General features: G+C 33.9%; 12 protein-coding genes across 14 annotated transcripts; 10 read left to right on the top strand and 2 right to left on the bottom strand.

Annotated features, from left to right (window-relative positions):
• The first annotated feature begins 18003 nt into the window (after positions 1–18003).
• Positions 18004–22251, top strand: LOC108222524 (thiosulfate sulfurtransferase 18). Its single transcript, XM_017396439.2, has 5 exons — positions 18004–21400; positions 21495–21574; positions 21658–21728; positions 21815–21868; positions 21987–22251. The coding sequence occupies exons 1-5, from the start codon at positions 21252–21254 to the stop codon at positions 22089–22091; spliced, it is 459 nt and encodes a 152-aa protein (XP_017251928.1). The 5' UTR covers positions 18004–21251; the 3' UTR covers positions 22092–22251.
• A 1412-nt stretch (positions 22252–23663) lies between these two features.
• LOC108220666 (MLO-like protein 4) lies at positions 23664–28951 on the top strand. 3 transcript variants are annotated; one of them, XM_017394501.2, is made up of 15 exons: positions 23669–24005; positions 24139–24196; positions 24300–24532; positions 24948–25064; positions 25166–25226; positions 25356–25453; positions 25956–26030; positions 26536–26621; positions 26812–26861; positions 27198–27238; positions 27330–27500; positions 27583–27618; positions 28073–28140; positions 28272–28332; positions 28441–28951. In XM_017394501.2, exons 1-15 carry the CDS (start codon positions 23889–23891, stop codon positions 28753–28755), a joined length of 1587 nt encoding a protein of 528 aa, XP_017249990.1. In that variant the 5' UTR covers positions 23669–23888; the 3' UTR covers positions 28756–28951. The 3 variants fall into 3 exon arrangements, with proteins under 3 accessions (XP_017249991.1, XP_017249992.1, XP_017249990.1); XM_017394502.2 differs by lacking the exon at positions 28073–28140 and having other exon boundaries at positions 23664–24005; positions 28441–28578; XM_017394503.2 differs by lacking the exons at positions 28073–28140; positions 28441–28951 and having other exon boundaries at positions 23664–24005; positions 28211–28307.
• Positions 28952–30065: 1114 nt separating this feature from the next.
• LOC108223787 (26S proteasome non-ATPase regulatory subunit 4 homolog) lies at positions 30066–35210 on the bottom strand. Its single transcript, XM_017398208.2, has 11 exons — positions 34991–35210; positions 34768–34881; positions 34470–34575; positions 34187–34301; positions 33890–34099; positions 33499–33811; positions 32623–32746; positions 32115–32218; positions 31886–31954; positions 30386–30460; positions 30066–30304 (listed from the first exon to the last, which is right to left on the bottom strand). Exons 1-10 carry the CDS (start codon positions 35000–35002, stop codon positions 30413–30415), a joined length of 1215 nt encoding a protein of 404 aa, XP_017253697.1. The 5' UTR covers positions 35003–35210; the 3' UTR covers positions 30066–30304; positions 30386–30412.
• A 4418-nt stretch (positions 35211–39628) lies between these two features.
• On the top strand, positions 39629–45200 carry LOC108220253 (plant intracellular Ras-group-related LRR protein 7). Its single transcript, XM_017393968.2, has 10 exons — positions 39629–39879; positions 40278–40347; positions 40743–40789; positions 40914–41022; positions 41186–41271; positions 41811–41901; positions 42695–42780; positions 44132–44218; positions 44316–44451; positions 44909–45200. Exons 1-9 carry the CDS (start codon positions 39781–39783, stop codon positions 44424–44426), a joined length of 786 nt encoding a protein of 261 aa, XP_017249457.1. The 5' UTR covers positions 39629–39780; the 3' UTR covers positions 44427–44451; positions 44909–45200.
• A 2697-nt stretch (positions 45201–47897) lies between these two features.
• LOC108222134 (zinc finger protein ZAT4) lies at positions 47898–49718 on the top strand. The gene has a single exon (XM_017396040.2). The coding sequence runs from the start codon at positions 48045–48047 to the stop codon at positions 49566–49568; it is 1524 nt and encodes a 507-aa protein (XP_017251529.1). The 5' UTR covers positions 47898–48044; the 3' UTR covers positions 49569–49718.
• Positions 49719–55830: 6112 nt separating this feature from the next.
• Positions 55831–58911, top strand: LOC108223559 (SNAP25 homologous protein SNAP32). The gene is made up of 6 exons (XM_017397883.2): positions 55831–56035; positions 56856–57420; positions 57729–57822; positions 57951–58081; positions 58424–58521; positions 58660–58911. The coding sequence occupies exons 2-6, from the start codon at positions 56935–56937 to the stop codon at positions 58757–58759; spliced, it is 909 nt and encodes a 302-aa protein (XP_017253372.1). The 5' UTR covers positions 55831–56035; positions 56856–56934; the 3' UTR covers positions 58760–58911.
• Positions 58912–61992: 3081 nt separating this feature from the next.
• On the bottom strand, positions 61993–62470 carry LOC108223560 (uncharacterized). Its single transcript, XM_017397885.2, has one exon. The coding sequence runs from the start codon at positions 62403–62405 to the stop codon at positions 62133–62135; it is 273 nt and encodes a 90-aa protein (XP_017253374.1). The 5' UTR covers positions 62406–62470; the 3' UTR covers positions 61993–62132.
• Positions 62471–63995: 1525 nt separating this feature from the next.
• On the top strand, positions 63996–66143 carry LOC108221219 (uncharacterized). Its single transcript, XM_064093783.1, has 4 exons — positions 63996–64023; positions 65078–65343; positions 65385–65631; positions 65887–66143. Exons 1-4 carry the CDS (start codon positions 63996–63998, stop codon positions 66141–66143), a joined length of 798 nt encoding a protein of 265 aa, XP_063949853.1.
• Positions 66144–76211: 10068 nt separating this feature from the next.
• Positions 76212–77488, top strand: LOC108223558 (uncharacterized). The gene is made up of 2 exons (XM_017397882.2): positions 76212–76371; positions 76774–77488. Exons 1-2 carry the CDS (start codon positions 76273–76275, stop codon positions 77431–77433), a joined length of 759 nt encoding a protein of 252 aa, XP_017253371.2. The 5' UTR covers positions 76212–76272; the 3' UTR covers positions 77434–77488.
• A 7021-nt stretch (positions 77489–84509) lies between these two features.
• Positions 84510–88352, top strand: LOC108221218 (uncharacterized). Its single transcript, XM_017395114.1, has 4 exons — positions 84510–84537; positions 85611–85897; positions 86036–86234; positions 88045–88352. Exons 1-4 carry the CDS (start codon positions 84510–84512, stop codon positions 88350–88352), a joined length of 822 nt encoding a protein of 273 aa, XP_017250603.1.
• Positions 88353–91706: 3354 nt separating this feature from the next.
• Positions 91707–101308, top strand: LOC108222598 (uncharacterized). The gene is made up of 4 exons (XM_017396494.2): positions 91707–91851; positions 99281–99387; positions 100056–100221; positions 100510–101308. The coding sequence occupies exons 2-4, from the start codon at positions 99284–99286 to the stop codon at positions 101173–101175; spliced, it is 936 nt and encodes a 311-aa protein (XP_017251983.1). The 5' UTR covers positions 91707–91851; positions 99281–99283; the 3' UTR covers positions 101176–101308.
• Positions 101309–117564: 16256 nt separating this feature from the next.
• LOC108222581 (uncharacterized) lies at positions 117565–124970 on the top strand. The gene is made up of 4 exons (XM_064092884.1): positions 117565–117644; positions 122333–122439; positions 123304–123469; positions 124154–124970. Exons 2-4 carry the CDS (start codon positions 122336–122338, stop codon positions 124823–124825), a joined length of 942 nt encoding a protein of 313 aa, XP_063948954.1. The 5' UTR covers positions 117565–117644; positions 122333–122335; the 3' UTR covers positions 124826–124970.
• Positions 124971–138538: the final 13568 nt, after the last annotated feature.

Genomic DNA, 138538 nt, shown 5'->3' with positions numbered 1-138538 from the left:
AAATTTGACTTGCCTCATCATGGATATATAAAATATGTCATTCTGAAGATAAACCTATACAAAAAGTACATATGTCAAAGAAAAACCCTACGAAAAGTTGATCAATACAAAAAATGAGCATGGTCCATATTTTAAATGGTTTGCTTTGGTTTCGATTTTGGAAATTAGAAAATCAATTTTTTTTTGTTTGGGTTTGGATTTCACTCTAATTTTCTTATCTGGTTTCGATATTGGGAATTAGAAAATCGACAATATATATATATATATATATATATATATATATATATATATATATATTTTAAATAATATTTTAATTTAAATATTTAAATGCCGTCAATTATTTTGGTTGTTTGTCCATTTGAAAATTATTCTCCACTTTTATCTATACATTTTGATAAAACAAATATTATTTATGTTCAAATTAAAAATATATGAGTGGTAGTGCAACGTCCGGGTGAAATGTGAATTGCATCTAACTCCATATTATTTTATAGAAAATTGAAATTTATAATTTAATAATACATTTTCATTTCTACAAACAAAACATGAAAACATTGATTTTTTGACATAGCTAAATCTTTGATTTTATTCAACCCCTTTTACAGTATCTCATAATTAATATTTTATAAATATCATGATTTACTGTTTCATTGTCTCAATATTTCAACTTTAAGTATTTCATAAAATATTAATAGTACGTTGTCTAATAATCTATCGAAAAAGTTAGTCGGTCATTACGTTATGCATTGACATGTAATAATTATTTAATTTGAAATTTGATATGTAACTTAACTATTCTGCAGATCCAAAAATATGATATCGTATTTTATTTTTTTTGTTCAAATTTTGTTACTAATAAAATTATTTGCATCCACCATTGTCGATCGAACAAAAATTGTTCAAGGATGAACCATTTTTTTAGAATGATGATTTTATAATTCTTCAAAATATATTATTTCACTTTAACAAGCCACTTAAATAAAAAAATTATAAGAATTATTACATACATTCATGTCGATTTTCTCACTTGTTCTATTTATAATTTATTAATATTTCTTCTATGTTTCTTCTTAATTTTAAAATCTTGATAGTTTGAAAATTTTATCAAGATGGATATAAAAAATCATGATAAAATGATATTTTTTATTCTTTCTTATCAATATTGACTTAATCTTAGTTATAAGATAACTTTTATTATGATTATATAGCACATATTATATCACATTGATATTTATTAGCATTACAATAGGGTTTTCCTTGACAACACCAAACCCACTTTCCTCCTGATAATCGCGGCAAGCAATATCCAGCTTTTAAGTTGTCAAAACCAGCAACTTCATTAACATGACCTCTTAAAATTTCATTTTCACCATATTGAGGTGTGCCTAATTCTTCGGTACCTGTATCATGGAAGAAAATATAATAATAAAATTATCTTCAACACTAGATAATGAAATAATATTGTAATTATAAAAAATATGCTCCAAATATATTTGAAAATTAAATGATGTCTTGTTTTGAAATATTTGAAAAATTATACATTAATAATATATGTTTAATCCTGTAAACTAGAATACGTATACACATGTATATGTAATGATATTCTATTATAGATTTCACAAAAAACTAGAGGTATGCTCGTAAATCACTATATAATCAATATATAGAACATAGATGTGAAGTTGAATGAATATATGAAGCATTTATACTTGCACGATAATTGAAACATAAAAAATTTCGATGTACTTACAATTATGAAAAGATATGTTACAAAGAAGAACAACGAATATAAGGCCTAGATAATTTTTTGTTAAATTGGCCATGTGGAGAGGTTTTGTATTATTAAGAAAAATAACTCACAATGATTTGCTTGAATGATAATGGGCGAGTTATATGATTTATAGAGGATTGAAGGAGGATTTAAATAGAAGATATTTATTTTGAGAATTCAATATCAATTCTAAAATATCCAGATTTGATTGCATAAATCATGGTTGATATTGAAATAAATTTTGTACAAGATATTGCACACAATGTATTTAATAGCTCATTCATAAATCATGGTTGATATTGAAATAAATTTTGTACAAGATATTGCACACATGTATTTAATAGCTCACTCATTCATAAATCATGGTTGATATTGAAATAAATTTTGTACAAGATATTGCACACAATGTATTTAATAGCTCATTCATAAATCATGGTTGATATTGAAATAAATTTTGTACAAGATATTGCACACAATGTATTTAATAGCTCACTCATTCATAAATCATGGTTGATATTGAAATAAATTTTGTACAAGATATTGCACACATGTATTTAATAGCTCATTCATAATATCCACAAAATCTTTTAAAGACACAAAATCTAATTTGATTTTTCATATTTACACTATATTATAATAAGTCGACACGAGTATAATTTGTAGTACAAAATGTTAAATATATTTTTTAAATAGATATAAAAATATCAACTTTTTACAAATTATTTACAAAAATACTATAGAGTTGAATTTTTTTTAATAAAAAATACCATTTTTTGTAAATTATTTACAAAAATACGACTTGCAACTTCTACAATCTCATTTGCAAAATTTCCCTATTTGAAAAAATTCAAAATAAAAAAACTCTCCCTTTACAACTATAAGTCTACAGCACATGGTCCCTCAACTCTTACGTCATTAAAAAGCTTTTAATAATTTTTAATACTGAAAATACTTGTGATATATTATAAACAAAAACTTCATCATTTTTTTGAAAGAGAAATATGAATAATATTTTTGATTACCAATTTTATTAATGTGTATACTTTCTTTTTTATTAATATAAAATCTTGAGAATTTAAGAAAAATCTACCAACAAGGATATAAGAAATAATAGTAATTTAAAATTTCATTATTATTTCATATGAATATTGACCTAAAACTATATCACATTATTTGTATAAAAACTTTTATCACAATTATATACTACATACTATATCACATTGATATTTATCAGGGCTACAAAAGTTTTTTCCTTGACAACACCAAATCCAGTTTCCCCCCGAAAATCGTGGCAAACAATATCCAGCTTTTAAGTTGTTAGAAGCTGCATTGGCCTGGCCTTTGATGCTCGAAATTTTGTTTTCACCGTATTGAACCATGCCCAGTCCTTCATTCACCGCACCTATATCATAGATATAGAAAAATATATTATAACAAAATTATTTATGTACATTAAAAAATAAAATAAAATAAATATATAAAATACACTGCAAATACATTAAATTGAACGACATTAATTTTTTAAATAATTCTTGAACATCTGAAAAATAATACATCAATAGTAAATGTAATGACATTGAGTTATACTTTATGTGAGAAATTTAAAAATATAGAGGTAAATCAATATACAAGAGACATACATACATACATACATACATACACACATACATGTCTATGTGTGTAACTCTGTGTGTGTGTAAGATGGAGCATTATATTTGCACATTAATTTAAAATAAAAATGTTGAATATACTTACAATCACGAAAAGGTAATTTAGAAACAAGAATAATGAATATAAGACTGAGGCAAATATTTATTGAATTGGCCATATGGAGCGTTTTTTATTATAAAAATAAAAATTCTGAAAGAATAGCTTGAATGATAATGGATGAGTTACATTGTTTATATAGGACAAACGAAAGACTCAAATAGGAAAAATATATATTTTGAAATTCGATATGTAACTCTTGATAACATAAATCTTTGTTGATGTTGGAAAGTGTGTTTTACAAGATGTTGTAAACAATGTTTTTAGAAATATATGGAATAAATATAAATGCATTGTATAGTTGGGTTTGTAAAATATATTACAAGATAAAACTTTTAATTTACTGTTTATGAATTTTCATTTCAGGTAACAAAACGTGATAATTTGATTTTTAAAATATATCAAAAAAACTGTATTTTTGATATTAACATTGAACATGAAAAAAAGGAGAATATTTTTAATGAATTTTAGAGGAAAGAAATCATCCATTACTAACATAATATATACATTTACTCATTATTGCACGCATATATTTTTTTGCTAAATTTGTTATAGGCCATTTACTATAATCACACAAGTTTAATTATTCTCACTATTAATTAGTACAAAATACATCAATAGTTGATAGCCAACGCACAACTCATGTAGTTTAATTTTAAGGAATGAATAAGATTTTTGATCACCTATTCATTCCGCAAACCTATGAATGGATGTGCATAATATAATGCCAAATTATAAATATTCTAAGTTAATGGATTCCCACAAGTGAAATAAAGATCAATGATTGAATTTATAGAATCGAAGAAGGAAGAATAAATCCTATCAACTAGGTGTGAGCGTAATTATCTCATCAAACCGATCCAATTCGGCCAATCTTAACCGTAAAACCGAATTTTTCAGTATTTTAATGGTCTAGTTTGGTTTCGGTAAATAATTAGAACATCAAAAAGTTTCTGTTTGGATTCGGTTTTCAGTTTCAAACCGAGCAAAAACATTCCAAGGAGCACGTGACGGCTACGGAGAAGATCGAGACCGAGTTTCATAGTTTTTACTTTTGTAATTCTTCGAAGTAGGCGTAACTTTGGATGCTCATTCGGATTTGTTTCGCAACTCTTGTTTTACTCTTTTGATATTGTCTAGACTATTCAGTACCATGTTTACTCTTATTCTCATGATGATGAGAAGTTCGATTATGAACTAATCATTATCGTGGGATTCTAGCGGATTTATATATGGATTTCAGTAGTTGATTTGCCTTAATTAATTGTGTGATGAATGTTTGATTTCTTCGTATTGGTTGTGCTTATTCTTCTTGGATGCGTAGCTAACATCTAAGTTGTGTGTTAATCTTTATTGAAGTGACAATGGATATATTGATTTAGAACTTGCCATGCGAATATAGGATTATGTATTCGATATACATGATTAGTGGTGTGATTTTAACCATCTTGCCTCGCCCTATGTAATCTTGATAGATAACTTGTTCTTCAACCGTTATGTTTTCAAATCTTATAGACATATAGGGTAAAGCATAATTGGTGTCTGTTTACCTTCTATCTTAATTGTGGATGTGAAACAGTATGGTGCACGTATATTGAAAGATAACGTGTATCAGTTCCGTGTTATCTGATTAGTTATCAAACATCACATATCGATAAAGGCATAACTTTGAATGAAGTATATAATGAAATTAGAATCTCATGTTTTCATTCTCATAAGCAATCCAGTTTAATCACTTAGGGTTTGTTTGGGAGTGCTGTTAAAAATTCAGAAAAAGTGCTGGTAAAAAAAGAATCAGATAACTGTTTGGTAATTTTTTTGGTATTTAGCTTACAAAAGCTAGTGCCGGTCAACAAATGTTACAATGACTAATCATCACATTAAGCTTTATAACATAATTTCGACAAAGCACATGGGTTTGCAAATTAATTTTGCAAATTTGACTTGCCTCATCATGGATATATAAAATATGTCATTCTGAAGATAAACCTATACAAAAAGTACATATGTCAAAGAAAAACCCTACGAAAAGTTGATCAATACAAAAAATGAGCATGGTCCATATTTTAAATGGTTTACTTTGGTTTCGATTTTGGAAATTAGAAAATCAATTTTTTTTTGTTTGGGTTTGGATTTCACTCTAATTTTCTTATCTGGTTTCGATATTGGGAATTAGAAAATCGACAATATATATATATATATATATATATATATATATATATATATATATATTTTAAATAATATTTTAATTTTTTAATTTAAATATTTAAATGCCGTCAATTATTTTGGTTGTTTGTCCATTTGAAAATTATTCTCCACTTTTATCTATACATTTTGATAAAACAAATATTATTTATGTTCAAATTAAAAATATATGAGTGGTAGTGCAACGTCCGGGTGAAATGTGAATTGCATCTAACTCCATATTATTTTATAGAAAATTGAAATTTATAATTTAATAATACATTTTCATTTCTACAAACAAAACATGAAAACATTGATTTTTTGACATAGCTAAATCTTTGATTTTATTCAACCCCTTTTACAGTATCTCATAATTAATATTTTATAAATATCATGATTTACTGTTTCATTGTCTCAATATTTCAACTTTAAGTATTTCATAAAATATTAATAGTACGTTGTCTAATAATCTATCGAAAAAGTTAGTCGGTCATTACGTTATGCATTGACATGTAATAATTATTTAATTTGAAATTTGATATGTAACTTAACTATTCTGCAGATCCAAAAATATGATATCGTATTTTATTTTTTTTGTTCAAATTTTGTTACTAATAAAATTATTTGCATCCACCATTGTCGATCGAACAAAAATTGTTCAAGGATGAACCATTTTTTAGAATGATGATTTTATAATTCTTCAAAATATATTATTTCACTTTAACAAGCCACTTAAATAAAAAAATTATAAGAATTATTACATACATTCATGTCGATTTTCTCACTTGTTCTATTTATAATTTATTAATATTTCTTCTATGTTTCTTCTTAATTTTAAAATCTTGATAGTTTGAAAATTTTATCAAGATGGATATAAAAAATCATGATAAAATGATATTTTTTATTCTTTCTTATCAATATTGACTTAATCTTAGTTATAAGATAACTTTTATTATGATTATATAGCACATATTATATCACATTGATATTTATTAGCATTACAATAGGGTTTTCCTTGACAACACCAAACCCACTTTCCTCCTGATAATCGCGGCAAGCAATATCCAGCTTTTAAGTTGTCAAAACCAGCAACTTCATTAACATGACCTCTTAAAATTTCATTTTCACCATATTGAGGTGTGCCTAATTCTTCGGTACCTGTATCATGGAAGAAAATATAATAATAAAATTATCTTCAACACTAGATAATGAAATAATATTGTAATTATAAAAAATATGCTCCAAATATATTTGAAAATTAAATGATGTCTTGTTTTGAAATATTTGAAAAATTATACATTAATAATATATGTTTAATCCTGTAAACTAGAATACGTATACACATGTATATGTAATGATATTCTATTATAGATTTCACAAAAAACTAGAGGTATGCTCGTAAATCACTATATAATCAATATATAGAACATAGATGTGAAGTTGAATGAATATATGAAGCATTTATACTTGCACGATAATTGAAACATAAAAAATTTCGATGTACTTACAATTATGAAAAGATATGTTACAAAGAAGAACAACGAATATAAGGCCTAGATAATTTTTTGTTAAATTGGCCATGTGGAGAGGTTTTGTATTATTAAGAAAAATAACTCACAATGATTTGCTTGAATGATAATGGGCGAGTTATATGATTTATAGAGGATTGAAGGAGGATTTAAATAGAAGATATTTATTTTGAGAATTCAATATCAATTCTAAAATATCCAGATTTGATTGCATAAATCATGGTTGATATTGAAATAAATTTTGTACAAGATATTGCACACAATGTATTTAATAGCTCATTCATAAATCATGGTTGATATTGAAATAAATTTTGTACAAGATATTGCACACATGTATTTAATAGCTCACTCATTCATAAATCATGGTTGATATTGAAATAAATTTTGTACAAGATATTGCACACAATGTATTTAATAGCTCATTCATAAATCATGGTTGATATTGAAATAAATTTTGTACAAGATATTGCACACAATGTATTTAATAGCTCATTCATAAATCATGGTTGATATTGAAATAAATTTTGTACAAGATATTGCACACAATGTATTTAATAGCTCACTCATTCATAAATCATGGTTGATATTGAAATAAATTTTGTACAAGATATTGCACACATGTATTTAATAGCTCATTCATAATATCCACAAAATCTTTTAAAGACACAAAATCTAATTTGATTTTTCATATTTACACTATATTATAATAAGTCGACACGAGTATAATTTGTAGTACAAAATGTTAAATATATTTTTTAAATAGATATAAAATTATTAACTTTTTACAAATTATTTACAAAAATACTATAGAGTTGAATTTTTTTTAATAAAAAATACCATTTTTTGTAAATTATTTACAAAAATACGACTTGCAACTTCTACAATCTCATTTGCAAAATTTCCCTATTTGAAAAAATTCAAAATAAAAAAACTCTCCCTTTACAACTATATGTCTACAGCACATGGTCCCTCAACTCTTACGTCATTAAAAAGCTTTTAATAATTTTTAATACTGAAAATACTTGTGATATATTATAAACAAAAACTTCATCATTTTTTTGAAAGAGAAATATGAATAATATTTTTGATTACCAATTTTATTAATGTGTATACTTTCTTTTTTATTAATATAAAATCTTGAGAATTTAAGAAAAAACTACCAACAAGGATATAAGAAATAATAGTAATTTAAAATTTCATTATTATTTCATATGAATATTGACCTAAAACTATATCACATTATTTATATAAAAACTTTTATCACAATTATATACTACATACTATATCACATTGATATTTATCAGGGCTACAAAAGTTTTTTCCTTGACAACACCAAATCCAGTTTCCCCCCGAAAATCGTGGCAAACAATATCCAGCTTTTAAGTTGTTAGAAGCTGCATTGGCGATGCTGGAAATTTTGTTTTCACCGTATTGAACCGCACCTATATCATAGATATAGAAGAAAATATAATAACAAAATTATTTATGTACACTAAAAAATAAAATAAAATAAATATTTAAAATACACTGCAAATATGTCATTTTCAAGATAAACGTATGTTAACGGAGAAAACTGGTAGGTTAACAAAGATGAGGTTCGCGGCGTGGATCAAGATTTCTGTTGGCGAGAATGTAGGAGATGGTTGGTTGTTTGTTATGGAGGTGGCTGCAATTGTAAGCAAAGGGTTCGAGATTGCTAACTGGAATAGCTCTCAAGAATGATCGATGCTTATAATCTGCCTACGTACCCCTATTTATAGGGGATCAAGCCGGCACGTAGTTCTTTCTCCTAAGAGACCCATGTGGGCTGGGCCTCCCCTTCTAGAATCTTCCTCCCGAAAGGGGCCCAATACGATGAGGCCTAGCCCTAGAGCTTACCCCAAATGCATGGACACTACCCTACTCCCCGACAGGGACAACCCGCCAGACTACAGAGATAGGACCTTCCAGGGTGTGTCTTCTCTTCTATCCTCTACCTCCCAAGGAGGATAACCCCTCAAACTACAAGGTAGAGCCTTCAACGACTTAACAGTAGGATCTACTTATGTTCAAGGGCGTCCCCCTAAACAAGAAGCATCTCCTTCTGCCCTTCTAAATTACAGTGGACCAAACTATCCTCAGCAAGTGGGCGCGCCCAGAAGATAGGGCGCGCCCTATCTTTTGACAGGGTCACTTCGAAATCGTGTTGATCTTGACTCTCCTGGCCCAAATAGACCTTCTTCTGTGGGCCCGGCCCATTTAGTTAATCTTCATAATTTTTCATATAACAACTACCCCCCAGATCTTGGTGGCATTGAAAATGTCGACGAGATCTTGATGTCCTTCATCCCCTGAGATGTTCTATCTTGGTTGTTCGTCGTTGATGCAGAAGATGTTGAAGTTCTTTAACTAGGCGCGCCATATGTTGAAGGGGATTCCTCTGAAACCGACGTTGAAGAAGTTGTTTGAAGATGATGATGATTCTGTTTGACGGAGGTGAAGGCAGTGTTTGCTTGACGGATGAGGCCGCGGAAGTCGAGGATGAGTCGATGAAGATGAGGCCGCGGAAGCCGAGACTGAAGGGGAGATGAAGATGAGCGTGCATTCTACCATGTCTTAGATGAGGATAAGGCGCGTCCTGATGGTGAAGCAAATTCTTCCAATTGTTGTTGACTAGGATCTCAGTTCCGGATTGTGGGTGCAACAACTACTACCCCCGGTTCCGACTTGTCTTGAAGATGTAGGTTAGAGAAGACAGTGTTGCGAAGATGTGTTGTGACGTATATTGATTCTGAATCTTGAAGACTGGAGTGTTGGATCGTCTCTCATGACGCAACCTATTAACGGAAGGCGCGCCTCTCGAGAATTTCAAGAGAACCTGCATAAAACTTAAAACAGATATTGCACATGAAATATATATATAGATGTCGATGATATTTCGTGAGTAATACTTATCGTAGATCACCTACGAAGGTTTCCTAATTAGCTTTATTCGAGGGCGCGCCTCATCGAAAAAATCTACCTCCATTTTGTTTTGCTCAAATTCCTTTCAATTTCTCGGCTCTTATCCTTGTTCCTCGGTCTGCCACCTTTGTTTATGCAAGACGCGCCTTATTCGAGCAACTATTTGTTTATATGATTTAATCAAGCATCATCTCATGTACTGACGTACACATATCCAAACGTCACAGCCCACCACTTTGCACGCCTACCAATATCATAGTCAACATGTAATCCGCAGTTTATTATTATTTAATAATAACTTCTTTCATGCATATAGCGGTAATGAATTTATTTTTCTTTAATGGAGGGCGCGTCTAATGAGAAAAATCTGGCTCGCCCAACTCCTTTTCGTATTTTCCTGGCTTAGTATTTATGTCTTCATCGTCCAGTTCAACGACATATTTCTCGTTAATTGTCGCTGAGTATAGTGCACGCATGGCGTGCCCTAGATTGTTTTGTCCGGTAGCCAAGGTTAATAGTAAAGTCTCAAGCTTTTGATGGCTGCTTGTATTTTGCAAACTGTTCTTGCCACCTCAAATCCTTTATTTGTCCATGTAGAATTATCTCACAAGTGATGGTCTCAGCAGAAACTTTATATCATCCGAAACCTTGTTCTTTTACTATGACAGATGTTGTTTCTTTTCTTGCCACACGACCACCGCCACTTTTGTTCATTTATTTCTTTTTAATATTCGATGTCACCATCACGCATTGTCATGCTGCATGCCCATTTTCAATTTGTACAAAATAAGTTCTTCTGGACTCTACTTCGTTTACTCAATCTAATTAATCATCACTTCTAATTTATCTTCTTTTTGTAAAGACGTTGATCGCCATCTCTACAGATCACTAAGCCTTTACATTTTCTGAGGGCGCGCTTAGTTGAGAAACATGTGGCTCCTCCACCCCTCTTTTGTTCTGCTTTGTCTTAACTCTGCAAAATCACTTCAGCTTTGCTTCTTCATGCGACCCATGCTTCTAACAGCCTGTTGTCTTCTTCATGTAAGGGTGCCTTCCGTTATGCATAAATTCACGAACGGCGTGCCCTTGATCAGTTTATTTGCTGAGTGACTATTTACAAAATGCGACTCGTTGATTTCAAAACCAAGACGTCTTGTAATTTTAATTATGTAGGCGCGCCCTCTCATTTTTCGTTATTATTTCTTTGTTCTTTGTTTTGTGAAAGCCCTTGACACGTATCAGTCATGCAAAAATAACGTAGTCTGTGAACTCCTCCTTACATCATCTGTCCTCCACGTGTATTCTCTACTCAGCCTCTCAAGTATAAAAATGACGTGGATGTAGGATCCTTCTGCATTGTTGCATGAAAACCTACGTACACTTTGCTTTGCCATTTTCTTGTATGTGCTTCATGCCGCGCTTTTCAGTATTAACATGATTAATAAAGACTGCTCGACTGTAGTCTTGGCTGTCTCGAATGTTGAGTGGAGAATCCCGGTTTTTTTTGTCAAGCTTGTTCCTGGCGCGTCTTCATTTCTTGTCACGTACGCGATGAAACAACATGCAAATACTTCATTTTATTTTCATAAAATAATAGTAGTTCTCTTCAGACCTTCAGTTATATAATAGTTTTTGATAGAGACGGCGCGCCTTAACTCGAATATTGGCTCCTCCGAGGACATCTTTTCTTTTCTTCTGTAATTCCTGTTAATCCATTATGTTGTGTTTGGTTGAGGTGAATGAAAATGGAGGGAATGGAATGAGATTTGAACTATAATTTAGTTAAATGTATATTAATTTCATTATTTCCATCATTCCATTCCTATCACCTTTAACTAGATTTTAAGCCCTCCATTTTGTGAAGGAATGCTCCATTCCTTATCATACCTATTTTTTACCCAAATCTTATCATACAAAATTTGCCCTCACTCATTTTTTTCAAAGTCCTCCCTCCTACACTCTATTATTTTCTTTTATTTATACTCATTCCATTCCATTCACCCCAACCAAACACAACATTACTCTTGTTTATATATTTATACATTGAAAGCAGAACCCACTACTGAATTCTTGAATCTTGCTTTCAATGATGCGGGTCCCATCATGTGCTTGTTCATCTTTAAATGCACCATGTAGCAATCTTTCATTCTCTTTTTCTTTTCCCATAGCACACTTCGTTGTTTACCATAATACCACACTTTAATGCACATGCATTATTGAATCTAGTAACTCTTGTCTTATCCTCTAGTGGTCCCCGCATATCTCATGTAATATAATTATATCATTTCACCATTAATGTTGGCATGTTACTTCAACCAAAATTCCACCACCCAGTTTCTCCTTCTATTTACCAACTGTGATCTTGCGCGACCTGCTTTATAAGTTGGCTCGCCCTTTGCATTATTTTTCTTTTTTCAGCGGAAGCCTTCCATTGCTTCTTTCATTTGCTTTCAAAGAAATTATCCTTTTCTTATTTTCTTCCTTTTTTTTTATACGACCGCAAGCCTATGCCTTCATCTTTTATGATCAACCTTCTCCCTAAGTCAACCTTTACGACACAACGCGCGTTTATAAAAGCCAAAATAGGTCGAGGCGCGCCCGAGTTGCGAAGCTCCGTGACCTTAGTTTATTTTATGTTTAACGAGACCTTTCCTCAGTCTTTTCCTATTTATTTTGCAGATGTGGACTCCTTGATCTATTTTTCTATCATTTCCGTATATCTTAGAATGAAGGTGCATATCCCTGACGACTTGACTATAAGAATACTGAATGTTCTTGATATTTTAATGACGTGGTCGACTTTAAACTTTTAACTTTGACTGAGGACGTGCCAGGATCTTGTCTTGAATTTTGTCCAAGGTTTTCGATCATCGACCTACATTCTCGAGCTTGCCTCGCGTCTTTGATCTGTATCGGCTCATCCTGGGTCTCCGACCTGTACACTAGAGCTTGTCCTAGGATCTTTTGTCTTCGACTAGTGTCCTCAGGCTTGTCCTGCGTCTTTCACCTGTATCCCGAAACTTGTCTGGGATCTCTGACCTGTACTCGGAACTTATCTTGTGATTCCGACCTACCTCTCGGAGCCTGTCATGGATCTTCGGTCTTCGACCTGCATCCTCAGACTTGTTCCGAGTCTTCTATCTTCAACCTGTATCCTCGAGCTTATCTTGCGTCTTCGACCTGTGTCTTCGGCCTGTGTCTTCGACCTGTCCTCGGAGCTTGTCCTATGTCTTCTTTCATAATCCTCCACAATATATACCTCCGAGAAGAGCTTTCCCTGCAAGTGCTCCAAGCAATGTGTCCCTCCAAAGAGTCCACATCTGATTTGATAGGGTCCTTCCCAGTTAGCACCAAATACTCCATGACTTGGTACTTCCATCCATGGCATCATCCTGCACTAGGTCCCCCCATTTAAAGGCTTGGCCTTGACCTTATTATTGTAAAATCGAGTTGTTCTCTGTTAATATGCCGCTTCCTGAGCTGTGACTCGCTTCTGACTTCTTCCACCATATCGGGGTGAAGCCTCCGATTAACTTCGTTTGCCTCATGCTCGAAGTTGTCTCCTTAAAGAACTTGCTTCAACCTCGACTGGAATCATCGTCTCATGATCTTTAGAGCAAGTGAACTACCCCCCGAGTGATTGTTACATACTTCTTCATGAACTTCCCTCACCTACCAAGAAGACAACGGAGCTGGTCTTCGGAAGAGTCCTTTGTTGTGTTCTATTGACGCAACCAAAGGTGTCCAATGATTAGATCTTCAATCATAGTCCCGAGGTGGTGTGTAGTTTCTTCTATAGGTAATATTGTCTTTGCTTGGATTTTGTCGTCTGCTTCTATGTTCGGTGCTGGAAGATTGTTCTCGTCTCCTCTTCTTGTTATTACTAATCCTCCTTCTTGTAGACATCCTCCTGAGAGTGTTGATGTCGACGGCACCGATCCCTGGAATGTTCTGGATATTAGGTTGGACAAGCGTTATAGATGGGATTCTCCCTGTAGCTATGAGGTCGATTGGTGGCGGAGCAAGGAGATTCGATGACGTGGCAAGATTTGATGGTGCAAGGAGATTCGACGACGGAACAAGATTTGATGATAGAGCATGAGTTGATGATGAAGCGAGAGGATTGGCCGATGTCTGTTGTTGGCTTGTGTGGTTGATCTGTGCCTCTATGAGATTGAAGTGAAGCGCGTCTGTGCCATGTTAGAAGGAGGTGCACCTCCTAACATACTTCCTCCCTGAAAAAGATACAACCAACACAACATATTTATACAAGTATCAAGAAGAATATTTACCTTACAGTGTGCCCAGTCAGGGGGAGGCACGCTTCGATCTATTGTGTCAGCTGCAGGACTTGCTTCCTTCCGACGCCTTTAGAAAGTCTTCAAATCCGAAAGTCACGCTTCCCTCATGTGTTGGCTTCTGGAACCTTCGCTCCGATCTTGCCTTCATCTTTCATCCTCACAACCTTGCCTTGTTCAATATCGATAACAAACAGCCATGCTTATCGTCGTCTTTACCCTCTGAACATACTTCTCCATCAAACCCATCTTCTCCTTCATAACGGTCTTCTCCTTCTCCTTTGAACGGACTTCTCAGATAATTCATCGTTACTCACCATGATTGGCGGCGACTAGGCGATCGGCCATACGACTGACGTTGTCTCCATCTGTTATCACAATTGATTGTTCCTAGGGGGTGTCCCTGACCGGTGCATCGTCGACGGGAGTGTTATTGCCTCCCCCGATCTGGGATCGGGCGGTTGGTTCCCGCCGGGCGTTGTCTCGCCGTGGTTCGACATCTTTCTCCTTGATGGAAAATCTTGAACTACCCCTCCTTCTAGCGCCAATTTGTTAACGGAGAAAACTGGTAGGTTAACAAAGATGAGGTTCGCGGCGTGGATCAAGATTCCTGTTGGCGAGAATGTAGGAGATGGTTGGTTGTTTGTTATGGAGGTGGCTGCAATTGTAAGCAAAGGGTTCGAGATTGCTAACTGGAATAGCTCTCAAGAATGATCGATGCTTACAATCTGCCTACGTACCCCTATTTATAGGGGATCAAGCCGGCACGTAGTTCTTTCTCCTAAGAGACCCATGTGGGCTGGGCCTCCCCTTCTAGAATCTTCCTCCCGAAAGGGGCCCAATACGATGATGCCTAGCCCTAGAGCTTACCCCAAATGCATGGACACTACCCTACTCCCCGACAGGGACAACCCGCCAGACTACAGAGATAGGACCTTCCAGGGTGTGTCTTCTCTTCTATCCTCTACCTCCCAAGGAGGATAACCCCTCAGACTACAAGGTAGAGCCTTCAACGACTTAACAGTAGGATCTACTTATGTTCAAGGGCGTCCCCCTAAACAAGAAGCATCTCCTTCTGCCCTTCTAAATTACAGTGGACCAAACTATCCTCAGCAAGTGGGCGCGCCCAGAAGATAGGGCGCGCCCTATCTTTTGACAGGGTCACTTCGAAATCGTGTTGATCTTGACTCTCCTGGCCCAAATAGACCTTCTTCTGTGGGCCCGGCCCATTTAGTTAATCTTCATAATTTTTCATATAACAACGTATACACAAAGTACATAAGTCAAAGAAAAACCCTACGAAAAGTTGATCAATACAAAAAAAGAGCATGGTCCATTTTTTTAATGGTTTAGTTTGGTTTCGATTTTGGAAATTAGAAAATCAATTTTTTTTGTTTGGGTTTGGATTTCACTTTAATTTTTTTATTTGGTTTCGATTTTGGGAATTAGAAAATCGACAATATATATACTAATATGATTTAACCAGATTTCATTATGTGTTTTGATGCATATTTTTATGCAGATTCTTTTGATGAAAATTATATATAAAAATTAAAGTCTTTCACTTGTATTGTTCTATTAATTGTTTTCCTGAAAATAAATATTTAAAAATTTTTAAACTTAATAAGGTCTTAATACTCATTTATGATTATATTTTTCACATGTAGGAAATCACTCGATGGAATTCGATCAAATTTTTTCTTATTTAACTATAGGAGAGTCATTTCAGTTTTATTAATATATTGTACATGATAAATGTTATTTAAATGTAATTGGATTCTTTTATATGTTTATATTCGTATTAATAAAATATAAGTGGATTACAATAACCGTTTTGATGCATATTTTTATGTAGATTCTTGTGATCAAATATTATATGTTAAAATTAAAGTCTTTCACTAATATTGTTCTATTAATAATTTTTATTCAAATATATATTCAAAAATTTTAAAATTAATAGAGTCTTAATACTTATCGATGTAAATTATTGAATTTCTAAATAATAAAAATAATATATTCTTATATATTTAGATAAAAACACTTCGTATAAACACTCAACAATTTCACTTAATTAAGAATTAAAATTTTGTTTCTTCAAAAAAGAATTAAAATTTATTATTATTGTGAAAAAAGAACGAGCACCTAAATAATATAGTGAAAACTTATCAAAGCTTTACAGAAACTTTAGGGAACTCATAAAATATGGAAAACTTATTAAAATATTTAAAATATTATACTTCTTCTTATTAAAGAATCTTTATAATATTTTCTCAAAAATTAATCTTAAGATTTATTTGGAAGTATCCAGTAGAGTAAAAAATTAAGATTCTTTAATACATTCATTTAAAGACTTTTTATATCAGAGATTTCACATGTTTTAATATGAAATTATTTGAGAATTTTATTATTTAAAAATTGAGATTCTTCAAAATGTTCACTTTAATATAAGTTTACTTGACAAATAATAAAAAATTTAAATGACTATTTTTTATAACTGTATCAATTATTTTGAAAATTAATCGAAAAGTTTATTTTAGAACTAAAAAAAATATAAAGTTAGACAACATTATTAAAAAAATTTAAGATTCATATTAACATAAAAATATTATTGTATCACATTTTTAAATACAAAATTATTTAAGTGAGATTATAACAAGATTTTAAATAAATTATATCAACAATATCACGGAAATCAATATTAGAGATTCTTCAAGATATTGGAAAAATATTTTGTTAAGAAATTGACTTGTGAAATTTATTGGAGATTCTTTTAAATATTTCATAAAAATTCATTTAGAAATATTTATAGATTTGATAAATTATCTTCACGAATCCATCATAAAATCCGTGGCTTTGATATAAGAAAAGGTTATTTGATTGGTGGATAGAATAGTGGGAAATACCAAAAATAAAAGATATGTAAATATCTTGAAGAAGATTCTTTCCGAAATTGACCCTGTTCGACATTAAATTTGCATATATTTTGATTGAACTTATAAACGGTAATAAAAATATTCTATATGATTAATCAACCGCATCTAATGAGTTTTCTCGGTTTTCTTGATAGTGAGGTTTTTTCTGGAATAATTTATCATATTTTGACTAATCTAAACATCAAACTAGTAGGTACCCAATATAAAAAATGTATATAAAACTAGTCTCTCCCTAGCTAGTCAAAAAAAATTCAAAAAAAAAAAGTCCACGGCCACGTCATCAGTGATTTTTTTTTGATTTTTTTTTCGGCTAGCTAGGTGGAGACCTTAATGATATACATTTTTTGTGAAGGTGCCCCTGGCGGGGCCCTTCAAATGAATGAGATTTTGATAAATTAAAAAAGTTCTCACAGTTCTCATTTTAAGAAAGTTCTCATTTGAGCAAGTACATATATATATATATATATATATATATATATATATATATATGTGTGTATGTATGTATGTATATGTATATGTATATATATATTTAGGGCCTTTGACAGCAATATCACCTAAGGAAGCTGAGAGGAAAGCAATACTATTCATTAATAAATCTTTTACTTCTTGGAGAACCATTCAAGGGAGACTTCAAATTAGACGGATTGTTTTACTTTAGTGGATGATTTCCACAAGCACAGAGCTGGTAATGGTAATATCTCTGAGAATAAAGATTGAAATAAACTAATTCAGAATAATAACATCAAGCTTTGTCATAGTTCAAGAGAGAACACAATCTCCGCACACGAGTTGGCAGTGCAAGGTGCCAACAGACCTGTAATGTTGCATGCATGGTGCTAAAAATTAATTATTACCTTTTGGGATTCATTATGTCAAATGGTGCAATTTTTATTTAAGTCAAGCATTTTAATTTTTATCTATTTGTCTAAGGCGGAAGGATTTAAATGAAATACTGGTGTATTATCTTGAGCAGCACACATTATATCATTTTCGCTCCTTTTCAAAAAAATCATGATTTTAGTTGGCAAATGAGAGAGCCATTGCTTGTTTCCAAGAGTTTTGAGAAGAGCAACAGATAGAAGCCATCATTTCTGTGGGGTTTTATTGACTCAGATGAGCTCTCCATTTCCCCTCATATACTGCTCTTATTTTCTCTTGTCTTCTAGTCCTCCCCTACTTTTTCTCATATATATGGAGTTAGGTTGGGTTTTCGTAGTATTGGTTTGCAAAAATCAATATGCATGTTGTGTACTACAATCCTCCGTTACCGAATGGCAACACCACTGGTGTTGGTGTGGTTGGGATTTTCCTAGTATTGGTTTGTAAAAATCAATGTGCATGTTGTGTACTACAATCCTCTGTTACCGAATGGCAACACCACTGGTGTTGGTGTGGTTGGGATTTTCCTAGTATTGGTTTGCAAAAATCAATGTGCATGTTGTGTACTACAATCCTCCGTTACCGAATGGCAACACCACTGGTGTTGGTGTCGTTATTAGAGACGAAGAGGGTATCATCCTGGCTATGAGCTCTGGGCACTTTTTTTAGGGTTACAACTCGCTCATAGGATCAGAGAGAATCTGGTTGAGCTTGAGATTGAATCTAAAAAAGCTCTGCGAGAATGGATGATTGGCGATGGTATGTTGATCCTCGTCATAATGGGGTGATTCAACAGTTGAATCAGAGGGTGAGGGATAGGATCTTGGTTCTTAGAAAGAGAGTAGTGGTGGAAAGACAAAATCTCTTGGTTCGATACCTTGCGGAGGATGAGGCAGGAAGGCAGCAACCAAGTTCAGGCCAGTATGGATCTTCAGGCCCTTTGGAACTGTGACATCTTGACATGGGCTTAGGCTTCATCAGGGGCAACTTCCAGGTCATTGACGAAGACGAGGACCAACAGTTTTAGGAGGAGGAATGAGTGATGGAGGGTCCGGATGAGTGATGGGGTGATCGCGGTGCGGGTGTTGCGGTTTTTTCTTAAAACCTCAAACCAAACCGCGCATGCGGTTTGGTTGAAAACTCAAACCGCAACCGCACCGCGCTAGCATAAAAACCGCGTAAACCACACCACAAAAATGCGGTGCGGTTTGTGCGGTTTGTGCGGTTTGCACGTTTAAAATAAATATTTTAATTGAATTAATTATGAAAGAATTTAAATACATTATATTAATAAAGTCATAACAAATCTATATGATATTTATCATTTAAGAACTACAACGACTACTAAAAAATATAAACAAAAGTGCAAATAAAATGACAATAAGTTGTAAGCAGTGTTGTAAAAGGTGGGAATCGGACTTAATCGGTGAAGTCACGGAACAATGATTAATTGGATAGATCGAGTACTAATCGGATGATTAATGGGATAAATGAGGATTAATTGGATAGATAGGGAATTAATCGGATGATTAATGGAATAAACAGATATTTAATTAGTTTTGCGAGCTACAAAACATGGATTACTCGGTGATTAATCGTGATTAATCACTGATTTTTAGGACAAAAGCTTGTAAGAGACATATAATAATAATATAATTGTTTTATAAACTTTGGTATAATAGCAAACTAGATTTATAAAGAATAATTAACTATTATTTAAAGAGCTCTAACAAATACATACATAACATAAATATAAATAATACTAGTAATTTATATATACTATTATAATGCGGTGCGGTGCGGTTTGAACCGCACTAGTAAAATGTCAAACCGCAACCCGCACCGCACCGTGCGGTTTGTGAAAAATTCAAACCGCAACCGCACCACAAAAATTAAAAGCCGCGTTTTGCGGTGTGGTGTGGTGCGGTGCGTGCGGTTTGGGCGGTTTTTTGATGACCCCTGAATTGGGAAACCATGCATCTTATTGTTTTTTTTTTTTGAAAATTGCATCTTATTGTTTTTTTATAGTTTCTCTAATTTAAAATATAATTTATTTTAAATTTTTAAATAAAAAGTTTAAAAGTTATAAGTTTAAATAAAATAAAAGTTTATTTTATTTAAAATTAAAACAATTTACAAAATTATAATTTCTAAGAATATTAAAATGTGTGACGAGTTCTTCAATCCCCAATAGAATTTTGGAGACAGGGATGAATTTAAACTCGAGTAATAATCTATTATTATTAATCTATTTTATTATTACCAATAGTCTGTTTGTCTGGGTTTTAAACTCGGGTTTTAAGTTATATCTGACTTTAAAATGACAAATGTCTATTTATGTAATAAGTCAGAAATCGGTTTAAAGTCGGAAATAAACCAGAAACTGATTTAAAGCTAGAAGTCAGTTTGAGGTACTTTTTTCAGTAACTTAATTTTTTTGAACTTTTTTTAATAAAAATTTCTCATAATTCATAAGTTTACTCATAAATCATTTTTGTTTTTATTATTGTATTTTTGATAACCCATAAGTCAATAAGGCAAAATTATCCAAACATATCACATTAGTCACGTTAAATTATAAATTACGTTTAAGTCATAATCTCACCGAAACGGGCTCCTAAAGTCTAACAGTTTCGTGATGGCTATTAGAGTTGATCGATCCTTATTTCTACTCATGATCCAAACATCCTGTTTTACATATTTACAGTTTTTAAGAATAATTTAAAATTCATATTGAGTATTCCAAATTTTTAATATATTTTTTAAAATCTAAAAGAATATACCAAAATTATTCGGATAAATATTTTAAAATCTGAATTGAATATCCATCGATCAAATATACCGGAGGTTTATGAACAAAAATAAATCCACAAGAATCAGCATCAAATATGTCCCTGTATAAATACATGTGCGAGTGTTTTTGTCACCGTAACAAGATTAATCAGCAATGGCCAATTTCTTCTATTTTCTGCTTAGATTAATTGTAATTTTGCTTTTATCCTCCACTTCATACTCAGATGTCGAAGTGGTGACCATCGATGTCCATGCAACTAAAGACCTCATGAATTCCGGCAATCATCGATACCTTGATGTCAGGTATGCTAATTAATCATATCTACATTTTTCCTCTCTTTTTTTCTGAGTAATTCTCGAAAAATATTTCACTTGTAAAATCCTCTGTTCTTTTCAGAACCGAGGAAGAATTCAAGAATGGGCATGTCGACGTGAAGAATATCGTTAACATTCCTTACATGTTCGAAACTCCTCAAGGTAATTTAAATTCGATTCGACTCGAAACCGATTTTAATATTTTATTTAAAGTAAATATATAATTGATGTTGATGTTACTGCAGGCAGGGTGAAGAATCCGAAGTTTATGGAACAAGTTTTATCGACTTTTAAAAAGGATGATAATCTTATAGTGGTATAGTAAAAATGATACTATGTAACATCAGGAAATCCTTTTTCTTTTTCTGGATTTTTGTTAATATTTAGAAATTTAACATGCAGGGGTGTCAAAAGGGGATCCGATCTGTTTATGCAACCATCGATCTTCTTAAATCTGTAAGTTTAATTAATCGATTAATAATTGTGATGACTTTTCGGTGTATGTCCTGCATATCGGAAATGTTTGGTTTGATTCGATTTTCGTACGGTCCGTTTATGGATGTGTGAATTGCAGGAGTTCAAGCAAGTGTACAACATGGGAAGCGGATATCTGGCCTGGATTGACAACAACTTAGCTGTGAAGATACCGGAACCTGAAGCTCGTTCAGAAGAGCTCTGATATCTTGGTTTTTTATTAATAAATAAAAGTTGGGATGATGAGATAAATGAAATAAATTGTGGTAACGGCTTTATGGGTAGTGGTTGTTGACTGTATCATCAATTCTGCTTCACTTCACTCCAAAGATGATGCACAATCCAGTTGTAATATTTTAACTTTTCTTGCTTCTGGGGTTAAAAAATTAAAAAAAAATAAACAATCGATCAATAAATATATATAATTAATCATAATTCTAAAAATCACTGCTTGGGCCAATAAATCCACGAGCAGTTTCTCACCGATTTCATTTTCAAAATCCGATAAATCATTATAAATTCTTTCTAAATAATATCAATAAACTAAACTAATATATTGAATATCATGAGTGGAGTTGTACGGGGTCCTCGTTTCAATGGAATGTTGGAGTCTATGTAGGGCTGTAATTCGAGTCGAACCGGGCGAGTTTCGAGCCGTGCCTAATTCGAGCCAAGTTTATTCGAATCGAACCGAACCGGCTCGGTTAACTAATCGAGCCTAAATCTTTGCCCGAACTTGACTCGGTTAATTTCACGAGCCGAGTCGAGCCAGCTCGTTTAGCTAGTCGAGCCAGCTCGTTTAGGTAAACGAGCCGGTTTTAACGAGTCGAGCGAGCCAGCTCGTATAATTTTACACTTAATCGAGCCTAAACCTCTACCCGAACTCGGCTCGTTTAATTTCACGAGTCGAGTCGAGCCGGCTCGTTTAATTAAACGAGCCGAAATCTTTGTCCGAACTCGGCTCGTTTAACGAGTCGAGTCGAGCCGAGCCCACTTAAACGAGTTCGAGCTGGGCGAGCTCGCGAGCCGCCCGACTCAAATTACAGCTCTAAGTCTATGTATGTTCTGCAAGTAAATATAGTTTAAAATATTACAAAACATATTGGGGCTGTTTGGGTGAGTTTAAAATAAGTGTTTCTTGCTTAAAATAAAAAATGAGTGAAGTAGAAGTTAAAAATTAGTTAAGACTTATAAGTGATTAAAGTGTTTGGGAAAAAAGTAAAAGTCATGAAACAAAAGTTAGTAATCCTATCTTTTTATAAGTGATTAAAGTTATAAAATGAGATTTGTAATTTTTTATTAACACGTTTTACAAGATATTTTATTCGTAAAACATAAATGGACTCTGAGGACTAAAAAAATGGGGATTCATAGAACTTAACTCTAAATATTATTATAATATTATAATAATATCTGATTTTTTCCTGATCAATCGTTCTGATTAATCTCAAATCACCCTGTTAATCCCTAATCAGTCTCTTCACCGATTAAATTCTCAATTTTTATAATCATGAAAATTGTTAAAAACTAATATTGTTAGTCTTCAGTATCTCACTTTTGAAAAAATAAATTAATTATTTTATAAATAAATAATTGATCATACGATGTATTTTTTATTTGCTTTTGACCACTATTTTCGAAAGATAATTATTACAATTTAAATCATACCCTTTTTTATCAGGGAAAAAAAACAAATTGCACAATATATATGACATTAAAATCTTTTATAGATGTGTAAATGTTTCATTTTCAATTTGGGGTAATGGGACCAGAGTGGTCTAGGAGCTTGGAACATAAGCTCATGCATGTACAAAGGTTTTGATAGTGTCAGACTCAAATCTTGATTATTGTCTTCACTCATCAATGGCTTGTTCCTCACAAAGAGTTATGTGAATGACACTATGAAAAGACCATACCCCACATGCCAAAAATTTATTAGAGATGCTAATTAGGTCTCTGCATGTCACTTTTATAATCAGAGGATTTAGTTTTGAGATTGACAATGGAGGAAGGAGGAAAGTCATTGGCTGAGACACCAACATGGGCTGTTGCCACTGTCATCACTGCAATGGTTGTTCTTGGCTGGCTGTTTCTTGCCTCCCTCGAGCTTTTCGACAAGGTAATTATGTCTAATCATCACTCTGGTTTCATGGTTTCTTTACATTTGTTGTGGTATCAGTGTGTAGTGTAGGCAGAAAAGACAGAGCCTTTGGTATGCATAGAAGATTGATTTATGGTGTGCTTTATCTCAGTGGCTGGATAGAACAAAGAGAAAAGCTCTTCTGGCCGCTCTCGAAAAGATCAGAGATGGTAATCAGGCAATTTCTCCCCTTGAACAGAAACCATTGAGGCTAGGCTTCTCTTTTGCCTTTTGTCTGTATACTTATTATAGTGTGCTTATTTTTGCAAGCAGAACTGATGCTTTTCGGGCTTCTATCATTGATGATGGGTCACTGGATTGTTTATGTTGCCAAGATCTGTATTAAATCATCCTCTGTGAGCAGACGATTTTACCCATGTGCACTGGAAAGTGAATTGAGTGATGAACCATCTCAAATTGAAATCTCTGTTTTTAATCATACATTCATGAATCATTCAGCTCCGCGACAGCTGATGAAAACTGCAGTACATCATTATTGCCCTCAGGTGATAAACTGTGATACTTTTGGTATTGAACTGCATATAGACGCTTTAGCTTGTAAACTATTGTCATAATATTGACAGAGATTAAATTGACATGTCAAGCACAAAGCTGATAAAATAGGCATCTGGACTTGATTCTATACTTGATAAGAATCTTAATGCTTATGCATCTTGATACTAATCATAAAAGCTATGATCGTCAAATAAGAGGCAGTACAAATTTGTTTAAGGTCAGGTACAACTGGTATATTGATAATCATATGTACGCTCACATATAATAAGACGCGTCCATTTAAGATCAAAGGTCCAAATGCAGTTTAAAATGATCAGATTCTTGCATTTCTAAGGAAAATAAAGCCTCTATATAATAAATATTTGAAATGCCTGAAATATATCACATCTTAGATATGTTTTCCAGGGTCATGAATCATTCGTTTCACATGAAAGTATGGAGCAGCTTCATCGGTTCTTGTTTGTTCTAGGCACCAGTCATGTATTTTACAGCTTTGTTGCGATTGCCCTTGCCATGATTAAGGTAATACAGTTGCACTCCATAGTCCCTAAATCAAACCAATCTATTTCGAGTAATTATCAAAATTTTCCTTCTATTTCTCTTTATGCTTCTTTTGGATGCAGATCTATAGCTGGAAAGTGTGGGAAGATCAAGCCAAGGTGATGGCTCTTCAAAGATCAGAAGGTGAACTGGTTATATGTTGATTATTCATGAATGATGGTTTGGCCAAAGAAAAAATATTCTACTACTATCCTTTACTCTTTTTTAATCATAAGCCCAAGTTTTGTGATATTTCTTAATTTCATTCACCAGAAGCTATTTCAAGCAATGAAAGAATGAGAAGAATGACCACATTTATATCCAACCACACATCCAATTCTTGGAGCAAGCACAAGGTTTTGGTTTGGCTGGTAATGGCCTACATATATAAATTCTTTTTAAGGATAAACTTGATTTGTGTCTGGCTAAGATGCTCACGATATCAACAGTGAGAGTTTATTACTGTTTTCGGTTGTGTCTAGACTCTACCATCTATATTAGTGAAGTCAGCACGGCCATAAGTCATCTAGAGGACTATTTGACATGCATCGCTTCTATTCTACAACAAGAAATTGTGTCTTCGTTTATAGTTTGAGCTTTCTTTTGAATTATTACACTACTGGAGCACTGGTAATGACAAAAAATTTGTATCATGATGCTGATAAGATCCAAAAAAATAACATGATTCTGATAGTGTGTTGTTGCATCATGTTCATACATAACGTGCTTATATTTTACTCTTCTGAAACTTTGTTTTGAAACCTTATCTTTCCGATATCCTGCTTAAGACTCCAGATCACGTCTTGATTAGTTTTATTGTATGGCATGATTCAAGTGCTTTGGAGGTCAAGCTCATGTTTTCCCAGTTTGCAGCTTTGTTTCAGTCGCCAGTTTTGGAGTTCTATAAACCGAGCTGACTACATGGCTTTGCGATTAGGATTCATAACAGTAAGTTTGCCATTTTGACTAAAAAAAATAGTCTAAATCAATTTACTTGTCCCTTTGTGACATCTATGTATTACAGACAAACATGCTTAACACTCATTATTTTTTTCATGCAGATGTAGTGTGAATAAATATCTGATGAAATAATTCTAGCATACCTAGATAACGATGATTAGAAATAATGACCATAGTGTATGCAATAGAATGGGTACTCCTTTCTGTTGTAGAGGTTTTAGAGTGATGGAACTTCCTTTCAGAAAAGTTAATGCTGAGTAGTAATATGGAAAATAGATGACAGCAAAAAATTACTTCAATGCCTTCTGATAAAGTGTAGGGATGGGGGTGACAGTAGAATTACAAACACATTTGCCTATTCAAGATAATTCTATTTCATTAAAACTGCCAGTTAATGTACTAAGCCAAAAAACCAGTGGTTGAAGCACTAAGATTTGTCACTACTCACAAATATTCATAATTCATACCATAACCTTTGTTTTACATTGTGCAGACTCATCAGTTGCCATTAACATATGATTTTCTCAATTATATGCTCAGAAGCATGGAGGATGAGTTTCGGGATATTGTTGGCATAAGGTACTTGTACATCTACTATTTGAAGGTGATTTATCTTAAAATTAAGATTCATAAAACATGGTTTCTGATTAGATTGAGTATAAGTGCGTGTCAAGTGTTTCTGATTAGGCAGTGCTGTTCTTTTGTGTTATAACTTGATAATAATTGCTTTTATTGACAATGCATATGAAAATTTACATTCTTCTTGCAGTATCCCGCTCTGGATTTTTGGCATAGCATGCATTCTTCTTGGTTTTCATGGTAATTTCATGCACCCGAGCACTCTCTCTATCAACTTAATGACTGTGGACTTTACTCGCCTAGAGCAAACTAAAGGCGCCTCCCGATGACACAATAGAACAAGGCATGTTAATGGAAAATCTAAAAGACATATAAATTAACACTCTGCTTCAGACACTTGTTAAGATAAGTTACCATTTTACAACTGCTCAAATTATGCTGATATATTTGTTACTATATATTGTATGAGGCGCCAATTAGTAAGCTCATGCATGAATACCTTAGCAATGTCATAAGAGGGCCTTACAAATGTGTTTAGTGTCTCCTTTCGGGCTTATCTGCACCACACTTGTGCAGGAACAAACATCTACTTTTGGCTTTCATTCCTTCCGGCAATTGTAAGCACTTCCCCTATATTATTGCATTTGTTTTGTTGAGACTGTTATTAAAAACTGTGTTTTGTTTCTCATTTCTGTATATGTGCAAAAGTTGATTCTCCTAGTCGGTTCTAAACTGCACCACATAGTGGTCAAGTTAGCTCTTGAAATAACAGAAGTGGGTCCAGTAGGAGAATTTCGTCGTTTTAATCTTAGAGATGAATTGTTCTGGTTTGGAAGGCCCAGGTTTTTATTGAGGATAATACAGTTCATATCTTTTCAGGTGAACCTAAATACGTCGAAACTAGAAATTCTGTGGTGTACATAAATTACTCACTAATTCAAATGTTTTACTTGATCTGCAGAATGCATTTGAGATGGCATCTTTTATTTGGTCAATGGTAAGAACCTATTTGTTTATTTTTTTGCTGTAAGATGGTTGGAATCGACCTACTATGCTTGTGCTTCCATTGGAGCTTCGTTACAATTTCAGAGATTACACTTGCATTGCATATCACTACTTATTTTCATACATGGCCCCTGGAAAGAGCTGTCAAACAGTCTTCATTTGTCCCCACTTGGCAGCTTAATTATGAACAACAATATACTTCTGTTTCATTCAAATATTTAACTTTATGATATACTAATATGCACATTAGTATCATCAAAATCATTGATTTGTGCATATGTAATGAAACCCCCTGCTCTTCTGCATGAGTTTTAAGTTTCAATATGAACTAATCAAGAGTTCCTGCATTATGCCTGAATTTCTTCTTTTTCTTCTTAATTATGCTTCTTTTTCTGAAAGAACAATTGATTTGTTTGTTTATCACCTTTTGCATTCTTCTTTCTCAGTGGGAAATTAGAGAAGGCAGTTGCTTCACAAAAAACCACACATTCCTTGTTATCCGATTGACATTCGGGTACTTAGTCTTGCACATTTTACTTGTTTGATGATGGTCGAATCTCATTTTGTCTCGTTCTTTGTCACAGTCTTTCATGTGCATTTAATTCAGATTATATTCAAGCAGATGAAGCTATTAATTTACTGCAGGGTAGTCTCTCAAATTTGGTGTAGCTTCATCACTTTCCCCCTCTATGTCATCACCACCCAGGCATGTTACAAACCCCCCCCCCCCCCCCCCCCCCTCATTCTCTCCCTCCCTCTCTCTATCTCTCTCGTGTCCCCTCCCCCCTGAAAGACGCTTGATATAATGTTACAGATGGGTTCAAGATTCAAGAAAACCATAATTTCCAACGATGTGAGAAATTCACTACATAAATGGCAAAGAAGGGTGAAGGCCAGGCAAGGAGATCACCCTTTTACACTCATAAATGAAGTATCAACTGCATCCTCTGATACAACTGGAGACACCGAGAGCTTATACACAGTGAACTCAGGCAAAGCAAAAGGATCCTCGATCACACGACATGCTTCTTTGGAACATCATACTTCATCAGGGAATCAGACTTCATTTTATTCAAGCTGTCGCTCTGAAGATGACATTGATAGTGATGAACTTGAAGATTTACATTAACATATAGTGAACATGGTCTGTATCTTGTGTAACCTATGCAAGTGTTCTCTGAGTGAGGATGGTTCACTTCTGTAAGTGCATATATCTTTCCAGACGTACGGTCTTTTGCTACAAGATATTAAGAGGGGTGTATTGGATTGAGATTTTAAAGCATTTTTTTGCATTCATGAAATCCGAAGGTATTCGATTGGGATTATTTGAAATCCATTAAAATCTTGAGGTATTCAATTGGGATTTCAAATTATGCTACAAAATCTTGTGGTATTCAATTGGGATTTTAAATTATGTTTTAAAATCCGATGGTATTCAATTGGGATTGTTTAAAATCCATTAAAATTTGATGGTATTCAAATGCTGATGGATTTTTTTGCATTTCATAAAATGATGGATTTTGTGGCATTCTTCAGTGTATTTTAAGTTTTTTGAAATCCCATCAAAATCAATGGGATTTTGAAGCATTGTGCTTAAATCCTATCGACTCTGCGACATTTTATCAAGAATCCGCAAAAAATCAAAATTAGACACAATCCATTAAAATCCATAGACTAAAAACAATCCATTAAAATCCCAATCGAATACACCCCTCTAAAACTAAGAATATTGAAGGAAGCCTTCTGCAATGACCACTGTTTGTTTTTGATTTCTTGCAAGTTGAGCCAAGTTCCAAGAATATAAACCGATAAAACTTTAATGTATGAATCCAAGCTGGCATCTAACCGAACTTCTGATAATCTTACAGGTTCAGTTCAAACACGACTTAGAACCCATTTGAATGATGATAAGTTGGAAATAATTAACTTCTTGCCTTAAATCAGTTTTTGACTTATTTCTAATTTAAAGCCGACTTCTGAGTCGAAAATAGCTTAAACCAGACAAACAGACTCTTCCACATTGAATTTAACCACTTCATAAGCTCAAGTTTCTTTAATTTCAATTGTTGTGAAGAACTAGCAAGAATGAATCATCAAAAAAAAAAAAACCATTTGGCCATAATGAGCTGAACCTAATGGAAACCACCCAGATAAAGCTGATCCTAATGCAAACCACCCAGATCATCTGTCTCAAGTCATATAAAGTACACACTATTAATGACTCCCTCTGCCCCTGAGTTAGTGAGTTATATACATCACTGTGAGTTATATACATCACTCACTCTGAATTACTCCATCCGTTCATACTCCCTCTGCCCCCCGAGTATACATCCCTCCCTCTGCCAATGAGTTATATACATCAGGGAATGGGAACACGATATCATCTGGACTCAAGTCACTATGAATTGTCACTAGGTACTATACTTTGTGCTCGTGAAATGCAATAAAATTCTTCAATCTAGGACGAGATACACTTTTCTGGCTCTTGTTACCAGACCGTTTATAGCAACAAAGATCACATATCAGCACCACAAATTAAAATAGATTCATGATCCCAAATTACATCAACAGAGTAACACTAGAAAATACAAGAATCGGCTTTTAGTCTCTATTATTGTTCATTAACGGCAGTAACAAGCATTCCTTTTCTAGAGGCGGCACTGTAGCTTAACTGAGACCTGCAAAACAGAATGATGTCAGATTAATAATTTGGTTGTCAAACAAAGATACAAGGGTAATATGTGTTCTATATTTTGTACCTGTGGTCAGGCATATGCTACAGGATTTTACTTCTCTTCTCCTGGTTTGTTGTCCTCATCTTTTTTATGCTCAGGCTAAAGAAATAAAACGAATCACTTAATGACCATTACCATAAAGAAATGGAAGAGAAAAATACAAATAGCCCTATAATATATCAGACACGGCGGCAATATACATTAAAAGTATATACTAAGCATAGGAGAAAGCTTCACAAAAAACAAAACATGAACAAACATGACACTCAGATTTTCTCCTCAACAGACGGGAGTTTAGGACATTAAAAAAATCATATTTAAAAGTATGTTAAACGAATGGTAGTTTTCAAACCATCACTTCAAGAAAATGAGCTGTATGACGATATACAAAAGCTACATATTGGACAGCCTAAATCAGTTAAGAGCTATGTCCACTGGCAGAGCTAAAATACATATTGCTAGGGCTACATTTTGAAATTTTAATTTTAAAATACAACTAGTAGTCCGATGCATAGTTTTAAATGACACAAAATATCCAGATTTAGCTATATTTTAGGCGCCTAATCTTTCAATGCACAATTATATTTGTCACTGTTATGTGCTTCACTCCATTTTCCCTCTTGCATGCCTACATGGCAATTATAGCAACGTCTACTTCATTATATGTTTAGCACCAAATATAGCATGTTGCTAGTTTGCATCCATGTTTAGCATTGCATGGAGAGGTGTTTTCTAATTTTGGTGTTGTATTATAGATATAGCATTACATTAAACATGCTATATGGCACCATATAGACACTATCAGAGCATGTCCAGTTGTGAGCTAATAGACATATAGCTATTGCTAAATTAAGGAATCAAAAAGTGATTTTCGATGTCAAAATAGAACTCGTAGTCCAATGCATAACTCTAAAATGACACCAAGTAGATACAAATTTGGCTATATTGCAACCGCCTAACCTTTGACTGCACGACTAATTATATTTCTCACTATTCTGTTATACTACATTTTTCCACTTTCCACTTGTATGCTTACATGGCAATTACAATCAACATCTATACTTGGTTCTATATTGAGCGCCAAGTATAAGATTTTTGCTGTTGTACATCGATGTTTACCATTGCATTAGAGTGGATTTTTTCTTTAGATGCTGTATTATAAGGATAACATCACTTTTAACACCGCCATTGGACTTGCTTTAGATGTACACTTCATAATTCCTATCAGATAAGTTGGACATATAAAAATTAAAAAATAAAAGGAACAACAAATAGATATGATCATTTATCCTAATAAATTATCATAAAATCATGCACTGTGCAGAATTGCGAGCAGTAGAAAATGTAATGTGAACACTCTCATAGAAACATTCAGTATCTCTGTCTGCATGCATTTCAAATGAAACTAAAAGAAATCTGTAAACGAATGCAAATGATCCGCCGATCAAACAGATGCTCTTAACAAAGACAAACAAGACTACAAGAGAGAACCACTCAATTAAAAAAGCAAAAACAAAAACTGACCTCACTTGCATTTTGCATGGAAGCAAGCAACTCTTTAACAGACGGGTCATTCGGATCAACTCCTGGGAGCTACAAAACAAACAACGAACCAACGTAAGATAAATTATCATTTTAAGTTGGTCTTTTGCTTGGGGAAGACTCCTAAATAATGGCCATGCACATTAAAATTAAGGTGATGTAATGCTTTGAATAGATAGCAGAGGAAAGCATTGCAAAGCAGCAAACATACTGATGAAAGAATCGTTGACATAAACGTCTGGTCCGCCAACACATTACTCATGTCCATATGACTTGATCCATCTTCCGCACCCCCCTGCACAGATAACTGAAGAGCTGCAACCAGAAAGAACCAAGAAAAAACATCAAACTGCGCATACAAAGTAGAAAACACATCCACATAAGAAAGAGGGTTCTAAACTGGTAGTAAAAGTAAATAATTCTAGCTTCAGTGAAAAGGGTTCTTAAAAACATAGTTTTGCTTGCGTACTAGATCAGATGAAGTTGCTTATAATATCATAAAGATAATACAAATTACATAAGTTAATAGGATTAATAATGTCCAGATTACATTCAACGCCTAGGAAAATAAATCCAGAATACATAGACATGTTTGCCATTCTTGATATTTTTTCAAGTAAAATAAAACCAGAATACAATCTAGGATTTGAAATAGTATAATAGATGCCTGTGATTATTTAACAGTCAGTAGATAATGTTGCCAACAAAAATACACTAACCAAGTGCCAAGTCTTGATCATCAGCGGCAGCCTCTGACATATCTGTGTCTCTCATAATAGCAGAAGCTGCAGGGTCATCCATAGACATTGCAAGTGCCTGCTGTAGCAGTGCGTTCTCATCATCCTGCAAGTATTGTTGCCTTTCAGTATTGGTTATACTGTACAAGCTCGGAGGTAAAACTGACCAATCAAAAAAAAGCCGGGGCATATGTATTATAGCCACACAATCTTGCCACGATGAAACAAACAAGCAGTTAAATGATATTAACTCAATGAACAATTAATTACATAGCATTAGAATTCAAACACAATTACAATTTTTCATAAGAAAACCCTCCAACAATTAAAATTTTACAAACACAAGACCAGAGTTTATATGAATTTAAAACATCATTAAATCCGCAAGTCAATTCCAGCAATGGAAAAAATTCCAGATCTTGTACTCCAATACACCAGCATTATCAAGATGACCAGAACAACCGTACATAGCAACTGGGCATCAACAAGATAACATTTCTCACTTGGTTTCTTTATGCCTCCTAAGCTTAACAAACTCATTCCACCTCCACTTTGGCTATCCAACAATTAATTGAGTTGCACACTTGCACTAGATCTATTTCCCATTCTAAGGGTCAACAACACTATAGGGAACATATTTTAAATGTTATTAAAGTTTTCATTTCCCTAACGCATTTGATTCTTCAAATATCAACACAGTTTCAATATTAGTTTTTCTTCCATAAGCATACTCTATATATAGCTTAAACTTTGTTTGTAGAACAAATCATTTCACCACATATGCAGTCATGTTAAGGTTTTATACACCATCATCACAAAGCAAAATAAATAGAAGCATGGTGCATATGTAATTGTTACCATTAAATTAACCGCCTTATTCTCAGTTTCAGAAGCTGTAGGAGCAGCAGTTCCTGCCATGGTTACATCTTGCGAAGTGGATGCTTGTTCTCCTGTCTTCTCTGTCTGTGCCCCTTCTTCTGCAGCCTTCTTAGCAGCTTCTTCTTGCCTAGCCCTTTCTTCCTCCATTGAAACTCTAAGGGCAAGAGCAAGTTCAGGATCCACATTGGGATCCACATCAAAATCAAAGCCAGATACACCGCCAGCTGCAGCTGCTGCTGCCGCCGCTGCAAACCCACTTCCCCCCTCTCCATCACCAGTAAATATAGGAGTACTGTCAAAGAAAACAATATCACAAGTCAAACAGATGAAAATGATTTGAACAATTAAAAGATGTTTGGCAGAAACCAACCTTATAAGCACATCCGAAAGAGCATTAGCACCAGCAGGAACATGAACAATGTGACTACTATCATTATTGTTTACAGCAGAAACTAAGGCCTGAAGCTTCTCTGTTTTATCATCATCCTCCTCCCCAAAGTTAACAACATCAAGTGCAACACTGTTCTTTTTCAGCTTTCTTCCAATCATCTCAAGAACCTTTTTATCATACTTAACTGGACTGGAAACCACAAGATCAAATTATATTAGGAAAACGCATCAGGCAGATATATAATTCCTCCAACAAATATGTACAAAAAGTACCTACCCCCCAACAAACACGATAATTCTCTGTTGCTGCTTCTTATTCTGGCGATGCTTAAGAGCCAACTGAGCAATCTGAATTCCCGCAGCCAAGTTCATCTCACCCCCAATTTCAAGACCTAAGCAAAATAACAATTTCAACTATACCAAACCATTTACAAACATATTGCCAACACTATAAACATGCGGCATACTCACAATACCATAAATTAGAAAACCAAAACATCATTCACCCAATACAGCATTCCTAAAACATATAGCAAACAAGAAAAAGTATCAAAGCTTACCGTGCATGCACGCCAAGATCTTTCCAAGATCACTAGTAGGAGTGACCAAAACACGAACCCCTTTCCCCGCCATTGTCAACACTCCCACAGTATTCTCCGGATTAGACTGTACCAAAACAAAGTCCAATCTTCTTAACATCACAAACACATTCTAGTCCCCAACAATTTCACAAAAACTACAAATTCCCCTAAATCAAATAATTATCGACACGACGCAACAAATCGACAACAGCTCAACTGATCTAAACAAACTCCCAACACAATCGACACACATAGAGATACAGAATCGAAACGAGACCTGAGTTTTGGCACCGCAAATGAGATTAACAGCATCAGCTTGAGCTAGAAACCTGGAAGGCGAATAATCACCGTTGCGCATCCACTCCGAGTTATCAACGCAGATCATTGTCGCCTGATAACATCACAATTCAATTATCAATCACAGCACAAAATAAATAAAATCACAGCGATGTGAATAAAACCCTAATTTACAAAAGCGATGAGAAATGGACGATACGAACCTCGAGCACCATTTTGATGAAGCGAATTAGTGAAATTGAGAAAAATAATTGGCTTGGAGATTAATAAGAGGGATTTGATTCGATGTGTGTGAGCTGAAAGAGGGGTTTTATTTCTTGGATAGTACTCTACAAATATAACAACTCTCGAATGTGATGGATAATTATGTTGTGCTACTTTGGGGGCGATGGCTTTGTGGGTTTCGGCCCAAATGTTTTGAGTCCTGGTCAGTTGTGGACTGTGATTTAACATGTACTATTCACACAAGATCTTGTGGATCTATTGATCAAAATTCCGGTCATTATTGAAAATATCTAAATTAAATGACGAAATTAATTAAAATATATCAACTTTTAATTATTAATAGGAATAATTTGGTTTTTTATATATTTTTTATAGTATTCATAAATTTTTTATGTTAAATAGATGAGATGAAATATAACAACGATATATTTTTATCAGAGGTTGAACTTTTTTGTTAAATTGAAGAAATGAAATATAATCAAAACCTATTTTTGATCATAATTTGAATCAATATTCAATATTTCAATATCAATATTCAATATATTTTTGATGCTCTTAATGAGTGCTAATGACATATGACATATACTCTTAATGAGTACTAGTGATGGATTATAAAAATAACCAACAATTTACCTTTGGGTAAAAAAATGTACCCGCTGCTCTCACATTTTAAACCTGTTTTGCAATCTTTTTACCCAATTACTATACGGACTATCCATATGAGAATTAAACACAGAATCAAGTTATATATGTCCGTTTATACTTTATACACCCGCTAATCAAGCAATCTGTTACAAATTTGAAAATCAAATTTACCATGTTCATGGTAAGCACCGCTCGGATATGTATGATCAAAATTAGTCTGTCGTTGATTGCTATAAGCCAATAATCGTGAACGTAGTGATTATATCAGCGCCCTATCGATATCCACTTCTTGATCAAATCATGGCGGATTATACTAATAACACCTCTACGGATTATACTCTTTTAGCCGCTTCATCTCTCCTCTCTCACTCTCCACTCGCTGTGATTTATTGAAGATGACGATATGATTCAAGAGAATTTGATTAACGAGAGCGTTTTCTTGCAAATAGTTCTGGGATTTGCATACAAGGTGTTTGATTTTCGTTCGCTATGATTTGTTCAATTCTATAAGATCTTCTCGCACTTTTACCATCTTTTCAATCTAAGTTACATGTTTTTTTCCTTTGTAATCTCTCTTCAATTCTCTTTGTTTGTTCTATTTTTTCAGAATCGGCAGCGAGTTCAGAGACATTGATAGAGCACAACTGAATCTCGATATAATTTTTCCGAGGAAAAAGGTTAGCGTGTAGTTCTCAAGATAAGAAAATTAAAGAAGATCCGATATTTAACACAGGTACATGGGTTAAAGAAAATCATGTTTGGGTGTAATGATTTATATCATTTTGTGTTGTACTATTTTGATAATGTTTGGGTGTGTTTCATTAATACAAAGAAAATCATGTTTGGGTGTAATGGTTTATATCATTTTGTGTTGTATGATTTTGATAATGTCATATCTAATCATGCTTCGGTTTAATTAATGGTTTAATTTTGTATAGTTTGCTATGGTTTTTATTCGAATTTTTATTCGCTTCAATGTGTATAGACAATAATATTCATGATTGCATATATTCCCATCCATCAATATAGTGTTAATTGAGCTTGGTGGTGTAATTTATGTTTGCATGCTTCGTTAATTCATATGTGATTAGATACAGAGTTCTTCTAACAATCTAACTTTTCGTATCTTATTGTATAGATATGAATTTTTCAAAAGCATTGATATACTATTTTGGCTTTTTGTTAGGTGACCAACATATTTCGCAGAAGCTTGATGTGGCTTGATGACTGGCAATTCTTGCGAGAGGTAATAAAAATAAATCTCTAACCAAGTGATATATTGTTCAATCTCTGATTGGGTACCATTTTGTTTTATTATGTAATTCTCTGCCTTCAATATTACTTTGTCAAATACTAATTAAATATGAATTTTGCTTTTGAGAATGTAGCATAATGAAATTCCTATGAACTAATTGATCCTCCAAAGGTATTGGCTGATATTATTGAATCCATTTTCCAATTTTCTCTCATTGTTTATGTCTGATACATTGTTATTAATTTAGTTCGAGTGCCTGGGATGTCGATGCTAGCCAATGAGGATTTCACAACAGAACTTGATCATAAGATGCAACAACAAAAGAAAGATTCATTTCATGACATTGTCTTTCTGATAGTGGTGGTATAAAAATCTGGAACCAGTAACAGTCTATCAAAATCGATAATTTGGAACCATTAACAGTCTAATTGTTTTTTATGGATGATACAGATAGATTAACATTTGCTAAACGGTGCAGATTGCATTTTATGTATCCAGACTTTTTAGTTTTGCACTATAGTTCGACACTTTGTTTTCCCTTGCATACTTCTGTCAAATTTACACTAAGGGCTCTATAGTCAAAAATCTATCACATCGTCTAGATATCTCCCCAGTTTTCATTTTTTTTCTTGAAAAAAAGGTTGAATGATTACAGGTGCTAAGAGCTAAAAACTCTGCTGCTTAAAAGAGACTTGTAATAGGATACATGGCAGGTATATGTTGACATGCAACTCTTCAAATGGACAAGATGTTGTGACACCCTACTTGTATGGGTCACTCGATAGTGACATTTACATGAAGAGCCCTGATGGATTAAAGATGCCTGAAGCATATAATTCAAGACCCCGAGAGATTTACTCAATTAAATTGCAGAGATCATTAGACGAATTGAAATAGTCGGGTCGTATGTGGTACAGTCGTCTCAGTGAATATCTTTTGAAAGATGGATATGTTAATAATGTAATATGTCCATATTTTTTATTAAAAGGACAAATTTGGGGTTTACTATCATTGTAGTATATGTTGATGATTTAAACATCATTGGAACCCAGATGAACTTCGTGAAACGACTGGATATTTGAAAAGAGATTTTGAAATGAAGGACTTGGGTAAAACAAAACTCTGCCTTGGTGTTCAAGTTAACATTTATCTAAAGAAATCTTTGTCCACCAGTCTTCATATATTGAAAAGATTCTTAAACGGATTATTATGGATAAGACATATCGTGTGAGTACACCCTTGGTCGTACGTTCAATATATATGAAAAATAAGGATCTATTCCGCCCAAGAGAAAAGGGAGAAGAACTTCTTGGTCCTGAAGTATCATATCTTAGTGCCATTGGTGCACTAATGTATCTTGCCAATTGTACACTTCCTGATATTGCATTTTCTGTTAACCTTTTGGCAAGACACAGTTCTGCTCAAACTCGAAGACATTGTATTGGTGTGAAACAATTATTTAGATAACTTCGAGGAACAATTGATATGAGTTTATTTTATTCAAAATACTCAAAAGTGGAATTAGTTGGTTATGCAAATGCAGGATATCGGTCTGATCTACACAAAGAAAGATCACAAACAGGTTACATATTTACATATGGTGATACTACAATATCTTGGCAATCTACAAAACAGACTCTTGCAGCAACTTCTTCGAATCATGCGGAGTTGTTAGCACTTCATGAAACAAGTCGAGAATGTGTATGGTTAAGAACCCTAGTCCATCGTATTCGAGAATCATATGGTCTTTCTGTTAATAAAGGAATTCCTACTGTTCTTTTCGAAGATAATGAAGCATGTATCACTCAGACCAGGGAAGGCTACATTAAAGGGGATCGAACAAAGCACATTGATCCAAAATTCTTATTCACTCACGAATTTCAGCAGAGGGGAGATGTTAATGTTTGTCAAATTCGCTCATGTGAAAATCCAGCAGATTTGTTTACAAAAGCACTTCCAACATCGATCTTCTTTCGAGATGTTAGTACACAAGATTGGAATGTGCAAACTTGAGGACATCTTGTAGTTATGTTATAATTAGGGGGAGACATTATTTTAAACTATGTACAATATATATACTCGGTTTTCCTTAATAAGGTTTTAATGAGGCATAATGTAAGTACGTGTCATCCAAGGGGGAGTATTATGTATAATGTATGGATGACTCTTGTGTTTTCATTCTTTTGTATCCTGTCATTATTAGTCAACCTTTACTCTTCCTTTTCCTTGGAACATACATTCGACTAGCCTATATAAACCTTGCTTGTAACTTGATCATATACATTATATACTTATATATAATAAACGTAAAGGAGATAATTTGGTCGCATGATTCTATGGTCCAAAAGCTTATCATCCGTTGGATCGTATATTGAACAAATAAGCATCGTTATATCAGAACAAAATTAACTTCTGTTTTATAAGACAACTGATATCTACTTGCATATTTATAATTCTTTTTCTGAGTCCAAAACAAATTCTGTCTTTCACGTGTTTATGATTTTTTTAATCCAAAATAAATATATTCTACCAGTTTTATTTGCAGAATCATATAAATCGAATCGTCACAATTTTTTTATAATATATTTTAAAATTAATAAGCCGAATTTAAAATTAATTAATAATTAATAAAATTATATAACCAATGAAATGAACATACTGTCCATCGGTCAACACGGTCTTAACGTCACCTCACCTCACCTGTATAGCATCTGTGTATATGGTCCTTCATACTCACCTCTCAACATATGTATTGAAAACCCAGCCAAAAATTGATAATTTCTGGCTGGGTTTTTTTCAAATTCCCCAATTCACAGAAAAAACCCCTTGGTTTAAGCAGTGAAAATACAATTTTATTGGAATTAAAAGATGGGGTGTTGTAATAGCAAAAATGGCGAATCTTCAGCTACTCGTCTTGCTCGATGGCGTTCAACTGGCATTGTTGCTCTACGTGACTCCAAATTGAAGGCATCATTTTTAAACCCCCCTTTTGTTGATTAGCTTTCCTAATTTTTCTTGAATTTTATCTGCGATCACGGGTTAATTGATTTAATTTTCTTTATTCAGAAGAAAAATTGGTTTTTTATTGTGTTTTTCCATCTGGGTTTTGTGTTTTTGTGATGAAAAATTTGTTGTCATCAGTTGGTTTTTACTTAGGATTGTAAAGTTTTGATCTTTATATTTACTGGGTGTTACTGTAATTTTTTGTACTTTCAGTTTAGAAGAATTTTTTACTGTTTTTTAGCTATCTTTACTTCAGGAAGATTTGAGAACATGAAGAAAGTTGAATTTTGTACATGCTTAGATTTTTGGTCTTGTATTTTATAGATAGGATGAACTAACTACACTCTTTTAATTGTACACAGGCGTTTCCTAATGAAGTTCTTGACTTGGAGAAATCTGTTAGAACTCTCGATTTAACGCATAATCGGCTAGGTAACGATATCCTAATTAGGCAATGCTTTTCTTAGTGTCTAATTTTCTAGCTTTGGAAGTGTTTCTGTTGCTTTTATTAGACTAAAGCTATTGTTAATATGCACTATAAGTACTTACTGTAATAAGTAGCTGAGATGTGAGGTTGGTACTTCACAAGGTAGACCAAATGTAGTCGCAGAATATTGTTTGAAACTCAGCCTTTCATGTTTTATGCTGATTGCCTAAAAATGATCAACAATTCCATTCTTCATTTATCAATATATTCTTGTATATAACTTCTTCTAGTGACTAATCTGGCAGACTTCTCCTTCGTAATCTGATGTGTATCTAGTGTCTGTTCCCTCTCTCACTCTCAAGTACTGACTCCACCTCTCTTTTTGTTGGGCTGCCTGTAGTTGAAATTCCAACAGAGATCAACAAGTTGATAAATATGCAAAGACTGGTAAGACTCAAAGCTTTATTTACCAAAAAAGGAAAAGGAAAGAGACGAGCTTACAATATATGTCTATATGCTCAAGACTTATCGAAGATCCAGACATCTTATCCAGAAATTTCATGTATTTTAGATTTTGGCTGATAATCTTATAGAGCGCCTCCCGATGAACTTGGGAAAACATCAGTCACTAAAAGTTATGATGATGGATGCAAATCGCCTCACTACCTTGCCTGATGAATGTAATTCTCTTGACCTTTAATGAGCTCTATATTCCCAAGTGCTTCAACCTATCTTTTTTATTACATCTAGGTGTTGAAGTCTTATATCGTGTCATCCATTTACATCTCTTCCTATTAGTTTCATGTTGATACATTAACTGATACAAACTTCTATGCATCCCAGTGGGCCAGTTGGTGAGACTTGAGCAACTGTCTATCTCTGGAAATCTGTTGACAAGCTTGCCTGAAACTTTAGGAAGTTTGCGCAATGTGAGCAATTGCATATAATTTCTGTCGCTTAATTGTTAGATTGTATGATGAACTCTCTTACTTTATACTTATTTTAGGTATGGTAAACATAATTAACCTTGTACAATATATAGGTGTAGTATGTTTCTTTATTGGGTGATGAAGTTTGTAATAGGACAGATGTGAACTGAGTTCTCATTCTTTAGTAGCATATTACCCACCAGAATTTACAGGCTCTCTATTTCCTTCTGTCATATAATTCTGCCATGTTTGCTTAAGTTTTTCCTGGCCTATCTTAATGTTGTCCCTGTTTTAATACTGTCTTGACTTTTTCTTACCTCAAAATTAGTATGCTTTAAAATGATTTTCATTTCTGTCAACACAGCTGCCCTCTATTATCATGTGTGGCAATTAGAAAAGCTATATTGGATTACTTTATGAAGTGCTCTTATGCCTTGCGTCAAAACTTCTTACAGAAGTATCATACTGTCAATCTTCGGAAATGTACGTTGCGCATATCTTTTGTTTCAATCCTTACAATTTATATGTTGATCATGCAGTTGGTTCTTTTAAATGTGTCCAACAATAAGTTGAGTTCTCTTCCAGAATCAGTTGGAAGTTGCTATTCCTTGGAAGAACTACAAGCAAATGGTAACTTTAAATTTGTCTTCCTCATTATTCCTCAAAATACTGGTCTTGTTATTTCGCGATATGATTTGACAACTGCTATTCTCTTATCTATATTTAGCACATAACCATATTATAATTAATGATTTGCAGACTCCTCTAGCTTTTACATTGAGAGGCGACTGAGGTTAGAATATTGGTTTAACATATAAGACATGGTAATTATAACAACAAAATATGGAAACCAGATGAGACAAATCTCACCCAGGCTTGGCTTTCTCATACCGTATGCTAATTAAGGACTACTAGATAATGAGGTCAAACTGACATTTGGGTCGCTTTAGCTTCAGAACCAAGTAGTAAATGTTTTCCGATTATTACATAGGATTTTCTTTAACTACTAAGTTTTTTCTTTGTGTTTTCTCTTGCATGTTTGTAACACAGCCAGAGCTAGGTTGCAGCAAGGTTTAGGACACATATTAGTTTGTTGTTGCTTAATAATCCAAATCGAGGACATATATTAGTTTGTTGTTACTTAATAGTGTTAATCCATATTATCAAGCGTTATATCTCTTATGGCAAAGCTATAATTGGGAAGTGACAATATTGATTCTACCTAACGTTTATTTCATTTCTTCTGCTATTGCCCTGAGGTAGTTGCTGTTAGTTTATTAAACAAATATTGCCAAGTCATGAATGTTTTTTTTTTAAATTTTGCTAATTAATCTTGTCTTGTCATGTATTACAGAATTTTATGTGATTAACTTTCCTTTTCCCTGTTTAACTAATGCCCCTCTCTCTCTTTTATTCTTTACAGAAAATCAAATTGATGAAATTCCTGCTTCAGTTTGCAATTTGGTTAACTTAAAGTCACTATGCTTGAACAGTAATAATGTGCAAAAGGTATTTGTTCATGCTTTCAATTGAATTAGACTATAATTCTGTTATCAATTGAATTGATAAACTGATCTGTTTCATCCTTCTTGGTTGGAATTTTGCTCATTAAATATGCACACAAGCATCATTATTAGTTTTGTTACATTTGCATGTGCTGATGTGCTGCTCTGAATATAGTTATTCAATGTCCCCTTTCTCATGATTTATACTGATATACTTATTCACAAGTATAAATGTAATACTGTTTTTCTACCAGTACTACTAATCTTTTTTCTATGGATGTTATAAAATTTCACCAATATTAAAGTTTAGAAAGTGGTATGTTGTTAAACAGCAGCTACTTTTATGTGTTGGATTATTACCAATCTTGGGGGGTTACTCTGTTATAGATGATTGTTTTATTTTCTTTTCTCAATTCTTTGTAGAGTTTTCAGTGTTATGTTTTTGTTTGTGTGGTCATGAAATCCTGCTGCATAACACTACATTCTTTTTTTCTTTTTCTCCTTTTTTTGGCGGGGATGGGGGATGAGTAATCTCTAGCTTTGTTAAGGTACAGTGTTCTAGATTGCTTATCAGGATAATGTCATTGTACCTCTCATACAGATAACGATGTTATAAATCACATTCTTTCGAGTCCATTATATATTATATCAGTAGCAGAAGGACTTCCTTCTAAGGTCTGGGTGCAATATATGTGGGGTTGTCTAGTGTTATCTGAAGTCTGAACCTAGCAGATATCCCTTCATCCTTACTTAAAGTTACCGAAGGCCGAGGGTTTAAGCTCCAAGAGAGGCAAATGTGGGCGTGAATGTTTATATTTCTCATAATTGTCCTTGGCCCAAACTAAAAATTGCCAAAACTTAAGAAATTCATATTGGGTTCTGAACATGCAGTACCTTAAACTTTCATTCATCCAATGATTTCATGAGATTCTACTGTTGTGTTTGGTCGGGGAGAATGGAATGGACTGAAATGAGAATAAATAAAAGAAAATATTGGAGGTAGGAGGGAAGTTTTGAAAAAACAAGAGTGAGTGCAAAAGTCTTATGATGAGATTTAAGAAATGTGGTATAGGAGAGAATAGAGCATTCTTTCTTAAATTGATGTGTGGCCTTTAGTTTAGGGTGTAAGGAATGGAATGGAGGAAAGAAGGAAATTTTGAACAAATGTACATAGTATAGTCCAAATTTCATTTCATTCCCTCCAAATTCATTCACTCCAAATTCATTCACCCCAACCAAACACAACATACTGTACATCTTTAGGTTGTATTCCTGAAATTGGGCTTATAAGTATGCATGCAAGCAGGATATACCTTGTGAAACAAATTGACATGTTATGTATATCTGTCTTGCAGATTCCTACTAATTTATTGAAAGCCTGCAGAAGTCTTCAGAATATATCCCTGCATAGCAATCCTATATCTATGGAACAATTCCAGCAGGTATTTTTGACATCGGTAGTTGTATAAAGTTTCATATCTGAACAAACCACAATTATTTCTTTGTTTCCTAAACTAAACTTTGCCAAATTACTCTCAGATGGAAGGATTCCAAGACTTTGAAGCTCGGAGGAAAAGAAAATTTGACAAACAAATAGATTCAAATGTGATGATCAGTTCGAAAGGACTTGATGAGGGTGTTGATCTATGATATTTTGATGTTACACTCTCAATTTGTAAGTGTTCTAACAGACTATTCTTATTGAAATAGTATTCAGTTTGTTGTGCATGTACGCTGTTCATTTTGTCTGATTTTTAATTTTAGAATTTCGTTACTTGATTTGAAATTGCAATTAGTCAATTACATAGTAGCCTAATAGTTTTTGAATACTGTTTATTAAATATTTTATCTGAGTAAGGTTCTTGCAATTTCAGCATATAAATGATATTATTGCTTATAATAATGTTTAACTGATTGATCTGTAAAACTGTGTATATATACCTCAAGTCTAATGTTCGGTGGCATTTCCTGCACATCATACATACCTTATTCTCTGATTTTATGGAATTTCCTACACGTCAAATTTTTTAAAAGATTCTAGTGTATCATGCTCTGATGCTCTCTGTTTTGTGTATGATACTGATTCATTGATTATTATTGTTGTGCCTGACTCAGCACTTTAATCTGTCCAGGTCTTTCAAGAAAATTTCATCTTACTTTTATCCAGTCCGCTTTGAAGATTCTTGGCATGCATCAGCAGTATATTGAAATGCAATAGAATATCACCAATGGAGCTCTGTCTTCCATAGTTTGAATGGTGGCTTTTCTATGAGCCGTTTTTACACTAAATTGCTAATATGAGACATATATTTGGGCTTCAATCTCGTAAAGTGTTGTCAAATTGTCAGTTCATTGTAAATTACATTTGCTATGTACCTAGAATTCAATATACCTATCAAATTCAAATACAATTTTTTTATCAAAGCTCACACATTCTTCCCCTCGCTCACATCTAAAGTTCCAAATCTATACCATAATTGAATTCTGTAAGTTGTAGAATGAGGGTAAGCGAGCTCTAGCGAGGTAGGTAGCAATGAGGACATATGACTTAACTACAAAGACAATAAAAAGGTTATAGACTAATGTTGTTAGAACTTATGATGAAAGTTCATTACATCTTTATAATGCCCAGTAATTAAGAATTAACATGATTTAGGAGAAAGTAACTGCTTTAGAGGTGTAATTAGGCTCCTCATTGTCTTACTAATGACCACACATCATTGTCTCTTCCAACTAATCCCACTTGCTTAGTCTATGAAGGCAACTAGATACCCACCTAGGTCTTTAGCTTTGACTTGTAAAAGAAGTGTGTTCTCAGTTGCTAGTTCTGATTCCTGCTCCACTTGTAGAACTTCCTTTCCTTTAATATTCCTTGCTAAATTGCTTAAGTTATAATTTGTGCCTGCAAATGTTAGTTATTATACTTGGTCAATAGCATGTCAATAGCATCTACGCGTGTGTTTGAGTATCTGCAACAAAACTTTTAAAGTTAGAGATTCAGTAGAGATGTGTGGGATTGTTGTTGTCGAATTCTGCAAGAACGGCACAATTTTATAGTTATATATGGATATGACAGCATAATGTAGGTGATTTTTGATCTAAACAAGACATCTGTTTGAAGGTTAAGAGCCGGCAGCTTCTTCATATGGATTCCTGTGGCCGGCAGTAGAAGCGTATCTATCCAAGTATGTTCATATACATTAGTTCTTCACTAAATGGCGAATTAGCGACAACTTAGAGTGAACATTACCTAAATTCCAACTTATATGAATATTTATTTGATCCTTTTAAGATTGATTAGCATTCCTAGAGCTCAGATGGTCCCAATATCTTGTTAACTTTATGTCAAGTATGCCTTGTTATTAGTGATCAAATTTCTGGTACATTTTCTAAAACTATACAGCTAGCTCACAAGTATAATTTACTTGACAGTTTTGAGCTGGATTTTTGTCTCCATTAGAGGCTGTTAAGCTTATTGCATTTTGGGTCGATAGTAGTTTTTTCGAGTTCTAAGAATAATATGATTCCATGTATAGCTTCGTTAGAAATGCTAGGAACAGATGAAGGATTTTGCATTTGACAAAGTATTCGAGCCAGATGGACGAATTTGCATCATGATCAAGCAAAGTTGATCCCACTGAATTTCACAGGAAAGAATCACAGGATATAATTATAAGATATAAAACATGACAACAGTGATATGCTGAGTATAATAATCGTGCCTTCCACCTCCTTATTGTTTTCTATGTAGCTCCTCCACTTGCAATTCTTGTGAATAAATTTCTTGAATTCTGAATATATTTTATTCCCTCTACGTCCTTGGTGTCACACACCGGATTTTATTTTTCTGAATATTTTCCAGCTCCAAGTTTATCCTTAAAATGTTTGGTTACAGTGAGTGAATCGTTACCGAGTATGTTTGGTTACACTGAGTATGTTTGGTTTGATTTGGTTTAAACGAAGAGGTTGAAGCAGACAAATAGAGAGTAACATGTGTTTGGGGGCGGTTGGTACAGCCTGGAGTAGAGCTGCAACTGCAGGCTTGGAGTAGGAGCAACATACAAGTGAAGTACCATGTCTCAAATCATTCCCCACCAATCATTTGCACAACTACTAGGCTAAATTACAAAATTACCCTCATTTCTCCACTCATATTACCAACTGTCATCAACACATTATAAACTATTCTTTACTTGTGCTGCTGTCCATGCCATGTAAGATGTAACTAAAGAAAGCCCACTAGTTACATTTATATCATCGCAAATCATATCCATAATGTCAACAAATACTAAAACATCTCCGTATACAACATATGCTGTAGCAACTCCCGGCTGAACTTCGAAAATCAATTGACAGAATTTTTTTTAAGTCATGAATAACCTCCGACTAGAGCTTATTATATTAATCCCGACTGTTTTGATAACCCGAAATGAATAAAGAGGGAAAGAAGCAAAGAATAGAGTTGAAGCTTGTGCTTGATGAGTGAGGGGTGGAGACTTTCCTTAAGAAGTAGACAAAGGAAAGAATAGTGAGTTAGAGTAGGTTGTGGTTCCTCAATCATAGGGATGCTCAATGTAGGACAGATCCTCAGCCGTCTGATGAGTTTGGCGTAGGATCCTCAGTTGAGTACACGTGCTGCTCTCTTCCCTTTTCCTTTTCTCATCTATCTTTGCTTCCATGCATGGATTTCTCCTCCACATTTACCACCCTTTTTTACATATAGACAGCTAGAGAATGAAAGAATAAAGGGATCACAGCAGACAGAGTAAACAACTCTTGAAACTCTTCTTCTGCTTCTTCCATTTGTTCATTTCTCTTCAAACTTTGATGTTTACTTCAATCTTCAGCTACTAAAAGCTACTCTAGTTACATATATTCTGTCAGTGGCTACCCTGTCTTTGCTTTTCTTGACATGAGATCTTGTTGAAGAATTAACAGAATTATGATGGGGGGTTCTCAGATCAGCTCAATGTGCAAGAAATCCTTGGATTTCGGCTTTAATTCAGTTTCTTGATCCGGGTATTCACTTTCGGTTTCTTGTTCAGCTTCTGGTTCAGACTTTTCTTCAAAAGGCGTGATCCCCTTTCTTCAAATCATCCCACTGTCTCTTCAACTCGGGTGAAGACCCGGGAGCTGGTGAGGTTCGAACCCTTGACCCTCTGGATCAAGGCAAGGCCTCGTTTCCACTAGGACAGCTCTTACACTCTGGTTCAGACTTTTTATATCAGTGATCCGGATTTTTAGTGTCCAGCTTTGCAAGTAAGCTGAATGGATACAGATGAAGAACTGAAACATATGTGCAAATTGTGCTACAAGAGCTTCCCTTGTGGCAGATCATTGGGAGGGCACATGAGGTCTCATGTCATATATACATCTGATCTAGGTGATCACCAAGAGAAGCTGCTTCATAAGAAGAAGCTGTCTTTAATCGATTATGATAACGATTCTGTTATTAATGATGCAGCTGGTTATGGTCTCAGAGAGAATCCTAAGAAGACATGTAAATTTGAAGATTTAAGTGAAGCTGGTTTGCTCCGTGACAAGATTTGCAAAGAATGTGGTAAAGGATTTCCGTCCTGGAAGGCCTTGTTTGGTCATATGAAGTGCCACTCTGATAAATTAATTCGAACTCGAATGGAGGAACAAGGTTCAGAGACTAATGGTGATCAATCAGACCATGAAACCCCTCCAAGTCGGAAAAAGAGGACAACGAGAAATATCAGACGTCGTGACAATTGTAACATAGCAAGTGCTGCTACAACAGCTTCGTCCTCGTTATCTTTTAATGCAAATGCTTCATCATCTTTGTCCGGGGTTGAGCAAGAACAGGAGGAGGTTGCCATGTGTTTGATCATGCTGTCGAATGATGTCAGTCATTGGAATGGTTTGAATTCTGTTGGGGAGTCCTCTGGTAACAATTCTGAGCTGCTGGAAACTAAGAAATCAGCAAGTCTCTGCGGTGAGCTTGTCAACTTTAAAAAGCCAAGTAAAGGGAAGCCAGAGTTTGAATTGGAACCTCAGATGAAGATATCAGAAATGAAGGTTCTAAATGGCGAACTGGAGACATCGCCAGAGGCTGAGATATCAGATTTTCAGGATTCTATTTCGGGAACTGGAAAGATTTTGCTCAAGGAAAATGAATATAATCATAAACCTGATTTGGCTTCCAAGAAGAAACACAACTCAAGAAAGAGAAGAAGTCGCGAATTGTTCAATTCTGATATGGGAACTAACTACTCAGAAATGTACAGCGAAAATATTGAGAAAATGAACAAATTTGAGTGTGCCTCTTGCCATAAGGCCTTCCATTCGTACCAAGCTCTAGGAGGCCATAGAGCAAGTCACAAGAAACACAACGGAAGCTGCTATGATTCAAAAACCGATGGCAATGAAAACAACACCGGGACTGGTAAAAGTTTATCCCAAAACCAAAATGCTGACAAAAATGGCCCAAGTGAACAGAAAGTCGTAGCAGACACAAGTAATGGGAGAAAGAAGCTGGTAACCACTGGAGTATCACACGAATGCTCAATTTGCTTCAGAGTTTTCTCATCCGGGCAGGCTTTGGGTGGTCACAAGAGATCACACTTGATCGCTGATGCAAAAAACAATCAGAGTACCAGTACTAGCACTGTAATTGATCACAAACCAGTTGTGGAAACCCGCAACTTCCTTGATCTCAATTTGCCTGCTCCCAATGAAGAAACTGACACTTCTGAACTTGAATTCAATCCGTGGTGGATCGTAAGCAACCACAGGCATGATTCCTTCCTCAATTTCCTCTCAAAGTGATTAAACAATCAAAAATTCACAGATACATTCATTCTTTAGTCTTTACTTATCTTTCTGCAACCTGCATTCGACATTACACACTATTCTTTCAGCTTCTTTCAACCTCAGTAGCTGTAAAATTTTTATCCGGAAAATATACAAGCTCGGTAGCTGGAGTCACTGCAGCCATTCTTATTTTTTCGTCGAATCCTACTGTCTGCATTTTTTCCGTCTTTGCTTGTGAATAAGCTAAAGCAGGGCATGAGCACCGTTGGATAACTCAAGTGATTAAGAGTTTATCTTCTGTCGTCCCAGGTTCTGAGTTCGACCCTGGCTTACCCGAGAATTTATTAGAACAAATACTCACTTGTAAGGCTATAAGCCATATTTGTCAAAAAAAGAGAAGCTAAAGCAGGGCCAGGGCATATATGAAGTCCTAAATTTTTAACTGCCGTGATGTTACATGTAATTTCATTGTGAAAACTACTCATTGTTATAATCTGAATATCATGATGTATTTGATTGGAGAAAGTGTCACACTCCAAAACAAAACAGTTGACTTGAACTACACTAGTGGCACCACATAGATCATCCATTTGTTGTGCTTTACAGGGAGTGAGGTGTCTCAGGATGGATGGTTGAGCACTTGAGTTATGTGTAATGCTAAAGCTTTAAACTACTCACAAAGTGCCATAGTGTAATGTGATTGTGCCTGTGTCCATTATAACCGGTTTTTACTGAAAAATATTAATCTTAAATTCTTGATGTAAATGAAGCGACTATAGTGTCTTCCGCCATAAAAATTATTCATGATAGAGAACTTTAAAGCAGTTTTTTTTTATTTATGATGCGATTATTTTGGATGATATCATAAGCAAATTTATTGTGACTCTCCCAAATTCGTACTTTCGGATCTAGGCTACCACATCACTTTAATATACCTGTCCCATATTATATAACTTGTCATCATAAATCTTGCGTCGAATATACACTTATAACTAATTCAAAATATTATTACAATAACAAGTTCAGAAGTACAAACAACTAAAATACACAAACGTCCTCGTTAGGGAATTAGTCATCGCACCTTTTGTCTTGATACGCCCTCCATTACCCTTTTACCCTTGCTGTTATAAATTAAGATTTCAACTCTTGCTAGAGCATTAGCGACATGTATGTGTGATTTTATAATATGTCTAGAATCACTAAAAGAATTCGGCATTTGATTACCAATTTTTTCCTTATGAATACTTCTTTGAAGTTCCAATCCATATTATTAATACGTGGATCAATGGAATTTAAAATTGATGCATTCAAAGATATCACATAATTTGTACAAAACATTTTCTCCAACTGATTTAGGGGATATGTATTCATCAAAATAACGATCAATATATCAAACATAATATATATTTCAAGATATCTTAGGTTAAATAATGAATCAACACCAACACATATAACAATTCTTCTTTATAGCCTCGGTGTATTTCTACTCCACTATCAAAAGTCTTCCATTGATATCACTAAAACTCTTTCAATGACCAGTTTATAAAAAGATTGTTTATGTCAATCAGATGATCTAATTTACTTAAATTATGGAGTATAGTTCAACAAGAAACTAAATGAATTATTTTGTGTATGCATATGTATTAATTATTCGGCTCGGATTCCTAACAATATATAAAAGCTATAATATTTTTTAGTATCAGATTTACGAGAACCTTAAATATAAAACTTAATCATTAATGTTTCACTTGTTGGCTCGTCCTTTGTAATAATCTTAATTTTGATATTATTGTTAATTATCACACTATATTTCAGAATTATGTTTAGCAGCATATTTGAAATCTTACAACCTTAGATTAATCCGGTCGTACTAAGTAGATGGCAAAGAGAAAAGTTTCTGATGATAAGTAGATGGCAAAGAGAAAAGTTACTGATGATCAAAATTAAGATTATTACAAAGGACAAGCCAACAAGTGAAATATTAATGATTAAGTTTTATATTTAAGGTTCTCGTAAATGTGATACCAAGAAATATTATAGCTTTTGTATCATAATTTAAAATCTCAATTGAGTACCTCAAGATTCTGTCATATTCATTAAAATCCGAGTTGAATACCCTTAGATTTCATGAATGGAAAAAAAATGCTTTAAAACTCCAATTGAGTACACCCTACTCAATTTTTCAGAATTGGTTTTGATTGTACCTATTTGTTATGTATCTTGTTTGGCTTATCTCAGTTCAGTTTGTGGAGTCTGTCTTTGATTTATCAAAGTTTGACAAAGTCTTGTGCAATAACGGTTTGTAACTCTTCAACTATCGATTGATATATAATGTATGTACAAGAGTAAAAGATATAGAAAAAATGACAGATAAAACATATTGTTCAATTGAATAGTTATTTTGCTATTTAATACAACTCCTCTATTTATAAAGAGGTTTCTGTGAACTAAGTATTGAGTAAAATCATAATAAATGTAGTCACTAATTTTTTTTTATTACGTGCCGAACTTAATACTTAAATATTCTCGAAATATGTGTAATTTGTGTAACTTCTTTAACAATCACGAGCATCTCCAACCATGAAAACTCCTTAGCTACAGATTGAGTTGGCATTCAAAAAATAAAAAATATTGCTAATTTTTTTAAAAAATCGCACTCCAACCACACTGGTCACTTGTCTAAAATTTTAGCCAACCTTCGATGAATGACTAAATTTGTCGAACCTCTATAGGCATGCAAAAAATCTGTAGGAAGATTACAAATCATTTATTACCATGTTAAACTGATATATTGTATTTATAAGAGCATCTCCGACCATGAGAAACCCTTAGCTAAAAATCTAGTTGGCTTACCAAAATTAAAAATTATAGCCAATGCCCACAAAAAACAGCACCCCAACCATAGCAAGCCCTTATCTATAATTATAGTCATCCTCCTATGGATGACTATATTCGTCGAACCACTACAGATCTGTACTGAATTCCACGTCATTGCCCGCGGTTTATTTTCCTCCTTCCCGCTAGTTACAAATTATTTATTATCATATTAAACTGATATATTCTATTTATAACAATCTAAATATTTATAACATGCCCGCAAGGGTTGGTTCAGCTGGTTAAAAAGAGGACTTGTATCCTCTTGGTCACAAGTTCGACTGGTCCAATTTAGCAACAATTATACCCAACGCTATTGGAGATGCTTTAACAATCTAAATATTAATAACATATTATTTTTAAATTATAGCCAAGTAATATAGCCAATACCATTGAATACAATGTCAGTTCAACAAATTTTATATAATGTTTTGCAGTTTCAATTTAGCTAACGATTACCAACGTATAACCAATATCATTGAAGATGCTCTTATATTCTGACATAAATAAATTTATAACACAACTAAATCAAATATTAGCCGCCGTAAATGGAAAATATTAGGGCTGTTCACGAACCGAGCCGAGCCGAGTTTTGACCGAACCGAGCCGAGCTTTAATTTTTTTTCTGACGAGTCGAGCCGAGCCGAGCTTTTTTATCGAACAAAAAATTGTGTTCAAGCTCGGCTCGTTAACTAACGAGCCGAACACGAGCTTGTTCGCGAACAAATACAAGCCGAGCCGAGTCGAGTCGAGTCGAGCCGAGCCAGAAAAAAAATAAAGACAAACCGCTAGTTGACTCTTAAAATAGCTAACCAAATAATTTTAATTTTTTTGAAACTTTGTTTATATCACTAAAATGTATATATGTTAACATCCATACGGTTGGATTAGTAAAAAATATTTTTTAAAATATTGAAACACTAAATTAGGATTAAACACTAGTTAGCGGTACTAGTTAACCTTCTACTTGACTGTTAAAATAGCAAACCATATAAAATTATTATTTTCCGAAATTTTGGTTACAAACACTAAAATATATATATATATATATATATATATATATATATATATATATATATAAATTATATGTTGAATTCTGAATTCAATAACATATATAAATTATAAAAAAAACCCCAAAAATATTACATTTTTTCGAGCTTTAACGAGCCGAGCTCGAGCCGAGCGAGCTCGAGTCGAGCTCGAGCCGAGCTCGAGCCGAACATACTAAAAGCTCGGCTCGAGCTCGTTTACTTAACGAACAGTTTTTTGTGTTCGAGCTCGAGCTCGTTAACTTAACGAGCCGAGCCGAACGAGCTCTTAACGAGCCGAGCTCGAGCTTGTTCGCGAACAGCTCGGTTCGTTAAACAGCCCTAGAAAATATATTATCGTCGAAAGTCGTTCAAAAAGCCCGGTGCGTAGCTAGTTGCTGTCCTTACGTAATTAGCCCCGCGTGAGTGAAGCCCAAATGTGGAACCCATTTTCAAATTTTAACCGAGTGACGTGAAAGAGGTAGACCATTATAAACTTCTGGAAGCATAGGCCAGGTTAGCATTCACAAGATTAAAAAGGCGTAATTAACTTATCTACGTTTGGAATTAGGAGATTTGAGCTAAAATTAAAGATTTGTGGTGTTTTAGAGGTTTATTCATTTCAATCTGTTCATATTAGTGTTTAATAGTTACGGATTGAAAAAGAGATTTTGAGCTCAAAAAAGCTACTTTGACGAGTTATTTGAATTAGAGGTTTTGATATGTGTCATAGGAAACTAATTAAACAGCTCTTTATCAAGCAGTTTTATAAGAAACTGCTAATATAATTCGCTGGTTAAAACATCTATTTCAATCAATTAGTCAAAATATATAATTGAATCGCTAAAAGTTAACTGCTAATTCCTAAACAAGATCCAAATCTAATTTTTGATCCACTCTTATTTCGAGGGTCGACTCTCGTAATTAGTGTTGTTATCCGCTTTTCAGATTTTCATCTTCCTTATAAATTAAACCCGCTTTGCTCTTTCATCTCCTGTTAGTTGTGTCCATGGAATTTCAGTGCGTTATTTTTTACTCCCCCGTCCCTTTTCAATTGTCACCTTTGGTTTTGTGCCGGTCAATTTGACCAAAATTTGACTAAAATTTATTAATTTTTTATCAATTGAAAAAATAAAAAAAATATGTCACCGGAAATAACTTTTAATCTACTTTAAGATTTAATTTTCAGTTTTTTAAAATAATGAAAGAGTGACTTATAATCTTTGGTAAAAAATTAGTCAATTTGACCAACAAAAATAGAAATGTGACAATTAAAACGGAACGGAGGGAGTATTATATTTGTGTGTTTTGGGACATGTTTTTGTTATTATTCTGAAAAGGATTTTTGTTATTATTCTGAAAAGGATTTATATGATATTTTGGGAGATTTATAAGACTGGCGACGATGATGGATATCGCAAGAGCTCAACTTTCTCAACAAAAAATTGTTCATATTTTGAGTATATTTGATGCTCCAATATCAGTTATAGGAAGGTCAATTGTGATGCTACTAGTTTCATAACCAATATAGGTTAAATTATTCGGGATATCATTGTAATACCTTTTATATTAAAAAATATGAATATTTTGTGTTTTAAGCGACGTGAAAACAAAATGACTATTTATTCAGCTCGTTTTTTATTTCAGATTATAGTGGACAGTTTGGGGATTTATCCCGGCTAGGTTTCAATATTTGTCTTGTTAAGTTTTCATCTTAATAAAATCATTTTTTTGTCAAAAAAACATAACTCAAAACTAATATTAACATCAACTTAATACGAGTTATTATCATGATTTATAAATCAGAAATTGATCTATCAAAATCATTTAATAAATTCAAAACTTTTAGTTAAATTTAATTAAAATTCATTCAATTGATAAAATAGCTTTTTAAAAATTAATCAAAATTTCTTTAATAAATCAAACATCTTAAAAAAAAAAGGGTTATCCTTAGACAAAATGGAAGAGACTTTAACTACCCTCCTAGTAATATCCTGGTCAGCAGAAAAGGTCTCCTTTCGTGTGCTAATAACTCGCAACAGGAGGACGAGTTCAACGTCAACTTTCACGCGCCACTTTCTTCCTCTATATAATTTTTTAATATTAATTAGATAATAAATTGTAATATTAAAATGCACGTCATATAAATTATTGTTTACAAGATCGTAATAATCACATATATTATTAGAAAATAATAAATTATTTAATTGATTAAATAAATATTGGTGATAATTTACACTTAATTTTCAGATAGTTGAATAATTCCAAATATGTACATTTATTTTACCAGGAAATATGTACATGTTTGAATGAGGAAATATTATAATATATATCTTCCATAGTTAACTGCTGCTAAACCATGATTAAAACATCTCATTAACATAAGTCCATTTAGGAATTTCTCACCACTTTCCGCCAACAAGACTTTTCTTTCGAAGATTTATACACATACAAACATGTATATATACCCTGCACCAAATGGGCTTCTTTTTTATTTTAGTTTTTATTGATTCTGTAGCTGTAACAGTGGATTCTTGAAGTTGTTTCTACACAAGTATTAATCTTTTGCTGAAATTTCAGGTACCCATGTTAGATTTTCTTCATTTTGGGTCTGGGTTTGACTTTTTGTTTCGAATTGTTGATGATTTTGTTGGTATGATTGAGTTCTTGAAGTGGATGTGTTGGAGATTTTGTTGAAAAGTTGTGTTCTTTAATGTTGTCTATCATGGGTTTACTTTTGTTTTGGATTTAGGGGTTTTGTTTGATTGATTGATTGCATATTGATTAACATGATTATATAAGACAAGATGATGCTGATATGAAAGTGTTGTGAATGGAGTTAGGAAATTATTAGTTGTGAATCACAAGGCATTTTGTTAGACAAGAAACCAAGAAAGTACTAATACTTATAGAAGGTATGTAAACAAGTCCACCATCTGAGCACAAAATTCCTACCAGAAACTTGAATTGTATCAGATATGTTTGGTAACCAACTTTCGAAATCCAAATTCATGATCAGACACTAGCATACCAAAACCACTATTAATTGGAATAAGTACGTGCCGGAAGTAAGCGTAATGAAGAAGTAATAATGTGAGGTTTGGTTTTATTGGTTCAAGGTTATGAAGAATCCGGGGTCAATCTTATGATATCTTAAAATGTTCCTGGTTCTACTTTGTTAATTACGACTGTTGATGTTATATCTTTTAGTTTTATGGTTGTACCCCTTGGATTAAGATTTTAAGCGAGTTACGCGGTTATTAAATGTTATTCCCTCATTTTGTTTGTTTTTGCTAACGAGTTCCTGGTTTATGATTCTGATTCAGTTTTACAAACTAGATGAGTTGTGTTCTTTACCAGTATATTGTATTAAATTGTTGTTTTCCTTTTTCAATTCCAGGCACTTGGTTCTGTAACTGAACAATTGATTTTTTATACCCGAGCAGTATCTGTACACAAAGCAATATTCCTTTTCAAATATGTTTAGTCATAGGAAATCTCCTTTAAACAAAATCTCTAAACAGGCCTCAGTTGACACTGGATTGCCTAAAAAGCACAGCACCAATCCTTTTGATAATGACAGTGAGTTAGATAAGCAGAGGGTGAAGCCCGCAAGGGCTTCATCAGACCCAGCTCGAGCGAACTCTGATAGTCGTGCTGACCTTTTTGATCTCAATGAGGTCAAAGGAACCCCCTCATCTTCGTACTCTCTTTATTCAGCTAAAAGCAAATACAAGAATGATTTTCGTGATGATGGAGGATTTGAGAATCAGAGTGTACAAGAATTAGAAGACTATTCTGTATACAAGGCTGAAGAAACTACAAAAACAGTCAACAACTGCCTAAAGATTGCAGAGGACATACGAGAGGATGCTACTAAAACTTTAGTCACCTTGCATCAGCAGGGTGACCAAATTACAAGAACCCATGCAACTGCTGCTGACATCGACCAAGATCTGAGTAGGGTATGTCTCGTTACTTCTATGATTTCAATCCATTAGACTGTTACATCAATCTGCTCTAGTTACAGACGTTGATGATTCTTCCTTCATTCTGTAATGTGAGGCAATGATTCTTTTCTGGGTTCCTAGTTTCCCTGAACAATTGGGAAATTAGTACTTTGGTACTAGCTCTATACAAAATTTTTGGCTTAGAATAGTTGAGATAATTTACATTGGTCTATACTTTAGTGGCCTACGTTAATTGTGATGCCTTTATATCAGAATATGTCATTGAGATGTCAACCTAACGTTTTTTTTCTGTGTGAATTTAGGGGGAGAAGCTTTTGGGAAGTCTTGGAGGCATCTTTTCTAAAACTTGGAAACCGAAGAAGAATAGGCATATTGTGGGCCCTGTTACATTTAGAGGTTAAATTTGCGAATTAGTCAGCTGCCTTTTCACTTTCTCTATTCCAACCCAGCCCAGAACCCCTCCCTCTTGAAAAAAGTTTAAAGTAAAATTGTTCTGAAACTTTGGGGGCCTTTTATTTTTGCAGATGATCCAGTGCTAAGAAAGGGTAATCACTTAGAGCAGCGGGAGAAATTAGGATTGTCTTCTGCACCCAAGGGACAATCAAATGGACGGGCACCACATCCTGAACCAACAAATGCAATGCAAAAGGTCGAGGTATGTGTATATAATATTATTTTGACTGACTTGGCATTCATTGACGTGAAGCACGATAAGTGGACTTGTAAGAAATTGGTTTGTTCCTTTAGCAAGTCCAGTTTCAACTTAAGGCATCAAGTTTGAAAGTTTATACTGATTACATTCTGAAGCTTATTAATTTGGTTTTCCAGCCTTAATTTTGGTTAAATTTTTATTTATCTTTTCCTTTTCAAATGGTTCAGTATAGTTCTTAACATGATCGATCATAGTATTCACTTCAATATCACTCTATGTGACTGCCTAGTAATTGCAAGTTTAAGCTGATTATTTATCAAGTATTAATTTCCTTAACCCTAATAGGTAGAGAAGACAAAGCAGGACGACTCTCTCTCAGATTTAAGCAACTTGTTGGGGGAACTCAAACATATGGCCGAAGACATGGGATCTGAAATTGAAAGGTTAGAAATGTTTTTCTCTACAACCAATTGCTTTTGCGTTTAAAGATTCTGACTCTTAATCTCTCCCGCACTCTATATTAATGCAACCAATCATTTAATTACTTTATTATCTAAAACTATTTGGGGTTGTTTCTTCAGGCATAATAAACTTCTAAAGCCTGTTGAGGATGATGTGGAAGAGCTTAACTTCCGAGTGAAAGGTGCTAACCAGCGTGCTCGCAAGTTGTTAGGGAAATAGACCAGTCTAGGCCTTGATGGAAGTCCCAGTACAAACCATTGATGACATTGATCAGTTCTGTTTAGTGATTAAACCCTTTCTGCATTGTATTGATTCACTTTTTTAAATTTTGTACCTTTTACTTTATCACTAATTCAGTGCTGTTGCCAGAATTACGTGCTGTTGCAGGCGCCTCTAAGGCCAATGAGACTCCCAAACTTGCTTATAGATGACAGTTAAATGGCCTCATAGGAATCTGATAAAATGCAATTTTTTTTACCACTATAACTTGACTTAAATATTGCTCTTTTGCTATAAAATTGTTACTTCTAATTTCACTGTCGTTGGACACAAAATTGACATGTTTACAAACTCGACCATGTTCCTAAATCAGAACTGGTACACCTCCAAGTCTATGATTGTGTATGCTAGAAGTGAGATTCTTTGGGGAATGGAGGGAAATACATTTTCCACAACCTTAGGCCTCTCAAGTGGCAAGGCAAAGAATTCCAGCAAGACCCATGCCAACCTTCATTTAAGGCAACAGCACAGGGATGCCATTAATGTCTCAAGGACCTTTTATCACACTGAAATCTCTAAAAGCCTGCCCAAAAACAATGGACCATAAATTTCACTACTAATACACCTTATTCCAAAACTCATATTTTCTCCTTTTAGTACCAAAGCAGAAGCCTAACTTAGCATTTATGTTGTTTAGTCCTTTCTCATGGGGTGCAAGTATTCTTTTCTCATGCACAGTCTTTGCATTTTGCAACCCCCCATAATTGAGAACTTCTCTCGCCATAGAGTTGAACACAGCATGCAGAAAACTTCAGCTTCTTGGATTCTTGCGGCACTCATTTTCATTTTTCTTGTAAAAACTTTACACATGGAAATGTCTAAGCCGACACAAAATGGTAACCCATACCAACACACACGCTTCTCTAGATCGATGACTGGCCATGTTTATGGAGGAAAACCATCATGGGACACAAGGAATGATCCTACCTCATCTTTGCAGCTTGATGAGATTGATCCAAGATTTGATACCGACACAAGAATGGTGCCTACTGGACCGAACCCCCTTCATAATTGATCTGATATCTTGTAATATCACAGGGTGAGCTTCATGTATGTCTTATTCCAATAACTCTTCGATCCATCCTTCTTTCTCTCTGGAAGCAATTTCGATCCATCCTTCTTTCTCTCTGGAAGCAATTTCAAAGGATTAAGCACGCTCCTGAAATGGGAGCCTCCCAAGATGTTCAACTGTAGGGAAGATGTTTAAAATTAAGCTTCTTAGCTCATGTCTCACTAGTAGTTGTTTCTTTCTTTCAATATTCTTGTAAAAGTCAAGAAACTGGCCACTAGGTCAGGAAAGAAATCCAGTATGAACAAAATTATCTTGAAGAATATCAGGTACCTTTTTCTTTTTGCTAATTTCATGAACCCTGCAGAAATATAAAATTGAATCCTATCACATGATCCATGTAAAAGTCTCAGCATCCCACAAATATTTTAGAAACGAGCTATATTACTTTGATATTCTCAAGCACAAGAAAGATGCTGTTTCTTTCTTGCGCCATTGTAAGCCTCTCCAGTAGAGTTCACTACAACCCCCTTTAGCTCTTTCATTGAATGGCTAAAACCTGTAGCAGACCTAAGGAGTCTGAACACACTTATTTTGAGAGACTAATATTATTAAAAGAATTCATCTCTCACTTGCAGCAAAAATGTGATTTGCCAAGCCCTTAAACTGCAGGTTTAAGTACATGAATGTATGTCTATCCTATACATATTCATTCATTTGACAGTAATTTAGTTGCTTTCATTATTACATATTCCAACAAATTAGTGCTGCAGAGATGTATGATTTACAGTATAAGTAATTGCAAGCAAAGCACAAGTTGAGAATGTAAAAACCCTTCGAAAAGGATTGAAGGTTAGTTGATATAAATCAATTGTTTGGCATCGATATATTTCAGCATCTACAACAGGGGATAAGGGTTGTCAGTGCTTATGTGGCATGACACCTTTGGTTGCTAGCCTTTTGGAGTTGTATGATTGCTTTGAGGTTGCTAACCAAAGTTGTCAAAAGTTGGCAACTCCTCAAACTAGTTAAAACACATTAAATTGCTTAAAGGTTGCAGTGGTATGCCCATGGTTGGCAACTTCTATTAGAGATCCCCTTACCCAACTATAGGATTACTTCAAGAAATTATCTGTTACAAATGACATTCTACTGCATAATATATATCATATATGTCAATGCTAAAATCTTTCATCTTCACGATAAGGTTCAAGTTGATTAAACTTGAAAGTCACTGGAGCAAAGCAAATTTACCATAGATTTCAGATACAACTATAAGGATAAGTTCTCAGCAGCATGGTTGTTACGTCGGTAAGTCGAGTCGAGTCGACCGGAGTGTCCGGCAAGTCGAGTCGTGACTAGTCGTAGACTAGTCGACACTAGTCGACAAAGTATAAAATTAGTAATTTTATATATATCTACATGTTCTACACTTCTACACACAATTGACTGCACAAATAGGATTATAGGAAGCAAAGTAAACATTAAAGAGTGCTAAGCTATTTAAATATTAATACAAAACACAAAGGAAAATTAGTTGTATTACAAACTAACTGAACTAAAGAACCTACTCCAGAAAAGGCTATCTTAATAATTTGTGAATCTAACAAGATATTGAATACTAAGGACAGAACTTTTAGCTCAAAATCTTAAATTAGCAGCTTTGAACTTTGAAGGTAGGCAATAATTTCTCATCATGAGAACAGAAACTGATATTTGTAAATCATCATTAAAATAATACTGAAATTTAAGATAGATTCATAAAAAACAGTCCAAGAACAAAACTATTATATAAGTTCAAAAATTCTTTTATATCTGTTTCTGATAGCAGGTGCACCATTCAATACTACCCTACACCATTCTGTAGTCTATACCACACCCTAACTAAGTTCATAAATTCACAGTTCTTGGTTTGCACAGAAAAATTCTCCAAGCACAAAATGTCATAAGAAAGACTCCCATATTTTAACTCCAACATTCCCGATTTAACTCAAAATACTAAGTAAGCATTGCACCAAGTTTAATTGGTCTGTCAAATCAAATTCTCACAATCAATGTTCCAAAATCAAATTAAAGATAAATATTTCTCGAGACTCTGAAGCATAAGATTCATTTAGTCCAGATATATTAAAAGGGCACATCCATCAACTAACAAAACCAAAAATTATCAAAGTTCACAACTTCATCACATATTATAAATACCCAACTGCCAAATTGGTCAATTTCTTTTATTCGAATCAATAACGATGCATTACAAATACAAAATTAAAAAAAAAAAGCTTAATAATCAGTTGAGTGAGTATTCTAGTGATTGAGTTCCATGATGCTTTTAACCTTGGGTGCGTAGAGCGAGTAAACAAGAACCTGTCTCTTCGCAAGCTCCAGCTGCGATTTGCCGTCGGCGAAGGCGGCGGCGACGGCAGAAGGGTCAGTCAGTTGTTTATTCAAACGAAATCCGTCGATTGTGCGACGCTTGCTGTACTCTCTGATGTTGTAATCCGAGAATTGACGGGATGTTCGAAGGAGTGACCGGAATAGAGATATGATTTCCGGCCGTGACGGCGACGCAGCGGCCATTCTTTACCGTGTGGTTTGCAACAAGAAGCTGTATGTGCTGCCTTTTTTTGTTCTTTTATTTTCATCTTGATATATTCACTATTTAATTAGGGTCCAAGATACTACTCCCTCCGTCCCACAATACATGTCCCTTTGACTTTTTTCACGTAATTTGAGGTGCAAATAAAACATATGTCTATATATTATTTTTCAAATTTTCTTTTTCTGAATAAAAATATGGATGTTATACTTTTATTCAGAAAAAAAAAATTTGAAAAATAATGTATAGAAGTATGTTTTATTTGCACATCAAATTACGTGCAAAAAGTCAAAGGGACATGTATTGTGGGACAGAGGGAGTATATAATTTTTTATTTTATATAAATTTCTAAACAGTTACCTAATAATTGGGTTAATTATCTGATTGGGCACCCACTTTACACCAATATACATCCGCAACGCTCTCGAATTTTCGGTCTCATTTGAAACACTATTTTCAGAAATCGTATCAGTCTTGAAAGTAAAAAGTTAAATTCAACAACAAATCGACAGTTTGATAAGCGTTACTCATGGGAATTTAACACAGTAGACTATAAAGATTGTGTAGGTACGATTAATTGAATTGCTGCGTCCAAAAAATGGCTATATATGGATTGTTAGGGTTGTTCATAACTCATCCTTTCCATCATCAATTTTACCCATTTTTTGGACGTAGAAATTCAATTAATTGTACCTACATAATCTCTATAACCTACTTTGTTAAAACCCTATGAGTAACACTTCTTAAATTGTCGATTTGTTTTCGAATTTAACGTTTTATTTTTAAGACTGATACAATTTCTGAAACAGTGTTTCAAATGAGACCGAAAATTCGAGAGGGCTCCGGATGATATATTGGTTGGTGTGAAGTGAGTGCCTAATTAGATAATTAACTTCTTAAATATTTTTTTAAAAGAATTTATTAAAAACATTTTAAGTCTTTTACGATTTTATTTGGTCAAATTAAACCTGTCAATATTATTATGTATCTAAAGGTTAAACTATATTTGTTTCGTGTTTTTATGTATTTGAAATGAAATCAATCTATTAAAAAATTTGTGTACGTAATTTCAATTCATATTTGAATGTAAATAAGTCACTAAAAAAATTGCATATATATTATATCGTATATTTTAAGTGTTCGCGTATATTTAATATTTGATTAAAATATTTTTAAAAAATATATTTTTGTATATGTTTTATGACAAATATATTACATATTTATATTTATATATAATTATTTATAGAAACGTGTATATATATGTATGGTGGGTGGATGGGTGGGTGTTACAGATAAAAAATTGGAGGTGAGCTTCATGATGACCGTTCTCGACAATCAAGATGCCAACTTATCTTCAGTTAGGTAAAGACTCAAGTCAAAACATATTTCTAGTTTGGAGTAGTAAAGGTGTTTGTATTTGACACAGGATAGAATTGATCTTTGAGTATTATCTTAAGTAGTTGATTATTACTATTTACTCTAGATAGTCATCTCTAAACAACTAGAATCCATATAGAACTATGAAGTTCTAGATCTTCCAAGGGGCACCTAGTTGGATCGAGATTGCGGATATGGTTTTGACTGGGCTGGTGATCCCAGGTACCTCAAACGTGGATGTCCAATGATCTTTACTCAGCATATTTTAATTAATTACGTAATTAATTAATATATCATATATATTTCAGGGCCTAATTAACCGTGCTTTCCTTTTTTGGTCTTTTAATAATCTAATAATAATTAGAAATTATTTTTTACCTCTATCATTTGCCCCCAACTTTGGATAAAATTTGTAGAAACTTTTCAAAAGTTTTAGAGTCTTTTATACGATTTTTCGAGTCTTTTTTATGACTTTTTGAGTCTTTTAAGTTGTAAAACAAGTATTTTTATCGAATTTGTCAATATTATAGTGCTCTCAAGCATTTTTATAATTTTTACGCTAAATTTTATTTTATTGAAATTTTCATGATTTAGTTCCAATTTTCTAGAATTTTCTGAGCCTTTAAATATTTTTCAAAATAAATTTAAAAACTAATTTCAATTTCTTGACATTTATCCTCAATTTAAGTGGTTTTTTAGGATTTACAGGATATCTATATAATTTTTAAAAAATTATGCTGAATTTTATGTATTTTTTAGCTTTTTCTAAATTTTGGACTTCCAGCTCCGTTCCACCTCAAATAAGGTCGAACTAAAGGCCTCTGTATCCACCAGGTCGAAGCTCAACTCGAGCTCGAGTTGGAGTTCCAGTCGAGGTAGTTCGAGCTTGAACCAAGCTCCACTATAACTTTCAGCTCGACGGTCTGATCGAGTTCGGCTTTCACCCTCATTCGACCTCAAATGAGGTCGAACTATGGATTATTTTGTCCTCCGAGTCGAAGCTAGGATTAAGCTCGAGGCCTCTTAGGTTTTCGACCTCGAATGAGGTCGAGTTTGAAGATGTGTAGTATCCTGGTGCGACCTCAAAATCAGGTCGAACTAATCTTAATTTAGTCAGTCAAGTCGAAAGAAAAATCGACCACATCTCCCGCCTTGGCTCAACCTCGATCGAGGTCGAATAGTCTTGGTAGTGAGCAATCAGGTCGAAGACTAAGGGATCGCTAACAATGAATTATTGCTGACAATGATTCCTTGCTTCTTAAAACTACTTCTATAGATTCTTTAAGTCAAGAGAATGATAGACTTAAAAATGACTTAGCTTGTGCTAAAGAGATTGAGGAGTATCTTAGGAATGAATTAGCTGAGAATGAATTCAAGCTTAAGGCTTATAAGAACTCTTCCCAAGTAGTCCAGAACATCTCTGAGAAGAACACTAAGAACAACAAGATAAGCATTGGTTATGACTATGGTAGGAGACTTGGTAACGAAACTATATCTGCCCGTGTAGGTGATGATACTGTCAAACCAAACATTTTCAAAAAGGTTGGAAACCCTGAGTTTAAGGTTGTTGAAAATTTGATGAGGAAGATTTACTCATCAAACAAGAACTGAATGATGAGGATGAAAAGTGTGACAATAGCATTGTTGTAGAGAACAAAATTGTCAAAAGACCCGTGACAGTTAACTCTTCAAACAGTCAGACAACACGTTCAAAAAATGTTGTCAACAAAGCTGAGACATATTCTTTTAAAGGAATTGTCAAGAGGAAAACTAAGATAGTAACTTTTGTACCTGCTGTGAAGACAGTAGAAGCAAAAGATGTTGTCAAGGGTAGTCCGACAACAACTTCTTAATGTGCTATCAATACAGTGAATACCAAGTCAAAGAACAAGAATGGTAAAATCAATTAGGGTAAAGATGCTAGTTATGCTAAGAGTACTCCTAGAAAGCTCTGCAATAACTGTGGTTCTTTTCAACATCTTACTCATGCTTGCAAGAAACCTGCTGAAACTCCTATCACTAAGTGTGGCATATAATCACTAGAATTTAGTGATTTGTGTTGCAAAACTTGGTGAAAACTCCCAGAAATTGGGGAGATCTGCAGATCTGTTCTTGTATTTGATTCTAGTGGTTGTGGCGGTGATGGAGATGGTGGAGGTGGCTGTGGAGATGAAGGTGAGGACGACGGAGGTGGAGGTGACGCAATTGGAGGTGGTGGAGGAGGAGAAAGAGAAGGTGGAGGTGGAGGAGGGTTGGATTCATTGGTTGTAGATACGGTGGAGGCAGACATGAGGGGCGGCGGACATGAAGGGGCGGCAGACATGGATGGGGTGGCGGCATGAAGTTGCCGGAAGTGAAGATGGAGGCAGGCTGGGTTGGAGGAGAAGGTGGGGTTGTGAGATAATTTAGTGATATTCTCTTTAGAATTTACTGATACTCCAGCTGGGTTTTTAGTTTTAAGAATAAGGAGGTTTGTAGTGGAGTAATACTATATATATATATATATATATATATATATATATATATATATATATTGGTGTATGTATATATCTATAATAAAATATAAACAAAGGGATAATTTGTAGTCATCGTCGTTTGGTTACATATTATTGGTAATTAATGAAATATGCTTTTTCTTTGCATAATTTTAAAATTAAATTGAATAAAATATATGATTTTAACTATAATGAGTTCTAGTTGAAGACAAACATGAATTCATCATGTAACTAATACAAAATAAATAATACTTTTTTTCATATAAACGAAGAAATAAAATATATGAAAAATATAATTTTTAATTAGTTAAAAAAACAAAAAAAAGATATTATAGGTAGATGATAGAAATATATATTATTTTTACTTCTCTTTTATAATATATACAAAAAGGTAACAACTAAATCTCTAGAATAAAACATAATAAATCATTCAATAAGTTTTTATCAAACTTCAATACATCATCATAGAATTTCTCATATAAAAAAGAATAAAATGACGTTAAAAATTAAACTATAGATAAGAAATTTTGAATTATATTAAGCACCGGTTGAAGGCTAATAAAAAGTAATGAGAGAAAAGGCACAAGAATCGAGATCTAAGATATAAGAAAATGTTGTATAATTAAGTTACAGACCGGTTATATTGGGCCTCTTTAGATGGGACAAGTCCAAGGGACAAGTCTATCGTGTGTCGAAGCAGTGCCAACTGCAGGCCACATGGCGATTCAGACACGTACGCAGTCAAGTCATTGAGCCAGACACACATTAGACAGCTAAACTGAAGAATGTGTGCTTCCTAGGTTTTTCTCTAATTATCCTGACAAACTCTTTAGTCCAGTAATTGAGAAATTAAAGGGAAATGGTCACTCTTCTGTTAGAAAACTTAAAGCTTGTGGATTTTATGCAAGTTTTTTTTATTTTAATCCCAGATTAAATTGGCATGTTATCAATTTATGGATAGCCGAGGGTAGAGATTGGGCTGCAGTTTGACTTGCCAAGATAATAATCATTGTTCTTGTTACGTAATTTTATAATCACTTAATTATCATTGTTCTTGCTATCGTGTAATGTTAGATTTGGTCAAATTATATGTTTGGGAAGTTTATATAATTTGGATTTAGATGTGGCCCAAATTCAAGACATTTAATTGATATATAGCCCATATGTTAGAACCCAAATTTGTATCCAAAGCCCATCTCATTTCAAATGTCATAAATATTTAGGTCATCTTTTTCTACTAGTTGCCCCTTTCTCTTCGTGCACAAATAGACGTATATCCATACATATCATTCGCTCCACAAAGCGGTAAACAAGGTAACAGAGCGAAAAACAAGGTAAGAATATCTCCATTTCTCTCAAATTCTACAAAGATCTTTCACTGCACATATAATTTGCGTATCTCTATTTTCCGTCTAGTGTTAATATATGCTTAAAGCCGTTTCAGTTTTTAAATTTAGTAATTAGGACATCTGAATTGAAGACTTAATTTGATTTGCTATTATCGATCCCTAACATTCTCGTGTATGTATTTTCGTTTGCTATTAAACTGAGTTTTGTTATTGATTGAATATATCAATTGTTTTTATATAGAAGGTAGTGATACTAATTACTATCTATTGGTAGTTACATATAGACCTTAATCTATCACCCAAAAATATAATCTCTATTGAATTGAATGTACGAGAGAAGTGGAAATGTTTAAAAGTTGTTATTTAACAATACACATAATGTGATTAGATTGTCGAAGGGGGTTGAATACAATCTAAATTTTTCAGCATCTTCGAACTTAAATTGTATCTGAAATGTGAGAACAATAAAATTTCTAGTAATGAAATGAATAAAACACAAGGATTTTCAAAATTTTAGGTGGGATTGTCTTTTCCACATAAGGGTTTTATTTGAAGAACCTTTCCAAGTAAAAATATTTTGCTGCTTACAAAGCTGAAGAGCTAACATTTACAATATTTCTATTTTGTTATACTAGGTTGCTCTCCAGTATTCTCAGATAGATAGATTCCAAGAATTACATTGCTTGAATATATATTTAAGTGTCTAGCTATTTTGACTTTATTCTACAATAGCTGTTGTCCTACACCCTTTCTTGCTTCCATTTTTAAGGAAATACTTGTCTTCTATGAAAGAGTGGTGTGCTTGAAAATTTCTATGAAAAACTTGATGTTTGTCCTTCTTGCGGTCAATATAGAAGAGAACCAATCATTCCTCTGTAATTAGTCTGATATCAACTTCAGCTCCTCGATCAGCATCAAGTTTTGTTACAGTGGCCATTAGAGTGGAAGCTGTAGAGCTTTCATGCATTTGAAATCTTTTAAGCAAGTTTTATGTGTACTTGGACTGAATTATAAAAATTCCATCATCATTTTGCGTGACCTGTAGTCCTGGAAAGTCACTCATTTCTCCCATCATACTCATTTGATACTTGGACTGCATCAGCTTAGTGAACTTATCACAGAGTTTCATGTTGGTTGAACCTAAAATGATGTCATCGACATAAATTTGAACTAACAGCAAATCTTTACTGTGATTCAAATAGAAGAGAGTTTTATCAATCGTTCCTCTATTGAATCCACTATCAATGAGAAATTGAGCAATAGTTTCATGCCATGCTCTTGGTGCTTGCTTTAATCCATATAGAGCTTTATCAAGCCTATAAACAAGATCTAGATATCTAGGATCGACAAACCCAGGTGGTTGTTCAACATACACTTCCTCTTCCAATTCTCCAATTAAGAAAGCACTCTTGACATCCATATGAAACACTATGAATTTCTTATGTTTAGCATAAGCTTAGATTATCCTGATTGCTTTCAGTCTTGCTACGGGTGCAATTGTCTTATTATAATCGATCTCTTCTTGTTGTGAATAGCCTTTTGCCACAAGTCTGGCCTTGTTTCTAATGATTGTACCATCAGAATCTATTTTGTTCCTCAAACCCATTTGGTACCTACAATTGATCTGTCTTTTGGTCTAGGCACAAGCCTCCAAACATCATTTCTTTCAAAGTCATTTAGCTCCTCTTACATTGCTGTTACCCAGTTAGGATCCTTAAGTGCATCTTCAACCTTCTTGGCTCTTCTTTGGAGAGAAAATTGTGAAAGAGACATTCATTTTGTGTAGCACGTCTTGTTTATACACCTGATTCGGGATTGCCAATGAGATGATCAGGAGTGTGATCTTCTGTCCATTTCCTGACATGAGGAAGATCACTTCATGAACTAGATGTTCCCTCTACATTTGTGGTATCTCCTTGATTATTTTATTGTTCTTGAGCTCCCCCTGTGTTATTGTTTCTTGATGATTCTTCAGTTGTGTCATGAAGGTCAAATGATTGAGATAAATCCAGATTGACATCTTGGGTGTTTGTTGATTGATTATGCTGCTCTCAGTCAGTAGTTGCATTATCTTCTTCATTTTGAGTTGAATTATCAGCAAAATTTTCATCAATATTAGCTTCATGAGGAACTGGTTTAGAAATGGAGTCAGGATCACCTTCATTTCGAAATGCTAAAGTTTCATGAGAATCTTCATCCAATCCTGAGATATTTCCATCATCAAATGAGTCATTTATAAATTCCGTAACTATCCTTGTTCTGAGATTGAATACTTTATATGCTTTTGTAGATGGATAGCCTACAAAAATTCCTTCACCAACTTTTTTTTCAAACTTTCCAAGTTGTTTAGGATGAGTTCTTAGAACAAAGCATTTGCAGCCAAATACATGCAGATGTTTGAGACTTGGATTCGTTCCCTTCAAGTTTTGATATGGTGTTACTCCATGTCCGTTAATTAGAGTAATGTTTTGAGTGTAACAAGCTTTGTTGACTGCCTCAACCCAGAAGTAAGTAGGTAACTTTGCTTCTTCCATCATAGTTCTTACAGCTTCAATTAAGGTTCTATTCTTTCTATCAACAACTCCATTTTTTTGAGGTTTTCAAAGTGCTAAAAAATTGTTCAACTATGCCTTTGTATTTACAGAATTCAGTCATTGTGAAATTTTTGAATTCTATTCCATTTTCACTTCTTAGAATCCTGAGTTTATTAGTTTTACCATCTTCCATCATATTAACATGATTAAGAAGGATTTGAGGAGTTTCATCTTTCTTGTGAAGAAAGTATACCAATGCATATCTGGAATATTCATCAACAATGACTAGAGTGTACCTTTTCTTTTTAACAAACATGATATTCACAGGGCCAAACAGATCAAGATGCAACATATGATAGGCTTCATTGATTGAAGATTTTATACTGCTCCTAACGAAAGTTCTTCTTTGTTTTGCCATTCGACATGCATCATAGAGACCATCAAGGAGATACATCACTTTGGGTAGTCCTCTTACTAGATCTTTCTTTACTCACTAATTTATATTATTGAAATCTAAACGAGAGAGTTTCTTGTGCCAGTTCAAACTATCTTCTACTGATGCCTTGCTGATCACAAAGGTGGCAGGACCATTATTATTTGTGTGAAGGTTGGCTTCATAGATGTTACCATGTCTACAGCCAGTGAGAGTATTCTTTCTTGTAGATTGGTTAATTATCTCACAGTGATTTGAATAAAAAGAGACATGATATCTTCTGTCAGCAATTTGACTGATGCTCAATAAATTGTGCTTCAATCCTTCCACAGAGCTACATTTTCAATAATGACATTTCTTATTAGAAATTGCCATATCCCAGTGTTTGTCCAATGTTGCCATCTCCATAGGACACAGATGGGACAACGTTCCTCTCAAACTCTAACATCAGGCTTTATTTTTAGTCATATATCCAGAACATCCACTATCTAGCACCGGAACATTCCTTTCACTGCCTTGCAATTAGTCATGAGAGATTAATTAGAGTTTTTGAGAACCCACACTTTTTGGAATCTCTTGGCATTTATCTTCTTTGTAACATTGTCTGCGGAGTTAGAAGCATGCTTGGTATTAACAATATCATTCCCATTAGAATCTACAATTTTATTGAACTTAGGCAATGGTTCATAATTATTCTGATACAGACTATGATAATCTAAACAAGTATAAACAGAATGCTAGAAACTTTCACAATAAGAACAAGGATTTCTTGTTTAAAGTTCATTGATTTTTTTGCAATATCAGACTTACGAGCAACTTTTGGTTTCTTCTTACTCTTCTTGCAGTCAATAGCCAGATGATTAGAGTTACCACAGTTAAAGCATGTTTATGTTGGAGCACATATTCATAATTGTTCCTTTTGTTTATACCCTCCTTTCCATTTTTGTGTCTCTTGATGTTTTTCTTCAAGGGCTTTCCTGTAGTTTCACTAATTTTTCTGTTGAGTTGTCCTTTGAATAACAATCCCATGTTCTTTCTTTTGTTCTCCTTCTTTTCAACAGTTCTACTTTTATTGTTTGTGATTGTTTCATTTTTAGAAGTTGGTTCTTCGATAGAAGTAAAGTCAATTCTTGTTTCCTTAGAGGTAACAAATTTATTGGGAGTGATCTTAGGTCTAGTTTTGTTATTAACCTTTTGGTTTTCTTCTGGTTTTTCCTTATAACCTAGACCTCCTTCCAGTTTCTTCCTATGAGCATTTCCCGAACTTTTCTTCTAGAGTCGGTCCATTGACTGATTTTATCCTTTTCAGTTTTAAGTTCTAGCTCTAGATTTGCACATCTCTTTTTCATTTGATTCTCATTGTTCTTAGCAATATCTCTTTATTTCTTAACTTCTAACATGAGAACTATTTCAGATTCAATATAATCATTTTTTGTTTTCAGATATAATATTTTAGTGAGCAGTCTTGTATTCTCAAGAGATTGACTTTTAAACCTAACATGAAGAGATTGAAGAAAAGATTTTAACTCAGACATATTATCAGTATCAAAATCAAACGTTTTAGTGATTACCTTATCAGTTAATGATGCAGTTAGTGTGACATCCTCATCAGTAGTACCCATAAGAGCGTAATTGATTTTCTCATCTTCAGAGTTTGAGGAATCCATCCAGGCCTAGTTTGATGAGATCAATGCTTTACTCTTTCCTTTGTCATCACCAGTCTTTGTAGAGTCAGTAGCATAATGTCTCATTTTCTGACACTTGTAGCATTTGATTTTAGAAAGATCTGCATTGCCTTTCTCTCCATCAATAATGTGTTTCTTCTTGAACCTATCTCTTCTTTCATCTGAGGACCATTTTGGAAATCTTCCTTGCCTTTGAGCTCTTCTGAACTTCATTCTTTTGAATCCTTTGACCAGCATAGCAAACATCTCATCAAACTAAGCATCCTCGCCGTCAGTATTAGTGCCCTCTTCAGTATTTCCATCAATATCTAATGATTCATCGGTATCTGATGCTTCCCTTGTGAGTTTTTTGCTTGATGTCTTCAATCCGCTTGGTTTGCTAGATCTGATCTAAGCTTTCACGATTGTTGACTTAGCCTTTAAATTTCTCTTATTTCTCCTTTCTTGAACTTCAAGATCATGAGTTTTAAGCATTTCATAAATTTCATCAAGTGACACATTATTCAGATCATATTGATGTATGATAATTGAAGTTTGATTATTCCAATCTTTAGAAACAGAGCTCATAAATTTGGTATTTGAGAACTCTAGCTCATACACCTTACCAAAGAGAGATAAGTTGTTAAGAAGAGTTTAAAACTTATCATACACATCGGTGAGACTTTCATCAGACTTGGCTTCAAACTGTTCCTACTCTTAAATCAACAGCGCTTGAGTGCTTGGCTGTTTTGCGTGCTATAACTCTATTAGACATTACGGAGTCTAAACTGTTATGGAGAATAGTTCTGACCTTTGCATCCTTGAGAATTTCAGTCTGCTCCTCAGGTTTGTCATCTTAGATTTCGTCTTCTTGACATTAGTGTTCAGGTACACCATAAACTTGTGGAACTAGTTTCTTGGAAACGTATTGACCATTAAAAATTCTGTCATGGAAGTCAAGATCTGATGCCTTCAGATACATCATGATTTTGACTTTTCACGTAGCATATTTAGATTTCTTCTGTATACGTATTGTTATGCTTTCATATTTGTTCGTCGACATGTTTTCGATCTTTACTGATAGGAGTTTATCAGCCTGCTTTGATACCACTTGTTGCCCGAATAAGAATCAACTATAGAAGGGGGTTGAATACAATAGAGTATAACTTTTCGACTTAAAAAAAATAATGAACACAAATATGTAACTTTTGAAATCAACGTCTATTAATTAAAAATAAAACTATTACAAAAGTCTCTCAAGAAAAACAATCTTTCTAGAGAGATTCTAGGTTATCACAATATTCGAGTAAAACATTTCTATTACGCAAACCTAATATTGTGTTTATATAGCACATAGCTATCCTATCAATTACAGGATATGTTCTAGCTAATTTTTATCAGTTTCCATACATATCCTAACTAATATCAGTAAAACAATTCAATCCATGTGTTGGCTTCTATTTGTGGAATATATCTTTTCCGTAAACCTGATACGCATCAGTTACTGACCAGCTTGCCATACTGATCTCCGCATCCTGATAACATTACTAGATACTGATCAGTTCTGTTCCAAAATCATGGCCATCATTGAATCATTATTTGTAACATACACAATTATGTGATTTTTATTTCGAATTCTATAATTATCTTAGGACTTTTGAGGTGATTATCAATCATATAAAGTATATATGTACGGTTTCGTGTAAGCATTTGACAGGATACATCAAAATGATAGTCTATATCATGTGTGATCCAAACTTTCATTTAATATGTGGCCGGATCACAATTATGGGGACACATCAAAGTGATAGTCTATATCATGTGTGATCCAAACTATCATTTAATATGTGGCCGAATCACAATTATGGGATCTTGTGTTTGTCATGGTGGTCTTCGGATACCTAATGTTTCAGATTTTAGATATTCAAGAAATATAATTCTAAATTTTATGTGGTGTGGACTAATAATGGTGAAGATTTTTTTTAGCTACTTGATAAAGGTACTTGTCATTATTTGAGTTTGTGGCGAGGGAACTCTTTATCAAATTACAAGGCGTTTTTTTTAATGTTAAGACTAATTTGCTCGAAATAGTATCTAGAAGGCATTTGATTTTTTTAATAAGCATTGTAATAACCCAGAGATGCTAGTTTCTTTCTAAAAAAGATTAGAAAAATAGGATTGATTTTTTTTATCCATTATAATCTTTGTGTAGAAGAGAAACAATTTTTAAGGAACAAGTAGGACAATACCAATCCAAAGATCGACGGAGAAGATGATAATTTTTTTTATTTTTTCTCAATATTGATCAACAGACAAGTGCAATGAGTTTAGAGGTGGTCTTGCAAAAACAATGCTCCCAAAATATATGGTGCACAATGCACATGGTAGATTTATATGAATTGAAAATTTTAAATTTCATCATTTAATATATTAATGTATAAACCAATTTAGTGTAGGCTAGTTCCCTGGTCCAAGACCGAAAGGGTGTGAAAACTGAAAAGTTTCAATGAATGGTACCAATATGTTTGTACTTATTTATCACCTAGTGGGCGACTGAAATTCAGTTTTTAAGTATTGTAAAAAATTAATTGTATTCTCAATTGGAATTATGTAGGCAATGGCGACAATCACAGACTTACCCTGTGCGCTTGTGTATTATATCATATTTCTGTTGGTGAAGTCCTCAGGTGGAGCAGCAGATTTCGCCAGAATTATCTCTGTGTAAGACCTTGCAATCCAATTTATTACCCCCTCTGTCCCATTTAATTTTATACGTTTCTTTTTCACTGCTCGACACGCACTTCAATGCTCCTATAAAACATAGTTCTACCACTTATTTTTAAAATATTCTTTTTTTGAATAAAAATATAACATTCAAATTTTTATTCAAAAAGAAAAAATCTTAAATTTAAGTTACAGAACTATACTTTACAGGAGCATTAAAGTCCATGCCGCGTCTCCGTCCCCCAATATATATAAATCAGGAGGACAGAGGGAGTAAGTTACAAGGAACGTTAAATATACACCTTTCTCATGAGTACCTTTATAGTGTGTTACATATTTATAAAGGTCAAATTGTTGGTTACAAGTTTAATTACATGCATTAAACTATTTATGTTTTACAACTTTTTCTTAAATAATTTTTTTTTACATAATTATCGATTTGTTGAACTTTTCAATATATAGTAAGTTTAATTGTTAGTTTAAACATATGTAGTTTTAAACTCCCCATCTTTTTAATTGTACTTGCCAAGGTTGAATTCTACATCAATGAAATAAATATTTAAATTTTGACATATTGGGGAGAATTGAACTCCTTAATACTTTGGATAAGAACCCCCATGCTCTGGTGAAAACTTAACAGAAATACCCGTTTTTTTTAAGAACACATGATATACACATTTCTCATGTGGGTGTCTCCTTGTATTTCTGGAATTTGAAAATGGTCGTATAATATGATTATTTTATATAGATTATAGTATAATATGATTATAAGAATTCATACAAATTTGAAAATGGGTATACTTGTTGCTTTATGGGCTTCTTCAGAGTGGTGCTCTCTTGTCAATTGGGCACCACATTCGGTAATATGATTTTATGAGAAATTGGCTGATTGTCAGTTGAGACAATCGGGAGCTGCATAATTGAGACCCGCATTGTGGCCTCTACACTCTTGATAAATCTTATTTCAGCCTTTGGTCGTACGTGTTACGAAACTTTTAATCATATGTATACTTTCATTCTTACCTTCAGTATAAAGTATTTTATGTTTTGTTTTGTAGTTATTTCAAGTATACATTATTAATACATAAATATATAGGCATGCCCGCAGAGTAGTTTATGGGTTTTTGTAGTAAAAATAAAAGATCTTGTACATATTTTACATTCAGAGGGTCTCTAACATGTCTCTGTCAATCTTTTGGTTGCAGTTGTAGAGATTTTCATTTGTATGCACAAGATGTATCCGTTTTAAAGGCTGTCAATTTTAATATTAAGATGGAATCTGTGAACTTTTACGATTTCCTAAATGTCAAAGGCCTACTCGTTAAATGTTCTGAAGCGGGTAATGTAACTGCTCAGCATGTGCTCGGGAAGGTAACAGATCATCCTATCTAGTTTCTGTTCTTTCGGTGGGAATCATTCGTCATTCCTAATAATCTGCTTTCTAAATGCGTTTTATTTGATGTTTTTTTTAAAATATTACTCCCTCCTCTAATTTGATATATCGGGACTGTTCATAACATGAGACAAATCACTAATTTCCGTATAATCTATAAGACTAAATATAGTCATCACTGATTTTGTTAGTTTTGTATTTATGAATACTTTAATACGGTGAAGTTTTTATATTTAATACTAATATGAAATTAAAGATATCAATGATCAAAAGTGTGTGTTGGCAAACATGATGAAGACAAACACGAAAAGTATTTAGGGACGGAGGAGTAAAAAACTACTTGCCTACTGAGGAGCATAACATTTGTTCATGCTACGCAGGTGATATTGCTGAGCTCTACTCATTTGTTACATAGTGAAGGGAAACTAAAAGTTTTTGGTGTCAGTCCTTGTGATCGTTTAAAGCTTAAACGTTTGATTCTAGACAAAAATGTTCGCGCGCACAGTAAAGTTAGTTCTTTTATGTCCTATTTTTCACGTCTACAAGTACGCACCAGTGACTCACCAACAAGATTGGTTCACCACCAACTTGTGAAGCTGTTCCTGATTAATGGCAACCATGACGACTTCATCGAAATGGGTATATTTCTAAGGCTTTGTATACAATACTTGATGAGTGATACTAGAGAACTTTGCCTCCTCAACACCTTCATCACGAAATTGGTTAGACGTGCTCGTTATGTCGGAGATTTGGCGAAGGCTAAGGAATCATTTAATGACTGCTTTAAAGTGGTTAGAGAAATCTTGGAACTGCACCCTGATAATTATTTTGACAAGATTTCTGGGAAGTATAGGTGTCTTCGACATCTATGCCTGCAAAAATGTCATATGGCTGACCTGGGTTTACAAGAGGCATTGAGTGATGAAAATTTTGTGGAGGAACTGAGACAAGAAGTGAGCGACCAACTTGGTCAATCATACATTGATTTGAGTACTGTCCGAGCTATGGCACTTGATCGTTTTGAGGACCAGTTTGAATAAGTTTATACATGCAAGAATTGTAAACTTTTAAGGGGTGTTAAGACTTCAGATTATTATTAAGAGACTGGTTTTTTGTTCTGCATTGTACTCAGAGCAGACTCATAAACATGTGCAAACTCTTTTGTGCTTTAAAAATTGCTTTGTATTTGAAATTTAGTCTATGTTTGATCAATAGGAAAGCACAAAAGCACAGCACCAATCCTTTTGATAATGACAGTGAGTTAGATAAGCAGAGGACATACGAGAGGATGCCTCTCAAGTGGCAAGGCAAAGAATTCCAGCAAGACCCATGCCAACCTTCATTCAAGGCAACAGCACAGGTAGGGCTGTTCACGAACCGAGCCGAGCCGAGTTTTGACCGAACCGAGCCGAGTTTTAATTTTTTTTCTGACGAGCCGAGCCGGGCCGAGCTTTTTTATCGAACAAAAATTGTGTTCAAGCTCGGCTCGTTAACTAACGAGCCGAACACGAGCTTGTTCGCGAACAAATACAAGCCGAGCCGAGTCGAATCGAGCCAGAAAAAAAAAAGGACAAACCGCTAGTTGACTCTTAAAATAGCTAACCAAATAATTTTAATTTTTTTTAAACTTTGTTTATATCACTAAAATGTATATATGTTAACATCCATACGGTTGGATCGGTAAGAAATATTTTTTAAAATATTGAAACACTAAATTAGGATTAAACACTAGTTAGCGGTACTAGTTAACCTTCTACTTGACTGTTAAAATAGCAAACCATATAAAATTATTATTTTCCGAAATTTTGGTAACATCACTAATATATATATATATATATATATATATATATATATATATTAATTATATGTTGAACTCTGAGTTCAATAACATATTTAAATTATAAAAAAAACTTCGAAAATATTACATTTTTTCGAGCTTTAACGAGCCGAGCTCAAGCCGAGCGAGCTCGAGTCGAGCTCGAGCCGAACATACTAAAAGCTCGGCTCGAGCTCGTTTACTTAACGAATAATTTTTTGTGTTCGAGCTCGAGCTCGTTAACTTAACGAGCCGAGCCGAACGAGCTCTTAACGAGCCGAGCTCGAGCTTGTTCGCGAACAGCTCGGTTCGTTAAACAGCCCTAAGCACAGGGACCTTTTATCACACTGAAATCTTTAAAAGACTGCCCAATAACAATGGACCATAAATTTCACTACTAATACACCTTATCCCAAACCTCATATTTTCTCCTTTTAGTACCAAAGCAGAAGCCTAACTTAGCATTTATGTTGTTTAGTCCTTTCTCATGGGGTGCAAGTATTCTTTTCTCATGCACTGTCTTTGCAACCCCCCATAATTGAGAACTTCTCTCGCCATAGAGTTGAACACCGCATGCAGAATTTCAGCTTCTTGGATTCTTGCGGCACTTATTTTCATTTTTCTTGTAAAAAATTTACACATGGAAATGTCTAAGCCGACACAAAATGGTAACCCATACCAACACACACATTTCTCTAGACCGATGACTGGCGATGTTTATCAAGAAAACCATCATGGGATACAAGCAGTGGCGGAACCAGAGGGGGGCTAGGGGATGCTAGAGCCCCCCCTAACCTCGAAAAAATAGTGTATATTTATTTCCAGCCCCCGCTGAATTAGTGATGTCAATATAATTTCTTTTAGCCCCCGCTGAATTCTAAATATTATAGAGAAAGACTTATTGTGAAAAAGAAAAGAGAAGGCACTTAGTATGAAGAGAGTCTAATAAACAAATACATTCAAACACATACACTAAGAGCAACTCCAACAAACTCCTTAACTTTTCTCTAAAAAAAATCTAAGCAATCAACTTTTAACTATTTAAGAGGTAAAATTGTACAATAGCTCCAACAATAGTCTCTGCATATGCTTTCTATCTATACTAGCTTATAGCCCGTGCAAGGCACAAAAACTTTTTAATTATTTATAAATTTTTAAATATATTTTAAATGGTTTAAAAAAAATTTAATTTATAGATAATAAATTAAAATTGTATGTATCATGCCAAAATATTAAATTTTTTCTATCAAATTTTAAATTGTTTAAGTAAAATATGTGCCGCCAACTCCTATTAGATTATATTTATAAATGTATTTTATATTAGAATTATTATAATGGGATTAAAATATTTTTCTAAAAATTTTTATGGTTCGAGATTAAAATTGATAAACACAATTTGTTTTGAATTAAGAAGATGAATCATAAACATGCAATAAGATGGTAGAATTTGTTTTGGATTAAGAATTTTTTTTTTGTATTCATTCCTCACCTAAATCGGGCTTATTAATTTTAAAATATATTAGATAAAAATAATTTTGTGACGGCGCGATTTATATGATTCTACAAATAAAATTGGTAGAAAATATTTATTTTCGATTAAAAAAATCATAAACACGTGAAATACAGAATTTGTTTTGGATTCAGAAAATAAATTATAAACATGCAAGTAGATATCAGTTGTCTTATGGAACGAAAGTTAATTTTGTTCTAATCTAACGGTGCTTATTTGTTCAATATACGATCCGATGGATAAAAATAATTTTGTAACAATGCGATTTATATGATTCTACAATTAAAATTTGTAGGAAATATTTGTTTTGGATTAAAAAAAAACCAAAAACACATGAAAGACAGAATTTGTTTTGGATTCAGAAAAGGAATTATAAACATGCAAGTAGATGTCAGTTTCCTTATAGAACATAATTTAATTTTGTTCTAATCTAACGGTGCTTATTTGTTCAATATACGATCTAACGGATGATAAGATTTTGGACGATAGGACCATGCGACCAAATTATCTCCCTTACGCTTATTATATATAGGTATATAATCTGTTATTAAAATATGCATACCAACAAACTGTATCATACAAGGAATGATCCTACCTCATCTTTGCAGCTTGATGAGATTGATCCAAGATTTGATACCGACACAAGAATGGTGCCTAGTGGACCGAATCCCCTTCATAATTGATCTGATATCTTGTAATATCACAGGGTGAGATTCATGTATGTCTTATTCCAATAACTCTTCGATCCATCCTTCTTTCTCTCTGGAAGCAATTTTGATCCATCCTTCTTTCTCTCTGGAAGCAATTTCAAAGGATTAAGCACGCTCCTGAATTGGGAGCCTCCCAAGATGTTCAACTGTAGGGAAGATGTTTAAAATTAAGCTTCTTAGCTCATGTCTCACTAGTAGTTGTTTCTTTCTTTCAATATTCTTGTAAAAGTCAAGAAACTGGCCACTAGGTCAGGAAAGAAATCCAGTATGAACAAAATTATCTTGAGGAATATCAGGTACCTTTTTCTTTTTGCTAATTTTATGAACCCTGCAGAAATATAAAATTGAATCCTATCACATGATCCATGTAAAAGTCTCAGCATCCCACAAATATTTTAGAAACGAGCTATATTACTTTGATATTCTCAAGCACAAGAAAGATGCTGTTTCTTTCTTGCGCCATTGTAAGCCTCTCCTGTAGAGTTCACTACAACCCCATTTAGGTCTTTCATTGAATGGCTAAAACCTGTAGCAGACCTAAGGAGTCTGAACACACTTATTTTGAGAGACTAATATTATTAAAAGAATTCATCTCTCACTTGCAGCAAAAATGTGATTAGCCAAGCCTTTTAACTGCAGGTTTAAGTACATGAATGTATGTCTATCCTATACACATTCATTCATTTTACAGTAATTTAGTTGCTTTCAATATTACATATTCCAACAAATTAGTGCTGCAGAGATGTATGAATTACAGTATAAGTAATTGCAAGCAAAGCACAAGTTGAGAATGTAAAAACCCTTCGAAAAGAATTGAAGGTTTTGGGTTGATATAAATCAATTGTTTGGCATCGATATATTTCAGCATCTACAACAGGGGTTAAGGGTTGTCAGTGCTTACATGGCATGACACCTTTGGTTGCTAGCCTTTTGGAGTTGTATGATTGCTTTGAGGTTGCTAACCAAAGTTGTCAAAAGTTGGCAACTCCTCAAACTAGTTAAAATACATTAAATTGCTTAAAGGTTGCAGTGGTATGCCCATGGTTGGCAACTTCTATTAGAGATCCCCTTACCTAACTATAGGATTACTTAAAGAAATTATCTGTTACAAATGACATTCTACTGCATAATATATATCATATATGTCAATGCTACCATCTTTCATCTTCACGATAAGGTTCATGTTGATTAAACTTGCAAGTCACTGGAGCAAAGCAAATTTACCATAAATTTCAGATACAACTATAAGGATAAGTTCTCAGCAGACACGGAATAGAAAAAGGAAAAGATTCTTATGCAGCATAAACATTAAAGAGTGCTAAGCTATTTAACTATATTAATACGAAACACAAAGGAAACTTAGTTGTATTACAAGATATTAGCTCTTAAATTAGCAGCTTTGAAGGTAGGCAATAATTTCTCATCATAAAGAACAGAAACTGATATTTGTAAATCATCAATAAATAATAATACTGAAATTCAAGATAGATTCATAAAAAGCAGTGTTGTAAAAAGCGGGAATCGGACTTAATCGGCGAAGTCACGGAACAAGGATTAATCAGAGATTAATTGAATTAATCGGGGATTAATCGGATCGATAGGTGATTAATCGGGGATTTAATCAGTTAGTTCGATGAGTTACGGAACAGAGATTAATCGTGATTAATCACCGACTTTTAGAACTGAGACAAAAAGCAGTCCAAGAACAAAAATATTATATAAGTTCAAAAATTCTTTTTATCTGTTTCCGATAGCAGGTGCACCATTCAATACTGCCCTACACCATTCTGTAGTCTATACCACACCCTAACTAAGTTCATAAATTCACAGTTCTTGGTTTGCACAGAAAAATTCTCCAAGCACAAAATGTCATAAGAAAGACTCCCATATTTTAACTCCAACATTCCCGATTTAACTCAAAATACTAAGTAAGCATTGCACCAAGTTTAATTGGTCTGTCAAATCAAATTCTCACAATCAATGTTCCAAAATCAAATTAAAGATAAATATTTCTCGAGACTCTGAAGCATAAGATTCATTTAGTCCAGATATATTAAAAGGGCACATCCATCAACTAACAAAACCAAAAATTATCAAAGTTCACAACTTCATCACATATTATAAATACCCAACTGCCAAATTGGTCAATTTCTTTTATTCGAATCAATAACGATGCATTACAAATACAAAATTAAAAAAAAAAGCTTAATAATCAGTTGAGTGAGTATTCTAGTGATTGAGTTCCATGATGCTTTTAACCTTGGGTGCGTAGAGCGAGTAAACAAGAACCTGTCTCTTCGCAAGCTCCAGCTGCGATTTGCCGTCGGCGAAGGCGGCGGCGGCGACGGCAGAAGGGTCAGTCAATGGTTTATTCAAACGAAAGCCCTCGATTGTGCGACGCTTGCTGAACTCTCTGAGGTTGTAATCCGAGAATTGACGGGATGTTCGAAGGAGTGACCGGAATAGAGATATGATTTCCGGCCGTGACGGCGACGCAGCGGCCATTCTTTACCGTGTGGTTTGCAACAAGAAGCTGTATGTGCTGCTTTTTTTTGTTCTTTTATTTTCCTCTAGACTCTGATCTAATAGTCGGTTATTAATCACGATTAATGATCGATTAATCCATGTTCCGTAACTCATCGAACTGATTAAATATCCGATTAATCACCGATCAATCCGATTAATTCCTGAACAATTCAATTAATCTCCGATTAATCCTTGTTCCATAACTTCACCGATTAAGTTCGATTCCCACTTTTTACAACAATGCCTCTAAATATATATTCACTATTTAATTAGGGTCCAAGATTTATCCAGAAGATACTATATAATTTTCTATATAAATTTCTAAATAGTTACCTAATAATTGTGTTAATTATCTGATTGGGCACTCACTTCACACCAATATATCATCCAGGACACTTTCGAATTTTCGGTCTCATTTAAAACACTGTTTTCAGAAATCGTATCATTCCTGAAAGTAAAAAGTTAAATTCAACAACAAATCGACAGTTTGAGAAGCGTTACTCATGGGGATTTAACACAGTAGGCTATAGAGATTGCGTAGGTATGATTAATTGAATTGCTGCGTCCAAAAAATGGCTATATATGGATTATTAGGGTTGTTCATAACTCATCCTTTCCATCATCAATTTTACCCATTTTTTGGACGCAGAAATTCAATTAAGTGTACCTACATAATCTCTATAAGCTACTTTGTTAAACCCTATAAGTAACACTTCTTAAACTGTCGATTTGTTTTCGAATTTAACGTTTTATTTTTAAGACTGATACAATTTCTGAAAACAGTGTTTCAAATGAGACCGAAAATTCGAGAGTGCCCCGGATGATATATTGGTTGGTTTGAAGTGAGTGCCTAATTAGATAATTAACCTCTTAAATATTTTTTTAAAAGAATTTATTAAAAATAATATTTTTAAATCTTTTACGATTTTATGTGGTCAAATTAAATCTGTCAATATTATTATGTATCTAAAGGTTGAACTATATTTGTTTCATGTTTTTATGTATTTGAAATGAAATCAATCTATTAAAAAATTTGTGTACGTAATTTCAATTCATATTTGAATGTAAATAAGTCACTAAAAAAATTGCGTATATATTATATCGTATATTTAAGTGTTCGTGTATATTTAATATTTGATTAAAATATTTTTAAAAATATATTTTTGTATATGTTTTATGACACATATATTACATATTTATATTTATATATAATTATTTATAGAAACGTGTATATATATGTATGGTGGGTGGATGGGTGGGTGTTACAGATAAAAAATGGGGGGTGAGCTTCATGATGACCGTTCTCGACAATCAAGATGCCAACTTATCTTCAGTTAGGTAAAGACTCAAGTCAAAACATATTTCTAGTTTGGAGTATGGAGTAGTAAAAGTGTTTGTATTTGACACATGATAGAATTGATCTTTGAGTATTATCTTAAGTAGTTGTTTATTACTAATTATTCTAGATAATCATCTCTAAACAACTAGAATCCATATAGAACTATGAAGTTCTAGATCTTCCAAAGGGCACCTAGTTGGATTGAGATTGCGGATATGGCTTTGACTGGGCTGGTGATCCCAGGTACCTCAAACGTGGATGTCCAATGATCTTTACTCAGCCAAATTTAATTAATTACAAAATTAATTAATATATCATATATATTTCAGGCCCTAATTAACCGTGCTTTCCTTTTCTGGTCTTTTAATAATCTAATAGTAATTAGAAATTATTTTTTACCTCTATCATTTGCCCCCAACTTTGGATAAAATTCGTAGAAACTTTTCCAAAGTTTTAGAGTCTTTTATATGACTTTACGAGTCTTTTATACGATTTTTCGAGTCTTTTTTATGACTTTTTGAGTCTTTTAAGTTGTAAAACAAGTATTTTTATCGAATTTGTCAATATTATAGTGCTCTCAAGCATTTTTATAATTTTTTAGGCTAAATTATATTTTATTGAAATTTTCATGATTTAGTTCCAGTTTTCTAGAATTTTCTGAGCCTTTAAATATTTTTCAAAATAATTTTAAAAACTAATTTCAATTTCTTGACATTTATCCTCAATTTAAGTGGTTTTTTAGGATTTACAGGATATCTATATAATTTTTTAAATAAATTATGCTGAATTTTGTGTATTTTTTAGCTTTTCCTAAATTTTGGACTTCCAGCTCCTTCCACCTCAAATAAGGTCGAACTAAAGGCCTCTGTATCCTCCAGGTCGAAGCTCAACTCGAGCTCGAGTTGGAGTTCCAGTCGAGGTAGTTCGAGCTCGAACCAAGCTCCACTATAACTTTCAGCTCGACTGTCTGATCGAGTTCGGCTTTCACCATTCGACCTCAAATGAGGTCGAACTATGGATTATTTTGTCCTCCGGGTCGAAGCTAGGATTAAGCTCGAGGCCTCCTAGGTTTTCGACCTCAAATGAGGTCGAGTTTGAAGATGTGTAGTATCCTGGTTCGACCTCAAATGAGGTCGAACTAATCTTAATTTAGTCAGTCAAGTCTAAAGAAAAATCGACCTCATCTCCCGCCTTGGCTCGACCTCGATCGAGGTCGAATAGTCTTGGTAGTGAGCAATTAGGTCGAAGACGAAGGGATCGCTAACAATGGATTATTGCCGACAATGATTCCTTGCTTCTTAAAACTACTTCTATAGATTCTTTAAGTCAAGAGAATGATAGACTTAAAAATGACTTAGCTTGTGCTAAAGAGATTGAGGAGTATCTTAGGAATGAATTAGCTGAGAATGAATTCAAGCTTAAGGCTTATAAGAACTCTTCCCAAGTAGTCCAGAACATCTCTGAGAAGAACACTAAGAATAACAAGTTAAGCATTGGTTATGACTATGGTAGGAGACTTGGTAACGAAACTGTATCTGCCCGTGTAGGTGATGATACTGTCAAACCAAACATTCTCAAAAAGGTTGGAAACCCTGAGTTTAAGGTTGTTGAAACTGAATTTGATGAGGAAGATTTACTCATCAAACAAGAACTGAATGAATGAGGATGAAGAGTGTGACAGTAGCATTGTTGTAGAGAACAAAATTGTCAAAAGACCCGTGATAGTTAACTCCTCAAACAGTCAGACAACACGTTTAAAAATGTTGTCAACAAAGTTGAGACAGATTCTTTTAAAGGAACTGTCAAGAGGAAAACTAAGATAGTAACTTTTGTACCTGCTGTGAAGACAGTAGAAGCAAAAGATGTTGTCAAGGGTAGTCCGACAACAACTTCTGAATGTGCTATCAATATAGTGAATACCAAGTCAAAGAACAAGAATGGTAAAATCAATTAGGGTAAAGATGCTAGTTATGCTAAGAGTGCTCCTAGAAAGCTCTACAATAACTGTGGTTCTTTTCAACATCTTACTCATGCTTGCAAAAAACCTGCTGAAACTCCTATCACTAAGTGTGGCATATAACCACTAGAAGTACTCAACATGCAACCGTGAAACTATAAAACAACAAATTATTTTAAACTCAAAAAATAATAAAGAACCGCAACTTAGTGTTTCTCTACTGCATTCCACCTCCTAATCTCTAAGTGATCTCTATGTCTTATTTGTACATGTCCATTAGCTTTCACATATATTTCTTCCCTATTTAAATTTATAATCGATATCATTCATCGAAAAATTGGTAAATTGGTTAATCACTTATATATGGTTTTGTATATTAATTTTATTACACTTTTGAACGAATTATAAATGTATGTGCACAAATTTATTCCGTAGCTAAGAGGAGAAGCAAGAAAAAAACAGCATCATGACAAGTTTGACAAGTATACACCTGCAATTTCTAGTACTAATACAGTTTGACAAGTTTAACAACTTTTAGATGGGTAAAGAACCTGACAGAAGGATAGAGTATGCACATGAACAAAAGCTACCTAAAAGGTTAAAAAGCTCTTGTATAAAGTATTTCTTATGTACTTTGAATCAGTGAATCCTATTACTATACAAGTATGTTGATAATTGATATATAGAGGAAGTATTATGATGATTGTTATATAGATGGTGAAACGCGGGGTTGTGCAGAGACCCTTTCATTTTAAATAGAGTTATGCTAGGTGTTCTGAATGAGATAAAAATATTTAACTAATCAAGGACAAAATGAGACATGATAATTTAGTACACCACACAATTTACATGTCAAAATAGATGTCAGTTGCTTCGTGGATTATCCATTGGCACATGATCATGAATTTGAATCTTAATCGTCCTAATTCATTCTCATCCCACATTGATCAGGAAGATGTGGCATGTAAGCCTGGCCACAAAAAACTTTCCAAAAGTCTGACGACAAGTGGCAAAGAACACAGAACAATAGCGTTATGCTGAATAGATTCAGAAAGTGCATTGTGTAACTCTTTTGTATCTACATGTATGTATACGTTTTAATTGTTTTTATTTTTTAAACTAACGAATTTGTATACTGGGCCTATTAGGATCTGGGCCAAGCAATAGTTTTTCTGGGTTGGGTCATGGTTTGTGGTTTGTACCGTAAACTAGTTTGTACAGGAATAGCTCCATATATATATATATATATATATATATATATATATATATATAGGCTCATGATCAAATAGAAACCACTCTTAAAATAAAAACTAAAAACAAGTATTTACACTCTTGTAATTACTAAATGCACTCAGCCAAAACAAATCTACAACCAGTAAAACACACCCACCTGGCCCCCCAGATCTGCCCCGATCAAATCTCACCCAGGCCAACAACACTACCACCCACCTCACCGTCATCATCTGCACCAACTTTTTCTCTCCCTCTCCCTATCATCACTATCCTCGCTCTCTCTCCACCATCACTAACTTCGTCTTCTCTCTATCATCACCACCTCTGTCCTTTCCCTTCCCCTCCCCTGATCATTTTTCGACGATATCTCTCCCTTAATCTGGGAAAGACTAGACTCTGTCATATATTATAATGTTGTTAAAGTTTTGATATACCCGTTGATATATTTACAAAAATTGATGATTTCTGCTGTACAAAGTAGTGATATGCGCTTCGGAAATTAGTGGTATCCTCTTTAGAATTTAGTGATTTGTGTTGCAAAACTTGGCGAAAACTCCCAGAAATTGGGGAGATCCGCAGATCTGTTCTTGTATTTGATTCTGGTGGTGGTGGCGGTGATGGAGATGGTGGAGGTGGCTTTGGAGATGAAGGTGAGGACGACGGAGGTGGAGGTGACGCAGTTGGAAGTGGTGGAGGAGGAGAAGGGGAAGGTGGAGGTGGAGGAGGGTTGGATTCATTGGTTGTAGATACGGTGGAGGCAAACATGGAGGGGCAGCGGACATGGATGGGGTGGCGGCATGAAGTTGCTGGAAGTGAAGATGGAGGCACGCTGGGTTGGAGGAGAAGGCGGGGTTGTGAGAGAATTTAGTGATATTCTCTTTAGAATTTAGTGATACTCCAGCTGGGTTTTTAGTTTTTAAAATAAGGAGGTTTGTAGTGGAGTAAAATTCTCTCTCTCTATATATATATATTGGTGTATGTATATATCTATAATAAAATATAAACAAAGGGATAATTTGTAGTCATCGTCGTTTGGTTAAATATTATTGGTAATTAATGAAATATCCTTTTTCTTTGCATAATTTTAAAATTAAATTGAATAAAATATATGATTTTAACTATAATGAGTTCTAGTTGAAGACAAACAGGAATTCATCATGTAACTAATACAAAATAAATAATACCTTTTTTCATATAAACGAAGAAATAAAATATATGAAAAATATAATTTTTAATTAGTTAAAAAAACAAAAAAAAGATATTATAGATAGATGATAGAAATATATATTATTTTTACTTCTCTTTTGCAATATATACAAAAAGGTAACAACTAAATCTCTAGAATAAAACATAATAAATCATTCAATAAGTTTTTATCAAACTTCAATACATCATCATAGAATTTCTCATATAAAAAATAATACAATGACGTTAAAAATTAGACTATAAATAAGAAATTTTGAATTATATTAAGCACTGGTTTAAGGCTAATAAAAAGTAATGAGAGAAAAGGCATGAGAATCGAGATCTGAGATATAAGAAAATGTTGTATAATTAAGTTAAAAACTGGTTATATTGGGCCTCTTTAGAGCATCTCTAAGGGGATGCACCTGTTAGGTATAAAGTCCAGCTGTCATGTTAGGTTTAAAAGTATAGCTAATGGTTGCAAAACAAGCAGCGAACTGTTAGCAATAATTATAAATAACGTAAAACACGCATGCTACATTTGTTGATTGAAAAACCATCATCTATATTATTTTCATGTCATTTTCCTTTAAAATGTACTTTACTTTTATACTTTTGTCACTTACATCTCTCCTATGTTGGTTAATAAATATATTATATATACTATAATTCTAATAAATTTTTTTATTAAATTAATTAAGGTCTCTCCTATATTCTTTATTAAATTAATTAAGGTCTCTCCTATATTATTTAATAATTATATTATATATACTATACTTTTAGTTTCTTTATTAAGTTAATAAAGCTAAATTCAATTATTAACTTTTAAAAATTAAATAAAAGTACAAATAATTAAGACATATTTTATTATTTATTATAAAATTATTATATAGATACCAACACGTATATATATATATATATATATATATATATATATATATATATTATAATTATTATCATCTATATATAACCTATATTTTTTATTTTTAAAATTTGCATATGAAACTAATATATATATATATATATATATATATATATATTATTTTTACCAACAAAATATAAATTTTTATGGGAAAAAGTAATATAAAAATGATAAAAACATAAGTTGAGTATATGTTATTTGTGATTTTAGAAAGATATTATTTTATTTTTGAAATATAGAAATAATATTTGTTAATTAAATTAGTTTTAAAACTTATATGATTTGCATCATTAAGTGGAATTATTTTGATTAATCCGTATATCTTTTTATAAAATTTTTGTTTGATTGAATTTAAAAAAATTATTTATGAGTTTTATTTACAATAAATAACTACTATCTTTTTGACAAATGCAAGAAAATTTCATTAACTTGAACATAATACAGTCGGGACAAACCCCTAACTGCCAATACAACCGGGTGGTAAAACAAATAACATACTAAAAACAATTAGATGATTTGTTTCCTGATCGTTTAACACATAGAATTTAACAATTCTTCAAGCTAAAAACGAAATCAAAGACATCTCAAGCGATCCAAATTGCATCAACACCTCTGGAAATAATAACATCGCAATTGACCATATCACATAAAAACCATTGTTAGCCCAATGTTCAGAAACACCAATCGCATAAATTGAGATTGGAGAAGCGGTACCACAGCTATCTACATGCTGGACACCAGCTATAGACATGCCGAAGACACCCCAGCTATCTACCTGCTGGATATCAGCTATAGACATGCCGAAAGTGTAAACCCGTGAATGATGAACGATCTTTGGTTGTGAAAGGTGAGCTCTTGCAATAATCACCATCGTCCCAAATTCGATACAGTTTTTGCAGATCACCAGAATTATCAATAAACTCGTTCTCAACAGATCCAACACTAAATAGACCCAACCATAACAAGACAGAAACATAACCAAACACTCCAACAGGAGAGACAAAACACACACTCCAAAAGGAGAGACACACAAACACCCAAAAAATTGGGTTTTATTGAAAGAAAACTAACAAGAGTAAAAGATAATAAAGGGATTGGGGCTTTCCACCGGAGAAAACCAGTGGAAGCCCCTCAATTTACTTGAACGTGGACAAACCTTAGAGAGGAAAGGGTTGGTGCGGCTAGGTTTTTGGTGATTTAATCATTATAAATAACCACTATCTAAAAACATAACCGTTGAAATTTGAAAATAGTAAAATACAAATTTTTAAATAATAAAATTTCAAATAATTAAAATAACATATATATTTATGTATAATTTTATTTGAAAATTTAATTTGATTGAATTTAGAAAACATGTGCGGGCGGTGCGGTTTTTTGCTAAAACCGCAAACCAAACCGCACATGCGGTTTTATCAAAATCACAAACCGCAACCGCACCACGAAATTTTAAAACCACATAAACCACACCACGAAAATGCGGTGCGGGGTGGTGCGGTTCACTGCCATTTTCACATGCGATAAAAATAACTAATTATCTCTGAATTTGAATAAAAAAAATTATCTGAAATATTACAAAAATTTAATAAATTATGCTATGATCAACAATAGTTAAATTGAATTAATCATTCTGAAACATACTTGAAGTCTTAAAACAACATACTGATTAAAGTCTTAAACAACACTGCATCAGTGCATCTTTTGGTCATAGACATATAAAGAACAACTCAAAACAGGTACTACTCTTCTTTCCTAATCCATAATAACATTGCATCGGTGATTGTTAAGTGTTGCGTGCTGGCCTGTGTTTTAATGGGGTGAGGGTAATAGATATTATAACATATATATAAATAAATATAAATATAAATATAAATATTATTTTTATAATATATATTAATATTGTGGCTGCAGTTTGACTTGCCAAGATAATAATCATTGTTCTTGTTACATAATATTATAATCACCAAATTATCATTGTTCTTTCTATTGTGTAATGTTAGATTTGGTCAAATTATATGTTTGGGAAGTTTATATAATTTGGATTTAGAAGTGGCCCAAATTCAAGACATTTAATTGATATATAGCCCATACGTTAGAACCCAAATTTGTATCCAAAGCCCATCTCATTTCAAATGTCATAAATATTTAGGTCATCTTTTTCTACTAGTTGCCCCTTTCTCTTCGTGCACAAACAGACGTATATCTATACATATCATTCGCTCCACAAAGCGATAAACAAGGTAACAGAGCGAAAAACAAGGTAAGAATATCTCCATTTCTCTCAAATTCTACAAAGATCTTTCACTGCACATATAATTTGCGTATCTCTATTTTCTGTCTAGTGTTAATATATGCTTAAAGCCGTTTCAATTTTTAAATTTAGTAATTAGGACATCTGAATTGAAGACTTAAGTTGATTTGCTATTATCGATCCCTAACATTCTTGTGTATGTAATTTCGTTTGCTATTAAACTAAGTTTTGTTATTGATTGAATATATCAATTGTTTTTATATAGATGGTAGTGATACTAATTACTATCTATTGGTAGTTACATATAGACCTTAATCTATCACCCAAAAATATAATCTCTATTGAAGTGAATGTACGAGAGAAGTGGAAATGTTCAAAAGTTGTTATTTAACAATACACATAATGTGATTAGATTGTCGAAGGGGGTTGAATACAATCTAAATTTTTCAGCTTCTTCGAACTTAAATTGTATCTGAAATGTGAGAACAATAAAATTTCTAGTAATGAAATGAATAAAACACAAGGATTTTCAAAATTTTAGGTGGGATTGTCTTTTCCACATAAGGGTTTTATTTGAAGAACCTTTCCAAGTAAAATTATTTTGCTGCTTACAAAGATGAAGAGCTAACATTTACAATATTTCTGTTTTTTCATACTAGGTTGCTCTCCAGTATTCTCAGATAGATAGATTCCAAGAATTACATTGCTTGAATATATATTTAAGTGTATAGCTATTTTCTATTTTATTCTACAGTAGCTGTTGTCCTACACCCTTTCTTGCTTCCATTTTTTAAGGAAATACTTGTCTTCTATGAAAGAGTGGCGTGCTTAAATATTTCTCTGTTGCTTTGCTAGAAATTGTAGGCTTCGGGTTCTTCAATGTATGACTAAGCCTTTTTATAGCTTAGTTTCCAAAGTTTTTCCCTATTCAAACCATATGACCACTGTCCTTTCAATGTGCTGTTGCTATCAACTAACAAGCTCTAAATTAGCAGTTGATGAATTCTTGAAATTATCAGTTGACAATTCAATCTTTTTTTAGCCGTCGATGAATTGAGTAGTAGTTGATCAGCAGATTATTCTTCATTTGCTGATTCTCTGATTAGCCATTAATCATCACTTCACTTGTGCAGTTTATATGACTTAGAATATTTACAATTTGACATCCTAACTAAACATCCGTTGATAGTTCAAGTTAAATCCATCAACTGCTAAAATTGAAAAGAATTTGTTTTGTTACAATACCTCATCATCCGTTGATGGGTTGTCAGATCAATGGATACTAAAAGATGTATGCCATCTATTGCTCAGCTACAATATAAATTCAAGTAAAATTACACTAAGTGTTTTGACTTATCATCAAGATTGACATATTCGTAACAAAAGTAATGTTGAAGATATTGAGTTGATTATATTAGTTGCACGTTTTATTGTGTTATATGTGGTAACACCATATAATCATATGTGTGTTCGAACTAGAGTTATACGGATGAATATTCAAAAGAATGATATTATATCCGAAGAGCCACTATGTCTTGGCCTATGTCATTTTCAGAAGTTTTGTTATCTTTTGCGATGTGGAGGGTCGATGAGTACTAGGAATGTGAAAGTGAAATAAAGTATCTTCATACTCTTGCTTGAGTATGATTTGAAAAATAGAAGTATGTAGTGTTTTTTTCACATTATTATGAGCCTTTGAGCCATCAGTTTATGTAGTACTTGACTTCATACTTAAGTTTGAGAAGTAATATCCTAAGAAAGTGGACAATACCACTAAATTATGGATCATAGTAAATTGAAGTGGTTTAAGATAATACAGTGTTGCCTGAATAAGAATCAACTGTTGAAGGGAGTTGAATACAGTTGAGTATAACTTTTCAACTTAAGAACAAATAATGAACTTAGATATGTAACTTCTGAAATTAACTTCTATTGATCACAAATAAAACTATTACAAAACTCTCTCAATAAAAATAATCGTTCTTGAGAGCTGCTTGGTTATCACAATACTCGAGTAAAAACCTTGTTATTACGCAAACCTAATACTATGTTTGTATAGCACACAACTACCCTATCAATTACAAGATATGTTCTAGCTGATTTCTATCTGTTTCCGTACATATCCTAACTGATAGTTACGATCCTATAAATTAACAAAACAAATTAATCCATGCATTGGCTTCTGTCTGCAGAATATATCTTTTCGATAAACCTGATACGCATTAGTTACTAATCACATCAGTTACTGACCAGCTCGCCATACTGATCTCCGTATGCTGATAACTTTACTAGATACTAATCAGTTCTGCTACGAAATCCCCTTACCATTATTAAATCATTATTTGTAAGAATCTCAACCAATTTAATTATACTTTACACAATAGAGTATACATTCCTTGATTCAATGATGTCAAAAACCTTCTAAACACTAGATTTATTTACCTTTTACGATCATCCTCGTCTGCTTTTTTGATAGCTTCAAAACAAGGACTCTTACTCAGAAACTTATCAAGCTTTTCATTTCTCTTGTTTTCCAGAAGCTTGGTTAATTGTTCTCTTAACAATTTTTGTTCCTCTACATCATCATCAATCTGATATAGAGCTGCTCTTATATTCCTCCCAAGACTCATGTAGATTCTGTCTTCTTCACGACCTTTGTAAACAATCATTAAAACTCCAGCATTGAGTACCAAACCTTTAATTCCTTGAAATTCAGAGATCTTAGCAGACTTCTTCTTCATTTGAATTTCTTTGCCATGAGCATCAATATATGCATGAATGTAATCACCAGAATAAGAGCTTTATCCATCCATTATCCCTTTCCTAATGTTTGAGAGAATTATGCTTGACCCTGTCACTTTGTTAGTAACCTTGAGATGATAGTGAATAAATTTCAATTCCTTTGTAGTTTTAATCTGCAAATCCTCCATGAATAGAACTTTAGTAGTACCATTATTAAGAAAATAAATCATTTTTTGCTTCTTCTCAACTCCATCTTAAGTGTCATTAAACAACTTCTACAAATACAACTCTGTTAAGGTGATATGAAGTTAAAACTTCATCAGGCTGTGCGGTTAGAGGACATGGATCTATGAAGGCCAATTTTTCAAATCCTCCTAACTTGAGCTTTTCTTTCGAACCAAATACTCCTTCAGATTGTAAGGAAGTAATATTGCCTGCTATTACAAAGCCATGTTATAGACTTAGATTCAAGTCTATAAGATCAGGATCAACACTATGATCAACATTCGGGGCACTAAAAACAGGAACAAAATTAGGATGATCATGAACTTTATTCTTCTACTTTTGAGCAACTGAATTCTGAAAATCTGTCACAACATAAAGAACGAAGTTTCACTAAATTTCTCTATTCTTTTTAAGTGATCTCATCACCTCTCACAGAAAGTCTTAGAAATATAACTCTAAAGAGTAATAACTATCATAGTTAAAGAATGAGAAGATTTAAACAGAGCTACCTATCCTTCTGCCAGTACTGGAGACTACCTCTTAAAAGTATTTTTAACACTAAATGTTTTTCACACATCTCACAAGAAAGGCACAGACTCACAACAGCAGATCTATCACATTTTCTTCTTCAGAATGAATGGCTTCTTGAGCAGAGTCAGAAATGCGAAAAGCTGTAGACATAGTTGTGGCAGGTGTTTACTGCTTGTCAAAAACTGATGTTGAGGGAGAAACTACAACAGTATTTGGGCATTCATCAGAAGACAACCTTTGAGGCTTAAGTGGAGCTGAGAACTGTGCTGCAGATTGTCTCCTCTTTCTAAGTGCAGACAGTTTTGCTAGAGACTTTCCAGTCGCTTTGGAGATAATAGATGACAAGGTGGCATTGTCATCATCATCATTAGAGACAGTAATAGGATGAGTGGAATAAATTTTTGCAGTCCTGCCTTATGAATTCTGGCCTGAAGTGGTGTCTGGAAAGACCTTTGATCCTGATACAAGATGGGTATCAGATCTAGATGCCTTTGTAGATTTTACAACTGATGACTTTTGAGAGACATCAGTGGATTGTTTGGTGGCTTGTTTAGGTGGGATGCTTGGGTTAGACATTGGAGATGTTGAGTCCAATGTCTTGGCACCAGGATTTTACGGAAAAGCACCACAGGTAGCTAAACCATATTGATTAGGCAATCTTGTCTGTAAAAGATGCCTAACCATGTCGGGAATGTCACACTGGCTTTTGAAACTAGTTTTCCTGTCGCCATTCATTAGGGCATTAATGCCCGTATCAGCAATTTTATAGATTGGCAGTAATTCATCATTGTCAAAGAGAGAATTTGGACAAAAATGATTGAAGATCAGTTTCAAAAAGCGTATGTAACAAATAAAACCCGTTTTGTCCTCCTTTCGAACTGCGAGGAGCTCAAGCAAAAAGGTACAATGATCAAAAAGAGTGTTATGGATAAGAGAGTATCCAATTTGTAGAGATCCTGATGGTAAAGCATCAAAGTTGGAAACTTTGTTTAGGAGGCAGCGACTAATGTTGTCAAAGAAGAAATTCCACTCCTTCTTTCCAAGCGATCTTTGCAATGAGCCAATCTTGGTAGCATCACTAGCATAACCTAGTGTTTTCAAGAAATCTAGGAGTTCGTCATTGGTTAGTTTAGTTGGAGTAATTGTACCATGTTTGGGAAGATGAAGAGCCTTCTTCATGATTTCAGCAGTGACGACATATTTGATGTTGTTGAATTCAAAAGAGAAAAAGGGTTTGTTGTTTTCATCAGTATGAAAGACTGCTATGTCCCAAACCTGCATGACTGAGTAAAAAGTTACCCTCTTGGTTTTGTCCAAGGGGGCACAAAAGTTGTCCTAAATCTCCTTGGCTGTTTTGCGTCTATAACTCTATTAGACATTATGGAGTCTAAACTGTTATAGAGAATAGTTCTGACCTTGGCATCCTTGAGAAATTTAGTCTTTTCCTCAGGCGTCATCTCAGTTTTCGTCTTCTTGACATAGTGTTTAGGTACACCATCAACTTGTGGAACCAGTTTCTTGAGAACGCAGGGACCATCAAAAATTATGTCAAGGTAGTCAGAATCTGATGCTTTTAGATACATCATGATTTTGACTTTCCACGTAGGATATTCAGATTTCTTCAGTATGGGTATGTTTAGGCTTTCATATTTGTTCGTTGACATGTTTTCGATCTTTACTGATAAGAGTTTGTCAGCCTACTCTGATATCACTTGTTGCCCGAATAAGAATCAACTGTAGAAGAGGGTTTAATACAATTGAGTATAACTTTTCGACTTAGGAACAAATAATGAACACAAATATGTAACTTCTTAAATCAACTTCTGTTGATCACAAATAACGTCATTACAAAATTCTCTCAAGAAATACAATCTTTCTTGAGAGCTTCTAGGTTATCATGATATTCGAGTAAAAACCTTGCTATTACGCAAACCTAATACTGTGCTTATATAGCACACAACTACCCTATCAATTACAAGATGTGTTTTATCTAATTTCTATCAGTTTCCATAGATATCCTAACTGATAGTTACGATCCTGTAAATCAGTAAAACAAATCAATCCATGTGCTGGCTTCTGTCTGTCGAATATATCTTTTTCGTAAACCTGATACGCATCGGTTACTGATCGCATCAATTACTGATCACGTCAGTTACTAACCAGCTTGTCATACTGATCTCCGCATGATCTCCGCATCCTGATAACTTTACTAGATACTGATAAGTTCTGCTATGAAATTTTGACCATCATTGAATTATTATTTATAACATACACAATTATGTGATTTTTATGTTGAACTCTATAATTATCTTATGACTTTTGAGGTTATTATCAATTAAATAAAGTATATGTGTACGGTTTTGTGTAAGCATTTAATAGGACACATCAAAATGATAGTCTATATCATGTGTGATCCAAATTATCATTTAATATGAGGCCGGATTACAAGGATCCGCATGGGGTCTTGTGTTTGTCATGGTGGTCTTCTGATACCTAATGTTTCAGATTTTAGAAGTACGTTAAAGTAAGAGTTATGCATTACCTATTCCTCCCTCCGTCGTCTCAATTCTTAACACTGGGGGACAGGAACGTGTCACATATTTTAATGCGTCTAGAAAATATAGTTTTCTTTTTTTAATAATTTTGTTTTTTTGAATAAAAATTTAGACGCATTAAAGTGCGTGTCAAGCAGTGAAAAAAATGTTAAGAAATGAGAAGGACAGAGGGAGTGTTCTATATTGACTAGTCAATTTTTGATATTCAAGAAATATAATTCTAAATTTTATGTGGTGCGGACTAATAATGATGAATATTTTTTTAGCTACTTTATAAAGGTACTTGTCATAATTTGAGTTTGTGGCGAGGGAACTCTTTATCAAATTACAAGGTTTTTTTTTTCTTTTCAATGTTAAGACACTAATTTGCTCGAAATAGTATCTAGAAGGCATTTGGTTTTTTTTTTAATATGCATTGTAGTAACTCAGAGATGCTAGTTTCTTTCTAGAAAAAGATTTGAATAATTAGCATTAATGTTTTTTTTATGGCTTAATGACCTTTTAGCCTTCGAAGTATTGGTGGAAGTTCCGATGCGGCCTCGAAGTTTAAAAACGTACATTTCAACCCTCGAAGTATCTTTGTCGTACCTTTTAGCCCTTTTTAAAACTACCGGTATAAATCGGGGGATAAACTTGACAATTCATATTCGGGGTAAAGTTTGGGCATACCTTTTAACCCTTAAAGTATACATCTCGTTCCTTTTAACCCCTGAAGAATACATTAAAATACATTAGATGTTCCCTTTAACCCTTAATATTTAATGCCCCCTTTAACCCTCACGTGTGAAATGTCAACTTTGTCCACCTCGTTATATACTGGTATACGCCATAAGGACTAAACGGTACGACAAAAATACTTTGAGGGTCGAAAGGTACGTTTTTAAACTTCGAGGCCGCATCGGAACTTCCACCCAAAGTTCAAGGGCTAAAAGGTCATTAAGCCCTTTTTTATCCATTATAATCTTTGTGAAGAAGATAAACAATTTTTATGGAACAAGTAGAACAAGACCAGTCCATAGATTGACGCAGAAGATGATAATTTTTTTATTTTTTTTCAATATTGATCAACTGACAAGTGCAATGAGTTTAGAGGTGGTCTTGCAGCTCTTGCCAAAACAATGCACCTAAAATATATAGTGCACATGGTGGATTAATATAAATTCAAAATTTTAAATTTCATCATTTAAAATATTAATGTATAAACCAATTTAGTGTAGGCTAGTTCCCTGGTCCAAGACCGAAAGGGTGTGAAAACTCAAAAGTTTCAATCAATGGCACCGATATGTTTGGATATGTTTGTACTTATATATCACTTAGTGGGCGACTGAAATTCAGTTTTTAAGTATTGTAAAACATAATTTGTATTCTCAACTTGAAATACGCAGACAATGGCGACAATCACAGACTTACCTTGTGAGCTTGTGTATTATATCATATTTCTGCTGGTGCAGTCCTCAGGTGGAGCAGCAGATTTCGCCAGAATCATCTCTGTGTAAGACCTTACCGTCTAATTTATTAAGTTGTAAGGAAAGTTAAAAAATTATATTGTTTGCAATGTCACAAGCTGTCATTTAATGTTAAGTATACACCTTCTCATGAATGAACCCCAATAGTTTGTTACAAATTTATAAAGGTCAAATTGTAGGTTACAAGTTTAAATTACATGCATTAAACTATTAATGTTTTAATTACAACTTTTTTCTTAAATAATTTTTTTGTATAATTATCGATTTGTTGAACTTTTTAATATATAATAAGTTTTAATTGTAAGTTTAAACATATGTAATTTTGAACTCCCCATCGTTTTAATTGTACTTGACAAGGTTTGAACTCTACATCAATGAAATAAATTATAAATTTTGATATGTTTGGGGAGAATTCAACTCTCGTCCCTTAATACTTTAATACGAAAGGTGGACCCCCTGCATATACAAAAAGCTCCACTGATCAAAATAAACGAAATAAATCAAATCTAACGTTTAGCATGTGTTGATGGGCACATTTAATACTTATTTTAAGTATACATTATTGATACATAAATATATAGGAATGTCCGCAGAGTAGTTTTTGGTTTTTTGTAGCTAGTAAAAAGGAAAGATCTTATACATATTTTACATACACGGGGTCTCTAAAATGTCTCTGTCAATCTTTTGGTTGCAGTTGTAGAGATTTTCATTTGTATGTAGATGATGTATCCATTTTAAGGGTTGCCAATTTTAATATGAAGATGGAATCTGTGAACTTTTACAATTTCCTAAATGTCAAAGGCCTACTCGTTAAATGTTCTGAAGCGGGTAATGCAGCTGCTCAGCATGTGCTAGGCAAGGTATCATTTTATTAGTTTTTGTTCATTCGCCATTCCTAATAATCTGCTTTCGAAATGTGTTTTATTTGATGTTTTTCTTCGAAAAATATTACTCCCTCCGTCCTTTTTTAATTGTCATATTTGGTTATGTGCCCGTCAAATTGACCAAAATTTGATTGGAATATAAAAAAAATATGTCAGCGTAAATAATTTATAATCTACTTTAAGATGTGACAACTAAAAAGAGACGGAGGGAGTAAAAAAACAACCGGCCTATTGAGGAGCATAACATTTGTTCCGGCTACGCAGGTGATATTGCTGAGCTCTACTCATTTGTTACTTAGTGAAGGGAAAAGAAAAGTTTCTGGTGTCATTGATCCTTGTGATCGTTTAAAGCTTAACCGTTTGATTCGAGACATAAATGTTCCCGCTCAGAACAGTAAAGTTAGTTCTTTTATGTCCTATTTTTCACCTCTACAAGTACGCACCATTGACTCACCCACAAGATTGGTTCACCACCAACTTGTGAAGCTGTTCCTGATTAATGGCAACCATGACGACTTCATTGAAATGGGTATATTCTTAAGGCTTTGTATACGGTACTTGATGAGTGATCCTAGAGAAAATTCCGCCCTCATCTTCTACATCACGAAAGTGGTTAGCCGTGCTTGTTATAATGGATATCTGGCGAAGGTTAATGAATCATTTAGTGACTGCTTGAGGTGGGTTAGAGAATTCTTGGAAGTGCACTCTGATAGACGTCTTTACAAGGTTTCTGGGAAGTATAGCTGTCTTCGACATCTAGTCATGCGGAAATGTCTTATGGCTGGCCTGGATTTACCAGAGGCATTGAGTGATGTAAATTTTGTGGATGCACTGAGACAAGAAGTGAGCGACCAACTTGGTCAATCATACATTGGTTTAAGTAATCTTCGAGCTGTGGCACTTGATCGTTTTAAGGACCAGTTTGAATAAGTTTATACATGCAAGAATTGTAAACTTTTAAGGGGTGTTAAGACTCCAGATTATTATTGAGAGACTGGTTTTATGTTTTGCATTGTAGTCAGACCAGACATATAAAATAAACATGTGCAAACTCTTTTGTGCTTTAAAAATTGCTTTGTATTTGCAGTTTAGTCTATTTTCGATCATTTTTTTTACCTGGATGGACAGAATATAAAAACATTGCTACGCCGTCTGCCGGTCGGTTTCTTTTTGAGCCTTGCATCTGCAATTCTGCATAGTGCCAAGCAGTTTGTTACCAAGTAAATTATAGAAAATTTACTCAAAAAAAAAAGAGTAAATTATAGAAAATCTTAAAAAACAATTATAGAAAACTTTAAATTAAGCTCATCAGTGATGCTTCAAATTTCTAATCATGGGTTTTTTCAAATATATTTGACATAAAATATTGATTAAAATTTGATGAGAAAAATGTTTGTCGTATTTAGGGGAGTTATATGAGTAGTAATTATGTATTTGTATTTACTTCGCTATAAAATTGAATTATAAAATTATAGAAAAGCTAAATTAATTTTAGAGTTTTAAGTTTTGATCAGTGTTCTAAAAGTCGGCGATTAATCGGGATTAAGCCGATTAATCGCTGTTCGGTCGGCCACCGTCTCGATTAATCGTTAATCGGTGAAAAAATCGTTTTTTCTTAAAATTGGTCTTTGTCAAAGACGGGATCTATCGGTCAAAAGACGGGACTAATCGGAAAAAGTCGGTCAAAAATCGGTGAATTTTAAAAAAATTAAAATAAAAAGTAATTTTTTTTAAAATTTAAAATTTAATTTCTAATAAAATAAAAGGCATGAAAATGACGAATAACAGAATTTAAAGTTGTTTTTATTACCTTACACTTTTTCAATATTAGCCCCTGACTCTAATTACAAAAATCTGCAATATTTTCCTTCGCAGATTCAATCAAATTCAAGTTTATATATGAGATAACTAGACTTGTATATGTATATAAAAGCATGTTTTATGTTATAAAAAATCATTAATCTTTTGATTTTATAAGACTATAAATTTATAGTATATATAATTATATTAATATATATAATTTTAAAAATAATATTAAATTGATTACGATTAATGATCCAATTAATCACTCCGATTAATCCCCGATCATCCGATTAATCTCCGGACGGTGCCTTCACCGACTAAGTCCAATTCCCATTTTTTACAACATTGGTTTTGATACTTAAATAAAATGTTAAATATTTTTTAAATAAAAATATGAAATTTTAATTTATTATAAACATTAAAATATTTAGATATATAGAAATTAAAATATTAAAATTGATATTAAAAATTTTATATTATATTTCAATATATTAAATGTATAACATTTTGCTTGACCAAAATTTAGTATATGTATATATATATATATATATATATATATATATATATATATATATATATTACATGATATATGGAAAAAAAAACAAAAATGGCTCAGCTCTTTAGTATATATGGCTGACTAGACCTGACAATTTGATACACGAACATGAAACGAAAAATTTGGATTTGATTTTCAATATTTAGTACATAAATATGAAAATACATGTCGGGTAGGGGTGTTCATCAAACCGCCCACACCGCTCCGCACCACACCGCAAAATGCGGTTTTTCTTTTTCGTGGTGCGGTTGCGGGTTGAAATTTTAACAAACCGCGCGGTGTGGTGCGGGTTGCGATTTGACATTATACAAGCGCGGTTCAAACCGCACCGCTATTTTCTAATATATAAAAATATATCACATATAATCACAATTATTTATATTATATAGATAGATTATTTATTATGATGTTATTTCTTATGTTTGTATATATATATATATATATATATATATATATATATATATATATATATATATGTTCAAGTTACTCAACTTAATTTTAAAAATTTTACAATACAAATTAAGGTTAGTTTTTAAACGACAAATTAAATATTATAATTATATAAGTTGAGTTCTAAAGTACAGTTAAAAAACTCTACTTTTCTTTTTCTCTCTTCTCTCGAGCCGTCTCCCTCTTTTCATCCCCTACGGGGCTTCCATCGGTTTTCCGGTGGAAAGCCCCAGATCTTTTTGTTTGATTGTTAATTCTTTGATTGTTCTTGTTTTTTCATTGATTTTCTTAATAAATCTCCATTTTCGGGGAAAGTTTTCTTAGATCTATATCACCGAAACTTTCGATTTTCGTTCTTATTCACTTCCAAAGGGCCTTTGGATGTGTGAGTGGATCGATTATCTCTACGCGTCGTGGTGCAGATCTAATTGTTTTAGTTTGTAGTTGGATTTTCTCTAATTTGTTTTGATTATAGTTTAATTTCTCTCCCTGGTGAGAGTGTGTGATTTTTCTCTCCTTCTTTTGTGAGAGTTGGTTTGGATTCATCGATAAAAGCCTTCGGGAATTACATTTGTGGTTGATAGCTCAAACGGAGTATTTGGAAAAGATGGTGAACACAGAGCAAGGATCTATATATGTACCATCGTCAATTTTTACATCGCTTATTTGTCTCATCTTGGGTATGAAGACAAGCATGTTATTTTTTTCTATGTTTGTTCGACTCGATCATTCTTGTAGATGCCGTATGGCTATTATTTATTGAATTATTTCCCTTTCTTCGAAAAAAAATAATATTATAATTATATTTATTTCATATAAAATAATTTGTTAGTGTTGAAATCTTTTTCATCTTCATCATTATTATAATCATATGAGTATCGTAACTTTAAATTTGTATATGTGTGTGTGTAAAAAATATTTTTAAATACATAGAGTTTGAAATTATATTTATATTGTCATTCAAAAGTATAAATTTTTTGAATTTATAAACCACGCAAACCACATAAACCGCACCACACCGCACCACAATTATGCGGTGTGGTTTACGCGGTTTTTATATTACGCGGTGCGGTTGCGGTTTACGAATTTTCCCAAAAGGCATGCGAGGGTTGGTTTGCGGTTTTAAGAAAAAACCGCACCGCCCGCACCGCGAATACCCCTAATGTCGGGTTCGGCTTTATTTTACATACACGAAAGTACACAAATGTACACGATATAAATATATAATTTTTAAAAATAAGTATATATTTATGTAAAACTATATATATTTCTATATTATATATATATATATATATATATATATATATATATACAAATTTGTACACAATTATATACAAATATAAAAATTTAATATATATTTAACTAAACAAGGATAAAATCAAACATGATAATTTAGTACACGACACAATTGACACATGTCAAAATTGATGTCAGTAGTCTCGTGGATTGTCCATTGGCTCTAGTATAAGTAAAATACAAAATAGATTTTGGAGTGACTGTAATATATCATTCTTGCAACACTTTGGTCAAATCTTATGCTAGTTAATGTATTTTGTTTAAGAGACAAGAATGCAGCGTTTGATTTACTCACTGTTATGGCGTAATATTTCTTATATTGATATGTTTATGCTAATCACTAATTACTGCAAATCACAATCTCATCCAAATTAAACACAGAGCAAGCTAAAGATGAAACTATATGCCATCAAAGTCAATCAAAATAACTAACCTAATTCCTAAAAATCACCAAAAATGTAGACAAATGAATAATTACTACAAATCCGTATGAATCATAAACACTACAAATCATTATACATCAGTAATAACTATAAATTACAAGCACTAATGACTAATTAATACTAGATCACCACAAAGTGACATGATATCATTAATACTAAACACTAATTACTACTAAATCACTATATTTTAGAGGCAATAATCACTACAAATCAGATGTACTAATCACTAATTACAACTAAATCAACACAGAGTGCCTTCAGATTACTAACACTAATCACTAAGCACCACAAAGCGACGTTAGAAGCACTAATCACTAAATATAGGCTTATAATCATAAAATTTATCATATAAATTTGTAAATTGACATGCAAATTAGGAGAAAAACATTTTAATAGCACAAATTTATCAAAATAAAAATGAAAAATTATATAACCCTAACTAACATACCTCATCTAGTCCTAGCCATAATATTTTGTTTTCACAGTGTTATATACATAACTAGTTGCTATTATGAGAAGATGTAAACATAATTTGTTAGTTTTTAATAAGATTTATCATTGAAACCCTAGAAAAATAGACTCGAACTAACATGCATTCAGAAGATGACAATATTATAACTAACAAATGAGAATCAGAAGGTAGTACGGTACCTTTTTGAAGAATTTTGAAGTAATCTCCTTTCGGTTGAGTAGGATGCTGATCTCCGTTGCGAATTTCCTGATTTGTTTTGCACAATTTGTATAAAAGGGAGGAGTTTAACTTGTAATAATTGCAGAAATGGCAAGAAATCAGAGAACAGAAGCAAATTAATAGAGTTAGTGATTATATGTACCTTGTGTTCGTGAGAGATGAATAGTCTGATCAGAAAGTGCATTGTGTAACTCTTTTGTATGTACATGAATGTACAAGTTTTAATTGCTTTTATTTTTTAAACTAACGACTTTGTATACTGGGCCTGTACAGATCTAGTCCAATCAATAATTTTTCTGGGTTGGGTCATGGTTTGTAGTTTGTACCGTAAACTAGTTTGTACACGAATAAGTACTCCACATTATATACTTATATATAATAAGCGTAAGGGATATAATTTGGTCTCATGGTTGTATGATCCAAAAGCTTATCAACCGGTGGATCGTATATTGAACAAATAAGCACCGTTAGATTAGAACAATTAAAATTAATTTCAGTTATACAAGGCAACTGATATCTACTTGCATGTTTATAATTCCTTTTCTGAAACCAAAACAAATTCTGTTTTTGACGTGTTTATGATTTTTTTTAATCCAAAATTAATATTTGCTACGAGTTTTATTTGTAAAATCATATAAATCGCACCGTCGCAAAATTATTGTTATCTAATATATTTTAAAATTAATAACTCGGATTTATGTGAGGAACGAATACAAAAACTTTTTCTTAATCCAAAAAAAAATTCTACCTTCTTATTGCATGTGTATGATTCCTTTTCTTAATTCAACACAAATTATGTTTATCAATTTTAATCTAGAACCATATAAATTTTTAGAAAGATATTTAAATCACATTATAATAATTCTAATATAAAACACATTTATAAATATAATCTAAGAGAAGTTAGCGTCACATATTCTACTCAAAATATATTAAATTGTTTTAGAAAGAATTTAATACTTCGGCATGATACATATGATAAAAGGAATGGCTTGATTATAATAGTTTATTTGAAGCCGATAAAGGTTGTTGGTGATGATTAAAATAATTGGATACTTATTTTATGACGAGATGGCCCGATCAATAAAGGCCAAATATCAACTAGATCTGTAAAGATCTGGCCTTGGCCCAATAAAAGCCCGAACCTCACATATGGATCGCAAATTAGGTCAGAGGCCCGAGTAAGAGCCCAGTTACGAATACGAGTTCTACAATACTTCTGATTCTAGCAGATAAATATTCAAGAGTTCGGCTAAACATTGACAATGCAAACATAAGACTCATATCTTATCTCTTGCTCCAAAGCGTACTTCGATAAGAAGTCTGATACGTGGAATCGCACTTCCATCCGACTTCTAACTCCGAAATGTCTATATAAAGGGCTCTACCCCTCCAAACTAGAACTACGTTTTGGACTTGATTCTTCTCCAAGCAGAAGATACGTAGGCATCTCGCATTGAAATCAATCTAAAGCACGAATCGCTCACACCCTCGTTTTTCGTTCCACAACATTTGGCACCGTCTGTGGGAAGAAGACGACAACCATGACGAACTCATCCAGACTACGCTCCGAAGTACATGTTACAAACAACCAAACGACCACCGGAGTCCCAACCGGGACGGTCCCCATCACCGCCACCATCCCACTCGGTACTACTGTTGCTCAAATGACCACTCCCCTAATTTTTGGCACGATGCCCCCAATTACTCGGGTGATTGCAACTGTTACCGACACCGGCACCCATTACTCAACTGTCACGACCACTACTCGTGGAGGCACGGGTAATAATGACGTACAGTGACTGATTACGACTCCTCTGACTCGGAGCATGAACATGATACCCCTACTCGAAGGAGAAGAGATACCGACCATACCCGAGGCCACTGACGCCGCTCCAGACAAGACAATAATGAGTCCCGGGGACCTGTAAACCAAATTTATGAGGAGCAAATCCGAGCCTTCGAGGAAGAAATTGCACAGATGAAGAGAGATATGGCTAGGCAGCCACCTCCTGAGCCAAAGGATGAGAATCCTCGTCGAACAAGTATGAATCAAATTCACTTATTGCCGGGAGGCGATCCCGACAACCTCGTCCCACCGTTTACAGAAGAAATCTTGGGTGCAAGGATCTCCAGAAAATTCAAGCTCCCAACCATTAAGGCCTATGATGGCACGGGTGACCCCGCTAATCACGTCCGAACGTTTATGAACGCTCTGTTGCTCCATCCAGTCACGGAGGCGATCAAATATCGAGCTTTTCCTCAGACCTTGAGCGGGATGGCGCAACACTGGTATAGTCGCTTACCCCCAAACTCTATTTCTTGCTTTGCTGATTCGAGCAGGGCCTTCATTGGACAATTTGTTGGAAGCAAAACCCATGCCAAAAGCTCTGCTTCGCTGATGAATTCACACCAGGGTAAAAATGAATCTCTTCGAGAGTGCATGAATTGTTTCACCAAAGAGGCCTTCAAGGTCCTGGATCTAGATCAGAAGGTTACTATGATTGCGCTCCAACAAGGTACTACAGATGAGAACTTCCGTCGGCCTTTAGCCAAGAGGGCCCCTGATAATATGAATGATTTACAAGAGAGAGCCAAGAAGCATATTAAGGCGGAGGAAAGCTTGAGAAAATCCCAGAACAATCAGGGGCCGAACATCAATTCCAAGAAACGTGGAAGTGACACGGAGTATAACGCTGAAAATAAGTATTCAAAGAAAAAAGATGGTGAAAAGTCACCTGCTAAGAAAAAACTAGGACCGAGGTTCGCTGTGTATGCTAGGCTTAATGCTCTGAGGATTCAAATTCTAATGGAGATCGAGAAGGATGAAAGTGTTAGATGGCCGAAGCCTATAAGAACCGACCCGAAGAAACGAAACAAAGATTTGCATTGTCGATTCCATAAAGACACATGACATAAGACCGATGATTGCCGGCAGTTGAAGGATGAAATTGAGTTCTTGATCCGAAAAGGCAAGTTGTCCAAGTTTGCCAGGGATGGAGATAAGAATCATCGGGACAATGACAATCGTGGAAGAGACAATGATGACAGGAGAACACAACCTCGAAGGCCTGTAATTAATGTGATGAGCATAGTTGGATAACCCCCAAAGAGGGCAAAAATTGATTACGATCTAGCATTCGACAATGTAGATCTTGAAAAGGTGAAGTTTCCTCACGATGATCATTTAGTAACTACCCCGGTGATTGTTAACTCGTCCGTGAAAAGGGTACTCGGTGATAGCGGAGCCTCGGTGGATATATTGTTCTATGATGCATACGAAAAGATGGGGTATGCTGATTCCCAACTAACACCCTCAGATATGCCTATATATGGTTTCAACAACGCGGAGACAAAGATCGAAGGTATGATCCAACTACTAGTAACAATGGGCACCGAGACTAGTCAGGCCACTTGCATGTTGAACTTTTTGGTTGTTAAAGCCTCATCAACCTATAATGCCATCCTTGGGAGGATTTGGATACACGCTTTTAAGGCAATCCCATCCACTTACCACTTGAAGATCAAGTTCCCGACTAGGAATGGAGTGGGAGAAGAAATGGGGGATCGGAAAATGGCCCGAAGTTGTTATGTGGGAGCATTGAAATTCGGAGGAGCTGGGGGGCAAGTGTTACCCATAGAGGACCTCGATGTCCGAGAAGAAGAGGAAAGAAGAGGCAAGCCTGCCGAGGATTTAATCCCCGTCCCTTTATATATTGAGGAGCCTGAGAAGGTCACTTATGTTGGAGCATTACTCCAAGAAGACTTGAAACATGAGCTTGTGAAATTCTTAAGGAACAATCGAGACATTTTCGCTTGGACAGCGGCTGGTATGCCAGGTATCGATCCCTTATTTATGACCCATAAGTTGAATGTAAACCCCGAGAGGAAACCCATTACGCAAAAGAAAAGGAACTTCGCCCTTGAAAGGCAGGAAGCCATAAAACAGGAGGTCTATAAGGTTTTGGAAGCGGGTTTTATCGAAGAAATTCAATTCCCAGAATGGTTAGCCAACCCTGTCATGGTCAAGAAAGCCAATGGGAAGTGGAGGATGTGTGTGGACTTCACTGACCTCAACGACGCTTGCCCGAAGGATTGTTTCCCTCTTCCAAGGATAGATATGCTAATAGATGCCACTGCTTGTCATGAGATGCTAAGCTTTATGGATGGCTTCAGTGGATATTATTAGATCCGGATGGACAAGTACGACGTACCCAAGGTATCATTCATTACTAACTTTGGTGTATTTTGTTATTTGGTTATGGCATTTGGACTTAAGAATGCAGGAGCCACGTACCAGCGTCTAGCAAATAAGATGTCAAGCATCTAATAGGTAAGACTATGGAAGTGTATGTAGATGATATGTTGGTGAAAAGCTTGAATAGAGCAGATCACCTTGAACATTTGAAATAGGCTTTTGAAGTCCTGAGGACACATAAGATGATGTTAAACCCAACCAAGTGCCTTTGGAGTTGGCTCCGGGAAGTTCCTGGGTCTGATGGTCTCCAAAAGTGGTATTGAGGCCAACCTCGATAAGATAAAAGCTATCCTATATATGGAACCACCCAAGAACGTAAGGGAGGTTCAGAAATTGACAAGAAGGATTGCAGCCTTGGGAAGTTTTGTATCTAAGTTAGGAGATAAGTGCTTACGTTTCTTCCAATCATTAAAGAAGGTTAAGAATTTCGAATGGACGAATGAGAGCCAGGTGGCTTCGATGAGTTGAAGAAATATATGGCAGAGACACCTCTTCTATCGAAACCTGTAGATGGTGAAGTCTTGTATGTGTACTTGGCCGTTTCCGAACAAGCACTGAGTGCTGTGTTGGTTCGAGTGGAGTTAAAATTCAGAAACCAGTGTATTATGTGAGTAAGGTTCTACACGGAGCGGAGCTCAATTACTTGGTGATCGAGAAGTTTGTTTTGGCTATGATTACAGCCTCGAGAAAGTTAAGACCTTACTTTCAGTTTCATAAGATAGAAGTCTTGACAGACCAACCACTTCTTAATGTCATACATAGCCCAAAGGCCAGTGGAAGGTTAATCAAGTGGGCAATTGAGCTTGGGGAGTTTGATATTCGATACAAGCCATGAACGGCGATTAAGGCTCAAGCTCTGGCTAACTTCCTTGTTGAATGTACCATTAGCAACTAGGAAGTCGGGGGGCAGGAGGACAAGGTAGAAGAACCTACTAAGGAAGGGAAACCTAAAAATACTGGCTACTATTATTTGACGGGGCTTCAAAAACAAAAGGTAGTGGTGTATGACTTGTGCTCCAAAGCCCTAATGGCTTTATTATGGAATATGCTATTACCCTGGACTTCCCGACCACTAACAACGAAGCTGAGTACGAAGCATTTATAGCTAGACTTGGTTTAGCTGGAACCTTAAGGGTAAAGAACTTGAAGGTCTATGGTGACTCAAAACTCGTAGTCTTCCAAATAAATGGTGAGTTTGAAGCTCGTGAAGAAACCATGTTGAAATATCTGAGGATTGTGAAGGCTCAAATGGCACTGTTCGAAGAATGTCTGGTAGAGTATGTGCCAAGGGAAGAAAACACTAAGGCTGATGCCTTATCACAATTTGCATCCTCTGATGATGAGGTATGCTCAGGAAGTGTTTATTATCAGGTTCCGAGAACCCCAAGCATCGAAGCAAAGTTAGTTGCTCCAATCGACATAGGGGCCAGATGGATGGATGAGATTAAGATGTATCTGGAAAACGGTCATCTACCGCCAAATGCCGATGAAGCATGAAAGTTACAGGTTAGGGCCCTTAAGCATGTACTCATTGAGGAAATCTTATACAAAAAGTCATTTGTGATCCCTTACTTGAGATGTTTGAGGCCGGATGAGGCTCGAGAAGCCCTTAGATAAGTTCATGAAGGTGTGTGTGGTCAACACCTCAGAGGAAGGGCATTGGCTCATAAGATGACTCGCCTTAGGTTTTGTTGGCCGGATATGCTGAAACATGCTCAAGACTATGTGAAAAAGTGTGATCGCTACCAAAGGTTTGCACCAATTGTACGACAACCACCTAAGATGTTGACGCCCATTAACACTCTGATCCCTTTTGCAATGTGGGGGATGGACATCCTTGGACCATTCCCACTCGCTAGTGCACAAAGGAAGTTCCTGTTAGTAGCAATTAACTACTTTACTAAGTGGATTGAGGCCAAGCCACTGGCCAAGATAACCACCAAGCAAGTTGCTCAGTTTGTGTGAGAGAACATTATCTGCAGGTATGGGATACCACGAGTCATGGTAACAGATAATGGGACTCAGTTCAACAATGCTGAATTTAAGAGTTATTGTGAAGATTAATCAATCAAACTACGCTTTACATCAGTTGCCCATCCCCAAGCTAATGGACAAGCTGAGGTGGCCAATATAATAATCCTCGATGGACTAAAGAAAAGAGTTGAGAAAGCTCAGGGATCATGGGCCGACGAGTTACTCCCTATACTTTGGGCATATCGAACAACTTGTAAGGTCTCGACTGGAGCAACCCCCTTCCAGTTAGCTTATGGAGCCGAGGCAGTGGTGCCACTTGAAATCACATATACTTCCTCCAGGGTCCAACAATATGAGCCAGAGGACAATGAACAAGGTATGAGACTTGCGCTTGATATGATTGATGAGATTCGTGACGAAGCGCATGCTAAGATTGTGGAAACTCAGGAGAGAGCTTCCTACTATTACAATCTTCGGGTTAAAGAACAATTTTTTCGAGAAGGAGACTTAGTACTTAGAAAAATTGAGGCTTCAGGAGTAGGTCCCAAAGGCAAGATGGCTCCAAATTGGGAGGGACCCTATGAAGTCAAGAGTGTAACGGGTCGGGGCTCATACAAGCTTCAGACCCTGGAAGGAATAGAAGTCCCTAGAAGTTGGCATGCGACGTCCAACTTAAAGATATATTATGTTTAATTATTTACTACAAGTTAGTAGAAATTAGTAGAAGCTAGTAGTTATCACCGAATGAAGGTCATACCGACCACTGCCGCTTAGTTGATTTCAAATATAGTTTATCTCTTTTACCATGATATTAATAAAAGTCCCGAGGATTCTCTAACTTGATTTTCTCGAGTTTTACTTGTTACTTATGTTTCTCTTCGAAGAAAATTTAAGGAATCCTAAGTCACGGACAAACAAGCATAAAGCTTGAAGCTAAAAATGTTAAAGAAGGGAAAAGCTCGAAAGGCATGACACATAAAAATTAACTTAAATAGTTAAGTTAAAAAGATAAATGCTTAAGCTACGAAGGCTGGAATATCTTAAGTACATAAGTTAAACCCCGAAGGGTTAAAACAAAAGTCTGAATAAATATATTACAAACTTAAGCCACGCAGGGCTGAAAGATTCTTAATCTAAGGCAAACCATCGTCGAAGACGTCGTCCCCTTCCTTGTCCTCTGTCGCCTTCTCAGGGATCTCCTCGTCTTCCTCCTCCGCGTCCTTTTTTGCCGCATCCTCGGCCACAGGAGAACGAACCCCTTCCTTGATACCCTCCTCCTGGGGATCCCAGGGGTGAGAATCCCCAAACCCTGTCTCCTCGAGGTCAACAGGCGAAGCCGGTGTCTTCCTTGGGACTAGAGGGACCAGGAACTTCTCCAAAGTAACTTCGTCAATCTTAGAGCCTAGCTCCTCGATGATGGCCTCCCAGCAGGATTTAAAAGTATCCGAGAAGGAGACGTCATATTCCACCACTAGGAGTTCTTCGTATTCCTGGGACTTTTTAAAGTCCGCGATCGCCTCCGTGCGGACTCGAACCAACTCGGCTTCCAGAGACCGGACTTTCTCCTTCTCTTCAGCCAATTCCTTCTCCATCGTGGGGAGCGTTTACAAACTTTAATAAATACAGAAAAACAGCTACGTTAGGCTCTGAATTATGCATTTTACACTGGACCATATAGCAATAAATAAACCTCCAGCCATTGGACTGGAGTTGGGTTAGACAAATGCTGGCTTCGACTAAAAGTCTACAAACAAACATGGGTGGAGGAAGCCTAAAATCCTGAATAAAAAGTTCTTTATAAATTCTAATTGCTCCGGGCTGTGGGTAACAAGCCCTATCATTTGGGCCCGGAGCAACAGCCCTGTACGGCCCATTAATCCCGGAAGCGAGAGCTATGGCGTCTACATCTTTTTGAGAATATTTGGATGGATAATTATAAGCTTCTAAATGTAATAAATTAGGAAAGGCTTCCCCGAACTCAGTAAGTAATTCTCCAAGGGAAAAGACGCTAGCATGACAAGGGATTTGTTGTTACCTCGGTTCGCGCGAGGACGAGGAGCCATGGGCTGAGAGAGCTGAGATTGCTAAGAAGATCTGGAATCTGTCATTGATATGCTTCGTTTGAAGGATTGAAACCCAGAAAAACCGATGAAAGAGATGAAGATTGATCGAGAACTGGAAAAACGCTTGAATGTCGGCCGGAAATTGGGAATTTCTTGAAGACCGCCGGAAACTTCGCCTAAAAACTCGCCGCGAAACTAGAGAAAATTGAGAGAGTTTGGGAGAATTTTTGGGCACTGAGATTTGGAAAGTTTATTGAATGAGGGAAATGAACTCCCAAGTCACTCATTATATCGAAAGTACTAACCGGTTCAATAGCCGGTAAACCCTAGGGTTACCGCTTGCAAGCGGTAAAATGGGCTTTGGGCCGGTAGCCAGGCCTTTACCAGGCGGGAAGCCCATCCAATTGAAAAACTTTAAAAGAAACCTAGCTATTCTAGAAGAATCAGGAGAATTCTGAAGAATTCTATCAAAATAAAAGGAAAAATCAACGATTATAGGCCTGACACACGTAGACCTAGGCCCACAGGTTCCAACACAGTTAATCCTGGAAGCCTTATTAGTGTAAGTGAAACATAACACCCTATGCGGGGTTACCAACGCCAAGAAAGCAAACTCTTTGTGAAGGCTTGTAAAATACCCACGCCTAGAAAGCTTGTACCTTAGGCGTGCTTTCAACATGGCCTCCTTGGCGGGCATAAGCACGCCAAGAAAGCATTAGCCTTGTTAAGGCCTATATGCACTTCACGCCTAAGAGGCATCAATTCTAAGCGGTGTTCAAATCATGTCTCCTTGGCGGGTATACGCACGCCAAGAAAGCATTAGCTTTGTCAAGGGATGATACTATACCACGCCAAGGAAGCATTATTCCTGGGCGTGGCACGAAGATTGTCTCCTTGGCGGGTCTATCGACGCCAAGTAGGCATCAGCCTTGTTAAGGTTTTAAACATACCACGCCAAGGAAGAATTCTTCCTGGGCGTGGCACCAAGAGTGTCTCCTTGGCGGGTGTACCCACGCCAAGGAAGCACTAGCTTCTGAAAGCTTATTGACCAACAACGCCTAGAAGGCAATCCTCCTAGGTGTGCCATGAAAACAGCGTCCTTGGCGGGGCAACCCACGCCAAGGAAGCATCTTATTCATGCATGTGGTCACCCACGCCTAGGAAGCATGTCTCCTAGGCGTGGTATTCTTAGACGCTTCCTAGGCGCGGGTACCCCCGCCAAGGAAGCATCTTCTCAGGGAGCCTTAATTTTTGTAAATTATCAATTATTTACTCAAAAAGGCTGAAATAAATCCCAAAAATTTGGAAAATGTAAAGAAAAACCTTGAAAAAATCGGGATTGCTCTAAAAATTGAGAATCACTTTTTAAAAATGCTTCGAAAATTATTAAAAGGCCTGGAAAATTCCATGAATTGGAATTAATCATAAAAATTCCAATAAAAAGTAAGATTATGCCCCGGAAATTTACGAAAAAAATGCCTGAATGCACAAGTATTGACAATAAATTTGAGAGGACAAGTTATACGGCGTAAAAGATTCGATTAGTCGCAAAAAGGGTTCGATAAGGTTTTGGAAACCATATGAGAACTTCCGTAACTTTTGACAAGTTCTTACGAAACTTATCGAAAGTTGGGGGGAAAATGGTGAGTATTAAAATAATTGGATACTTATTTTATGACAAGATGGCCCGATCAATAAACGCCCAAATACCAACTAGATTCGTAAAGATCTGGCCTTGGCCCAATAAAAGCCCGAACCTCACATGTGGATCGCAAATTAGGTCGGAGGCCCAACTAAGGGCCCAATTACGAATACGAGTTCTACAATACTTCTGATTCTAGCAGCTAAATATTCAAGAGTTCGGCTAAACATTGACAACGCAAAGATAAGAGTCATATGTTATCTCTTGCTCCAAAGCATACTTCGATAAGAAGTCTGATACGTGGAATCGCACTGTCATCCGACTTCTAACTCGGAAGTGTCTATATAAAGGGCTCTACCTCTCCAAACTGAAACTACATTTTGGACTTGATTTTTCTCCAAGCAGAAGATACGTAGGCATCTCGCACCGAGATCAGTCCAAAGCACGAATCGCTCACACCCTCGTTTTTCGTTCCACACCAGTTGTGATGGTGTATATCATACTGCATCGCCACTATCAGATGATCCAACATGTGTGACAAGTCTTTTTTATTTTTTTGACATTATGTTTTTGACAGAAACAAGTGTGAAAAATAGAAACCATATTTTTAACACCTTTTTCTAATCCAAGACAGATTATGACTTCTACTTGCATGTTATTCAAATTATTAAAGAACATATTTTATATAAAGATTAATATTTTAACATTAAAAAATTTTAAAATGAATATTTATATTCAAGTATATATATTAAAAAAGAAAGACGAAAAATTATATACAAATATGCATAACATCATGCTATTAAATATTTTTATTATTAAAGACAAATATGTTAGATTAAGTTACTCATAACTGTTAAATCATGGAAAACTAGTATTTTGGATTAGATTGAATTAAAATTTCAGATAAAATTTTAAATTATACCAACATCATACAGAAATTATATATTTTTACAACAGTTCTGACTTACAAACAAATCAAAATTTCAAACTTTATTTAATTGAAAATTTTAATTTATTATTTGTAAATTAATTTTTTCAAATAATTTAAAATATATTAAAAGGTTTATAAAAAATTAAAAATATCCCGTGCCTTGCACTAAGCTAGTATATATTTATAGCTATACTAAAATATAAACAAAGAGATGATTTGTAGTCATCGTCATTTGGTTACATATTATTGGTAATTAATGAATTATCTTTTTTCTCTGCATTATTTTTAAAATTAAATAGAATAAAATATATGATTTTAACTATAATGTGTTCTAGTTGAAGAAATCACGAATTCATCATGTAACTAATACAAAATGAATAATTTTTTTTCATATAAACGAAGAAATAAAATATATGAAAAATATAATTTTTAATTAGTTTAAAAAAAGATATTATAAATAGATGGTAAATATATATATTATTTTTACTTCTGGTTTACAATATATACAAAAAGGTAACAAATAAATCTCTAGGATAAAACCTAATAAATCATTCAATAAGTTTTTATCAAACTTCATACATGATCATAGAATTTCTCATATAAAAAAGAATACAATGACGAAGTAAAAAATTAAACTATAAATAAGAAATTTTGAATTATATTAAGCACGGGTTCAAGGCTAATAAAAAGTAATGAGAGAAAAGACACGAGAATCGAGATTTGAGATATATGAAAATGTTGTATAATTAAGTTACAAACTGATTATATTGATCCTATTTAGATGGGACAAGTCTATCGTGTGTCGAAGTAGTGCCAACTAGAGGCCACATGGCGATTCGAACACATATGCAGTCAAGTCATTGAGTCAGACACACATTAGACCTGATGAATATGTGCTCAATTTATGGATAGCTGAGGGTAGAGATTGGGCTGCGGTTTAACTTGCCAATATAATAATCATTGTTCTTATTATGTAATTTTATAATCACTTAATTATTATTTTTCTTGCTATTGTGTAACGTTATATTTGGTCAAATTATATGTTTGGGAAGTTTATATAATTTGGATTTATAAGTGGCCCAAATTCAAGACATTTAATTGATAGCCCATATGTTAGAACCCAAATACGTATCCAAAGCCCATCTCATTTCCAATGTCAAAAATAATAAATATTTAGGTCATCGTTTTCCACTAGTTGCCCCTTAATTTCTCTTCGTGCACAAATAGACGTATATCTATACATATCATTTGCTCCAGAAAGCGATAAAGAAGGTAACAGAGCGAAAAACAAGGTAAGAATATCTCCGATTCTCTCAAATTCTACAAAGATCTTTCACTACACATATAATTTGTTTATCTCTATATTCTGCGTAGTGTTAATATATGCTTGAAGCCGTTTCAATTTTTAAATTTAGTAATTAGGACATCGAATTGAAGACTTAAGTTGATTTGCTATTATCGATCCCTATCATTAATTCTCGTGTATGTAATTTTGTATGCTATTAAACTGATTTTTCTTATAGATTGAATATATCAAGTGTTTACAACTGATGACTTTTGAGAGATATTAGAGGATTGTTTAGGTGGGATGCTTCGGTTAGACACTGGAGATGTTGAGTCCATTGTCTTGGTACCAAGAATTTACAGAAAAGCACCGGAGGTAGATAAACCATATTGATTAGGCAAACTTGTCTATAAAAGATGCCTAACCATGTCGGGAATGACACACTGGCTTCTGAAACTAGTTTTTCTGTCGCTATTAATTAGGGCATTAGTGCCCGTATCATCAATTTTATAGATTGGCAGTAATTCATCATTGTCAAAGAGAAAATTTGGACAAAAATGATTTAAGATCAGTTGAAAAATAAAAGCGTGCGTAACAAATAAAACATGTTTTGTCCTCCTTTCTAACTGCTAGGAGCTCAAGCAAAAAGGTACCATAATCAAAAAGAGTGTTATGGATAAGAGAGTACCCAATTTGTAGAGATCCTTATGATAAAGCATCAAAGTTGGAAACTTTGTTTAGGAAGCAACGACTGATGCAGTCAAAGAAGAAATTCCACTCCTTCTTTACAAGCGATCTTTGAAATGATCTAATCTTGGTATCATCACTAGCATAACCTAGAGTTTTTAAGAAATCTAAGATTTCATAATTGGTTAGTTTAGTTGGAGTAATTTTACCATGTTTGGGAAGATGAAGAGCTTTCTCCATGATTTCAGCAGTGACAACATATTTGATGTTGTTGAATGCAAAAGAGAAGAACAGATTGTTGTTTTCATCAGTGTGAAAGAATGATGTGTCCCAAACCTGCATGACTGAGCAAAAAGTGACCCTTTTGGGTTCAGTTAGAGCGTAACCAATTGGACTGCTGGAAAGGAAGTCTTGGACGAAGTGAAAGCCTTTGGGTAGGATACAGTTGTCCAAGGGGGCACAAAAGTTGTTCGGAGCAAAAGTTTTTCCACGAAGGTATGGTATTTGACGTTGGTAAAAGGAGAGTTAAGTGTTGTAGCCATTGAGAGAATGCGTGTATTTGAAAGAGGCAAATCTTTACCATGATTCAAATAGAAGAGAGTTTTTATCAATCGTACCTCTTTTGAATCCACTGTCAATGAGAAATTGAGCAATAGTTTCATACCATGCTCTTGGTGCTTGCTTTAATCCATATAGAGCTTCATCCAACCTATAAACAAGATCTAGATATCTAGGATCGACAAACCCAAGTGGCTGTTCAACATACACTTCCTCTTCCGATTCTCCATTTAAGAAAGCACTCTTGACATCCATATGAAACACTTTAAATTTCTTATGTGCAGCATAAGCTAAGAACATCCTGATTGCTTTCAGTCTTGCTACGGGTGTAATTGTCTCATCATAATTGATCCCTTCTTGTTGTGAATAGCCTTTTTCCACAAGTCTGGCCTTGTTTATAATGATTGTACCATCAGAATCTGTTTTGTTCCTGAAAACCCTTTTGGTACCTACGATTGATCTGTCTTTTGGTCTAGGCACCAGCTTCCAAACTTCATTTCTTTTAAAGTCATTTAGCTCCTCTTTACATAGGTGTTACCCAGTTAGGATCCTTAAGTGCATCTTTAACCTTCATCGGCTTTTCTTTGGAGAGAAAATTGTGAACGTGACATTCATTTTGTGTAGCACATCTTGTTTGCACACCTGATTCAGGATTGCCGATTAGAAGATCAGGAGTGTGATCTTTTGTCCATTTCCTGACATGAGGAAGATCACTTCATTAACTAGATGTTCCCCCTATATTTGTGGTATCTTCTTGATTATTTTGTTGTTCATGAGCTCCCCCTGTGTTCTTGTTTCTTGATGATTTTTCAGTTGTGTCATGATGGTCAAATGATTGAGAGAAATCAGTAGCATAATGTCTCATTTTCTGACACTTGTAACATTTGATTTTAGAAAGATCTGCCTTGCCTTTCTTTTCATCAGCAATGTGTTTCTTCTTGAACCTATCTCTTCTTTCATCTGGGGACCTTTTCTGAAACATGCCTTGCCTTTGAACTCATCTGAACTTCATTCTTTTGAATCCTTTAACCAGCATAGCAAACATGTCATTAAACTAAGCATCCTCGCTGTAAGTATTAGTGCCCTCATCAGTATTTCCATCAATATCTGATGATTCATCGATATATGATGCTTCCCTTGTGAGTTTTTTGCTTGATGTCTTCAATCCGCTTGGTTTGCTTGATCTGATCTAAGCTTTCACGGCTGTTGACTTAGCCTTTCATATATTTCATCAAGTGACACATTATTCAGATCATATTGATGAATGATAATTGAAGTTTTAGTATCCCAATCTTTCGAAAGAGACCTCATTAGTTTGGTATTTGAATCCTTTAGCTCATACACCTTACCAACGAGAGATAAGTTGTTAAGAAGAGTTAAAAACCTATCATACACATCGGCGAGACTTTCATCAAACTTGGCTTTAAACTGTTCCTACTCTTGAATCAGCAGCGCTCTCCTATTTTTCTTGATTGACTCAATTCCTTGACACTGAGTTTTCAATGTGTCCTAGATCTCCTTGGCTGTTTTGCGTGCTATAACTCTATTAGACATTACGGAGTCTAAATTCTTATGGAGAATAGTTCTGACCTTGGCATCCTTGAGACGTTCCGTCTACTCCTCGGGTGTGTCATCTCAGATTTCGTCTTCCCGACATAGTGTTCAGGTACACCATTAACTTGTGGAACTAGTTTCTTGGGAACGTATAGACCATCAAAAATTCTATCATGGTAGTCAAGATCTGATGCCTTCAGATACATCATGATTTTGACTTTCCACGTAACATATTCAGATTTCTTCAGTACGGGTATTTTTATGCTTTCATATTTGTTTGTCGGCATGTTTTCGATCTTTATTGATAAGAGTTTATCAGCCTGCTCTGATACCACTTGTTACCCGTATAAGAATGAACTGTAGAATGGGGTTGAATACAATTGAGTATAACTTTTTGACTTAAGAAAAATAATGGACACAAGTATGTAACTTTTGAAATCAACTTCTATTGATTACAAATAAAACTATTACAAAACTCTCTCAAGAAAAACAATCTTTCTTATGAGCATACAGGTTATCACAATGTTCGAGTAAAAACCTTTCTATTACGCAAACCAAATATTTTGTTTATATTGTACACAGCTATCCTATCAATTACACGATATGTTCTAGCTGATTTCTATCAATTTTTATACATAACCTAACTAATATCAGTAAAACAAATCAATCCATGTGCTGGCTTCTACCTGTGGAATATATTTTTTTCACAAACCTAATACGCATCAGTTACTAACCAGCTTGCCATACTGATCTCTGCATCCTGATAACTTTACTAGATACTGATCAGTTCTGCTGCGAAATCCCGACCATCATTGAATCATTATTTGTTACATACACAATTACGTGAACTTTACTTCGAATTTTATAATTATCTTAGGACTTTTGACGTAATTATCAATTATATAATGTATATGTGTATGGTTTCGTGTGAGCATTTATAAGGACACATCAAAATGATAGTCTATATCATGTGTGATCCAAACTATCATTTAATATATGGCCAGATCACAATTATTGGGACACATCAAAATGATAGTCTATATCATGTGTGATCCAAACTATCATTTAATATGTGGCCGGATCACAATTATGAGATCGTGTGTTTGTCATAGTTGTCTTCGGATACCTAATGTTTGAGATTTTAGAAGTACGTGACAATAAGAGTTATGCATTATATATTATTTTATATTGTTTAGTCAAATTTTGATATTCAAGAAATATATAATTCTAAATGTTATGTGGTGCGGACTAATAATGGTGAAGATTTTTTTAGCTACTTATCATAATTTTAGTTTGTGGCGAGGGAACTATTTATCAAATTACAAGGCATTTTTTTTAATGTTAAGACATTAATTTGCTCGAAATAGTATCTAGAAGGCATTTGGTTTTTTTAATAAGCATCGTAGTAACTCAGTAACTCACAGATGCTAGTTTCTTTCTAAAAAAAGATTAGAATAATTAGCATTGATGCTTTTTTTTATCCATTATAATCTTTGTGAAGAAGAGAAACAATTTTCATGGAATAAGTAGAACAAGTCTAATCCATAGATTGACGCAGAAGATGATAATTTTCTTTTAATTTTGATCAACAGACAAGTGTAATGAGTTTAGAGGTGGTCTTGCCAAAACAATGCTCCCAAAATATATAGTATATAAATTGAAAATTTTAAATTTCATCATTTAATATAATAATGTATAAACCAATTTAGTGTAGGCTAGTTCTCTGGTGTTTCCCTGGCCCAAGACCGAAAGGGTGTGAAAACTGAAAAGTTTCAATGAATGGCACCGATATGTTTCGATATGTTTATACTTATTTATCACTCAGTGGCCGATTGAAATTCAATTTTCATAAGTATTGTAAAAAATTTAATTGTATTCTCAACTTGAATTATGTAGGCAATGGCGACATTCACAGACTTACCCTGTACGCTTGTGTATTATATCATATTTCTGTTGGTGCAGTCTTCAGGTGGAGCAGCGGATTTCGCCAGAATTATCTCTGTGTAAGACCTTACAGTCCAAATTATTAAGTCGTAAGGAACGTTAAATTTTTTTATTATTTGCAGTGTCACAAGCTGTCATTTAATGTTAAGTATACACCTTCTCATGAATGAATCCTAATAGTTTGTTACAAATTTATAAAGGTCAAATTGTAGGTCACAAGTTTAATTAGATGCATTAAACTATTGCTGTTTTATAACTTTTTTCTTAAATAATTATTTTACATAATTATCTATTTGTTGAACTTTTTAATGTATAATAAGTTTTACTTGTTAATTTAAACACATGTAGTTTTGAACTCCCCATCGTTTTAATTGTACTTGCCAAGGTTTGAACTCTATATCAACGAAATATATATTTAATTTTTGATATATCGGAGAGAATTGAACTGACGTCCCTTAACGCTTAGGATATATAAGAACCCCTATGCTCTTGTGAAAACTTTACAGAAAAACTGGTTTTATTGAAAGAACCGATGAGATGTACATTTCTCATGTGGGTATCTCTGTGGTATTTTTGGTAGGAATTTTGAAAATGGTCATCCCTGTTAACTTTTTATAGTATACATTATTAATACATAAATATACAGTTGAATCTCGATTAAGTAATAATCGATAAAGTAATATCCTCATTAAAGTAATATTTTTTTTAGTCCCAACATAATGTAAATGTGTATTTTTACTCTCAATAAAGTAATAAACTCGATAAAGTATTTTTTTTCGTTGGTCCCAACGTTATTACATTAAAGAGGTTTAACTCTATAGGCATGTGCGTAGAGTAGTTTATGGTTTTTTAGTAGAAAGTTCTTGTACATATTTTACGTACACAGGGTCTCTAAAATGTATCTGTCAATCTTTTGGTTGCAGTTGCAGAGATTTTCATTTGTATGCCGAAGATGGATCCGTTTTAAGGGTTGTCGATTTTAATATGAAGATGAAATCTGTGAAATTTTACAATTTCCTAAATGTCAAAGGCCTACTCGTTAAATGTTCTGAAGCGGGTAATGTAGCTGCTCAGCATGTGCTTGCGAAGGTAATTACTAAATCCCCTATTAGTTTTTGTTCGGTAGGTGTGAATCATTCGCCATTCCTAATAATCTGCTTTCGAAATGCGCTTTATTTGATGTTTTTCTTCAAAAAATATGACTCCCTCTATCCCTTTTTAGTCGTCATAATATTTGGTTGTGTACCGGTCAAATTGACCAAAATTTGACTGAAATTTATTACTCCCTCCGTCCCAATTCTTTAGTCTTGTTTGACTGTTTGTGGTCAGATTGACTCAACTTTGACTGAAATTTTGCATATATTAAATAATTGAAAAAATTATAAAAAATATATAATTACAATCTACATTTATTCTACTTTAAGATGTAATTTTCAATTAGTAGAAATTATGTAAGGATAATTATTCATTAACGGTCAAAGTTGGGTCAATTTGACCACAAAAAGTCAAACTAGACAAAAGAAGTGGGACGGATGGAGTAATATTTTATCAATCGATAAAAGAAAAATATGTCACTGACTGGAAATAATTTTTTAATCAACTTTAAGATATAATTTTCAGTTTTTTAAAATAGTGAAAGAATGACTTACAATCTTTGGTAAAAAATTAGTCCATTTGATCAATAAAATAGAAATTTGACAACTAAAAAAAAGACGGAGGGAGTAAAAAACAACTGGCCTACTGAGGAGCATAACATTTGTTCGGGCTACGCAGGTGATATTGCTGAGCTCTACCCATTTGTTACTTAGCGAAGGGAAAAGGAAAGTTTTTCCTTTCAGTGACGATCCTTGTGATGGTTTAAAGCTTAAACGTTTGATTCGAGACACAAATGTTCCGGCTCAGAACAGTAAAGTTAGTTCTTTTATGTCCTATTTTTCACCTCTACAAGTACACACCAGTGACTCGCCAACAAGATTGGTTCACCACCAACTTGTGAAGCGGTTCCTGATTAATGCCAACCTTGACGACTTGATTGAAATGGATATATTATTAAGATATGGTATACGGTACTTGATGAGTGATACTCGAGAAAATTCCACCCTCATCTACTGCATCACGAAAATGGTTAGCCTTGCTTGTTATATCGGATATCTGGCGAAGGTTAATGAATCATTTAGTGACTGCTTGAGGTGGGTTAGAGAATTCTTGGAAGTGCACTCTGATAGAGGTTTTTACAAGGTTTCTGGGAAGTATACCTGTCTTCGACATCTAGTCGTGCGGAAATGTATTATGACAGCTGGCCTGGATTCACGAGAGGCATTGAGGGATGAAAATTTTGTGGAGGCACTGAGACAAGAAGTGAGCGACAAACTTGGACAATCATACATTGGTTTAAGTGAAATGCGAGCTGCGGCAGTTGATCATTTTGAAAACGAGGTTGAATAAGTTTATACATGCAAGAATTGTAAACTTTTAAGGGGTGTGAAGACTCCAGATTATTGACTGGTTTTATGTTTTGCATTGTACTCAGACCAGGCATATAAACATGTGCAAACTCTTTTGTGCTTTGAAAATTGCTTTGTATTTGCAATTTAGTCTATGTTCGATCATTATTTTACCTGGACAGACAGAATATAAAAACATTGCTACTTCGTCTGCCAGTCGGTTTCTCTTTTAGCTGTGCATCTGCAATTCTGCATAGTGCCAAGCAACTTGTAACCAAGTAAATTAAGGAAAACCTTAAAAAACAATTATAGAAAACTTTAAATTAGGCTCAGTGATGCTTCAAAATTCTAATCATGGGTTTTTTTATATTTGATAAAAAATATTGATTAAACTCTGATGAGAAAAATGTTTGTCGTATATAGGGGAGTTACATGAGTGTAACTATGTATTTGTATTTACTTCGCTATAGAATTGAATTATAAAATTATAGCAAAGCTAAATTAATTTTAGAGTTTTAAGTTCTGATACTTAAAATAAAATGTTAAATATTTTCTAAATAAAAATATGAAATTTTAATTTATTATAAACATTAAAATATTTAGATAAATAGAAATTAAAATATTAAAATTGATGTTAAATATTTATATTATATTTCAATATATAAAATGTGTAACATTTTACTCGACCAAAATTTTGTATATATATAACATGATACATGCAAAAACAAAAATGGCTATATATATGGTGTAGCTAATTTGATTTATACCTGATCTGAGAAAAGATCAGACCTCGCAATTTGATACACGAACAAGAAACGAAAAAATTTAAAATTTGATTTTCAATATTCAGTACATAAATATGAAAATACACTTCATGTCCGGCTTTATTTTACATACACGAAAGTACACGATATAAATATATTTTTTTAAAAGTAATATATTCATGTAAAACTATATATATTTCTATAATACATACATACATACATATATATATATATATATATATATAATTTGTACACAATTAAATATAAATAGAAAAAATTTATATATATTTCATTATATAATACATAAAAAATGTATTTGTAAAATATATTTTAATTAAATTTATTATTATATTTCATACTAAAGATAAGATGAAAAGTACACTACACGTTTTTCTTGCCCAAAAATTTATCCTTAACTTATATACGTAAATTTATCTTTTTTTTCCTTGCCCAAAATCTGTTTTCATTCACCCCAGAAGGTTATTTTAATGTTCTTTTAAAGTTTACACTTTTGTATTGTTTGAAAATTGTTACAGATGTATAAGTGATAGTGCAATGTGGCTCGTCGCGGATCAATCAAAGTTGTTGTTTGGGATTATTGCGTAGATGAATGTCGAGGGGCCGGCTAACATGTTAATTGCTACATGACCACTCCGTGACTTTTTGGAGTACCGTGGACAAGAAGGAATTTTAATGAACATGGTATGTTTGTTATGGTAAATTACAAGAAAAACAGATAAATTTGATCCCAAAAATCGGTCAAATTTAGTTAAATTTGACTGTTGGCAGTTAAATTTAGCTAAATTTGACCGATTCATGCCGGTCAGACATAACGTCGTCGAATTTAGCAAAATCAGTCAAATTTAGCTAAATTTGACCGAATAATTTTGACCGCCTAAATTTGACTGAAAATTTGAAAATTTTGAAAATTGGAAATATTTCAATTTCCCGCCTAAAAATTTGAAATTTGAATTATTTTTACAATTTATTTTTGAATTCTGGTCAAATTTAAACTTGGACATAATGTATTGTGCTGCATTGTGGTACATTTTTATGTATGAATTTTGATACTTCATTCAGTAAATTCCGATAATATTATCTTACTAATCAACACATATATCACATAATTCCCTGCTTTATTAAGAAATAAAATTCATTTCATATTAAAATTCATGTTAATTAAAAAAATTATTTACAAAAAAAATGTTACAAATTTAATATAAATTCCTCATTGGATTTTGTAATTCTACTTTGTTCCTTCTTAGTTTGGACGAAAATGGTGACTTGAGATCTTTGATAGCCGGAGTTGCTTGGGTTGCTGGAATTCTTCCCATATTATCATTCCACGAGTTAATTTTTTTGGTGAAATTCTAGTACAAATCTTGTTTTGTGGATAGAAAGATTGAGAATGTATGAATATATATGGTTATGAATGTGTATTTAAAACAGGGGAAGAGGGGGAGATGGAGATGAGGATGAGGATGGGGAGGGGGAGAGAGAGAGATTTGGAGAATCGAGTGTGTATTTTGATTATAATGTGTGTTTTTATGTATATATATGATAAGGATATGTTGTGATGATTTTAGACCGTTAGATTATTGTGTTGGTATGTTAAATAAGTACCATTAGATGTGTTTCACGTGAATTGCTGACATGACAGTAAATTTGACGATTGGCAGTCAAAGTTAGCCAAATTTGACCGCGGGCAGTCAAATTTAAAGACGGTCAAATTTAACTTTGGGCGGCAAAATTCCCTCAGAAACTAATTGCAATTATTTGAACGCAAATTTGACCGTCGCTGGTCCAAAAATATAAATTTGACCGATTTCGGTCAAATAAATTAAATAGATTAGTTTCAAAGATATCTTAAGGAGTAGTACTTCTTACTGCATTTTTCTTATAAAGTCATGCAAGTCAAATTTCAAATCTTTTAAAAAAAATTCACATGACTAAAATCAATAGATTTTAACATCCGCACGGCTGGATCGTTAAAAAAATATTTAAATAATTTATTTTGTTAATCAGGAATGAACCACGTTTTAAGGAGTAGTACGTCTTACTGGAATTTTCTTATACATTCATGTAAGTCAAATTTCAAATCTTTTAATTATTTTTTTTGCATGACTAAAATCAATATATCTCGACATCCGTACGGTTGGATCGTGAAAAATTCATTTTAATAATTTATTTTGTTAATTAGGAATGAATCTCATTTTAAGGAGTAGTACTTCTTACTGGATTTTTCTTATAAATCATGCAAGTCACATTTCAAATTTTGTAATTATTTTTTCGCATGACTAAAATTAATATATTTTAACATCCGTATGGTTGGATCGTTGAAAAAATCATTTTAATAATTAATTTTGTTAAACGGGAATGAATCTTATTTCAAAGAGTAGTACTTCTTAAAAAAAAAATTCTTATAAAGTCATGCAAGTTAAATTTCAAATTTTTTAATTATTTTTTACATGAGAAAAATAAATATATCTTAACATCCGCGTGGTTGGATCATTGAAATAATCATTTAAAAAAGTTATTTTATTAATCCGGAATGAATCTCATTTTAAGGGGGTATTACTTCTTACTGGATTTTTCTGATAAAGTCATGCAAGTCAAATTTAAAATCTTTTAATTATTTTTTCACATGACTAAATTCAATATATCTTAACATCCGTACAGTTGGATCGTTGAAAAAATCATTTAATAATTTATTTTGTTAATCCGGAATCAATCTCATTTTAAGGAGTACTAGTACTTCTTATCGGATTTTTCTTATAAAGTCATGCAAGTAAAATTACAAATCTTATAATTATTTTTTTATATGATTAAAATCAATATATCTTAACATCCGTATGGTTGAATCGTTCGTATGGTTGAATCGTTGAAAAAATCATTCAAGAAATATTTTGTTAATAAGAAATGAATCTCATTTGAAGTAGTAGTACTTCTTACTAGATTTTTCTTATAAAGTCATGCAAGTCAAATTTCAAATATTTTAATTATTTTTTCACAAGACTAAAATCAATAAATCTTAACATCCGTACGGTTGGAGGTTCATTACTAAATCACATGACTAAATTTGAAATCTTTTAACTATTTTTCCAAAATCACTTGACTAAATTTGACTGCCAACGATCAAATTTATAAATTTGACCAAAATTAGTCAATTATTATTCAAATTTTTTTCACCACTTCAAGCGGGAAATTTTGCCGCCCAAAGTTAAATTTGGCCGAATTCATTTTTGAACGAAGGCAGTAAAAAATAATGATGTCACCGCTAATTTTTGTGGAGGGAATTTTACCTCCAATGTTTTGAGGGACCCGCATACTATATATGACCGATTGTATAATAAACAATTCACTCCTTATTTTTGTGGGATCCGCCATGTTAAATTGACCGGTTAAATTTGACCGTTTGTGTTCAAATATGAAAGCGGTGAAAAATAGTCGGTCAATTTTAACTTTGACTTGATGCCATACAAGTTTGACCTTAAATTTGATTGTTACCGGTCAAAAATAAACTGGTAAAAAATAATCGGTAAAAAAATACCCCGGTTTTTCTTGTAGTTATATGTTAATAATTTTACAAATAAATACGCATCTTAGGGTTTAAATATTGTTTGCCTCAATTCTCGCAGTTGGTGCTACTAATTGTGCATCGAAAAATACTTATGTAAAAATATTTTTATATTTATTGTTACTCATATTGAAGTATAAATGCTCCATTTCTTAAACATGTCTGATGGCAGTACTTTTATTTTTTAGGAGCAAGTCCAACAGCTTCCGTTGTATAGTCTCTTAAGTTATGATTTAGAAAATACAATGCTCCAACAATGTCTTAAAGGTTGACTGAGATATCAACGACCTCTAGCCATTCCTTATCTTTGAGGAAGCAATAGCCATTCCTATTTCGTATATATTAAGATATTATTCAACCCCCCCCCCCCCCCTTTTCTACACTTCTTTTTTCTCTGCAAAATATAGTTTGAGTTGAAATTTGTATCATTATTTTAATAAGGAACAAATGTAAGGATTGTGTTGGAGTTGATATGGAAAAGTATTATCCTAAATTACGAGGTTTCCCTTTTAAAATTTTTAATTATATTTATGAGGAAGCTATTAGGATTTTACTTGCTCCTACACACTTAAATATGTTTAAGAAGAATCAAATATTTAAATAAAATCTAAAGAATGCAAGTAGAATTTTTTGTTTTGATGTATATTATATTGCTAGTGTTAAGGAATAAATTAGTTGTAACTTTGATTTGATCTGAAAGACTTATTTTGATATATCTATTATCAGCATTCTTTTAATTTTGGAAATAGCAGTATTTTAAGATGATTTACTTTTATTTGCATAGATTTGTGTAAAAATATGCATGCTACCTTTATTAAAACACGATTTTCTATATAAACTCTGAAGTTTCTCACGTCTCATTCATCTATAAATACATCCTCTAAATCTCTCTACAACTCTAAACACCCAAATGGCTCACATTCAACTTTATCATCGCCAAAACGGTGCCTATTTCCTGGTTCGTAATGTATTCCAAGGAAGTATTTACTACGACCCTTTCGCACTTAAGGTGCACGTGGACGGTCAGGCTTATCATCCTTCCAGAATCAGCTGTTGATAATCTCTCATGGGAGATTATTTAGAGCTCCAGTTCTTCAAACTGGAGACTCGTCTTGAAGAAAGACGAAGAGAGGAGGAAGCAGAGCGACGCCACATAGAGGCATTAGAGTTGAGAGAGAATATCATCTCTCTTTCCAGCTCTATGTCTAAGATCTATTGCCGCTGGGAGTTGTAAGGAAAAGATGCGGGTCCGAAGAAGAAGAAAATGAAGGACACTACTGACTCTTAGAAGTTAGGGTTCCTTAGTTATTTTATTTTTTAAATATTTGGGTCTTATAAAACTTCAACTTTACCCCTTCCTGGAAACTACTATGTTTGCTCATCATGACATAATCGATCCCTTTCTACCTTTAGTAACCAAAAATCAATTAGAATCTTAGGCTAGGGTTTTTAGTCTACCTCTAAAAGTTTATTTTGATGATTGTGTTGTGTGAACTATTTAGATAATTATTTGATTATGTTCTCAAAGAAACTGTTCATATTCTGTTTAAGTTTTAAATTCGTATGCTGAACAGAATGATTCAATTAATGATCTTACTTTAATTTGAAAAATGTTATGATGTTGTTTAAGTTGTTTTGAATAGCGAAGTACAGTTCAAGATCACAAGTTTTGAGAATAATAGTGATGTCAAGAACACTGAAGTACTGATGAAAAGAAAACTGAAAGTCGTTAAGGAGGTCGAAGCTCTATTTACCAGATATTGGGACTTCTTTTACAAACTATACAATTGTATTGTTGATCAGTTTTGTTAGAATTCGGTTTGAATTGAACTTTATCGTTCATGTGTGATTCAAACACAAGCTCAATTTATTTGACAAATGGTTACTGTTACATCAAATATCTTCATAAAAAATCGATGATAAATTAACCGCTATCGATACTATGAAATAAGACATTACACATCTTGTTTTTAACCAAAGTATCATCATAAAAAAACAATCAAACACATATCCACCTCTGATTTATCTCAAAATATTTCAGTTGTAATATCTACTTGTGAGATGAGTGATATTCAAGAACAATCCTACACAGAGAAAGAGTATTCTATTTAAAGATGAATGTCAATGGAACGTGTATATCAGATCCGGATAAAGTTTTGACAAATTGTCAGGTCCTGATCAAATTTATCAGATCTTGATATGATTACTGATGGAGTTCCTGACAAATATGTCTCAAAGGGTGTTTGTTTGATACTGATTGATGAATGTGGTTATCTGAAATCAATTGATTATGATTTTTCAGACTATGCTTAAGGGATCGTTATACACAAGAGAAGCATATTCTCATTCTACAAGGAGATTGAAGACAAGTGATACAAGCTACAGATTTTCGAGTTCGATATTATAGGACATACAGACTACAAATGAGGCAATCAGACAAGAACCTTTACCTGAAAGTGGTGAATCAGATCACACAGAGCCTCAAATCCCACAAGAATCTGCATCTTAATGTGATGTAGCAGACTAAGCAGAAGCTGGAGCCAGTTCCACAAGAACCTGTTTCTTAAATTGAAACGGATGCTGATCATAATGCTCCAGGGCACACAAGCACCTGATTCTCAATGTGAACTAGCAACCAGAAAGTGTATGTTGATGGTAATATATGAGTTACTGACGGTTCCTCAAATACTGATGGTATGAAAATTTCTGGAAAAACTTATCAAAGGTACAATATCTCTTCAGGATGATTATAACTAAGGAGATCTTTTATCATAAAAGAAACCCCTATTTATATGACTGACTACCCTTTTTCTTTGCCACCTCTTATTTCTTTAATTTGTTGAGAGACTGAGCTTTTCATGTGAGGTTGTGTGAAAATAATTAGTGAAAAGATTACAAAGAGGCAATCTCCTGAACTAGCAAAAGGGGAGGTAGTTGTGAGATAGAAGATTTTATCTTCAAAGAAAGTTAGTTATTATTGATAGAGGAATTTGGTGAATCACCAAACGTGAGGTTCGTTGCCGGAATTAGGTGTAGTATGGTGTTTATATGACGATAATCCGTCGTGGGTGGTGGTTTTAGGTATTTAAGAGTGGCTGAGATCAAAGGAATATATTTCTGCTCTCGTTCTCACAACTCTCGATATATCCCCCGATGTGCCTACATACCCCTTTATATAAGGGAACAAGCCGTACGTAGTTCGATTAAACCAAGACTCCTAGTTTGATCAGGACTAGGCTTCTCGGTGATAAGATCAATCTTAAGCCTGTGACTTATCTCTTAAAATCCTACTCCAGTTAGAATTAGTCTTGAGGCCGACTACCTCAGACTCCTAGTCCAAGTATATCACGGATACAACGTTATCTCCACTACGAGAGACAACACCAACCACGACTCTTTGCGACATGAAGGATTCATCTGGGAGGACCATGACCATTCCTTAAGGTGTAGGGACGCGTCATCACCTCTCGATGAGGTCTTCACCATGAGGCAAGGCAAATGAGGAGCCAAATTACACGATCGTCTCAATCCCCCAATGAGGGCGAACTCATCAGAATATAAGATTCAGACATACGATCGGCCTTCGTGTTACCCCGGAGGGCCTTCAAGAGCCATGATCACCTCAAGCCCCTACACGAGGGTTAACTCGGCAGATAGCAGGATTGAGGGTTGTAGACCATGCCCGGATGATCCCGAGAACTATCAGATGAGCCCGGCAACTAGTCTTTTTGTCCCTCGGAAGGGTAGGTCTTCGTATCCCCCGGAAGGGTTATCACTACATTATCACTTATTTCTCTATAACTATTATTTATGTTAACACAACATATTTTCTTCTAAGGATGCGCCCTCCCGAGGGACGCGCCCTTTCCTCACCTTCAGACCCTGCATCATCATATTGCGACAAGGGGCCGCGCCTCTAGTGAAAACACCCGGTAAAGGCGCGCCCCTACCCCTATTACCTTGACCAAAAACGGTCATAACAAGTACTCCCCAGATTAGCGCCTAATTCGTAAGGTGCATATCCTCTATAATGAAGATGGTTGGATGATTATCCGTGACTTATCGCCTTAAGCGACGCCTTAAAAATATTGGGGTCATGTTGATAAAGTATAATTGTTGAGGTGCAAAACTCTAAAAATATCTGAATTAAAATGTTTTCAATCAAAAAAGGCTTGGGCTAAACTTTAACAATTGACCGGATCCAATGTTTGATAGAAAAATTTAAAATGAGCCCAATTGTTAAAACTTTGATCCCTTATAAATAAAAGTTAAAACTGAAGTCTCCACATCTCTTTTCTTTTCGGCACATTTTCGTGAGACATCGACGACGAACCTTGTACTGTTCGCCCATTGAGCAACTTTTCTCATTTGTGAGATCTCTATTCCCTTTCTCATATATCTATTTTATCATTTATTAATCTTTCTTACTATATGCAAATTTATCAATCTTGTGTTTCTTATCTAATCATTATGGTCTGTGTAGCACTATATATATGGTGAGTTTTGTTACTGAAGATATAATATAATAAGATATTGAGTTATTTCCAAGTATAATCATAGATATATGATTAAGTCATTAGTTATCATATTTTTAATTATATAATCAATTGTCATTAGATGTACATAGATATATAATTAGCGCCTAATTCGTAAGGTGCATATCCTCTGTAATGAAGATGGTTGGATGATTATCCGTGACTTATCGCCTTAAGCGACGCCTTAAAAATATTGGGGTCATGTTGATAAAGTATAATTGTTGAGGTGCAAAACTCTAAAAATATCTGAATTAAAATGTTTTCAATCAAAAAAGGCTTGGGCTAAACTTTAAAAAATTGACCGGGTCCAATGTTTGATAGAAAAATTTAAAATCAGCCCAATTGTTAAAACTTTGATCCCTTATAAATAAAAGTTAAAACTGAAGTCTCCACATCTCTTTTCTTTTCGGCACATTTTCGTGAGACATCGACGACGAACCTTGTACTGTTCGCCCATTGAGAAACTTTTCTCATTTGTGAGATCTCTATTCTCTTTCTCATATATCTATTTTGTCATTTATTAATCTTTCTTACTATATGCAAATTTATCAATCTTATGTTTCTTATCTAATCATTATCATCTGTGTAGCACTATATATATGGTGAGTTTTGTTACTGAAGATATAATTTAATAAGATATTGAGTTATTTCCAAGTATAATCATAGATATATGATTGAGTCATTAGCTATCATGATTTTAATTATATAATCAATTGTCATTAGATGTACAATTGACTAAGGGCTTCAAAAATCTAGGTTCATTTTGATTTTGTGCGAATATAGAGTACATTAATTTTATAGATTTCTCAACCAAATTTATAGGGATCTAAAACGATCTTAAGAGTCTCATGGTATACTCTTTAAAATTTTAAAAATAATTGAGCTCGTAAATACAACAATTATGATATATATTTACTTGAACAATACTCCTCATAAATTTCTTCAATCTGCTTGGTTCGCTAGATCTGATCTCAGCTTTCAAGGCTGTTGACTTGGCCTTTGAATTTCTCTTATTTCTCCTTTGTTGAACTTCAAGATCATGAGTTCTAAGCATTCCATAAATTTCATCAAGTGACACATTATTCAGATCATATTGCTGTATGATAATTGAAGTTTGAGTATCTCAATCTTTAGAAAGAGATCTCAAATCCTCTAGCTCACACACCTTACCAACTAGAGATAAGTTGTTATGAAGAGTTAAAAACTTGTCATACATATCGGTGAGACTTTCATCAGACTTGGCTTCAAACTGTTCCTACTCTTAGATCAACAGCGCTCTCCAATTTTTATTGATTGACTCAATTCTATGACACTGAGTTTCCAATGTGTCCCAGATCTCCTTGGCCGTTTAGAGTGCTATAACTCTATTAGACATTACGGAGTCTAAACTGTTATGGAAAATAGTTCTGACCTTGGCATCCTTGAGAAATTCAGTCTTCTCCTTAAGCGTCATCTCAAATTTCGTCTTCTTCCCATAGTGTTCATGTACACCATCAACTTGTGAAACCAGTTTCTTGGGAACATATGGACCATCAAAAATTCTGTCAAGGTAGTCAGGATCTGATGCTTTTAGATACATCATGATTTTGACTTTCCACATTGCATATTCAGATTTCTTCAATACGGATGTTTTTATGCTTTCATATTTGTTCGTCGACATGTTTTCGATCTTTACTGATAGGAGTTTATCAGCCTGCTCTGGTATCACTTGTTGCCTGAACAAGAATCAACTGTAGAAGGGGGTTGAATACGATTAAGTATAACTTTTCGACTTAAGAACAAATAATGAACACAAATATGTAACTTCTCAAATCAACTTCTATTGATCACAAATAAAACTATTACAAAACTCTCCCAAGAAAAACAATCTTTCTTGAGACCTACTAGGTTATCAAAATATTCGAGTAAAAACCTTGCTATTACGCAAACCTAAAACTGTGCTTATATAGCACACATCTATCCTATCAATTACAATATGTGTTCAAGCTGATTTCTATTAGTTTCCATAAATATCCTAACTGATAGTTTCGATCCTGTAAATCCGTAAAACAAATTAATCCATGTGCTGGCTTCTGTCTGTAAGATATATCTTTTCTGTAAACATGATATGCATCAGTTACTGATCACATCAGTTACTGACTAGCTTTCCATACTGATCTCCGGATCCTGATAACTTTACTAGATACTGATCAGTTCTGCTATGAAATCATGACCATCATTGAATTTTTATTTGTGACATACACAATTATGTGAATTTTATTTCGAACTCTATAATTATCTTAGGACTTTTGAGGTTATTATCAATTATATAAAGTATATGTCTACGGTTTCGTGTGAGCATTTGATAGGACACATCGAAATGATAGTCTATATCATGTGTGATCCAAACTATCATTTAATATGTGGCCGGATTACAACGATCTGCACGGGATCTTGTGTTTGTCGTGGTGGTCTTTGGATGCCTAATGTTTTATATTTTAGATGTACGTTAAAGTAAGAGTTATGCATTTTATTATTCCCTCCGTCTCTCTCAATTATTAACATTAAGGGACGGGGGCGTGTAACGCATTTTAATGCGCCTAAAAAATATAGTTTTTTTAAATAATTTTCTTATTCTGAATATAAATTTAGATGCATTAAAGTGCGTGTCAAGCAGTGAAAAAAATGTTAAAAAATGATAAGGACAATTCTATATTGACTAGTCAATTTTTGATATTCAAGAAATATAATTCTAAATTTTATGTGGTGCGGACTAATAATGATGAAGATTTTTTTAGCTACTTGATAAAGGTACTTGTCATAATTTGTGTTTTTGGCGAGGGAACTCTTTATCAAATTAAAAGGCGTTTTTTTTTTCAATGTTAAGACACTAATTTGCTCGAAATAGTATCTAGAAGGCATTTGGTTTTTTCAATATGCATCATAGTAACTCAGAGATGCTAGTTTCTTTCTAAAATAAGATTAGAATAAATAGCATTGATGTTTTTTTAATCCATCATTATAATCTTTGTGAAGAAGAGAAACAATTTTCATGGAACAAGTAGAACAAGACCAATCCATAGATTGACACAGAAGATGAGTTTAGAGGTGGTCTTGCCAAAACAATGCTTATAGGGCACATGGTGGATTTATATGAATTAAAAATTTTAAATTTCGATCATTTAATATAATAATGTATGAATCAATTTAGTGTAGACTAGTTCCCTGGTGTTTTTATCACTTAGTGGGCCACTAAAATTCAGTTCTTTATGTTTTTTAAAAAATTAATTGTACTCTCAACTTGAATTATGTAGGCAATGACGACGATCACAGACTTACCCTGTGCGCTTGTGTATTATATCATATTTCTGTTGGTGAAGTCCTCAGGTGGAGCAGCAGATTTCGCCAGAATTATCTCTGTGTAAGATATTTGCGTTTGGTTATCACCCTGTGATAATTTTATATAGATTATAGTACAATATGATTATAATAATTTATACAAATTTGAAAATGGGTATACTTGTTACTTTCTTTTGGGTGCTCTCTTGTAAATTGGGTACCACATTCGGTAATACGATTTTATGAGAAATTGGCCGATTGCCAATTGAGGGAATAGGGAGCTGCATAATTGAGACCCGTATTTGTGGACTCTATACTTTTTTTTTTGAAGAAAAAAGAAAAGAAAAGAAAAGAGTATAGAGACCACAAATGCGGGTCTATACTCTTGGTAAATCTTATTTTCAGCCTTTGGTCATACTTTGGTCGTCCTTGTTACGAAACTTTAATCATTTGTTTACTTTTATTCTTACCTTAAGCAATAATTTTTTATGTTTTCTTTAATAGTAATTTCAAGTATACATTATTAATACATAAATATATTGGCATGTGGGCAGAGTAGTTTATGGTTTTTTATAGTGAAACGGAAAGATCTTATACATACTTTACATACACAAGGTCTCTAACATGTCTCTGTCAATATTTTGGTTGCAGTTGTAGAGATTTTCATTTGTATGCAAAAGATGTATCCGTTTTGAGCGTTATAAATTTTAATATTGAGATGGAATCCGTGAACTTTTACGATTTCCTAAATGTCAAAGGCCTACTAGTTAAATGTTCTGAAGCGGGTAATGTAGCTGCTCAGCATGTGCTTGGGAAGGTAACTAATCACTTTATCAGTTTTTGTTCTCTCGGTGGGAATCATGCGCCATTCCTAATAATCTACTTTCTAAATGCGTTTTATTTGATGTTTTTCTTAAAAATATTATTCCCTCCGTCTCTAAAATTTTTTCTCATTTGATAAATCACGACTGTTCACGAAATAAGACAAATTACTCATTTCCTTATATCTATAAGACTAAATATAGTCATTAGTGATATTATTGGTTTCATATTTATGAATACTTTAATACGGTGAAATTTTTATATTTAATATTAATATGAAATTAAAGATATTAATAATCAAAAGTGTGTGTTGAAAAACGTAATAAAAACACACACGAAAAGTATTTAGGGACCGGGGAGTAAAAAACTACTGGCTAGGCCTACTGAGGAGCATAACATTTGTTCATGCTACGCAGGTGATATTGCTGAGCTCTACTCATTTGTTACTCAGTGAGGGGAAAAGAAAAGTTTCTGGTGTCAGTGATCCTTGTGATCGTTTAAAGCTTAACCGTTTGATTCTAGACACGAATGTTCCCGCTCAGAACAGTAAAGTTAGTTCTTTTATGTCCTATTTTTCACCTCTACAAGTACGCACCAGTGACTCACCAACAAGATTGGTTCACCACCAACTTGTGAAGCTGTTCCTGATTAATGGCAACCATGACGACTTCATCGAAATGGGTATATTCCTAAGGCTT

This window comes from Daucus carota, chromosome 5, assembly GCF_001625215.2.
Source record: "Daucus carota subsp. sativus chromosome 5, DH1 v3.0, whole genome shotgun sequence".
Classification (NCBI taxonomy): domain Eukaryota; kingdom Viridiplantae; phylum Streptophyta; class Magnoliopsida; order Apiales; family Apiaceae; genus Daucus; species Daucus carota.
This window is presented reverse-complemented; position numbering and strand designations above follow the sequence as displayed.

Excerpts from the sequence above, each read along its gene's own strand:
- LOC108222524 (XM_017396439.2), top strand. The coding sequence starts at position 21,252 with ATGGCCAATTTCTTCTATTTTCTGCTTAGATTAATTGTAATTTTGCTT. Across the intron at positions 21,401-21,494 it reads CATCGATACCTTGATGTCAG|AACCGAGGAAGAATTCAAGA; the intron begins GTATGCTAATTA and ends TGTTCTTTTCAG. Across the intron at positions 21,869-21,986 it reads CCATCGATCTTCTTAAATCT|GAGTTCAAGCAAGTGTACAA; the intron begins GTAAGTTTAATT and ends TGTGAATTGCAG.
- LOC108220666 (XM_017394501.2), top strand. The coding sequence starts at position 23,889 with ATGGAGGAAGGAGGAAAGTCATTGGCTGAGACACCAACATGGGCTGTT. Across the intron at positions 26,862-27,197 it reads CATTCTTCTTGGTTTTCATG|GAACAAACATCTACTTTTGG; the intron begins GTAATTTCATGC and ends ACACTTGTGCAG. Across the intron at positions 27,239-27,329 it reads TTTCATTCCTTCCGGCAATT|TTGATTCTCCTAGTCGGTTC; the intron begins GTAAGCACTTCC and ends TATGTGCAAAAG.
- LOC108223787 (XM_017398208.2), bottom strand. Across the intron at positions 34,302-34,469 it reads GATCTTGGCGTGCATGCACG|GTCTTGAAATTGGGGGTGAG; the intron begins GTAAGCTTTGAT and ends TATTTTGCTTAG. Across the intron at positions 30,461-31,885 it reads CCATGCAAAATGCAAGTGAG|CCTGAGCATAAAAAAGATGA; the intron begins GTCAGTTTTTGT and ends TTATTTCTTTAG.
- LOC108220253 (XM_017393968.2), top strand. The coding sequence starts at position 39,781 with ATGGGGTGTTGTAATAGCAAAAATGGCGAATCTTCAGCTACTCGTCTT. Across the intron at positions 40,348-40,742 it reads TTTAACGCATAATCGGCTAG|TTGAAATTCCAACAGAGATC; the intron begins GTAACGATATCC and ends GGCTGCCTGTAG. Across the intron at positions 41,023-41,185 it reads CACTACCTTGCCTGATGAAT|TGGGCCAGTTGGTGAGACTT; the intron begins GTAATTCTCTTG and ends TATGCATCCCAG.
- LOC108222134 (XM_017396040.2), top strand. The coding sequence starts at position 48,045 with ATGGATACAGATGAAGAACTGAAACATATGTGCAAATTGTGCTACAAG.
- LOC108223559 (XM_017397883.2), top strand. The coding sequence starts at position 56,935 with ATGTTTAGTCATAGGAAATCTCCTTTAAACAAAATCTCTAAACAGGCC. Across the intron at positions 57,421-57,728 it reads TCGACCAAGATCTGAGTAGG|GGGGAGAAGCTTTTGGGAAG; the intron begins GTATGTCTCGTT and ends GTGTGAATTTAG. Across the intron at positions 58,522-58,659 it reads ATGGGATCTGAAATTGAAAG|GCATAATAAACTTCTAAAGC; the intron begins GTTAGAAATGTT and ends TTGTTTCTTCAG.
- LOC108223560 (XM_017397885.2), bottom strand. The coding sequence starts at position 62,405 with ATGGCCGCTGCGTCGCCGTCACGGCCGGAAATCATATCTCTATTCCGG.
- LOC108221219 (XM_064093783.1), top strand. The coding sequence starts at position 63,996 with ATGGTTTTGACTGGGCTGGTGATCCCAG. Across the intron at positions 65,344-65,384 it reads AACCAAACATTTTCAAAAAG|GAAGATTTACTCATCAAACA; the intron begins GTTGGAAACCCT and ends AAATTTGATGAG. Across the intron at positions 65,632-65,886 it reads AGCAAAAGATGTTGTCAAGG|AAATTGGGGAGATCTGCAGA; the intron begins GTAGTCCGACAA and ends GAAAACTCCCAG.
- LOC108223558 (XM_017397882.2), top strand. The coding sequence starts at position 76,273 with ATGGAATCTGTGAACTTTTACGATTTCCTAAATGTCAAAGGCCTACTC. Across the intron at positions 76,372-76,773 it reads CTCAGCATGTGCTCGGGAAG|GTGATATTGCTGAGCTCTAC; the intron begins GTAACAGATCAT and ends CATGCTACGCAG.
- LOC108221218 (XM_017395114.1), top strand. The coding sequence starts at position 84,510 with ATGGCTTTGACTGGGCTGGTGATCCCAG. Across the intron at positions 85,898-86,035 it reads TTGGAAACCCTGAGTTTAAG|TCAGACAACACGTTTAAAAA; the intron begins GTTGTTGAAACT and ends CTCCTCAAACAG. Across the intron at positions 86,235-88,044 it reads CAAGTCAAAGAACAAGAATG|AAATTGGGGAGATCCGCAGA; the intron begins GTAAAATCAATT and ends GAAAACTCCCAG.
- LOC108222598 (XM_017396494.2), top strand. The coding sequence starts at position 99,284 with ATGGCGACAATCACAGACTTACCTTGTGAGCTTGTGTATTATATCATA. Across the intron at positions 99,388-100,055 it reads TTCGCCAGAATCATCTCTGT|TTGTAGAGATTTTCATTTGT; the intron begins GTAAGACCTTAC and ends TTTTGGTTGCAG. Across the intron at positions 100,222-100,509 it reads CTCAGCATGTGCTAGGCAAG|GTGATATTGCTGAGCTCTAC; the intron begins GTATCATTTTAT and ends CCGGCTACGCAG.
- LOC108222581 (XM_064092884.1), top strand. The coding sequence starts at position 122,336 with ATGGCGACATTCACAGACTTACCCTGTACGCTTGTGTATTATATCATA. Across the intron at positions 122,440-123,303 it reads TTCGCCAGAATTATCTCTGT|TTGCAGAGATTTTCATTTGT; the intron begins GTAAGACCTTAC and ends TTTTGGTTGCAG. Across the intron at positions 123,470-124,153 it reads CTCAGCATGTGCTTGCGAAG|GTGATATTGCTGAGCTCTAC; the intron begins GTAATTACTAAA and ends CGGGCTACGCAG.